Source organism: Neovison vison, chromosome 4 (assembly GCF_020171115.1).
Source record: "Neovison vison isolate M4711 chromosome 4, ASM_NN_V1, whole genome shotgun sequence".
In the NCBI taxonomy this organism is placed as follows: Eukaryota; Metazoa; Chordata; class Mammalia; order Carnivora; family Mustelidae; genus Neogale; species Neogale vison.
In genome coordinates, this window is record NC_058094.1 from 219,332,657 (window position 1) to 219,476,835 (window position 144,179).

The 144,179-nt window shown below is 42.8% G+C and overlaps 3 protein-coding genes, 1 non-coding gene, 2 pseudogenes and 4 gene segments (V, D, J or C); 7 read left to right on the top strand and 3 right to left on the bottom strand.

Annotated features, from left to right (window-relative positions):
• LOC122904146 (cationic trypsin-like) overlaps positions 1-353 on the bottom strand; it is a 4,655-nt gene extending 4,302 nt beyond the window's left edge. The window contains exon 1 of the mRNA XM_044244619.1: positions 312-353. Coding sequence (XP_044100554.1) covers positions 312-351 — 40 coding nt within the window. The 5' untranslated portion in view covers positions 352-353. The remainder of the gene's footprint in view (positions 1-311) is intronic.
• An 18,699-nt stretch (positions 354-19,052) lies between these two features.
• LOC122904147 (cationic trypsin-like) lies at positions 19,053-24,084 on the bottom strand. Its single transcript, XM_044244620.1, has 5 exons — positions 24,045-24,084; positions 21,463-21,622; positions 20,450-20,703; positions 19,800-19,936; positions 19,053-19,279 (listed from the first exon to the last, which is right to left on the bottom strand). The coding sequence occupies exons 1-5, from the start codon at positions 24,082-24,084 to the stop codon at positions 19,130-19,132; spliced, it is 741 nt and encodes a 246-aa protein (XP_044100555.1). The 3' UTR covers positions 19,053-19,129.
• A 13,856-nt stretch (positions 24,085-37,940) lies between these two features.
• LOC122904148 (cationic trypsin) lies at positions 37,941-42,398 on the bottom strand. Its single transcript, XM_044244622.1, has 5 exons — positions 42,359-42,398; positions 40,271-40,430; positions 39,258-39,511; positions 38,625-38,761; positions 37,941-38,090 (listed from the first exon to the last, which is right to left on the bottom strand). Exons 1-5 carry the CDS (start codon positions 42,396-42,398, stop codon positions 37,941-37,943), a joined length of 741 nt encoding a protein of 246 aa, XP_044100557.1.
• A 9,928-nt stretch (positions 42,399-52,326) lies between these two features.
• On the top strand, positions 52,327-52,430 carry LOC122905760. The gene has a single exon (XR_006384441.1). It is a non-coding gene; the product is annotated as a U6 spliceosomal RNA (small nuclear RNA).
• A 7,566-nt stretch (positions 52,431-59,996) lies between these two features.
• LOC122905150 lies at positions 59,997-62,768 on the top strand (annotated as a pseudogene).
• A 4,067-nt stretch (positions 62,769-66,835) lies between these two features.
• Positions 66,836-67,383, top strand: LOC122905457. The segment is given in 2 exon segments: positions 66,836-66,883; positions 67,001-67,383. Coding segments are annotated over 2 exon segments (431 nt in total).
• A 3,045-nt stretch (positions 67,384-70,428) lies between these two features.
• LOC122905458 lies at positions 70,429-70,996 on the top strand. The segment is given in 2 exon segments: positions 70,429-70,477; positions 70,590-70,996. Coding segments are annotated over 2 exon segments (456 nt in total).
• A 15,893-nt stretch (positions 70,997-86,889) lies between these two features.
• On the top strand, positions 86,890-93,578 carry LOC122905459. The segment is given in 4 exon segments: positions 86,890-86,951; positions 87,086-87,448; positions 92,618-92,772; positions 93,513-93,578. Coding segments are annotated over 4 exon segments (633 nt in total).
• Positions 93,579-127,875: 34,297 nt separating this feature from the next.
• On the top strand, positions 127,876-129,520 carry LOC122905461. The segment is given in 3 exon segments: positions 127,876-127,925; positions 128,983-129,065; positions 129,165-129,520. Coding segments are annotated over 3 exon segments (489 nt in total).
• A 5,234-nt stretch (positions 129,521-134,754) lies between these two features.
• On the top strand, positions 134,755-137,146 carry LOC122905462 (annotated as a pseudogene).
• The last annotated feature ends 7,033 nt before the right edge of the window (positions 137,147-144,179 follow it).

Here is a 144,179-nt window from a genome sequence, read left to right on the forward strand (position 1 = left end):
CTATTATTAGTTTTGTTGTTAATTCCTTACTGTGCCCAGTTTGTAAATTAACTTTTAACATCGGTATGTATATGTGGTGAAAAAAACGTAGTATATATAGAGTTCAGTACTATCTGTGGCTTAAGGCACCTACTGGGAGTGGATGTCGGTACCACAGAATATAAGGGACTTCTATATACACTGTCATTTCAATATTTTAAGCTTCTTGAGTACAGAGTTTCTATTCCACATTCATTGTTGTCTTTCAGAGTACAAACTGCAAACAAAAATATCAGGGACACACACAGAATTACTTATTATTATAGACTCACCAGCGGCTCCCAGCAGGGCAAGGAAGATGAAGGTCTTCATGGCTGCTCCCTAGAACTGGACTGGGGAGTGTGATGAACGTCTCTCAACCACAGCTATTTATACCTCCTGGTCTGACATCAACACCCATGGCCATGGGTGCCAGAAAACTGATTTTATTGGAAACTCACTGATCCAAGTTTAGAATTGAATTCTATGAAAAACTGAAGATAATTCAGTATCAGATTTAAACATTAGCTTTTGTCTACTTTTCCAGAAGGTTATGGGAATGGAAGTAATAAACCCACCTGGTATGATTTGTTCCCCATAACAGAGAAATAAGTTGGAGTAAGTTCACAGAAGGAGGCTATGGGTGTCCTGTATACCAGACAAAATTCTTAGATACTTGGTTGTCTCAATTGTGAACTTTTATCTTGAGGACCAACTTGAACATTATTCTCTCAATGTTTAATTAATATTGGTTATAATTTTTCTGTGGTATCTCTGGTCTTGGATATCCATGTACCTTTTCATTATTAATAGAGACACCTTGTTTCCTTGAGAAAAAAAAATTTTCTGAATTGAAGCTATGATCGGTCTAGACAGAAGAGTGAAAGAATCACTTACATTTATTAGAACTTATTGTATATTTTACATATATAAAACATTGCATATATTAATTTAGTAATTCTCATTACAACCCTAGAAGATACCTACTACTATCCCCACTTTACATGTGGGAAAACTGAGGCATACAAAATTGCAAGGACTTGACCAAAACCACATAGCAAGTATACAGTGGGGTCAGGATTCCAACCCAGGAAATCTAGCTTCAGAATCTCTTTTTAACTGCTGTACAGCACTTCTTTATTAAGTTTGCCACTTTCATCTGGACAGCATGATAATGCAGAAATCTTGTCCAATGATAACGGAATTCAAATTTATGGAGTGCTTCTTATGTGTCAGGCATTGTGAATCGGATTTATATACATCAATTCTTTCAATCCTTACCAACTGCTTAATAAATGTTCTAATTTTTACCATTTTATAGATGGGGAGGATGAAGCGTAGAGAAATTACATGTTTTGCTCAAAGTTTTATATACTTTAGTGACCAACACAACATTCAAACTCAAGCAGTCTCATTTCTGAGGCCATGGCCTTCAGCGTGATTGATGCCATAAACATACTTAAGGAGAACAATCGGAACTTGACCAAATTAAAGGATGCCTCTAGTGAGCAGATAGAAGTCTTAGAAAAATCTAAGAAATGTGTTCCTGGAGCAAGAGTTGTCATAATTAATGAGGCATGGCAGAAACTTTCAGAATAAGTGAATCTCAGGAAGAACTAGCCTCTAGCTGCATAGAACCAGATTCTCCTCCTACATATCATAATGACCTACCAGGATGTTACATCTGTTTTAGCAAATCCTCCCTCCTGAGTAGGTTGTTTCTTTTACATTTGAAATGTTGCTGATAAAAGATGACTAACTAGAAGGCAGGACTGCATTTGGGACCAGGTAATTCTATGTTGTGGGGAACTGTCCTGCACTCTATAGGATATTTATCAGCATCTCTTGCCTTAGTTACAAGTACCACTAGCCCTTCCTCCCAGTTGTGATAACCAAAATATCTCCAGACACTGGTAAATGTTCCCTCAGGGTCAAAATCATCCCCAGCTGGAAACAACTGATCTAAGGAGAAAAGATGGGCAAAGCAACTCCTAAGGCCATAGTCATGAGAACGTGCCTCAAATGTTAGGACAAAGTAGGCTCTTATTAACTACTAAATGAATGGCACATAAGGCAGGGAGTCACCCTTTTCTTAACCCAAATATCTCAGAAATCCTGATATATCTGCTGACATTTTTCCTCCCCTCTCTGTGACATGGCCTTTCTTTGTTGTCCCATCCTCCCTCTGTGACTATGCCCCCCAGACATCACTTGCCATCTCCCTGCTTCTATATTTTTAAATTTAATTTAATTTTTTCATTGTTCCAAGATTCACTGTTTGTGCATCACACCCAGTGCTCCATGCAATACGTGCCCTCCTTGATACCCACCACCAGACTCACCCAACCCCCACCCTCCTTCCCTCCCAAACCCTCAGTTTGTTTCTCAGAGTCCCCAGTCTCTCATGGTTTGTCTCCCCTCTGATTTCCCCCAACTCCCTTCTCCTCTCTAACTCCCAATATCTTCTGTGTTATTCTTTATGCTCCACAAGTAAGTGAAACCATATGATAATTGACTCTCTCTGCTTGACTTATTTCACTCAGCAGAATCTCTTCCAGTTCCTTCCATGTTGATACAGAGGTTGGGGATTCATCTTTTCTGATGGAGACATAATATTCCATTGTATATATAGACACTATCTTCTTTATCCATTCATCTGTTGAAGGACATCTTGGTTCTTTCCACAGTTTGGTGACTGTGGCCATTGCTGCTATGAACATTGGGGTACAGATGGCCCTTCTTTTCACGACATCTGTATCTTTGGGGTAAATATCCAGAAGTGCAATTGCAGGGTCATAGGGTAGCTCTATTTTTAATTTCTCAAGGAATCGCCACACTGTTTTCCAAAGTGGCTGCACCAACTTGCATTCCCACAAACAGTGAAGGGGGTTCCCCTTTCTCCACATCCTCTCCAACACATGTTAGTTTACTGTCTTTTAATTTTGGGCATTCTAACTGGTGTAAGGTAGTATCTTAATGAGGTTTTGATTTGAATCTCCCTGATGGCTAATGATGATGAACATTTTTTTTCCAATTTATTTATTTTCAGAAAAACAGTATTCATTATTTTTTCACCACACCCAGTGCTCCATGCAAGCCGTGCCCTCTATAATACTCACCACCTGGTACCCCAACCTCCCACCCCCCCGCCACTTCAAACCCCTCAGACTGTTTTTCAGAGTCCATAGTCTCTCATGGTTCACCTCCCCTTCCAATTTACCCAAATTCCCTACTCCTCTCTAACGCCCCTTGTCCTCCATGCTATTTGTTATGCTCCACAAATAAGTGAAACCATATGATAATTGACTCTCTCTGCTTGACTTATTTCACTCAGCATAATCTCTTCCAGAACATTTATTTATGTGTCCGTTAGCCACTTGTATGTCTTCTTTGGAGAAGTGTTCGTTCATATCTTCTGCCCATTTTTTGATGTGATTATCTGTTTTGTGTGTGTTGAGTTTGAGAAGTTCTTTATAGATCTTGGTTATCAGCCCTTTGTCTGTAGTGTCATTTGTGAATATCTTCTCCCATTCTGTTGGTTGCCTCTTTGTTTTGTTGACTGTTTCCTTTGCTGTGCAGAAGCATTTGATCTTCATGAGGTCCCAAAAGTTCATTTGCACTTTTTTTCCTTTGCCTTTGGAGAAATGTTGTTGTTGTTGTTGTTGTTTTGGAGACATGTTTTGAAAGAAGTTACTGTGGCCAGTGTCCAAGAGGTTACTGCCTATGCTCTCCTCTAGGATTTTGATACCTGGGAATAAACCTAACCAAAGAAGTAAAGGATTTGTACTCGAGGAACTACAGAACACTCATGAAAGAAACTGAAGAAGACAAAAAAAGATGGGAAAGCATCCCATGCTCATGGATTGAAAGAAAAAAACATTGTTAAAATATCTATACTGCCTAGAGCAATCTATAATTTCAGTGCCATCCCAATCAAAATTCCATGGCATTTTTCAAAGAGCTGGAACAAACAATCCTAAAATTTGTATGGAGCCAGAAGAGAGCATGAATTGCTAAGGAAATGCTGAAAAAGAAAAACAAAGCCGGGGGCATCATGTTGTCTAATTTCAAGCTTTACTACAAAGTTGTGATCACCAAGACAGCATGGTACTGACACAAAAACAGACACATAGAGCAGTGGAACAGAGCAGAGAGCCCAGCAATGGACCCCCAACTCTATGGTCAACTAGTCTTCAACAAAGCAGGAAAAAATATCCAGCAGAAAAGAGACAATCTCTTCAGTAAATGGTGCTGGGAAAATCGGACAGCTATATGTAGAAGAATGAAACTCAACCATTCTCTTCCACCATACACAAAGATAAACCTGAGATGAATAAAAGACCTCAATGTGTGGCAGGGATCTGTTTTAAACTTATTAAGGAATCTCCACACTATTTTCCAAAGTGGCTGCACCAACTTGCATTCCCACCAACATTGTAAGAGTGTTCCCCTTTCTCCAAATCCTCTCCAACAAACATTGTTTCCTATCCTATTCATTTTGGCCATTCTAACTGGTGTAAGGTGGTATCTCAGTGTGGTTTTGATTTGAATCTCCCTGATGGCTAATGATGATGAACACTTTTTCATGTTTCTGTTAGCCATTTGTATGTCTTCTTTGGAGAAGTGTCTGTTCATATCTTCTGCCCATTTTTTGACATGATGATCTGTTTTTTGGGTGTTGAGTCTGAGGAGTTCTTTATATATCCTGGTTATCAGCCTTTTGTCTGTAGTGTCATTTGTGAATATCTTCTTCCATTCCATGGGTTGCCACTTTGTTTTGTTGACTGTTTCCATTGCTGTGCAGAAGGTTTTGATCTTGATGAAGTCCCAAAAATTCATTTTTGCTTTTGTTTCCTTTGTCTTTGGAAACATGTCCTGGAAGAAGTTGCTGTAGCCAATGTCAAAGAGGTTACCGCATATGCTTTTCTCTAGGATTTTGATTCTAAAGTGTCCCTCTGACATTCTTAGAGACTCACCAAAAATCCAGATATGAAATTAATTTAATAAATCATCTCTTGCTCCCCATGTTCATGATGAGGAAGCTGTGGTCCTCATAGAAGTTTCTGGCAAAGTCAGGACTCAGATTGAATCTCTGGATTTCCTCTGACATGTTGAACTTGATCTGAGCTCTGTACTCCCAGAAACAGTGACTATTAAAAATCCTCAGAATTTTGGGTTCGGGGAAATGGCTTACCACAAAGAACTACCCTTCCACACAGGAGTTACTAGAGACTTTGCCACTCTTTCTTGTGACTCTCATAAAACTCAGGATGACTCTCTTGTTTACCTGTGACAAAACTAAAGACAGACCTTTCCCCCCTTTACTTGAACCTGCTGAAGTGGCCAGAACTGAGCCTCCCAACTCCCCATGCTTTGTCTCATGAGTGATTAGCTAAGCTTACAATTCCCTTTTCCCATGAAACAGGTTAAACACAGAGAAAATAATTTTTGTTCAGCTGACTAAGAAGTCCTCTGACTGAAAACAACTATTTTTCTCAACTACAAATCTCCCCACCTGTAACATGTTCATTTCTCCCTCTAGAAGTCTTAAGGCAAAACCATCCTGCTGAGACACTCTGATCTTTGGATCTGGGGTGTTCTTACTGCAATAGTCTGAATAAAATCAATCTTCTTACTGTTCAGTTTTTGTCTTTGACATTTATGACTCTTCAGTGCACTACACTCTTGTTTTAAGTTAGCCTTATAAGAGAACTTCTTAACTAAACCCCCTCTACAAAAATATGAAACAAATAGTGGGTTCTGTCAGGGATATTGGTTTACAATTTTCTTGTAATGTCCTCCCTTCTCTGGCTTTGCTATTAGACTCACATTGGCTTCTTACAATGAGTTTGGAAGTGTTCCCTCCTCTTCAACTTTTTGGAAGAGTCTGAGAAGGATGGGTATTAATTTCCCTTTAAATGTTCACTAGAATTTGCCAGTGAAAATGTCTGGTCCTGGGATTTTCTGTACTGGGAGGTTTTTGATTACTGAGTCACTCTCTACTCCTCACTGATCTGTTCAGATTTTCTAATAATAAAGTGCTTACAACAGTGAGTTCTAATGGGAAATAGGAAGTGTTACATAAATGCTTATTAAATGAAATGACTGTGACTTTAGTATCTCCATGTTTTCCAGGCTTCTGGGGATGCCTTTCTTCCCCAATGTCCAAATATTTTTGAAGTCCTATATAGTGGTGAAGAGCATGGACTCTAAGGTCTAGCTTCTAGGATTTGATTCCTGGCAGCAGGAATTACTAGCTGTCTTACATTGGAAAAATACAGTTGACCTCCTAAGCTTCATGTAAGGAGGAATATTAATGCCTGTTTCATAGGATAGTTGTGAGGCTTGAATATTACTTGAAAGTATGTAAGAAAGGTGTGACATTTTGAAAAAACTTAATAAGTACTGGTTGTGATGATATTGATGATGATTGTATTTTTCACCTCTACAACAAGGAGGAATGAATCCTGAATACTAAGAAGGAATAAACCTTCTGTTTATCTCTGGTTCACAGAATTGTGCATTTTGGCTCAGCCCTATCCTGGGGCATGCTGCTCCTAAAGTCAGCGATTCGAGGCTATTGAGCACCATGGGGACATCTGGAGCACCAGATGTCTGCAGCCTAATAATATAGCTCTCCCCGGAAATAAATTACTCTGCCCTCTCTTTGTAACTGTGTTTCATTTGTAACACACGGTGATGAATGTGAGACTCTGAACAGATGTGGGAGGATGAGGGTGGAGCCGGTCCGTAATCCCAGCCTGCCCTGCACTGCACGCATTCTCAGCTGGCTTCCTTCCCAGACATGAATGTGGGTGATGGACTTTTGTAAGGTGGTAAGGGCTACGACTAAGTTTTGTGAAGTAAACAGCCTGGGAATTTTACTAAAAATGAACAATATATCTGCTCTGCAAAATGTACTACATTTTTTTTTTTTTTAGTGTTCAAGATTCATTGTTTATGTACCACACCCAGTGCTTCATGCAGTACATGCCCTCCTTAATACTCACCACCAGGCTCACCCATTCCCCCAACACCCTTTCCCTCTAAAACCCTCAGTTTGTTTCTCAGAGTTCACAGTCTCTCACGGTTCATGTAAATCTGTTACATGTTTATTAAGAAAAATATAGGGAAAAAACAGCAGAAATATGAAACAACAATAAAAACCTCACTAATTATAACTCCACATAGCATTGTCCACTATTAGCACAATCAGCATTGCAATACTTCTTTCTGGCTCTGCCCATTCTCTATAATTTAGAGAATTAGTTAATAATTTTTAAAAAATTATTTATTATTATTATTTATTTTTTTATTTTTTATTATTTATTTATTTATTATTTATTTTATTTATTATTATTTAAAATAGTTAATAATTTTTTTTAAGAGAAAGCATTTAAGGCTATCAACAATATTGAGAGGAGGGTACAGAGATTTCCCATATACCCCATGGCCTCACCAGTGCATACCCTGTCCCATTTCCAACATGTCCACCAGAATGGTCCACTTACTACAAAGGATGAGCCTACACTGACACATTATTACCCCTCAAAGTCCAAAGTTTACCACAGTATTCACTCTTCTTGCTGTTGTATAGTCTATGGGTTTGAACAGATGTATAATGAATGATATGTGTCATTAGAGTAGCATACAGAGTATTTTCACTGCCCTAAAAGTCCTCTAGGCTCTGCCTGTTTATGCTTTGCCTAACCCTTGGAAACTACTATTCTTTTTATTGACATCATGATTGTGCTTTTTCCAAAATGCCTTATTGTTAGAATCATACAATATGTAGCTCTTTCAGTTTGCTTCTGTCCCTTAGTGATATGTACTTAAGTTTCCTCCATGTCTTTTTGTTGCTTCATAGCTCATTTCTTTTTAGCACTGAATCATATTCCATTGGCTGGATGTCCCAGAGTTTATTTATCAATACACCTACAGAAGAGCATCTTGGTTGCTTCCAAGTTTTGCCAATTACAAATAAATTTTCTATAAACATCCATATGTAGCTTTGTGTGTAGAGACAAGATTTTATCTCGATTGTTGGATCATATGATAAGACTATGGTTAGGCAGAGTCCATAGCCGAGATGGGGTACAGATAAACAATGATTAGACTGAGCTACTCAGAATACATGACTATCTCCAAGATTAAGTAAAGACTTGTATTTCTCTCCGTTAAATGAGACAGAACTTCTTAATTGACTTTTAAAGTACAACCAAAATAATACTAAATTAGTAAGTAAATGTTATTATTTTTAAAGGCCTTTGAACATTTTATTTCAATACCAAAATCACTTGCCATAAAAATTGAATGATGAGAATACTGACATTAAATAATGAATTAAATATGGTTTTTTGTGTTAAAGAAGCTTCTATTCATCTTATTAAACCAACTTTCCTCAGATGAATTCATCATGAGCATATGCTGAAATGTTTTGGTCAGTAGTGGAAAAACTAACAAGTGGATTATGGTATGTACCAGTCTGAAGTAAACTTCCACATCTATCTCCAATATCTATACTATGTGAGAAAAAGATGTTTACACAAGGAGCTAGGCTTCCATGTGCAGGTATTGCTTTATTTTACATTGCTGTGAAAGCTCATAACCATGAGGTTGACAGCTGAGAGCCATCTTAGAGTTTTCAGGACAAGTAGTAAGTAAAGTACTATGATTAGACACAGCAAGACAAAACCACTTTTGACTTTAGGAAGTTGTCCTAATCTCAGATTATTACCTCTTTATATATTTTCTTATTTTTGCCCCAAAGATACCATGTCTTCCTGGATCTCAATGAATTCTGAATTAGATATTTATTTGAAGTAAATACATATTGTTGAGAGATACCTCTTCCAGCTCTACAAAGTGGCTTCCTGACTTGTTAATTTTAGCCATTCTGACTAGTGTGAGGTGGTATCCCACTGTGGTTTTGATTTGTATTTCCCTGATGCCGAGTGATGTTGAGCACTTTTTCATGTGTCTATTGACCATTTGGATGTCTTCTTTGCAGAAATGTCTGTTCATGTCTTCTGCCCATTTCTGGGTTGGATTCTTTATTCTTTGGGTGTTGAGTTTGATAAGTTCTTTATAGATTTTGGATACTAGTCCTTTATCTGATATGTCATTTGCAAATATCTTCTCCCATTCTGTCAGTAGTCTTTTGGTTTTATTAACCGTTTCCCTTGTTGTACAAAAGCTTTTTATCTTGATGAAGTCCCAGTAGTTCATTTTTGCCCTTGCTTCCCTTGCCTTTGGTGATGTTCCTAGGAAGAAGTTGCTGTGGCTGAGGTTGAAGAGGTTGCTGCCTGTGTTTTCCTCCAAGATTTTGATGAATTCCTGCTCACATTGAGGTCATTTCATCCATTTTGAGTCTATTTTTGTGTGTGGTGTAAAGAAATGGTCCGGTTTCATTCCTCTGCATGTGGCTGTCCAATTTTCCCAACACCACTTGTTGAAGAGACTGCCTTTTTTCCATTGGCCATTCCTTCCTGCTTTGTCAAAGATTAGTTGACCTAGATTTGAGGGTCCATTTCTGGGCTCTCCATTCTGTTCCATTGATCTATGTGTCTGTTTTTGTGCCAGTACCATACTGTCTTGATGATGACAGCTTTGTAATAGAGACTGAAGTCTGGAATTGTGATGCCACTAGCTTAGGTTTTCCTTTTTTAACATTCCTCTGGCTATTTGGGGTCTTTTCTGGTGCTATATAAATTTTAGGATTATTTGTTACATTTCTTTAAAAAAAAAGCTGGTGGTCTTTTGATAGGGATTGCATTAAATACATAGATTGCTCCAGGTAGCATAGACATTTTCACAATATTCATTGTTCCAATCCATGGGCATGAAACATTTTTCCATTTCTTTGTGTATTCATCCATTTCTTTCATGAATATTCTATAGTTTTCTGAGTACAGATTGTTTGCCTCTTTGGTTAGGTTTATTCCTAGGTATCTTATGGTTTTGGGTGCAATTTTAAATGGAATCAACTCCTTAATTTCTTTTTCTTTTGTCTTGTTATTGGTGTAATAGAAATGCAACTGACTTCTGTGCATTGATTTTATATCCTGACACTTTACTAAATTCCTGTATGAGTTCTAGCAGATTTGGAGCGTAGTCTTTTGGGTTTTCCACATAAAGTATCATACCATCTGCAGAGTGATAGTTTGACTTCTTTGCTGATTCAGATGCCTTTAATTTCTTTTTGTTGTCTGATTGCTGAGGCTAGGACTTCTAGTACTATGTTGAATAGCAGCGGTGGTAATGGACATCCCTACTGTGTTCCTGACCTTAGTAGAAAAGCTCTCAGTTTTTCTCCATTGAGAATGATATTCACTGTGAAATTTTCATAGATGGCTTTGATGATATTAAGGTACGTAACCTCTATCTCTACACTTTGAAGAGTTTTGATCAAGAAAGGATGCTGTACTTTGTCAAATGCTTTTTCAGCATCTGTTGAGAGTATCATGTAGTTTTTGTTCTTTCTTTTATTAATGTATTTTATCACATTGATTGATTTTCAGATGTTGAACCAACCTTGCAGTCCTGGGAGAATAATCCTTTTAATGTACTGTTGGATCCTATTGGCTAGTATTTTGGTGAGAATTTTCACATCTGTGTTCATCAAGGATATTGGTCTATGGTTCTCTCTCTTTTTTTTTTTAGAAGATTTTATTTATTTATTTGACAGATCACAAGTAGGTAGAGAGGCAGGCAGAGAGAGAGAAGGAAACTGGCTCCCCACTGAGCAGAGAGCCCAATGCGGGGCTCCATCCCAGGACCCTGAGATCATGACCTGAGCTGAAGACTGAGGCTTAAACCCACTGAGCCACCCAGGTGCCCCTGTAATTCTCTTTTTGATGGGGTCTTTCTTTGTCTGGTTTGGGGATCAAGGTAATGCTGCCTCATAAAATGAGTTTGAAAGATTTCCTTCAATTTCTATTTTTTGGAACAGTTTCAGGAGAATAGGAATTAATTATTCTTTAAATGTTTGGTAGAATTCCCCTGGGAAGCCATCTGGACTTGGGCTCTTATTTTTGGGAGATTTTTTTTTTTTAAAGATTTTATTTATTTATTTGACAGAAAGAAATCACAAGTAGACAGAGAGGCAGACAGAGAGAGAGAGAGAGAGGGAAGCAGGCTCCCCGCTGAGCAGAGAGCCTGATGCAGGACTCGATCCCAGGACCCTGAGATCACGACCTGAGCCGAAGGCAGTGGCTTAACCCATTGAGCCACCCAGGCACCCCTTTGGGAGATTTTTGATGACTGCTTCAATCTCCTTACTGGTTATGGGTCTGTTCGGGTTTTCTATTTCTTCCTGATTCAGTTGTGGTAGTTTATATGCCTCTAGGAATGCATCCATTTCTTCCAGATTGTCAAATTTGCTGGCATAGGGTTGCTCATAATATTTTCTTGTAATTGTTTGTATTTCTTTGGTTTTGGTTGTGATCTCTCCTCTTTCATTCATGATTTTATTTATTTGGGTCCTTTCTCTTTTCTTTCTGATATGTCTGGCCAAGGGTTTATCAATCTTATTAATTCTTTCAAAGAACCAGCTCCTAGTTTCGTTGATTCGTTCTACTGTTCTTTTGGTTTCTATTTCATTGCTTTTTTTCTCTGATCTTTATTATTTCTCTTCTCCTACTGGGTTTAGGAGGAGAAGAGCTGTTCTTTCTCTAGCTCCTTTAGATGTAGGGTTAGGTTGTGTATTTGAGAACTTTCTTGTTTCTTGAGAAAGGCTTGTATCACTATATACTTTCCTCTCAAGACCACCTTTGCTGCATCCCAAAGATTTTGAACAGTTGTGTTTTCAATTTCATTTGTTTCCATGAATTTTTTCAATTCTCCTTTAATTTCTTGGCTGACCCATTCATTCGTTAGTAGGATACTCTTTAGCCTCCATGTATTTGAGTTCTTTCTAACTTTCCTCTTGTGGTTGAGTTCTAGTTTCAAAGCATTGTGGTCTGAAGATATGCAGGGCATGATCCCAATCTTTTGGTAGCAGCTGAAACCTGATTTCTGACCCAGGATATGATCTGTTCTGGAGAATGTTCCATGTGCACTAGAGAAGACTGTGTATGTCCCAACATGTTGCTTTGGGATGGAATGTTCTGAATATATCTGTGATGTCCATCTGGTCTCATGTGTCATTTAAAGTATTTATTTTCTTGTTGATCATTTGCTTAATGATCCAACCATTTCAGTGAGGGGGTGTGTAAAGTCCCCTACTCTTACTGTATTACTGTCAATGTGTTTCTTTGATTTTGTTATTAATTGATTTATGTAGTTGGCTGCTCCCATATTAGGGGCATAGATATTTAAAATTGTTAGATCTTCTTGTTGGACAGACCCTTTAAGTATGATATAGTGTCTTTCCTCATCTCTTATTATAGTGTTTGGCTTAAAATCTAATTTGTCTTATATAAGGATTGCCACACAGCTTTCTTTTGATGCCCATTAGAATGGTAAATTATTTTCCACCCCCTAACTTTAAATCTGGAGGTGTCTTTGGGTCTAAAATTAGTTTACATATCAATGGGTCTTGTTTTGTTTTTTAAATCCATTCTGATGCCCTGTGTCTTTTGAGTGGGGGCATTTAGCACATTTACATTCAGGGTAACTGTTGAAAGATCGGAATTTAGTGCCATTGTATTGCCTGTAGGTGACTATTACTTTATATTGTCTCTATTACTTTCTGGTCTGTTACTTTTAGGCTCTCTCTTTAATGAGAGAACCCCTTTCAATATTTCGTGTAAGGCTGGTTTGGTGTTTGCAAATTCTTTCCGTTTTTGTTTGTCCTAGAAGCTTTTTATTTATCCTTCTATTTTCAATGACAGCCTAGCTGGATTTACTATTCTTGGCTACATACTTTTCTCATTTAGTGTTCTGACTGCATCATGCGAGTCCTTTCCAGACTGACAGATCTCTATGGATAGGTCTCATTACAATATAATATTCCTACCCTTGTAGTTTATAAACTCCTTGTTCCAAGATGCTTTCAGGATTTTCTCTTTGTCTCTGAGACTTGTCAGTTTTACTATTAGATGATAGGGTGTTGACTTATTTTTATTGATTTTGAGGGGGATTCTCTGGACCTCCTGGATTTTGATGCCTCTTTCCTTTCCCAAGGTTCAGGAAGTTCTCTGCTATAATTTGCTCCAATATACCTTCTGCCCCCCCCCTTTCTTCTTCTGGGATTCCCAATTACTCTAATATTGTTTCATCTTAGGGCATTACTTATCTCTGGAATTCTCCCCTCATAATCCAGTAGTTGTTTATCTCTCTTTTTGTCAAATTCTTTATTCTCCATAATTTGATGTTCTAGATCACTAATTCTCTCTTCTGTCTCATTTATCCTAGCAGTAAGAGGCTCCATTTTTAATTGCACCTCATTAATAACTTTTTAAAATTTCAACTTGGTTAGATTTTAGTTCTTTTACTTCTCCAGAAAGGGATTCTCTAGTATCTTCTATGCTTTTTTCAAGACCAGCTAGTATCTTTATAAACATCATTCTGAACTCTAATTCCAACATCTTACTAATGTCCATATTGATTAGGTCCCTAAATGTCAGTACTGCCTCCTGTTCTTTTTTCTGAAGTGAGTTTTTCCTCCTTGTCATTTTGTCCAGAGAAGAATAGATGAATGAGAGAACAAAATGCTTAAAGAGTAACAATGACACTAGAAAAATATACACTAAACAAATCAGAAGAGACCCAAAACCAGAAGGAAAAGAAAGGAAAAAAATATATAATCAGACTGGTGAATAGAACAAAACCACGCACCAGAATTTTGGTGTGTTTTGGTCTATTAGAAGAAACTGCCTCCCCAAATTTTAAGGACAGAAACACACACACACACACACACACACATACATATATATAAAAAAATAAGGGTAAATATGATAAAAGGATGCAATATGACTTTAAAGATGAAAATTTAAAAAGATTTTAAAAAATGAATTGTTAAGAAGTTGGTTGAACAAAGAAAGAAAGAACATAAACAAATAAATAAATAAAGGAGAGAATGTGATCAGGCAAAATACTAGAACAAAGCCTTAGACTAAATTTAGAATATATTTTTTGGTCTGTTAGAAAAGACAGTATCCCAAAATTCTAAAGAAACTTAGCTGTATGCTAAAAATACAATGAAGAGATAGAATATTATGGTAATAATGAAAATTCAAACAGATTTTTTAAAAAAGTCAAGCAGAGAAAGTAGATTATCATATGGCTTTACTTACTTGTGGAGCATAAGGAATAACATGGAAGACATTAGGAGAAGGAAAGAAAAAGTGAGTTGGAGTAAATCAGAAGGGGGATAAAGCATGAGAGACTGTGGACCCTGAGAAACAAACTGAGGGTTTTGGAAGGGAGGGGGTGGAGAATGGATTAACCTGATAGTGGGTATTAAGGAGGGTACGTATTGCATAGAGCATTGGGCATGGTACATACACAATGAATCTAGGAACACTGAAAAAACAAAATCTAAAAAATAAATAAATAAATAGGTATGTATAAGATAAAATGGTTAAAATAGAAAAAAAGGAAAAATTTTTTAAAAATGGAAAAAGAAAAAAATAAAGAAAATTTTTAAAATTTAACTTTGAAAGACTCAAGAATCATGGAAAAAGCCATGGATTCTATGTGCTGTATTCCCCTAGTAATGTTGTCTTGCAGTTCTCCTTGATGGGTTAACTTGGTCTTGGATGAATGTTCTTTTTAATCTTCTGGGGGAGGGGCCTGTTGCAGTGATTCTCAAATGTCTTTGCCCAAGGCATAATTGCAGCACCCTTACTAGGGGCCAGGCAAAGTAATCTGCTTGGGTTTGTTCTCAGTAACTTTTGTTTCTTGAAAACTTCCCATACAGTTTTGGAGGATGAGAATGAAAATGGCGGTCTCCCAATCTCTGGCCCTGGAGGAGCTGAAATCTCAGGGACCCCTCTCTTCAGTGTGCCCTTAAAGAAAAGCAGTCAATCATGCTTACTTCCCTGGTCTCTGGCCACACTCTGAGCTCACACAGCCTGTGATTGAGCATTTCTATCTCCGGTATCCGACCCTGTTTGGAGTCTCCAAACCCAGCAGATTCTTGCAGCACTCTCCCACACCACTCCTCCTGGTGAAGGGTGGGGTGTGGTGGTTTCTCTGGATCTGTGGTAGAAGAGTGGGGCCCAACTGTGCCTCAGATCATGGAATATGACAACCCAGACCTGATAGCACACTACTTGCCTTTCTGGCTTCCCCATTCTGACACTTGGGAACTCTGCCACACACAGGCATCCCCAGTCTTTCTGTGACCCCAATGGGACCATACTGTCTCAGTGAGGGTTCCACCCCCTGATTAGCCACTGAAACAATGTCCCTCAGTGGAGCAGGCTTCTAAAAGTTCTGATTTCATGCTGTGCTGCTTTATCATTTTCCATGAGCTGGCTGCTTGAGGCTCCCAACACCCATGGTCTATCTTCCCATAAGTCACCCCAGATTCACTTCTCTGCACATTCTACCTTCCAGAAATTGGTCGCTTTTCTGTTCATAGAATTGCTGCTATTCTTTTCTTTGATCTCATGTTGAGTTTATAGGTGTTTGGAATGGTTTGATAACTATCTAGCTGAACTCCTGGGACCTGATGATATTTAGGTCTCCTACTCCTCTGCCATCTGGTTGCTCCCCTGTAGGTCTTTTTTTAAGAAAAAATGACTTATTTATTTATTTTAGAGTGAGAGAGAGCATGATGGGGAAGATTAGAGGGAGAGAGAATCCTCAAACAGATTCCCCACTAAGCCAGATTCAGGGCTCCATCCCAGCACCCTGAGATCATGACCTGAGCCAAAATCAAGTCAGCCACTTAACCAACTGAGCCATCTGGGGGTCCTCATTTTCATAGGTCTTCTTATGTGTTTCTGATTACAAAGTTGACCCTTAAACAATATGGAGTTTTAACTGCCTCTTTGTGACTTCTTACAGTACAGAACTGCAAGTGAATTTTCTCTTCCTTATGATTTTCTTAATAGCATTTTTTCTCTACTTTATTGTAAGAATATAGTTTGTAGGACATATATGAAACATGTTAATCAACTGTTTATGTTATCAGTAAGACTTCTGGCCAATAGTAGGCTATTAGTAGTTAAGTTTTGGGGAAGTCATAGGTTACAGAAGGATTTTTTACTATGCAGGGTGTAGGTTCCCCAACCCTCACATTTCAAATGTCCACTATACTTCTTGGCAGGTCTATACATTCCAGTCAGCTACACCTTTATCCATTTTGCTTTCCCTGTAGCATTTGCATTGATCAGCCCTACATTCTATTCATTTGTTTTCTATTTATCGAGTGAGAATACATATATCATGAAAGCAGGGTTTTGACTGTTTTCTTCTGCTGTACCTTAAGTTCATAAAACAGGACTGGTATATTGTAGTTGTTCAATAAATATTTTGGGTAAGTGCTTGAATAAAATGAGTAGAATAGTTACATTGTCTCCACTGAGGGACATGTCAGGTTTATTTAATCAATATTCTATTAAATGAATATTTGAGATATTCCTGGGTTTTCAGTATTTCATAGACAATATATTGATAAGCACCCTAGATTATTCTAGTGGAGACTGTGTCCCCTTCCTTTACATCCACTCCTCCTTCTCTTGGTGACTAGCCTTATAACTACTCAGTTAACCAAGCATATACCATGTAAGCCAAATTTCTTACAGAATGTAAAGTCCACCCTTTGCTCTGATGCCACACCATATCACTTTATTGTAAATTAATCAGCATAATCCCATTTGATTATTGGCTCAGCGTTGTACAAATGACTAAATTTAGTTAGACACACAATATGATGACTGCCAGGGGCATCTGGGAAAAAAAGCTCTCCAAAAATGTTGGGAGCAACTTTGTTTAACTCTTTTCCTGGATACAGACAAGGGAGAGTAGGCCCCTGAGGGCTTTTTGATCATAAGGCTTTATCCCTAGGATAAAGTGACAGAAATGACAGTAGTGCACAGGACAGAGCCAGGAGTAAATTGGGTCCTTGACATTTTTGCACTGCTGAATCACAACATCCCTGAAGCCTTCCCCATTTCTAAGCTTCCATAAATGCAAGACCTAATGAGCTGGATATTCTATTCCTTGCACACAAATGACTTCTAAATGCTACACTCCCATGTATACTTTGTTTTGTTTTTATATGCATGTTTGTTTGTTTGTTTTTTTATGAGTATTTTCTTTAATTGTTAAAATTAACATTTTCTATATATAAATGTTTTATATGCATGTTTTAACAGGATAGAGTTTGAGAATTGAATTTGCTGGGTCAAAGAGTGTACAGATTTCACATTTTAATATACATTTGCAAATTAAAAAGGGTTATATTTTAAAAAGACAAGAGACAGAAAGTGACAAGAGAAGCTGAAAAGGGACTATAGAATGGTATCAAGAAATAGGATTTGTTTATTTGGGCTGGCCCTGATCTCTCACCTTTTATCTCTCTCACTTAGCCTGCCAGGGTCTCTGAATCTGCCCGCTACTTGGGCTGAGGTTGGTAGGTGTATATTGATGGTGGGGATGGAGTGGACTTATAGAAAGCATTGAAATGGAAATAAGACAGGACAGCTTAGTTATGATCAAATAGTTAAGAGCCTCAAATACAACGAAAAGGAATTTGGGCTCCATCCTGGTGACATTGACAAGGCAATATTAAGGGCTCAGGACTGCTCCCTATGAACATGCCATCCAGAGTTACAGAGGAATAGAGATTTGGTAGTGAGGTGTATACCTTCCCATACTTTCCTCTTCCAAGATACCCAGTATGGACTGCATGACTGTGTCCCTCCACCAAATGTATGTGCTCAAACCCTAATCCACAGTGGGATGGTATTAGGGGGCAGGGCCTTTGCAAGCTTTTGATGAGGTCATAAAGGTGGAGCCCCTATGATGGGATTAGTGTCCTTATAAGGAGAGACTAGAGCCCTCTCTCTGCCCTGTGAGGACCCAGTGAGAAGGCCACTGTCTAACGTGCCAGAAGTGGGCCCCCACTATTTCAATGGCACCTTGATCTTGGACTTCCCAGCCTCCAGAACCATGAGAAATTAGTTTGTGGTTTAAGCCACCTAGTCTATGGCATTTTTGCTGTAACTGTCTAAACTGACTAAGATAATATCCCTTCTTCACCTTATCAAGGAGGCTGGGAACATTTCTCCCTTTCAAACCTCCTCCACCTGCTCCAGTGTTTCCATGCTCAGATCCCATGATATCTTTTTCCTGGATCCATACTGCATATGCACAGGAATCCTGTGCTACGACTTGTACTCCACGCCAACTCTGTAGCCAAATCTTCTATGAACTTGGCGTAATAGATCTATTTCCTACAAATGTACATGCATTTGCACTTCCTTTTTCTTAGAGTTCAAAATACTACATTATTTGGCCTGAGATTTAGGGGACTGGTGGTGGAGAAGGGGCCCAGATTGCTTGCTGACGTCATGGCTGCTATAGCAATAAAACCCCATTAGGAAATAAGAAAGATCTTAGAGAACTGGGACCATAGGTTAGTAGAACCTTGCAGAATTCAGGAAATTGGTGATTTGTAAAAATTTCTCCAACTAGTGGTTTCCCTCATCTAGTCTCACAGAGTTTCAGATGGATTAGAGCACAGAAGGAGACCATGGTGTCACAGCAGTGGCAATGCATCAGCAATCAGGATAGTTGGAGCTTGGTCTCTGCCTGACTATGAGCTTGCCAAAGGACTTTGGGCCATTGAATTTCACTTTCTGCACCTTGGTGTCATTCTCTGTTCAAAATGTGACAATCACAATGACCTCTAAGCTTAGGGGACCCCACAAAGCCTAGCAGATAGTAGGTGATTAATAAATTCATTTTGAGCAGGCAGAATGAATCACAATGTATCCCTTCCAATTCATTCCTCCTATAATTGTTCAATTCTATGCCCACCTACTTACACAGCAGCCAGTTTGAAGAGAAAGTTAATAAATACAAAGTAAGGACAGTTCATGGACACATAGGATGTGGAGCAAAATGTTTTTATTTAGATACTGTTTTCAGGCATGGTTGGAAGTTGAAATTGACCAAGAGGATAGTACATAGAGTATGACACATGCTTACATGCTTAGTTGGCAGCAATGGTTTGCTGAATCCAGCTTACGTAGTTGCAGACCTTGGTGTAGACACCAGGTTTGCCTTTCTGAGCACAGCCCATACCCCAGGAGACAATGCCCTGGAGCTCTCTGTTGCAGACCACAGGGCCACCAGAATCACCCTGCGCAAGAGGGAAGAGACAGTAAGGACTCCCAACTATGCCAAGATGGGAGCAAGATTCAGCGTTGTTTCTCCATGACCCTTGGTCTGTTTTCCCAGGTTGCTGATTCTCTAGGAAGCACCTTCCCTTCCCCTGGAAATCCAATTCTTAATCTCTGATGGTATAACTCTCCTTTCTCCTCCCTCCTTCTAGCTCCTGCTCTTTTCTTAGTTGCAGGCACACAGGGCCAAAAGAGGAAAGACTTATGAGTGCAATGCTACTCAAGTAACCCTATTTTTTTTTCAGAAAGATTTCTTCTACAATATCACTCCTAAATAGGGCACCTGGATGTCCTGTTTCCACGCCATCTTCTGTGTATCTTTTTACCCTTATCCCTAGCTCTTAATATATCAAAAAGAAAATTTATTACTGATCACAAATTTATCCATGGTCCCTTATAATCCATCACAGAGATAGCTTTTCAGCCTGTGTTTTGGGAAAGGGAATTATTGTGGAAGTGCATGTAGAAAAAGAAACTAACCTGACAAGAATCCTTTCCACCCTGCAGGTAACCCAGACAGATCATATTGCTGGTGATTTTGCCAGGGTAGGCTTTGCGGCAAGTGCTGTCAGAGAGGATGGGAGCTTGAAGACACTGCAGGACATCAGGATACTTTTCTGTGGGGCAGGAGAGTAAAAATGGAAGAATATTACCTATAGGATTCCTGGAGATTTCTTTGCCTATCTCCCTTTACCTTCCCTACTGTCTCAGATTGCCAGTATCTTCTGTTTTGGAAGAACAGTTGTTATCTGGAATGACTTCTAAACAGTTTTCATCAACAAGTTGTTCTCTCTGACGTTAGCATCAGTGACTACAGATCTCAAATCTAGAGACTCTTTCTCAAGCAGGTCTCTACTTTAGGCTGTACCAAATCCCTCTGTTGTGCTTACCTCCTCAGTTTCTACTTCTTTGCAAATCACTAATCACACTTCAATTAAATATCTGCCATCTTTATCATGGCTCATTTTTGTTGTGTGTCCCAGCAAAGGCATCTTCCTAAGATTCCATATATCTACAAACGATCCTCTGGGAAACTTGTCTTGAGTGACAATTCAGACTAACTGAGCCTCTACATGTCCTTCACTTCTAGGATTTCCAGACCTGGTGCTTTTGCTCCAGGTGACACTTACGCCCAGTACTCAGGGTGTTCCCCCAGCCAGAGATGAGGCACTGGGTACCAGCAGCCGCACAGGATTTTGGCAGAGAGATAGAAGACACTCGAGAGTTGAGGGTGGCTGGAGAGCTCAGTTTAATCAGCATGATATCATTATCGATAGTATTTTGGTTGTATCTGGGGTGGCGGATGACCTTGGCTGAATTGATGAATTGCTCACCACCCTCAGAGACTGCGATGTTGTGTTCTCCCAGACGCACCTGGATTCGGCTGGATCAAAGAATGCAAAGCCTTAAAGGACCAAGTTGAGCTTTTCCCTTTTCCCAGTTCACCCCAGTCATAAGCATCAGCACAAACACCATCCCCTGCAAGCATTTCCACACACAGAAAATTGTGCATTAAGATAGCCCTATCAGACGTGGTGCAGGTGACAGTGACTTTTAGGTGGGTGTCCCTACCAGTACAGACTCACAGCCCACCATCTTGTTAGAAGGTTAGTTCCCATGACTAGTGATGCCAATAAAACGATGTTAGGTGAAGCAGGAATTGGTGACGACTTCCCAGCACCTGCCACTTCTCCTCTGGTTCAGATTATGTATTACTCTGGGGAGATGTGGCAGGAATCAGAAACATGACGGAAATTTAAGGGGGCAGAATGAACTATGTTTATTTTCAATATTGTACTGGAGGCTTCCTGTGGATTATTTCCTCCATATGGAGATATAAAGATTAAGAGTATTTGTTGATTCATGCTCTTGAGCTAGTTCAGAGTATTCTTCATCACTCACTAGTCCCCCCTCCCCATGTCTTCGGTACCATCACTTGGAAGGACATCAGGGAACTCTAAGTTTACCTTTCCATGTAAAATTCCCTCCATGAATTATTCAGTACCTGGGAGGAATGATTAGCCTCCTAGATCTGAATGCCTGACCCTCAAGCATAACTGTGTAGTTTGCCCTGAGTGTTCTTTGGCTTTGCTGGGGCATGAGTTGTTCTGAGAGAACAGGGAGGTGAGGACTGGTTACTTACGACTTGTAGCAGTGAGCTGCGGACACCACCCACTGGGAATTGATGAGGGAGCCGCCACAGAAGTGATAGCCCGAGTTCAGGGACACCTGGTAGGGAACAGAATTCCTCTGACAGGTGTAGCCCCCAACGATCTTGTCATCATCATCAATGGGGAAAGCAGCTGACCAGGAAAAGTTGGAAACAATCCGTTAAACAGATCCATCTTGGAATTTCTACTTACCACCAAGTTTTGGGGGATTAATTATAAAAGAGAAGATAATTTTTTCCTGTCACACATAATCAGGAAATGGCGATAACATAATTTTTTCATGATTTTTCCAAATCTTATTATTCAATACTTTTAATACCTACTGTACCTATTAGAAATATCTAATTTTAAAATGTATGCTTTAAATTTGGTTTGAAGTGGTGGGGGGGTGGGGGGTGGGGTACCAGGTGGTTGGTATTATAGAGGGCACGGCTTGCATGGAGCACTGGGTGTGGTGAAAAAATAATGAATAATGTTTTTCTGAAAAAAAAAAACAATATATTTATCAATTTTTTATGTTATATATCAGTTCTTTTTTTTCAATTTATTTATTTTCAATTTTATTAACATATAATGTATTATTAGCCCCAGGGGTCCAGGTCTGTCAATCTCCAGGTTTATGCACTTCACAGCACTCACCATAGCACATACCCTCCCCAATGTCTATAACCCAACTCCCCTCTCCCTCCCCTCCTCCCCCCAGCAATCCTCAGTTTATTTTGTGAGATTAAGAATCACTTATGGTTTGTCTCCCTCCTGATCCCATCTTGTTTCATTTTTTTCCTTCCCTACTCCCCAAATCCCCCTCATTGCCTCTCAAATTCTTCATATCAGGGAGATCATATGATAATTGTCTTTCTCTGATTGACTTATTTCACTCAGCCTAATACCCTCTAGTTCCATCCACATCGATGCAAAAGGCAGTATATTGTTTTTTAATGCATGTTTTTTAATACACGTACACACACAAACCCATCCATCAGAGACTCCTTATGTAATAAATGTCCTGAACATTACTCTCTAAGGGTATAAAGAATACATTTTATATAAAACTTTGCTCGGCAGACCTGAAAGGTTTCAATAAAGCTTTTCAGTAACCACACTTATGTTTATTTATGGTAGTTGGTAGTTGGAAGCTTTTAGAAGCCCATAAGAATGTTCCAGCCTAGAAGGAATTGAAAGTTTTGTACTCTTGTTCCCCCAGTTTCTCTTTTGGTTCTTGCCTCAAATTTTCATGGCATAATTTAACAGAATATGATATGGTTTTCTTTCCAACATTTCTCCTTATCTCCATTTTCTTTCTAACATTTTAAAATTTACTCAACATTCTAAAGTCTGCCCATCAGATTATTACAATTTCTGTGGCTCCCAGAATTGATGATTGTATTATACATACCCTATTGTTCAAGTATTTTAAAGTAATTTTGGGAAAGACAGTTCCAGATCTATAGAAATATGTACTGAATTTATGCCCATCCAATTCAGGAAAATTTAATCATAAGATTTCTATAAAATTAAGTAGTATAAAAAAAAGAAATAGACATTTTTCTTTCTTCTGATGATTAAATATGTTATTTTTCACCAGAGAAGTTTTGTTAGCGAGGATGTTGTAAAACTCAGCCCCTAGCTTTTATTCATGAGAAATGAAGTACAGTCACCTGTCAGGATCCCTGTGAAGATGTCTGTTGGTATAGAGGAGACTCAGGCTTTGACCTACATAGCCTCTTCAATGAGCCCAAGACTAGTCACTAGTCCCAATTTTATCTTTCAATGATTAACTCCAAAGGCTTAGAAAGGTCAAAACAACATCTCCTTAATGTTAACTATCCTTTCCTCTTCTCTCTTTCTCCATAGATTTTACCTTGAAATTCAGAGCAATTTCTGCCTCTTTATACTTTCTGCGCTAAGTACTCTTGCTCACTATCATCTTTTCCCATCAAGGCAGACTGATTTATGTGTAGACATTTGTAGAACTATAGTCCCTCCCTTTATGGTGGTTTTGGTTACCCTTGGTTAACCAGAGTCAGGAAGTGAATTATCTGTTTTCTGATGATTCTTCCAAAGGTCATTACTAACCTAATCACAATGCCTACGTCATTCTCCCCACTTCATCTTATCACATAGGCATTTTATCATCTCACATGATCACAAGAAAGGTGAGTACAGTACAATAAGATATTTTGAGAGAGACAAACAGAAGAGTATAGTCACATAACTTTTATTACACTACATTGTTATAATTGTTATATGCTTTTAGTAGCTTTGTTGTTAATCCCTTACTGTTCTTAATTTGTAAAATAACTTTATCATGGGTATGTATATGTGGGGAAAAATCATAGTATGATAGGAATCATTACTATCTGTGGCTTTAGGCATCTACTGGGGGTGAATGTAGCTGCCACAGAAAATAAGGGACTACTATATACACTGTCATTTCAATATTTTATGTTTTTTGAGTACAGAGATTCTATTCCGTATTCATTGTTGTCTTTCAGAGTACAAGCTGCAAACAAATACATCAGGCACACACATTGAATCATTATTGTAGACTCACCAGCGACTCCCAGCAGGGCAAGGAAGATGAAGGTCTTCATGGTTGCTCCCTGGATCTGGACTGGGGAGGGCAATGCATGTCTGTCATCCTCAGCTATTTATACCTCCAGGTTTGACATCGACAACCAAGGTTATGGGTGCCAGAAAAGTAATTTTAATGGAAGCTCACAAATCCAAATTTAGAATTAATTTCTGTGCCAAATTGAAGATAATTCAGCATCAGATGTAAACATGATCTTTTGTCTACTTTTCCAGAAGGTTATGGGAATGGAAGTAATAAACCCATCTGGTGTGATGTGTTCCCCATAATAGAAAAGCAAGTTGGAACAAGGTCATGGAATAGGGTTATGGGAGTCCTGTATCCCAGGCAAAATCTTAGGTACTTGCTTATCTCAATTGTGAACTTTTATCCTGAGGACTATCTTGAACACTACTCCCTTGATGTTTAATTAACATTGACTCACAAGTATATAATTTTTCCATGATATCTCTGGCCTTGGATAACCATGTTAGCTTTTCATCATTAATAAGGACAACTTGTTTCCTTGAGAAAAGAAAAATGTTCTGAATTGAAGCTATGATTCGTCTGAATGGCATCTAGATGGAAGAGTGAATGAATCACATTTACTAGAATTTACTATATATTTTACATATATGAAAACATTGCATATGTTTATTTAGTAATTCTCATTACAACCCTAGAAGGTACCTATTACTATCCCATTTTACATATGGGAAAACTAAGGCACACAAAATTGCAGGAACTTGACCAAAACCACATAGCAGGTATACAATAGGGTCAGGATTATAACCCAGGAAAACTGGCTTCAGAGTCTCTGCTTAACTGCTGTACAGCACTTCTCCAATAAGTTCACCACATTCTGGACAGCATGATAAAGCAAAAATCTTGGCCAATGATAATAGAATTGAAATGTATGAAGGGCTTCCTATGTGTCAGGCACTGTGGATGGGATTTATAGACATCAATTCATTCAGTACTTACTGCTTAACTGCTTTATAACTGTTTTTACAGTTTTTCCATTTAAACATGGGGAGGGTGAAACTTAGAGACACTACAAGTTCTGCTCAAAGTTTTATGCTCTTCAATGGTCAACACGAGGTTCAAACTCAAGCAACCTCTTTTTTGAAGCCATGGCCTCTACTGCGATGTGATAAACATAATTAAGCTGAACCCTACCAAATTAAAGGATGACTCTAGGGAGCAGTTACAATTTTTAAAATATTATTAACATATAATATATTATTTGCTTCAGGGATACAGGTCTGTGATTCATCAGTCTTGCACCATTCACAGCACTCACCGTAGCACATACCCTCCCCAATGTCTACCCCAGCCATCCCATCCCTCTTACCCTCCTCCCCTCCAGCAACCCTCAGTTTGTTTCCTGAGATTAAGAGTCTCTTATGGTTTATCACCCTCTCTGGTTTTGCTTGTTTCATTTTTCCTCCCTTCCCTTATGATCCTCTGTCTTGTTTCTCAAATTCCTCATATAAGTGAGATCATATAATAATTGCCTTTCTCTGATCAACTTATTTTTCTTAGCATAATAACCTCTAGTTCCAGTCATGTCATTGCAAATGGCAAGATTTCATCTTTTGATGGCTGCATAATATTCCATTATATATATATATATCACATCTTCATGTGTGTGTGTGTGTGTGTGTGTGTGTGTGTGTGAGTGTGTGTGTGTGTGTGTGTGTGTATCAGATCTTCTTTATCCATTCATCAGTTCATGAATATCTAGGCTCTTTCCATAGTTTGGTTATTGTAGACATTGCTGCTATAAATGTTGGGGTGCATGAGCCCCTTCAGATCACTGCATTTGTATCTTTAGGGTAAATACCCAGTAGTGCAATTGCTGGGTCATAGGGAAGTTCTATTTTCAACTTTTCAAGGATCTTCCATACTCTTTTCCAGGGTGACTGTACCAGTTTGCATTTACACCAGCAATGTAGGAGGGTTCCCCTTTCTCTGAATCCTCTGTCATTTCCTGGCTTGTTAATTTGAGCCATTCTGACTAGTGTGAGGTGGTATCCCACTGTGGTTTTGATTTGTGTTACCCTGATGCTGAGTGATGTTGAGCACTTTTTCATGTGTCTGTTGGCCATCTGGATGGATGTCTTCTTTGCAGAAATGTCTTTTCATGTCCTCTGCCCATTTTTTGATTGGGCTCTTTATTATTTGGGTGTTGAGTTTGGTAAGTTTTTTATAGGTTTTGGATACTAGCACTTTATCTGGTACATCATTTGCAAATGTCTTCCCCCATTCTGTCAGTTGTCTTTTGGTTTTGTCAACTTTTTCCTTTGTTTACAAAAGCTTTTTATCTTGATGAAATCCCAGTAGCTCATTTTGCCCTTGCTTCCCTTGTCTTTGGTGATGTTTCTAGAAAGAAGTTAATGTGGCTGAGGTCAAAGAGGTTGCTGCCTGTGTTATGTGTTTCACACTCAGGTCTCTCATCCATCTTGAGTACATTAAAAGGATTTTGGCTATTGTTGTATCCCATTGGCTAATATATTGTATAGTATCATATTGGCTAGTATTTTGGTGAGCATTTTTGCATCCATGTTCATCAGCAATATTGGTCTGTAATTCTCCTTTTTGATGGGGTCTTTGTCTGGTTTTGGGATCAAGGTAATGCTGGCCTCATAAAATGAGTTTGGAAGTTTTCCTTCCATTTTTATTTTTTTTGAAGTTTCAGGAGAATAGATATTAATTCTTTTTTAAACATTGGTAGAATTCCCCTGGGAAGCCATCTGGACCTGGGCTCTTGTTTTTGGGAGATTTTTGATGACTGCTTCAATCTCCTTACCAATTATGGGTCTGTTCAGGTTTTCTATTTCTTCCTGGTATAGTTTTGGTAGTTTATATGTCTCTAGGAATGCATCCATTTCTTCCAGATTGTCAAATTTGCTGGCATAGAGTTGCTCATAGTATTTTCTTATAATTGTTTGTATTTCTTTGGTTTTGGTTGTGATCTCTCCTCTTTCATTCATGATTTTATTTATTTGGGTCCTTTCTCTTTTCTTTCTGATATGTCTGGCCAGGGGTTTATCAATCTTATTAATTCTTTCAAAGAACCAGCTCCTAGTTTCGTTGATTCGTTCTACTGTTCTTTTGGTTTCTATTTCATTGCTTTTTTTCTCTGATCTTTATTATTTCTCTTCTCCTACTGGGTTTAGGAGGAGAAGAGCTGTTCTTTCTCTAGCTCCTTTAGATGTAGGGTTAGGTTGTGTATTTGAGAACTTTCTTGTTTCTTGAGAAAGGCTTGTATCACTATATACTTTCCTCTCAAGACCACCTTTGCTGCATCCCAAAGATTTTGAACAGTTGTGTTTTCAATTTCATTTGTTTCCATGAATTTTTTCAATTCTTCTTTAATTTCCTGGTTGACCCATTCATTCGTTAGTAGGATGCTCTTTAACCTCCATGTATTTGAGTTCTTTCTAACTTTCCTCTTGTGGTTGAGTTCTAGTTTCAAAGCATTATGGTCTGAAGATATGCAGGGCATGATCCCAATCTTTTTTTTTTCCCAATTTATTTATTTTCAGAAAAACAGTATTCATTATTTTTTCACCACACCCAGTGTTCCATGCAAGCCGTGCCCTCTATAATACCCACCACCTGGTACCCCAACCTCCCACCCCCCCCGCCACTTCAAACCCCTCAGACTGTTTTTCAGAGTCCATAGTCTCTCATGGTTCACCTCCCCTTCCAATTTACCCCGACTCCCTTCTCCTCTCTAACACCCCTTGTCCTCCATGATATTTGTTATGCTCCACAAATAAGTGAAACCATATGATAATTGACTCTCTCTGCTTGACTTATTTCACTCAGCATAATCTCTTCCAGTCCCATCCATGTTGCTACAAAAGTTGGGTATTCATCCTTTCTGATGGAGGCATAATACTCCATAGTGTATATGGACCACATCTTCCTTATCCATTCATCTGTTGAAGGGCATCTTGGTTCTTTCCATAGTTTGGCGACTGTGGATCCCAATCTTTTGATACCAGCTGAGACCTGATTTGTGACCCAGGATGTGATCTGTTCTGGAGAATGTTCCATGTGCACTAGAGAAGACTGTGTATTCCGTTGCTTTGGGATGGAATGTTCTGAATATATCTGTGGTGTCCATCTGGTCTAGTGTGTTAGTCAAAGTACTTATTTTCTTGTTGATCTTTTTCTTAGATAGATAGATATCTATTTCAGTGAGGGGGTGTGTAAAGTCTCCTACTCTTACTGTAATTACTGTCAATGTATTTCTTTGATTTTGTTACTAATTGGTTTATATAATTGGTTGGGGAGCAGATAATTTTTTTTTTTAAATCCAGGAACTGTGTTCCTGGAACAGGAGTTGTCAAAATTAATGAGGCAAAGTAGAAATTTTCAGAATAAGTGAATCTCAGGAAGAACTAATCTCTAGCTACATATGACCAAATTCTCCTCTTACACATCTGAATGCCCTACCAGGATATTATGCCTACCAGGATTTTATGTCCACTTTAACAAATCCTCCCTCCTGAAGCAGTTTGTTTCTTTTACACTTGAAATGTTGCTGATAAAAAGATGACTAACTAGAAGGCAGGATTGCCGGGTAATTCTGTGTTCTGGGGAATTGCCCTGCACTCTATAGGATACTTAGTTACAAGTACCACTAGCACCTCTTCCCAGTTCTGAAAGCAAAATGTCTCCAGACATTGCTAAATATTCCCTTGGGGTCAAAATAACCTCCTGCTAGGAACAATTGATCTAAGGGGAAAAGATGGGCAAAGTGACTTCTAAGGCCATAGCCATGGGAAAGTGCATCAAACATTAGGTCAATGTAGGTTATCATTAACTACTGAATGAGTGGAACATAAGGCAGGGAGTCACCCTTTTCTGATCCCAATATCTCAGAAATTCTGACATATCTCCTGATGTTTTTCCTCCCCTCTCTGTGACATGGCCTTTCTTTTTTGTCCCCCCTACCTTTGTGACTGTGCCCCTCTGCCCTCAGTTGCCATCTCTCTCCTTCTAAAGGGTCCCTCTGCCATATTTAAAGACTCATCAAACATTGAGATATGAAATAAATTTAATAAATCATCCCTCACCTCCCATTTTCATGATGAGAAAGCTGTGGTCTTCACAGAAGTTATTGGCAAAGTCAGGACTCCGACTGAATTTCTGGATTTCCTCTGACATGTTAAACTTGATCGGAACCCTGTGCTCCCAGAACAGTGACTGTTAAAAATCCTTAGAATTTTATGGGGCGCCTGGGTGGCTCAGTGGGTTAAAGCCTCTGACTTCGGCTCAAGTCATGATCCCAGGGTCCTGGGATCGAGCCCCACGTCAGGCTCTCTGCCCTGCTGGGAACCTGCTTTCTCCCCTCTCTCTCTCTGCCTGCCTCTCTGCCTACTTGTGATTTCTCTCTCTGTCAAATAAATAAAATCTTTTAAAAAAAAATCCTTAGAATTTTGTGTTCAGGGAAATGGCTTACCACAAGGAACTACCCTTCTACACAGGAGTTACTAGAGACTTTGCCACTCTTATGACTGCTGTAAAACTCGGGATGACTCCCTTGTTTACCTGTGGCAAAATTAAACACAGACCTTTCCCCCATCTACTTGCACCTGCTGAGGTGGTGGGTGGTGACCCTCCCAACTCCCCGTTCTTTGTCTCATGAATGATTAGTTAACGTTAGAATTCCTTTTTCCCCTGAAACTGGCTAAACACAGAGAAAACTTTTTTTTGTTCAGCTAACTGAGAAGCCCTCTGACTGCAAAACAGTTGCTTTTCTCAACTACAACTCTCCCCACCTGTAACTTCTTTATTTCTCCCTATAGAAGTCTTTAGGCAAAACTGTCCTGCTGAGACACTCCGATCTTTGGATCTGGGGTGCTTTTACTACAATAGTCTGAATAAAATCATTCTTCTTACTTGTTCAGTTTTTATCTTTGACATTTATTACTCTCCAATGTGCTACACTCTTGTTTATAAGTTAGCATTGCATTGTAGCTTCTTGACTGTCCCCACCCCATGCCGTCCTGCAGAGGGATGAAGCAAATAATGGGTTCCATCAGGGATATTGGTTTACAGTTTTCTTGTAGTGTTCTTCCTTCTCTGGCTTTGGTATCAGACTCACATTGGCTTCTTACAATGAATTTGGAAGTGTTCCCTCCTCATCAACTTTTTGGAAGAGTCTGAGAAGGATACGTGTTAATTTCTCTTTAAAGGTTCACTAGAATTTGCCAGTGAGGGTGTCTAGCCTGGGAATTTTCTGTATTGGGAGGTTTTTGATTACTAAGTCAATCTCTACTCCTCACTGATCTGTTCAGTTTTCCTAATTATAAAGTGTTTACAACAGTGAGTTCTAATGGGAAATAGGAAATGCTATGTAAATGCTTGAATGAAATAAAATGAAATGAAATGACTGTGACTTTCATATCTCCATATTTTCCAGGTTTCTGGGGATGCTTTTCTTCCCTAATGTACAAATATTTTTGTGAAGTCCTATATAGTGGTGAAGAGCATGGACTCTGGGGTCTAGCTTCTAGGATTTGATTTCTGGCAGCAAGACTCATGGCTGTCATACATTGAAGAAAACTGTTGACCTCCTAAGCTTCATGTAAGGAGGAATATTCGTGCCTATTTCTTGGATAGTTGTGAGGTTTGAAGATTACTTGAAAGTATGTAGACATATTGAAAAAACTTAATAAGTACTGGTCGTGATGATATTGATGATGATTGTATTTTTCTCCTCTGCCACAAGGAGGAATGAATCCTGAATACTAAGAAGGAATAAACCTTCAGTATGTATCCGGTTCACAGAATTGGGATTTTGGCTCAGCCCTATCCTGTGCATGCTGCTCCTAAAGTCAGCGATTTGAGGCTGTTGAGCACCATGAGGGCATCTGGAGCACAGGTGTCCACAGTCTACTATAGCTCTCTCCCCTGAAATAAATTACTCTGCCTCTTATTGTAACTGTGTTTGGCTCGTGACACACGGTGATGAATGTGAGACTCTGAACAGATGTGGGAGGATGAGGGTGGAGCCGGTCCATAATCCCAGCCTGCCCTGCACTGCGCGCATTCTCAGCTGGCTTCCTTCCCAGACATGAATGTGGGTGGTGGAACTTTTGTAAGGTGGTAAGGGCTACGACTAAGTTTTGTGAAGTAAACATCCTGGGAATTTACTAAAAACAAACAATATATTTGCTCTGTAAAATCCATTACATGTTTATTGAGAAAAATATAGGGGAAAAAAACCAACAGAAGTATGAGACAACAATAAAAACTCACTAATTATAACTCCACTTAGCATTGTCCACTATGAGCATGTCCTGCATTGTATTACTTTTTGCTCTGCTCAGTCTCTATAATTTTCACTCAACAAAAAAATAGTTAATAATTTTTTACTTTTTTTAAAAAAGAGCAAGCAGTTTAAGGCTCTCAGCAATATTGAGAGGAGGGTGCAGAGATTTCCCATATACCCCATGGTCTCAACAGTGCATACCCTGTCCCATTTCCAACATCCCCACCAGAATGGTCCACTTAACTACAAAGGATGAGACTACACTGACACATTATTACCCCTCAAAGTCCATAGTTTACCATAGCAGTCACTCTTCTTGTCATTGTATAGTCCATAGGTCTGGACAAATGTATAATGAATGACATGTGTTATAAGAGTATCATACAGAGTATTTTCACTGCCCTAAAAGTCCTCTGGGTCTGCCTGTTCATCTCTTCCCTGACTTTTGGCCCTTAGAAATTACTGTTTTTTTATTGATGACATGATTGTGTCTTTTCCAATGTCCCATCATTGGAATCATACAATATGTAGCCTTTTCAGTTTACTCTGTCCCTTAGTCACATGCACTAAGTTTCCTCCATACCTTTTTGTTGCTTAGTAGATCATTTCTTTTTAGCACTGAATCATGTGGCTGGATGTCCCACAGTTAATTTATCAATGCACCTATGGAAGAATATCTTGGTTGCTTCCAAGTTTTGATAATTACAAATAAAGTTGCTATAAATATCCATATGTAGCTTTGTGTGTAGAGATATATTTTTTCTCTATTATTGGATCATATGGTAGGATGATTAAGCAGATCCCATAGTCAAGATAGGGTACAAATAGACAACAATTAGACTGAGCTACTCAGAATAAATGAATACTCAAGACTAAATAAAGACTTCTGTATTTTTATCCATTAAATGAGACAGAACTTCTTAATTGACTTTTCTTTTCTTTTTCTTTTTTTAAATTGTATTATGTTAGTCACCATACAATATATCATTAGTTTTGATATAGCGTTCCACGATTCTTTGTTTATGTATAGCACCCAGTGCTCCATGCCATACGTGCCCTCCTTGATATCCACAACCCTTCACCCCCTTCCCTCTAAAACCCTCAGTTTGTTTCTCAGAGTCCACTGTCTTTTGTGGTTGATCTCCCTCTCCAATTTCCCACTTTCACTTTTCTTTTCCTTCTCCTAATGTCCTTCATGCTATTCCTTATGTTCCACAAGTAACTGAAACCATATGATCATTGACTTTCTCTGCTGACTTATTTCACTCAGCATAATCTCCTCCAGTTCCATCCTTGTTGATACAAAAGTTGAGTATTCATCCTTTCTGATGTCTAAGTAATATTCCATTGCATATATGGACCACATCTTTTTTATCCATTCATCTGCTAGGTACAACTAAAATAATACTAAGATAGTAAGTAAGTATCTTTACTTTTTAAAGGCCTTTGAATATTTTATTTCAATACCAAAATCACTTGCCATAAAAGATAAATGGTGAGAATAGCACATTTAAATAATAATTAAATATGATTTCTAGACTAAAAGAGGCTTCTATTTGTCTTGTTAAGGCAAATTTTCTCAGATGATTTCATCTTGAGCAGAGGGTGAAATTCTTTGCCTGTTAATGGAAAAACTAACAAGTGGATTATGGTATGTACCAATATAAAGTAAACTTCCACTAAGCCTATCTATACTGCATGAAAAAAATTTACATAAGGAGCTAAGCGTCTATGTGCAGATACTGCTTTATTTTACATTCCTATGAAAGGTCATAACCATGAGGTTGACAGTTGAGAGCCATCTTACGGTTTTCAGAGCAAGGGATAAGTAAGTAAATTCAATTGTTATTCAGATTAGACACAGCAAGGAAAAAACACTTTTGTCTTTAGACAATTGTGTTCCTAATCTCAGATTGTTACCTCTTTATATATTTCCTTTTATTTGCCCTAAATAAACCATCTCTTTCTGGATCTGAATTGGGTATTTATTTATAGTAAATACAAATATAGTAAATATATGTTGTTGAGAGATATCACATCTCACTCTACAAGGTGGCTTTTTATTTTAACTTGTAGTATGTATTCATAGGTCTTTTTAAAAAGAAAAAAAATATTTATTTATTTTAGAGTGAAAGAGAGAGAGCATGAGAGGTGGGAGGGGCAGAGGGAAAGAGAGGGAGGGAATCCTCAAGCAGAATCCCCACTAAACCCTATACAGGTCTCCATTCCAGGACCTTGAGATCATGACCTGAGGTAAAATCAAGTCAGCTGCTTAACCAACTGAGCCGCCTGAGGTCCCTATTTTCATAGGTCTTTTTATGTGTTTCTCTGATTCAATGTTGACCCTTGAACAACATGAATTTGAACTACATAGTTCATATATTTGTGGACTTCTTACAGTACAGAACTGCAAATGAATTTTCTCTTCCTTATGATTTTCTTAATAACAGGTTTTTCTCTATCATAAGAACAAGTCTGTAGTACTTGTATATACCAAACACAAACTAGATTGTATTCGTACAAGTACTACTGACAAGTATGTATACAAGTATGTATGTATACAAGTATGTATACATACTTGTATACATACATACTTGTATACATACTTGTACTACATGTAACTACTACATACTTGTATACATACCAATATGTAGTACTTGTACATACTGTAACATACCAAATATGTGTTAATCAAACGTTTACGTTATCAGTAAGGCTTCTGGCCAACAGTAGGCTATTAGTAGATAAGCTTTGCAGAAGTCATAAGTTACATAAGGATTTTTGACTATGCAGGATGTTGGTGCCCCAACCCTCATGTTGTTCAAACATTCACTGGAGTTTAGAAGCAGGTCTGTGCCTTCCAGTCAGCCTCCCCTTTATCCAGTTGCTCTTCCTGCAGCATTTGCATGGAACAGCAATGTAGTCTACAGTCTTATTCATTTGTTTTCTGTTTACTCAGTGAGAATACATATACCATGAAGGTAGGGTTTTGCCTGAATTTTCTTCTTACATCTTTAGTGCATTTTTAAAAGTGTTGGCCTATGGTAGGTTTTCAGTAAGTATTTGTTGAGTAAGTGGTTGAATAAATGAGCAGAATAGTTACATTGTTTCTACTGAGGGATGTGCCAGGTTTATTTACTCAGTCCTCTGTTAAATGGATATTTGAGTTGTTTCTGGGTTTTCAGGATTTCATAGACAATATATCGACAAGCACCCTGGATTACTCTAGTGGAGATGGTGGCCTCCTCCTTTACATCCACTCCTCCTCCTCTTGGTGACTAGTCTTACAACTACTCAGTTAACCAAACACATACCATGTAAGCCTAGATTCTTGCAGCATGAAAAGCCCACCCCTTGCTCTGATGCCATGCCAGGTCACTTCTTTGTGAATTAATTAGCATAATCCCATTTGATTATTGGCTCAGGGTTGTGCAAATGACCAGATTCAGATAAAGACATACAATATGACAATGTCTGCTGGGGCTATCTGGGGAGGAAGTTTTCTAGATCTGGTGGGAGCAATTTTGTTTATCTCTTTCCCTGGATACAGACAAGAGAAAGTAGGGCCCTGAGGGCTTTTTGATCACAAGGCTTTATCCCTAGGATAAAGTGACAGAAATGACAGTAAATGAGAGTAATGCACAGGGTAAAGCCAGGAGTAAATTGGGTCCTTGACATTTTTGCATTGCTGAACCACAACATCGCTGAAGCTTTCCTCATTTCTAAGAGTCCATTAATGCAAGACCTGATGAGTTGGATATTCTATTCCTTGCAACCGAATGACTTCTAAATGCTACACTCCCGTGTATGCTTTGTTTTGTCTTTACATGCATGTTTTAATAGGATAGAGTTCTAGACGTGAAGCTGCTGGGTCAAAGAGTGCACAGATTTTACAGTTTAATGTAAATATACAAATTACAAAGGGTTAGATTTTAAAAAGACAATAGAAGGCGATAAGAGAAACTGAAAAGGGACTATAGAATGGTATTAAGAAATGGGATTTGTTTTGTTTGTTTGTTTGTTTTCATACTTCTCTTCAGGCCTGCCCTGATCTCTCACCTTTTATCTATCTCACTTAGCCTGCCAGGTCTCTGAATCTGCCCTCTACTTGGGCAGAGGTGGGTAGGCGCATATTGATGGTGGCGATGGAGTGGAATAGGAAGCATTTCAGAGGAAACAGGAGAATTGTTCAGCTCATTTGTTTCTGCACAGAAGCCTGAGGTGTTTAGCTAAGGTAGATCTATAGCTACCTATTTTAACAAAGAGAAGTTATGTATAAAATTAATTTAGGCTCTACACAAACATAAAAGCAATTCAATGAGAACTATGGAAATAAGACAGGACAGCTTAGTTATGCTCAAATAGTTAGGAGACTTAAATGCAAAGAAAAGGAATTTGGGCTCCATCCTGGTGGCATTGACAAGGCAATATTAGGGGTTCAAGACTGCTCCCTATGAATGTGCCATCCGGAGTTACAGAAGAATAGAAATTTGGTGATGGGGTGTGTACCTTCCCATACTTTCCTCTTCCAAGATACCCAGTATAGACTCCATGATTGTGTCCCCCCACCAAATGTATGTGCCCAAACCCTAATCCACAGTGGGATGGTATTAGGGGGCAGGGCCTTTGCAAGGTTTAGATGAGGTCATAAAGATGGAACCCCTGTGATGGGATTAGTGTCCTAATAAGGAGAGACTAGAGCCCTCTCTCTGCCCTGTGAGGACCCAGTGAGAAGGCTACTGTCTAACGTGCCAGAAGTGGGCCACCAATTTTCTTTTTTTTTTTCTTTTCAGTGTAACAGAAAAGCACACCCAGTGCTCCATGCAATATGTGCCCTCCATAATACCCACCACCTGGCTCCCCTGACCTCCCACCCCCCACCCCTTCAAAATCCTCAGATTGTTTTTCATAGTCCATAGTCTCTCATGGTTCATCTCCCCTTCCAATTTCCCTCAACTCCCTTCTCCTCTCCATCTCATTGAGATACCACCTTAGACAAGTTAGAATGGCCAAAATTAGCAAGACAGGAAACAATGTGTGTTGGAGAGGATGTAGAGAAGGGGGAACCTTCTTACACTCTTGGTGGGAATGCAAATTGGTGCAGCTACTTTGGAGAACAGTGTGGAGATTCCTTAAGAAATTAAAAATAGAGCTTCCCTATGACCCTGCAATTGAACTACTGGGTATTTACCCCAAAGATACAGATGTAGTGAAAAGAAGGGCCATCTGTACCCCAATGTTTATAGCAGCAATGGCTATGGTCGCCAAACTGTGGAAAGAACCAAGATGCCCTTCAATGGACGAATGGATAAGGAAGATGTGGTCCATATACACTATGGAGTATTATGCCTCCATCAGAAAGGATGAATACCCAACTTTTCTATCAACATGGACAGGACTGGAAGAGATTATGCTGAGTGAAATAAGTCAAGCAGAGAGAGCCAATTATAATATGGTTTCACTTATTTGTGGGGCCCCCACTATTTCAATGGCATCTTGATCTTGGACTTCCCAGCCTCCAGAACCATGAGAAATTAATTTATGGTTTAAGCCACCTAGTCTATGGCATTTTTGTTGTAACTGTCTAAACTGACTAAGATAAGATCCCTCCTTCACCTTATTAAGGAAGCTGGGAACATTTCTCCCTTTCAAACCTCCTCCACCTCCTCCAGTGTTTCCATGCTCAGATCCCATGATGTCTTTTTCCTGGATCCAGACCTCATATGCACAAGAATCCTGTGTTGAGACTTGTACTCCAAGCCAACTCGGTAGCCAAATCTATGAACTTGATGTATTAGATCTATTTTCTGCAAACATACTTGCATTTGCACTTCCTTTTTCTTATAGTTCAAAACACTATATTATTTGGCCTGAGATTTGGGGGACTGGTGGTGGAAGAGGGGCACAGATTTCCTGAAGACATCATCACTGCTATAGCAATAAAACCCCATAGGGAAAACAAGAAAGATCTTAGAGAATTGGAACACATACGTCGATAAAACCTTGGAGAATGCAGGAAATCAGTGATTTGTAAAAATTTCTTCACATGGTGGTTTTCGTCATCTAGCCTCACAGAGTTTCAGATAGATTAGAGCACAGAAGGTGACCATGGTGTCACGGCAATGGCAATGCATCGGCAATCAGGATAGCTGGAGCTTGGTCTCTGCCTGACTATGAACTTGCCAAAGGACTTTGGGCAGTTGAATTTCACTTTCTGCACCTTGGTGTCATCCTCTGTTCAAAATGTGACAGTAACAAAGACCTCTAGGCTTATCCGTGCTTATACCCTCAATAGACTACACAGGGCCAAGCAAATAGTAGGTGATCACTAAATTCACTTTGGGCAGGTGTAATGAATCATAACCTAACCTCTCCATTTTATGTTCATGTAATAGTTCAATCCTATGTCCACCTTCTTACTCAGCAGCTGGTTTGAAGAGGAAGTTTATAAATACTAAGTCAGAACAGTTCATAGGCACAGGTGATGTGGAACAAACATTTTTATTTAGATACTGTTTTAGGCATGGTTGGAAGTGAAATTGACCAAGAGAATGGTGCACAGAGCAATACACATCCTTACATGCTTAGTTGGCAGAAATGGTTTGCCGAATCCAGCTCACGTAGTTGCAGACCTTGGTGTAGACACCAGGTTTGCCCTTTTGAGCACAGCCAATACCCCAGGAGACAATGCCCTGGAGCTCTCTGTTGCAGACTACAGGGCCACCAGAGTCACCCTGTGCAAGAAGAAAGAGGCAGTAAGAACTCCCAACTATGCCAAGATGAGAGCAAAACTCAACATTGTTTCTCCATGACCCTGGGTCTGTTTTCCCAGGTTGCTGATTCTCTAGGAAGCACCTTCCCTTCCCCTGGAAGTCCAATTCCCAATCTCTGAATACATGGCTCTCTTTTCTCCTCCCCTCTCTTAGCTCCTGCTTTTTTCTTAGTGGCAGGCATGCAGGACCAAGAAGAAGTATAGGACTGGTGAGTGCAAGCTGCCCAGCTAACCCTGCCTTTTTTCAGAAAGTTTCCTTCTACAATATTGCTCCTCAGAAGGGCACCAGGATGTTCTGCTTCCATGCCATCTTCTGTATATTTTTTACCCTTAGCACTAGCTATTAATATTTGAAAAAGATAATTTATCACTGATCCCAAATCTCTGTAGTCCCTTATAATCCATTACAGAGATAACTTTTCAGCCTGTGTTTTGGGAAAGGGAACTGTGGTGGAAGTGCATGAAGCTCAGCTGGAAGGAGTACAAAGAAACTGACCTGGCAAGAGTCCTTTCCACCCTGCATGTAGCCCAGACAGATCATGTTGCTGCTGATCTGACCAGGGTAGGCATTGCGGCAAGTGCTGTCAGAGAGGATGGGAGCTTGAAGACACTGCAGGACATCAGGATACTTTTCTGTAGGGCAGGAGAGTAAAAATGGAAGACTATTACCTATAGGATTCCTGGAGATTTCTTTCCCTATCTCCCTTCACCTTCCCTACTCTCTCAGATTGCCAGTATCTTCTGCTTTAGAAAACAATTGTTATCTGGAATGACTTCCAGTTTTAATCAAGTTGTTCTCTCTGACGTTAGCAGCAGTGACTACAGATCTCAAATCTAGACACTCTTTCTCAAGCAGGTCTCTACTTTAGACTGTACCAAATCCCTCTGTTCTGCTTACCTCCTCAGTTTCTACTTCTTTGCAAATCACACTTCAATTAAATATCTGCCATCTTTATAATGGCTCATTTTTGTTGTGTGTCCCAGCAAAGGCATCTTCCTAAGATTCCATATCTACAAACGATCCTCTGGAAAACTTGCCTTGAGTAACAGTTCAGACTAACTGAACCTCTACATGTCCTTCACTTTTAGGATTTCCAGACTTGGTGCTTTTGCTCCAGGTGACACTTACGCCCAGTACTCAGGGTGTTCCCCCAGCCAGAGATGAGGCACTGGGTACCAGCAGCTGCACAGGATTTTGGCAGAGAGATAGAAGACACTCGAGAGTTGAGGGTGGCTGGAGAGCTCAGTTTAATCAGCATGATGTCGTTATCCATAGTGTTTGGGTTGTATCTGGGGTGGCGGATGACCTTGGCTGAATTGATGAATTGCTCACCACCCTCAGAGACTGCGATGTTGTGTTCTCCCAGACGCACCTGGATTCGGCTGGATCAAAGAATGCAAAGCCTTAAAGGACCAAGTTGAGCTTTTCCCTTTTCCCAGTTCACCCCAGTCATAAGCATCAGCACAAACACCATCCCCTGCAAGCATTTCCACACACAGAAAATTGTGCATTAAGATAGCCCTATCAGACGTGGTGCAGGTGACAGTGACTTTTAGGTGGGTGTCCCTACCAGTACAGACTCACAGCCCACCATCTTGTTAGAAGGTTAGTTCCCATGACTAGTGATGCCAATAAAACGATGTTAGGTGAAGCAGGAATTGGTGACGACTTCCCAGCACCTGCCACTTCTCCTCTGGTTCAGATTATGTATTACTCTGGGGAGATGTGGCAGGAATCAGAAACATGACGGAAATTTAAGGGGGCAGAATGAACTATGTTTATTTTCAATATTGTACTGGAGGCTTCCTGTGGATTATTTCCTCCATATGGAGATATAAAGATTAAGAGTATTTGTTGATTCATGCTCTTGAGCTAGTTCAGAGTATTCTTCATCACTCACTAGTCCCCCCTCCCCATGTCTTCGGTACCATCACTTGGAAGGACATCAGGGAACTCTAAGTTTACCTTTCCATGTAAAATTCCCTCTATGCATTATTCAGTACCTGGGAGGAGTGATTAGCCTCCTAGATCTGAATGCCTGACCCTCAAGCATAACTGTGTAGTTTGCCCTGAGTGTTCTTTGGCTTTGCTGGGGCATGAGTTGTTCTGAGAGAACAGGGAGGTGAGGACTGGTTACTTACGACTTGTAGCAGTGAGCTGCGGACACCACCCACTGGGAATTGATGAGGGAGCCGCCACAGAAGTGATAGCCCGAGTTCAGGGACACCTGGTAGGGAACAGAATTCCTCTGACAGGTGTAGCCCCCAACGATCTTGTCATCATCATCAATGGGGAAAGCAGCTGACCAGGAAAAGTTGGAAACAATCCGTTAAACAGATTCATCTTGGAATTTCTACTTACCGCCAAGTTTTGGGGGATTAATTATAAAAGAGAAGATAATTTTTTCCATCACACATAATCAGGAAATGGCGATAACATAATTACTATATGATATTTTCCAAAATATTATTATTCAATACCCTTAACACATATCCTATTTATACTGTTATAGCTATCTAATTTTTTAAATTTATGTTTTAAATTTGATAAATATACTGTGTTCTACATATGCAACACACACACATGCACATACACACACACACACACCTTCCTCAGAGACTATTTATGTAAAAAATGCCATGAACATTACTATCTAAGTAAAGAATACTTTTTGTACAAAACTTTTCTCAGCAGAAATGCAAATAGGTGTTCAATAATATTTTGCAGTAAACATACTTAAGTTTATATGTAATAGTTGTATAGTGTAGATATCCTCATGAAGTAACAGAAAGGAAGGTTTTAGAAGACTCCTAAGAATGTTTCAGCCTAGAAGGAATTGGGAGTTTTGTACTCTTGCTCCCCCAATTTCTATCTGGGTTCTTGTCTAAAATTTTTATGACATAATTTCATGGAACATTTTATGGTTTCCCTTTCCAGCCTTTCCCCTTATGTCAATTACCTTTATAACATTTTAAAATCTATTCAGCATTCTAAAATCTGCCCACCACTTTATTAAGATTTCTGTGGCTCCTAAAGTCAATGATTGTGTTATACATACCCTATTGTTCAAGTATTTTAAAGTAATTTTGGGAAAGATATTTCCACATGTATAGACTAATGTATTGAATTTATAATCTTCCAATTCAGGAAAGTTTCATTGTAAGATTTGTATAAAATTTGGTAGTATGAAGAGCCAGAAATAGACATTTTTCTTTCTTCTGATGATTAAATGATATGTTATTTTTCACCAGAGAGATTTCATTAGCAAGGATGTTGTAAAACCTAGCCCCTAGCTTTTATTCATGAGAAATGAAGTACCTTCACTTGTCAAGATCCCTATGAAGATGTCTGTTGGTGTAGAGGAGACTTGGGCTTTGACCTACATAGCCTCTTCAATGAGCCCAAGACTAGTCACTGGTCCCAATTTTATCTCCCAATGATTAACTTCAAATGCTCAGAAAGGTCAAAACAACATTTCCCTAATGTGGAAATATCTTTTCTGTTTCTCTCTTTCTCCATAGATTTTACCTTGAAGTTCAGGGCAATTTCTTCCTCTTTATGCTTTCTACGCTAAGTACTCTTGCTCACTATCATCTTTCCCCCACTAGGGAGATTAAATTATGTATAGACATTGTAGAAATTTAGTCCCTCCCTTTATGGTGGTTTTGGTTACCCTTGGTTAACCAGAGTCAAGAAGCAGATGATCCATTTTCTGATGTATCCTCTGAAGGTCATTAGTAGCCTAACACTAGGTCACAATTCCTATGTCATTTACCCCACCTCTCCTCATCATGTAGGCATTTTATCACCTCACATCATCAGAAGAAAATTGAGTACATACATTAAGATATTTTGAGAGAGAGACAGAAGAGCATAGTCACATAAATTTTATTACACCATATTGTTATAATTTTCTATGATATACTAAATTTGTTGTTAATCCCTTACTGTACCCAACTTGTAAATTAAACTTTATCATGGGTATGTATATGTGGGGAAAGGAAACGTAGTATAATAGGGTTCAGTATAATCTGTGGCTTCAGGCGTCTAGTGGGGGTGGATGTAGCTGCCATAGAAAAAAGGGTATTACTATATACACTGTCATTTCAATATTTTAAGCTTCCTAAGTACAGAGACTCTATTCCACATTCATTGTTGTCTTCCAGAGTACAAACTGCAAACAAATACATCAAGGGCATACACAGAATCATTTATTATTATAGACTCACCAGCGGCTCCCAGCAGGGCAAGGAAGATGAAGGTCTTCATGGTTGCTCCCTAGAATTTGACTGAGGAGTGGGATGAAATGACTCTCACCCACAGCTATTTATACCTCCAGGTCTGATATCAACACCCACGGCCATGGGTGCCAGAAAACTGATTTTATTGGAAACTTATTAATCTGAATTTATAATTCAATTTTGTGCCAAATCAAAGATAATTCAGTATCAGATTTAAACATTATATTTTGTCTACTTTTCCAGAAGGTTATGGGAATGGAAGTAATAAACCCATCTGGTATGTTGTGTTCCCCATAATACAGAAGTAAGTTGGAGCAAGGTCATGAAATGAGGCTATGGGTGTCCTCAGTCCCAGGCAAAGGTCTTAGGTATTTGGTTGTCTCAATTATGAACTTTTATCTTGAGGACCATCTTGAACACCACTCCCTTGATGTTTAATTAACATTGACTCTTTCACAATTATATAATTTTTCTGTGATATCTCTGGTCTTGGATATCCATGTTAACTTTTCATTTTTAATAGGGACACTTTGTTTCCCTGAGAAAAGAAAAATGTTCTGAATTGAAGCTATGATCGGTCTAGATGGAAGAGTGAAAGAATCACATTTACTGGAACTTACTATATATTTTACATATATAAAAACATTGCATATATTAATTTAGTAATTCTCATTACAACTCTAGAAGCTACCTATTACTATCCCATTTTACATATGGGAAAACAGAGGCACACGAAATTGCAGGAACTTGACTGAAACCACATAGCAAATATACAGTGGGGTAAGGATTCCAACCCAGGAAATCTGGCTTCGGAGTCTCTGTGCTTAACTGCTGTATAGCACTTCATTAAGTTTGCCACATTCTGGACAGCATGATAATGCAGAAATCTTAGCCAACAATAAGAGAATTCATATTTATGGAGTGCTTCTTATGTGTCAGGCACTGTGAATGGGATTTATATCCATCAATTCATTCGATCCTTACCCAACTGCTTTATAAGTGTTCTAATTTTTACTGTTTTCTAGATGGGGAGGTTGAAGCTTAGAAAAATTACATGTTTTGCTCAAAGTTTTATACACTTTAGTGATCAACACAGGGTTCAAACTCAAGCAGCTTCATTTCTGAGGCCGTGGCCTCCACTGTAATGCCATAAATGTAATAAACATAATAAACAATCTAACTCTACCAAATTAAAATGACTCTAGGGACCAGATAAAATTCTTGGAAATATCTAAGAAATGTGTTCCTGGAGCGGGAGTTGTCATAATTAACGAGGTATGGCAGAAACTTCCAGAATAAGTGAATCTCAGGAAGAACTAACCTCTAGCTGCATAGAACCAGATTCTCCTCCTACACATCATAATGACCTACCAGGATGTTGCGTCTATTTTAGTAAATCCTCCTTCATGAGTAGTTTATTTCCTTTACATTTGAAGTGTTGCTGGTAAAAAGATGACTAACTAGAAGGCAGGATTGCCATCTGGGACCAGGTAATTCTGTGTTGTGGGGAACTGCTCTGCACTCTATAGGATATTTGTAAGCATCTCTTGCCTTAGTTACAAGTACCACCAGCCCCTCCTCCCAATTATGATAACCAAAATGTCTCCAGACATTGTTAAATGTTCCCTTGGGATCAAAATCATCCCCAGCTGGGAACAACTGATCTAAGGAAAATAGACAGGCAAAGTAGCTTCTAAGGCCATAGCCATGAGAAAGTGCCTTGAACACTAGGACAAAGTAGGCACTTGTTAACTACTGCATGAACGACACATAAGGCAGGCGGTTGCCACTGATCCCTAAAAACCAGGGAAACTATGGAAAGGTCCAGGCTCACAATGAAGAAGAGAGAGCCTTCTCATCTTGTCCAATTATCTTCCATTTTGACACCTCCATGTTGAGGTGTTAGAAGATGTATAATCCTGTATCAACCCAGGAACTTCCCCTGAACCTCATCAGAGACCTTAGTCCATATGGAAAACACAATGTCTTAGAGCAGTTTCCACAATAATTGGCTCGTGTGCTGCTACATTTCAGGGAGTTCTCTCTGGTGCATTGGGCTTTATCACTAGGACCCTTCTTCCTGGAAAGGAAACTGTGAGGGTTGCTAAAGAAGGGGAATTATTTAGGATCAATTACAAATTCCCAAATAAACATGGACCCCTCTGGGGGCAGTGTGATGATTCTTCAGTCATCCAAAGCAGGAGCAGGGATGTGGGGGAAAACAGCACGTGATCGTTTCTGGGCTTCAGTTATTCCCAATTAACTCCCAAATGTTGCATGGAAATCACTGAACACAATCCCTGTAATATAAATGACTTTTTGAGTTTTAAATGAACTTTTTTCCTGAACCTCTTCTCAAGAAAAGATGTTGATATGTCATGGATTGGTGAATTTTTATCTAATGTATGTTAAAAGGAACCTATGCTATTTATAATACAGCTCTTTAAATAAGAATGGTTGTTTGTGTGCTGCCTGATACCAGGTTGAAGATTGGTCATTTTAGTATGTGTTTCCAAAGAAAGCACACGATGAAGATGGTTGGAGATGCACATTGCCTAGTGCATTATTAGTACATATTAGGCAGAGGTCTGGCTGGACAAAATGAGAATGGAAAACCTCAAGGATCACTGATGGTGGTGGCTGTGCCGGCTGCTGGGGATAGAAGGCCTATGGAGCTGAGCAGATCTGGAGATTAAAGAAAAAAGAAAAGCACAGCAAGTGGAAAAGACTAGGAGAAAGATCAGTGCTGGAGGCCAGGAGAATATGAGTCTGTATGAGGTATCTCTGTACATAAGCATCATGTTGTCATTTAAACGGGTGAACAAACCTGAAGATAACCCTTGCACCATTGTGTGGGAGCTCAGACCTACAAGATATATTTTGCTTCTGAGGTACAGTGAATCATTCTGTGAAGTTGGAGCCTGGAGAATTGGGTTGAAATTTCCCAGATTCAAGAGACATACATGCACTTTATGTGTGCAAAACTTCTATCCTCAATAACATCGATGAATTCTTATTTACAGTCAACAATAGACATGCCACAGTGTGTGTGTTTGGGGGGGGGAATCTCCTTCTTCAGTCACATCCATGAAAAGAGCCACATGCTGTATGTGGGAATGCCCACATTCCTTTGGCCCAGCAGGACATGTTGGTGCCTATACTTTTTTTCCTGACTTCAAACACATGGTGTCCCAGAGGCATGTGTTTGTATTTAATGAATCTGTATTTGTCACCTTTTTTTCCCATGGACATGGCTTAGTGGCCTTGAAGGACTATTTAAACTTGTGCCTGAATGGGGGCCTGGCTGTGCTCCAGCAAATATATTCACATTTATATTGGCAAAAGCAAGGGTGTCTGGCCTCTGAAAGCAATTTTAAGATCTTTTCCTTAATGGATCTTTTCTTTTTTCTTTCTTTCTTTTTTTTTTTTTTGACATAGTAATACATTTTTTTTTCATTTTTTTCATTGATTTTTTTTTTAAAATTTCTTTTCAGTGTAACAGTATTCATTGTTTTTATACCACACCCAGTGCTCCATGCAATACGTGTCCTCTCCAATACCCACCACCTGGTGCCCCCAACCTCCCACCCCCTTCCCCTTCAAAACCCTCAGGTTGTTTTTCAGTGTCCATAGTCTCTCATGGTTCTCCTCCCCTTCCAATTTCCCTCAACTCCCTTCTCTCTATCTCCCAATGTCCTCCATGCTATTTGTTATGCTCCACAAATAAGTGAAACCATATGATAATTGACTCTCTCTGCTTGACTTATTTAACTCAGCATAATCTTTTCTGTCCCATCTATGTTGCTACAAAAGTTGGGTATTCATCCTTTCTGATGGAGGTATAATACTCCATAGTGTATATGGATCACATCTTCCTTATCCATTCATCCGTTGAAGGGCATCTTGGTTCTTTCCACAGTTTGGCGACCGTGGCCATTGCTGCTATAAACATTGGGGTACAGATGGCCCTTCTTTCACTACATCTGTATCTTTGGGGTAAATACCCAGTAGTGCAATTGCAGGGTCATAGGGAAGCTCTATTTTTAATTTCTTGAGGAATCTCCACACTGTTCTCCAAAGTGGCTGCACCAACTTACATTCCCACCAACAGTGGGAAAGGGTTCCCCTTTCTCCATATCCTTTCCAACACACGTTGTTTCCTGTCTTGCTAATTTTGGCCATTCTAACTGATGTAAGGTGATATCTCAAGGTGGTTTTAATTTGAATCTCCCTAATGGCTAGTGATGATGAACATTTTTTCATGTGTCTGGTAGCCATTTGTATGTCTTCATTGGAGAAGTGTCTGTTCATATCTTCTGCCCATTTTTTGATATGATTATCAGTTTTGTATGTGTTGATTTTGAGGAGTTCTTTATAGATCCTGGATATCAACCTTTTGTCTGTACTGTCATTTGCAAATATCTTCTCCTATTCCGTGGGTTACCTCTTTGTTTTGTTGACTATTTCCTTTGATGTGCAGAAGCTTTTGATCTTGATGAAGTCCCAAAGGTTCATTTTCGCTTTTGTTTCCTTTACCTTTGGAGACATATCTTGAAAGAAGTTGCTGTGGCTGATATCAAAGAGGTTACTGCCTATGTTGTCCTCTAGGATTCTGATGGATTCCTGTCACACATTGAGGTCTTTTATCCATTTTGAGTTTATCTTTGTTTACAGTGTAAGAGAATGGTCGAGTTTCATTCTTCTACATATAGCTGTCCAATTTTCCCAGCACGATTTATTGAAGAGACTGTCTTTTTCCCACTGTATATTTTTTCCTGCTTTGCTGAAGATTATTTGACCATAGAGTTGAGGGTCCATATCTGGACTCTCTAATCTGTTCCACTGGTCGGATGTTTCTGTTTTTATGCCAGTACCATGCTGTCTTGGTGATCACAGCTTTGTAATAAAGCTTGAAATCAGGTAACATGATGCCGCCAATTTTATTTTTGTTTTTCAACATTTCCTTAGTGATTTGGGGTCTCTTCTGATTCCATAAAAATTTTAGGATTATTTGCTCCAGCTCTTTGAAAAATACCAGTGGAATTTTGATCGGAATGGCATTAAAAGTACAATTTGCTCTCAGCAGTATAGACATTTTAAGAATGTTTATTCTTCTTATCCGAGAGCATGGAATGGACCTCATGGATATATACAGAACATTCCACCCTAAAACAATAGAATACTCATTCTTCTCAAGCGCACATGGAACCTTCTCCAGAATAGATCACATACTGGGTCACAAATCAGGACTCTACTGATACCAAAAGACTGAGATTATTCCCTGCATATTCTCAGATCACAATGCTTTGAAACTGGAGCTCAATCACAAGGAAAAGTTTGGAAGGAACTCAAGCACCTGGAAGCTAAAGACCACCTTGCTTAGGAATGCTTGGATCAACCAGGAGATCAAATAAGAACTTAAACAATTCATGGAAACCAATGAGAATGAAGACACTTCGGTTCAAAACCTATGGGATACAACAAAGGCTGTCCTAAGGGGGAAATACATAGCCATCCAAACCTCCCTCAAAAAAATTGAAAAATCCAGAATACACCAGCTGTCTCTACACCTTAAAAAACTGGAGAAACAACAACAAATCAAACCAACTCTACACATAAGAAGGGAAGTAATCAAAGCAGAGATCAATGAGGTAGAAACTAGAGATACAGTAGAATGTATCAATGAAACTAGAAAGCGGTTTTTTAAATGAATCAATAAGATCGATAAACCATTGGCCACACTAACCCAAAAGAAAAGAAAGCTCAAATTTAATAAAATTATAAATGAAAAGGAGTGATCACAACTCACACCAAGGAAGTAGAAACAATCATCAGAAGTTATTATCAACAGTTATATGCCACTAAGCTAAGCAACCTAGATGAAATGGATGCATTCCTGGAAAACTATAAACTCCCAAAATTGAACAAGGAAGAAATTGACAACCTGAATAGACTGATAATCTAGTAATGAGATTGAAGCAGTGATCAAAAACCTCCCAAAAAACAAGAGCCCAGGACCTGATGAATTCCCTGGGGAGTTCTACTAAAGTTTCAAAGAAGAAATAATACCTATTCTCCTGAAGCTGTTTAAAAAAATTGAAGCAGAAGGAAAACGTCCAGACTCTTTTTATGAAGCCAGCATTACCCTGATCCCCAAACCAGGCAAAGACCCCACTAAAAAAGGAGAATTTCAGACGAATATCCCTGATGAATATGGATGCTAAGATTCTCAACAAGATCCTAGCAAACAGGATCCAGCAGCACATTAAAAAGATTATCCACCATGACCAGGTGGGATTCATCCCTGGGTTACAAGGATGGTTCAACATTCACAAATCAATCAATGTGATAAAACAAATCAATAAGAGAAGAGAGAAGAGCCACATGGTCCTCTCAATTGATGCAGAAAAAGCATTTGACAAAATCCAGCATCCATTCCTGATTAAAACGCTTCAAAGTATAGGGATAGAGGGAACATTCTTGAACTTGATAAATTCTATCTATGAAAGACCCACAGCAAATATCATCCTCAATGGGAAAAAGCTTGCAACCTTCCCACTGAGCTCAGGAATACGACAAGGATGTCCACTCTCACCACTCTTTTTTATTTATTTATTTATTTATTTATTTTCCAATTTATTTATTTTCAGAAAAACATTATTCATTATTTTTTCACCACACCCAGTGCTCCATGCAAGCCATGCCCTCTATAATACCCACCACCTGGTCCCCAACCTCCCACCCCCCCCCCCCACTTCAAACCCCTCAGGTTGTTTTTCAGAGTCCATAGTCTCTCATGGTTCACCTCCCCTCCAATTTACCCAAATTCCCTACTCCTCTCTAACGCTCCTTGTCCTCCATGCTATTTGTTATGCTCCACAAATAAGTGAAACCATATGATAATTGCCTCTCTCTGCTTGACTTATTTCACTCAGCATAATCTCTTCCAGTCCCGTCCATGTTGCTACAAAAGTTGGGTATTCATTCTTTCTGATGGAGGCATAATATTCCATAGTGTATATGGACCACATCTTCCTTATCCATTCATCCGTTGAAGGGCATCTTGGTTCTTTCCATAGTTTGGCGACCGTGGCCATTGCTGCTATAAACATTGGGGTACAGATGGCCCTTCTTTTCACGACATCTGTGTCTTTGGGATAAATACCCAGGAGTGCAATTGCAGGGTCATAGGGAAGCTCTATTTTTAATTTCTTGAGGAATCTCCAAACTGTTCTCCAAAGAGGCTGCACCAACCTGCATTCCCACCAACACTCTCACCACTCTTGTTCAACATAGTATTAGAAGTCCTAGCAACAGCAATCAGACAACAGAGAGAAATAAAAGGTATCCAAACTGGCAATGAAGAAGTCAAACTCTCTCTCTTCACAGATGACATGATTCTTTATATGGAAAACCCAAAAGACTCCACCCCCAAACTACTAGAACTCATGCAGCAATTCAGTAACGTGGCAGGATACAAAGTCAATAATCAGTGGCTTTCTTATACACTAACTTGAAAATACAGAAAAGGAAATTAGAGAATCCATTGCATTTACTATAGCACCAAGAATTATAAGATACCTGCGAATAAATCTAACCAAAGAGGTAAAGGATCTGTACTCAAGGAACTACAGAACACTCATGAAAGAAATTGAAGAAGAAATAATGGATCTTGTCTTTAATGGAGTCTGTTTTTCTTTTTCCTTACCTCTTCCAGCCACTTTCTTGGCTAATACAATGTGAGTGCCTGAGGCCATTACTGGCTCTTTACCACTCCAACAGGAAGGGAAATTTTTAAAGAAGGATTCCGCTCCGCAGAAAGAGATAGACTAAGTTACTGAAAAACTGAAATAAGCAATCAGGGCAACAAGACTATAAAAAGGAACAAGTTACAGGGCGCCTTGGTGGCTCAGTGGGTTAAGCCGCTGCCTTCGGTTCAGGTCATGATCTCAGGGTCCTGGGATCGAGTCCCGAGTCGGGCTCTCTGCTTGGCAGGGAGCCTGCTTCCCTCTCTCTCTCTCTGCCAGCCTCTCTGCTTACCTGTGATCTCTCTGTGTCAAATAAATAAATAAAATATGTAAAAAAAAAAAAAAAGGAACAAGTTACAAAGCATGTGCTTGTGCCATAAACTTGATGTTAACCTGGCAGTCTATGCGAAGCTGAATTTCTAATCATTGCCATTAGGCAGAAAATCAGTGGTGGCAGAGAATGGAATTTCTTGGTAAAGTGAACCAGACAGGTTTCCTTGAGAACACTGCTCAAAAATGCAATTGGCTTGAGGAGATTTCTATTCTAGCTCCAAGGGATTCTCTCCAGAGAATTGCAGGCTTTTTTTGTAAAGAGCCCAACAGTAAATGGTTTAGGGACTACAGGCAATGCATTCTCTGCCACGACTGCCCTGAATTTGCTGCATGAAAGCAGGGCGTGCATGGGTGGGGACAGCTAAGTTCCAGGAAACCTATTTGCTAAAACATGCTGCAGTCCAATTTGTCCCTGGGTTGTTGACCTGTTTGTTGACCCTGCTCTAGAATATAAGGAAGGAATCATTTTTTTTTAAAGATTTTGTTTATTTATTTGACACAGAGAGAGTGATCACAAGTAGGCAGAGAGGCAGCAGAAAGAGGGAAGCAGGCTCCCCGCTGAGCAGAAAGCCCAGTGCGGGGCTCAGTCCCAGGACCTGAGATCATGACCTGAGCCAAAGACAGAGGCTTAACCCACGGAGCCACCCAGGTGCCCCAAGAAAGGAACCATTTAAATGTCCTATATCTTGACTTAAAATTGAATGGTGGTTCAGTTTCAATGATCAGGTGGCTTGAAATAAAACTAGTAATCTTAAGAGAACTAGCTCATGTGGCCTTTACTTCAAGAAAAGCTTTAAGGAGAAAGTAAGAAGTGGGAGACTGGGGATTTAGGGCTGGGCTATCAGAGTGACACAGAACAAGGCAGAACAGAGAAGAGAATCATGGAGGCAGAAACTTGTACCGAAGTATGAGACACAATAAAATTCTGGGAAAGAACGTTTCGATCTGGCCACCAGAGTTCTGGCTTTCATTCTGTTGCTAGCTTCTATTTTGGGGGTCTTTGCACATTAATATCCTCATGTATAAAATGAACACCCACAGAAAACCATGAGGAAATAAGAGAAGTTAACACAACCTTTGATTCACCTAGAAGAGTTTTGATGAAGTGTTAAACAAACTAAATTATGTCGCTGTCAGAATTCACTTAGTGCTGCTCTCTTTCCCTTTGCAGCCAGATCCCAACAGAGTCAGTGGAGCAGCACACCTTATAAAAGAAAAAGTAAGTTGTATCACAGAAGCAGACAGGTGTGTATACCAGCCATGTTATGGGTCTTCCTTCAGTTTCTTCATTGCATGGTACAGGCCCTTGTGGCCTTTCCCATTCATTCCCACCTCCTTGCCAAACATACTGTACATTCCAGTCTTGAGCCCTTCAGAAGACTCATATTCCCACTTGTGTCCTGATCTCTTTCCCCCATCAGTTGGTTTACAATGATTTAAGATTGTCTTTCTCTTTTGTTAGTATACTGCCCATGCCAAAGGGTTAGTCCAGCCCTCACTAATGCCCACCACATTCCGAGCCATCTCCCTGCTGCTGTGTGGGGTCATTTGCCTCCATCCTCCTTCCCCCACCAGTGCCCCCACCTCCCTGACTTTGTGCTAGGCTGGTCTAGGCTTGCAGTAGCTCTGCTGTTTTCTCAACCTATTTCAATCTATTTCACATTATTTTCTCTTTTCATTATCTCTTAAGTTATTGGAATAAAGAAAACACACACACACACACACACACACACACACAAGGATCACAAAACTCATGTGACAAGAGAAAGACCAAGAAAATTTTCTCTTAACTCCCATATATTCCTATTATATCAAGAAGGATTTGTGGAGTGGAATAATTTTAAGAACCATTTTCATGAAAGAAAGGAAGAGAGAGTGCTCGCTTCAGCAGCACATATACTAAAATTGGAATGATACAGAGGTTATTAGCATGCCCCTGTACAAGGATGAGAAACCATCACCACAATCAAGATAATCAACATAACATAATAAAAAAAAAAGATAGTCAAAAGGAAGAAGAAGAAGAAGAAGAAGAAGAAGAAGAAGAAGAAGAAGAAAGGGAGAGAGAGAAGTTTCTAGATCTGAGGTCTGGCAGTGGTTTTATCAAAAATAAGATTTTTTATATAAAGCAATATTCCTAGATGATTTGTGCTACGTGAACAGAGAGGAGCACTTTGGTTCCCTCAAGAAGCTAACAGCACAGGGAAGGGTGTGACTTGGGTAGAATATTTGGCTAGCCCTTGCGGGAGTCTGTATATTTTCAGCCAATCGACAGACCTTGCCAAGCCCCAAGAAGGCCTCAAATGCTTGTAGTCTCTTCAACGCTAATTTTCCTACTACAACAAGAGAGTTCAAAACTGACATGTCTTGGGGCTCCTAAGGTCTGAAGCCAAGAATCCAGAGAAGACAAAGCTGAGTGGGGTTGGATGAAAGATAATAACGGGAGCACTTCTGTTAAACACACTCTGCCTCCAGATCTCGATTCTCTAGGTTCTGGTTTATGTACACTGCCCTGATGCAGTTACTAACTGTGCCACTTTCCATTCTTAAAAATGTCCCAATTTTTAAAAAAAGGTCCCAGTTTGGTCAATAAATTAGGCAGCTACCTGGTTATATAGCAAGGTCTCATGTGACAAACAGCAAGAATTTGAGTCTGTGCTTGACTGCGAGCGTCCCGTCCAGACTCTCAGTCATTCTTTTCCATTCCCCACCTTGTTCCAGGTAAGGTAGAAACCTACATACTTGCTGCAGGGCTTCTGACCTACCCAGAAGACCCAGAACCTGGAAATTTAGTCTCTAACACTGTCTTCCTTCAATACTGAAGAGGAAAAAAAAAAAAAAAAAAAAGCACAGCTAACCAGCAACCTCTAGGAACATGGAAAAGATGATGGTCTTCATGGTGGTTCTCCAAATGCACTTGTTTTGATGGGAAGAATGAGGGGATCATCCCCTCTACACCCCAAACCAACCAATCTTATTTCTAGTCCAAGGTCTCTGGGCAATAGGTGGAGTGTGATAGGAGATACACAGGTATTAATCTGGAAGGGCCTCCATTTCTCAAGCTGGAAAAGGGTGTTCCTAGGGTTAATCATAAACATGAGCAAAAAGGGGAGCATGGAATTTCCAAAGGAGATTCCATATGGCTAAGAATCACTCATGGTCTTCTTGATTTAAAAAGGGTTTCCCCCAGTAATGACACAAAAAGTACTATACAATGGAACTCTGCACCAATTGAAGAAAAAAATACATCTAAGAGAAGCAATTTATATGTTTTTCTTCTCTCTATATACATTCCACCTCTTTGATATTTTATAAACTAATTTCTTATGATTCACAATCTATCTTTCTAATACCAGCTTCCTTCCTAGGCTTCTCTGAGTTCCAGCTGCTACCTGAACAAATCTGCTCAAGTGTCCTCAAGCAGCTCAAGCCAGCTTATCTAGAGCTGAGTCCATCATACCTTTTTTTTTTTTTAATCCTTGCTTTATTTTTTTAAATTTAAGATCAATTAATTAACACAGAGTGAATTATAAGTTTCAGAGATACAGTTTAATGATTCATCAGTGGCATATAATAGTGCTCATTATGTCGAGTGCCCTCCTTAATGTCCATCACCCAGCTACCTCATTCCCCTACCCACCTCCCCTTCAGCAACCCTCAGTTTGTTTCTAGAGTTAAGAGTCTCTTATGGTTTGTCTCCCTGATGTTTTTATTTTTTGTTCCCTTCTCCTATGTTCATCTGTTTTGTTTCTTAAATTCCACATTTGAGTGAGATCATATGGTATTTGTCTTTGTCTGACTGACTTATTTCACTTAGAATAATACCTTCCATTTCCATCCATGTCATTGCAAATGGTAAGATTTCATTCCTTTTGATGGAAGTAATATTCCATTGTGTGTATATATGTGTGTGTGTATATACATATATATATATAAAATGTATGCATATATGTATATGTATATGTTTTGTATATACATACATACATATAGATAGATAGATAGATAGATAGATAGATATAGACATGGTATGTATGTATCTATACACCACACCTTCTTTATGCATTCATATGTCAATGGACATCTGGGCTCTTTCCATATTTTGGCTACTGTGTACACTGTTGCTATAAACACTGGGGTGCACATCATAGATTCTTCTTCCTATTTTTCCCAAATCGGTGCAATGGAACTTCATCTACATGGTTAATCAAACTTGAAACATGGAAGTCACTCTTAACTTCTCCATCCACCTTACTCACCACCTATATTCAAATGTCCAGTCTTAAAATCTGTGCCCATCTGAAAAATCCTTGGCTTGTCTTTGAAGATCCTTGACTTACCTTTCAAGTGAACCACTTGTGCCTTTGTCAGGACCACAGTCTATTGAAATAGCACTATAAGTACTTTCTTGTTTCTGGATTTACTTTCCTTCAACCTATCCTCCATACCACTTACCAGAGTGGTCTTGCTAAAATGTAAATGGGCCCTGTCATTTTCCTGCTTAAGACCCTTTCAATAGCTCTATGTTGGTGTCAGGATACACTAGATTCCTAGGCATGGCATTGAAGCCTGTGTGCCTGGACACTCCATGCTGATCATGCCTCTGTGCCTTCCCCATACTGTCACCTGCTAACATCCCAATCATTCTCCTGATCTCTGAGCAGGGAGAATACTGAAACTTGCTTTCACTCTCCAGCTCCAGACAGGCCTTCTTGAGTTTTCTTGTTGGCCTTTATGTATCTTTTATTACACTTACTTCCAATTATATATTAATTGTGTGAGTATCTGTGTAGTGTTGATTGTTCCAGGTAATTTAAAATTCCTGAGGGCACAGCTAATGTCTGATTTACTTACTCTTCTGCCTCAAAGCCAGCATGTATCTGACACATAATAATTGTTCAGTATACAAATCAAAACCACAATGAGATACCACCTCACACCAGCCAGAATGGCTAAAATTAGCAAGTCAGGAAATGACAGATGCTGATGAGGATGTGGAGAAAAGGGAGCCCTCCTACGCTGTTGGTGGGAATGCAGGCTGGTGCAACCACTCTGGAAAACAGCATGGAGGTTCCTCAAAAAGTTGAAAGAAGAGCTATCCTATGACCCAGCAATTGCACTACTGGGTATTTACCCTAAAGATTACAAATGTAGTGATCCGAAGGGGCACATGCACCCAAATGTTTATAGCAGCAATGTCTGCAATAGCCAAACTATGGAAAGAACCTAGATGTTCATCAACAGATGAATGGATAAAGAAGATGTGGTAATTATATACAATGGAATACAATGCAGCCATTAAAAGAAATGAAATCTTGCCATTTGCAACAACCAGGATGGAACTAGAGGGTATTATGCTTAGCGAAATAAGTCAATCAGAGAAAGAAACTATGAGCTCCCTGATATGAGGAAGTTGAGATGCAACGTGGGGGGGTTGGGGGGCAGGAAAAGAATAAATGAAACAAGATGGGATCAGGAGGGAGAAAAACCATAAGAGACTCTTAATCTCACAAAACAAACTGAGGGTTGCCGAGGGGATGTGGTTAGGGAGAGGGTGGTGGGGTTATGGACATTGGGGAAGGTATGTGCTATGGTGAGTGCTGCGAAGTGTGTAAACCTGGTGATTCACAGACCTGTACCCCTGGGGCTAATAATACCTTATATGTTAATAAAAAATAAAAATAAATAAACAATAATTGTTCAGTAAGTAATTGCTGAAGGGGGTTACCTCCTCCATTTCTTTGCTAGTGAACTCTGATTAATTCATTAAAATTTACCTTCGGCATCATCTCTCCTTAGAATTAACCTCTGACATTTATCTGTGCCCATCCCTAACTCCACTGTATGCAGCCTCTGATTTGTTAGGTAGCTCTCTGTTACCTTCCTGAAACCTTTTTAAAGCTCTGTATATATTGCTATTAAGACTTCTGAATTCTTTTGCAAGTTTTTATCTTCTTGTCTGTTCCTTCAACTAGATTATGAGCTCCCAAAACAAATACTTTATATTTAGATTCTTTAAGTCTATAGCTCTGTCTCTGGCATACAGTAAATGCTCAAGTTCCTCTTTGCCCCATCAGACATTTGGGCCCCATCTACAACATCTCACAAATGGTCTTCTGGCCTTTATTGCAGAAAGGAGATCACAGTACCTTCTCAACCATCCAGTTGGAGAGTTTGTCCTTGTGCTGAGCCAGAAAACTGTTTAAAGTTTTCAACCATTTGTTCTTAGTCTTTTCCCTTGGTGATACAGGATCAAGAGAGTCATAATTAAGAGGTAAGTGGTCAGAGGTCAGAGGCAGCAGAAAATTATGGGTTCTAGAATAGTGAACAGGAGAAGCAAGAAAAGCCAAGCTTCCAGGCCAACAGAGTCTCCACTGTCCCTTTATGTAGCAAGAGCAAATCTCAAAAGGCAACCCCAAAAGTTGCTTCATGTTACTTGAAAAATAATATCCGAATAAAGGAGTTGAAGCTAGATGCTAGCCTCTTCTTAGATGATGTAATATAACTAGTTCTTGGGAAAAAAGAAACTGGTACAGGACTAGGTTGCTTAAAGATTTGGCTTAAACTCCCCTCCTTCAAAATGTCTTCTCCATCCATGGAAATCACTCAATAATAAACATTTTTTCTACACATCCTTCCAGTGCTGATGAGTACAGCTTGTACCCTATTATCTTATGATCAGTAATATTTTTAGTTGTATCATCTCAATATTGGCTGTCTTACCATCTAGAATATTCACACACAAAACCCAGAGATATATACCCTATGGTTTTTATTTTTTATTATTTTATTTCCCCTGTCCACACAGAACCCATTGCAATCAGGGCTCTTCTTTAGGGTCATAGTCAATGACTGTTCGGTGACCAGAACATAGCAGGAGGTCAGTGCTTGAGGCAAGCAGGCTGGTCTAGGCCACTGAAGCCCCAGCAGGCTGAGAATATTATCCATATGGGCAGGGCATGAGCCATGTCGCCCAACAGAAACTGAACTGAGCTGAGGAGGATTCTGACATGGAGAGGACTCCTGGGCACAGGGTGTCAGATCCCAAGCAGGGCGAGGCGGGTGTGTGCAACGGAGAGAAAGTTGCCATTGCAGTGGACAGGTGGGCACATGTGAAGAGATGGATCAAATATCTACATCTATTAAGGACAACAGGACCCAGGTTTCTTAGTATTGGGTAAGGGAATTGCAAATATGGAAAGGGAGAATGCTAGAACCCTAGAATGAACCTTATCATATTGGAATTGGAACTGAAATTAGTGGTATAAACTTGTGGTTTTCCCAGTATGTGTAGATAGATATAGAATTAAAGATGCATGCTAAGATATATGCATTTATGTGGTAACATACACACACGTGTATTTCCTAGGCTCCATCCATTAATGACCTACGAGTGGTAGCATCCCCAAAACCCAGATCTAGTGCCCACCTTTCATTTTCTAGAGACCATTAACCACTAAAAGGAACCAGGGCTCTTTGGAGAAATAGCTGATGTCACAATGGGCAGGGAAAGCACAAGACCAGTCTAGAATATATTCTTGTGCTATATTGTAAGGAAATACTCAAATACTCATCCTAATGGGGGCCCTGAAAACAAGGATGGTTTAAGAACGTAAACGATTTTTCGACTTCTGAATCTCCTTTGAATGATGCTTGATACACGCTGGAAAATTATTATACCTATCTTTTGTTTTTTTTTTTTTTGAGTACTTTTCCAAGTGTTTATTAGTTATTTCTTCTTCTTCTTTTTTTTTTTATTGTGTCATGTTAGTCACCATATGGTACATCATTAGTTTTTGATGTAGTGTTCCATGACTCATTGTTTGCATATAACCCGCAGTGCTCCATGCAACCTGTGCCCTCCTCAATACCCATCACAGGGCACACCCATGCCCCCAGCCCCCTCCCCTCTGAAACCATCAGTATGTTTGCTGGGGTTCATAGTCTCTCGTGGTTCATCTCCCCTGCTGATTCTCCCCTTTCATTTTTCCCTTCCTTCTTCTAATGTCCTCCATGCTATTCCTTATGTTCCACAAATAAGTGAAACCATATGATAATTGACTTTCTCTGTTTGACTTACCTATCCTTTAAAATACAAATTAGTACCAAAAGCTCCTTCATGCCAAGCAAATTAATTCTTTATCATTCTCATTTCTGTCTCAAATCCTGATACCAGGCCCTCAATTTCCATAAGCCACCAGTACAAATACGCCAGGTGCCGACCATACCTCATTTGGAAACGATTTTTTAATGGTTAGACTCATGTGTGGTCTCTTACTATTTTCTACTGCGTTCATATATTCCTTCATTCGACAAGTATGCATTAAGTACCTACAAAGTGTTACGTACGTATTGTTAAGGCGGGGAGGGGCGGGGGAGACAGGAATGTCCTAGCCCAGCAATCCAGTAAACATCTGGGTAGAAAATTACCCCAAAAAGCTCATGCTGTTTTAGAGTTAAACAGAGGGCTGGAGATCAGTATTTCAGAATCTCCCTTGGTCCAGGTTTTGGGGATGAGGAAGTGATAAGGTGAGAAGATTAAATGATTTAGCCAAATAAAAACCAATTATATTTTAACCTCCCTAAAACATACACTAAAACTCTCCAAACTAGATGTTATCTAAAAACATATCTTATCGGTCCTATGAGTCTAGAAGCATTTCGAGGATAAGAACCTCGCCTTACTCACAAATGCTTGTTGAACAAACTAGCATAGCCCTCGTTCTCCAAGCTCCCCTCCAAGCCCTCCAGAGGATGGAAGGCAGACACAGAGGAGGTTAATGTGCTCCTCTAACCTCTAGGAGGAGCTGTGACTTCACTGAGATCCCTGAGGCAGGACTGGGAAAAGAAGAGAGGGGAATGGGGGGAGGAGGGAGGATCAAGAAGGAAGACAATGCTCAGGCGTCAGGGTTTGCTCCTGGGTCAGCTTGGGAGATGGTATGTGGACAACCTGGACACTAAAATCCAGTCCATGTTGTGTTTCTCCAGCCTCTTTGGCAATGTCTGCTGTCCCTACGGCTCACGGCCCATAGGACCTTTTGTTACTCTCCTGTGCTTCCTCTGTGTGTGTCCTTTCCATGTCCAGGCTCAGCACCCCAGAAAGGGGAGATACTCTCTGGGGGAACCAGTTGCAGCAGATTTCTCTTGTAACCTCGTCAGCACCCACTGAGGGTGCTTCCTACCCAGTGAGCACTAATTCCTGTGTCTTAAAGTGATGCCCAGCTGGCACCAGGGGAAGGCTCTGAAAGCCAAGCAAGGTGGCCTCTCTGTGTTACATCAGGATGAGGCTTGAGTGGGATCGTCCTGGCTTCATGAGAGGCAACATGGGGGGACATCTGCCCAAAGGGAAGGAATGCGTGTCTGAGCGGAGGAGGCACTGTCAAGTTGAAACAGAAAGGAAAGAATTATTCATGCAGGTGGGGGAGGAAACTACTAGACGAAAAAAAAAGTGTCTGAAAAACCTCACTGAGGCAGCTTGGGGTTGGACCTATTCTTCCTCGGCTGCCCCTGTACATTCAGTCCTGCCACTCCAGGACTCAAATCGGGCTCTGGTGGTGCTAGCATCGGGTGTAAAGGGGAAGAGGGAATGTGAACTCTAGAAGAATTAACAGGGGCAGTGGCCTCACCAGCAAACCCTCTGTCAGGGCATGAGGACAAGAATCTAATCAGAGAGACACCGAGCCCCTTCTGGTCAAGCGCTGCCATGGGCTGCAGGCTCCTGTGCTGGGTGGTCCTCTGTTTGCTATGTGCAGGTGAGTCCTGGGAACAGGTGGGATATCTCTGTCTGCAGACTTCTAGCTTTTTTCATGGAATGGCTTCCTAAGACTCTCTAAATTTGGTTTCTTGCTCCCACAGTCTCCACGGGCACTGGAGTTACCCAGACACCAAAACATCTGGTAAGCAGGACAGGAAGGAGCGTGACCCTGAAGTGCAAACAACATCTGGGACATAATGCTATGTACTGGTATAAGCAGAGTGTTCAGAAGCCGCCAAAGCTCATGCTTGCCTACAGTTATAAGGATCTCCTTCAAAATGCGACTGCTTCCAGTCGGTTCTTACCTGATCGCGCCTAGACAACTCCCAGCTGGACCTTCAGATAAAAGCCCTGGAGCCCGAGGACTCTGCCCTGTATCTCTGTGCCAGCAGCAAGGACACAGCCCTGCACCTTCAACTTCTCCCTGTGCACAAACCTCCGGGCTCCAAACCAGGAAGCTGTGGGGGCCACCAACGCTCAGCTCAACATTTCCTAGAGGACCCCAGAGATCCCAGACCCTCCTGCGGCCTGTAGGTTCAGTGGATGCTGAGTCCACGGCACAGACTCCCACACCCTGGACCCTGACCCTGCCTCGCTCCAGACTGCTTGAGCTGAACACAGGCCAGAGAGGGTCCAGCATCATGCATCTGAGCAGCGTCCAGTCAGCACGTGGCCCTGGGGAGTCTTCCATGGGCTACAATTCACTCTGGCCATCCCCTGACCCATCCCCTGACAATAGGTACCTTCCTCTGGCTTTTCCATCCAAACACGTGAGACCCTGGATCTCAGCCCCAGCTCCAAATCTCAGTCCCAGCTCCATACAGGCTCAGCCCTAATGAGTGCTAATGTCTCAACCAAATTAAAAACCAGGGCAGCTCAGAAGTCTCTTCCTGCTTCTGATGACCAGAGGCCTGAGCTAGCAGAGGACTCATTCATGCCCTGACCCTGCTATGGATTTCTGGCTCCTGTGTGGGATGATTTTTATTCTCTTGGAAGCACATGAGTCCTGGGAAAATTTCTCACCTTGGATTCACCCAAGGCTCTTCTAAAGCATTTCCTTATTCAATCTCTGGCTTCTTTAACCTCCCACAGGACACACAGAACCTGAATGCAGGCAGACTCCCAGCCACGAGGTCACAGAAAGGGGCACGAGAGTACCCCTGAAGTGTGACTCCACCTCTGGTCACTTATTCCTGCACTGGTACAGACAGATCCTGGAGCAGACACTAGAGTTTCTCGTTTTATTCTACAAGAGTACTCTCTTGGAGAAGTCTGAAACATTCAAGCATCGATTCTCAGCGAGAAGGACTGATGGATCATTCTCCACTCTGCAGATCCAGCCCACAGAGCTGGGAGACTCAGCCACGTACCTCTGTGCCAGCAGCACAGACACAGCCTTGCAAAGACCCCTCCAGCCTGTGCACAAATCTTCATGTTTCTGCCTCTTTTCGAGCTCCCAGCATCCCTTTCCAGTTGGACTTGCCTATTCCGCTGTCTCCAAATACACAAATATCTGAAATTAAATTACCAAAGTGGGATATCTTTGGCAGAAGTGGTCAGGGGACATTTTTTGCAGAATCTTTATGGATACTGTAGAGCATGTCTTTGGGCTCCAGTGATGGGAGAGTTGTGCCCGTGGAAGTGACCATCAAATGACTTATGTTTTCTCTTTACCTCCTTTTGCATCATGGGTTTTGTTTTGTTTTGTCTTGTTTTAGAGGCTTCAAAAAAGCCATTTTTAACTCACAAGTTGGAGAAATGACTAGCAAGGAAGGGCTATGGTATTTGCCTGAGAGTAGAGAGGATTTCCAACCCCACATCTTCAGAAGGACATGCTTCTGAATTGTCCATGAGTCTTTCCAATAAGTGCCTAATGCAATAACCCATGTGAGAATGAATTAAGAGAACGGTAATGATTGAGTGCAACATTGGGACACCACTTCAAGGCCAACAGCGGTCTAGACCAACAAGAGAATCACCAGAATCAAGCTGGGATGGCAGGATCAGAATTCAACAGCAAAAACCAAGCAGCATCTAGAAGCCAAACAGGAATGAACTTATCACCATGACCTTGACTTGGGGCAGCCCCATTAACTGTCTGGGTTTTGCATAAGTGTTCTCCCACAGTTCTTCAACAGTTGGGGCAGGAAAGTTAGAGTGAAAGCTTTAAAACAAAGGAGTGCATTTCCTCCTAATAAGTCAGGATGAGCTCAAGTAATGAATAGGAGGGGGGAAAAGTGTGAGCAGATCCTACATGAAATACTCATTGACTCAGTTACAACCATGGCAGCTCCACTATCCTCAGGGTTGGAGAATGACTGTCTTGGCGATGTGAGTTCCCACACAAATTTGGAGACAAAAGGATCCCATTTGATACCTAAGGAAATGAAATCATGGGTATATAACTATGGGATCCAATTTTTGTTTGCATATGGTATCTCTTAGAAGCATCTGACCTTATGGAATGAAGAAAGGACCTAGTAAAGGTTTCGCTAAGGGGCTAGCTCAGCTAGAACACCTGTTGAGCTGGGGTGATAATCGCTAGGGTGTGGTATGATTTGAACAAATGGGGGAAAATTGGGACTATGTATTGAATCCATGAATCCAGAAGCCATAGGGTGGGGTTAGGATGGGTATGGCTCTCATCATCTCTTGCAGTGATCCAGTTGTAAATTCATATTCCTTTCCCCTGTATTTTTAGGGTCTTCTAGATAAGAAGTTCTGATTCCTGAAGAGAGGGGAAGAGGAGGGATAGATGCTTTCACCACAGGACATAGTAACAATCCCAGTGTACTGCTATTATGACTCTACCTAGTCATTTTGAGCTCATCTTGCTGGGATGGATGGAGAAGTCAGGATGGAGGTACTGATCGTGATTTTCATGAGGTGACAGAGTTACTGCTACACAGTGGAGACAGGGAAAGGTTGACCTGGGACTCAGGGAACTAATCGAAGCATCTCTCAGTGCCTCCATTCCTGGTGATAATGACAATTGTGAATTATATTCATCTTGGCCTGACAAAGCAAAGGCACCGAAGGGGCTCCAAACCCTCAGAGATGAATGTCTGGGTCAACCCGTCAGGCAAACAACTTAGACCACTGAAGCACCAAACAAAGTGGAGAAACCCTTGAAATGGTGATGAAGGGAGATAATTAACACCCGTTTGGGATTTGAGTATCATAATAGCAGCAAATCCTGTACACCTAACCCTGTGTTTGTACAGATTGCAGCTGGCCACCACCTTGAAGACCTTATTTGGACTAGAAGCAAAGCAAGGGGTAAACTGTATCAAATGCCTCCCTTATATCACTGCCTGTCTTCTAGGACCCACCCCCAATTCCTGCCACACCTATTTCAGGCAAGTACTCCAAGCAGACATTGACCCATTCCCTATGCACTGAACCTCCTCTTCAATGTGGACCACGTAGGGATGCCTGGGAGGATTAGTAGGTAAAGTGTCTGCCTTTGGCTCAGGTCATGATCACAGGATCCTGGGATTGAATCCCACATTGAGCCCCACATTGAGCCCCACGTCCAGCCCCGCATCGAGTCCCACATTGGGCTCCCTGCTCAGGAGGGAGTCTAGTTCTCCTTCTGCTTCTGTCCCTCCCCTTGCTTGTCCTCTGTCCCTCTGTCCCTCTCTCCAATCAATTAAGAGACTTAAAAAAAAATGAACCATATATCTAGCTTTCTTCCTAAAATACTCTGTGGCCAAGATGAGACCCATGAATGGCCTATTTGAAACTTACGTAGGCACCACCCAGAAGTGTCAGGAAATTAATGCTCTATGGGACCCTCTGCAATCAGTGGAGGGTGAGAACTAATGAATAAAGCTTTACAATTATTTCAGACTCCCTCGAATGTTCTCGATTGATGAACACCTACTTATCTAAAAGGATGGCTCAATTCATATATATTTTTTTCAGATTTTCTATCCTTTTAGTTTCTGTACTTGATTTGGCACAGATATTTGCATCTGACTTATCTTCCACTTTACCTATACTTTTCAGCTGTATCGGTTCTGCTTTTAAAGCCATATATTGAAATACTAATCAAAATGATTTTGTATATTTCAGCTCTACAATCTCCACTAAATTATGTACTACGGTTTCCAGTAGTCAACAAAATTCTCCATTTTGTCATCTACTTTGTTGAATATATTGACCATTATTTTCATGTCAGTGTCTGAAAACTCCATCTGAATAATTCTGGGTTTATTTCTTCTGTCTGATTTTTCTTCTTGGTTTTGACCACATGAACCTCTTTCTTCATACAACAGATAGTATGTGTTTGAATGCCAGATATTGTATATGAGAAATTGTAGAGATCTGGTGAAGTCCTGGATGATGTATTTTCTTATAGAGATGATTCCTTCTTCTTGCTTACACCAAGATTGGTCAGGGCAGGACTTCTTAATCTGGTGGATAATTGAGCTGGATTGAAGCAAAACTTCAGTTGTTGGATGTTTGCTCACTTTGCTCCTAGTATGTGATCATTTGGGTTCCCAAAATAATGTCTGGAGTATTTTTACTTTTCTGAAGCATAATTTGCACAACATAATATTTACTTTTTTCAAGGGTAACACTCTGTGAGTTCAAATATATTAATGTACTTTGCAACTATACACCACGATCCAGTTCTTAAACACTTCCACTCCCTCCCCAAATTCCTTTTCAGTCAATCACCACTCCTACTTTGGGCCCCAAGCCTTGGCTTTTTACTGGGACCCTCTCCAGGTCAGCAGTCCATGAACACAGACACCGTTCCCCAGACCAGTGAGATCATGTGACGTCCTCCAAGCTTCTCCCCACTCAGTCTTCCTTTTCTTCTTGGCTTCCTAGCTACTGATAATAAATGGGCAGTAATTCTCAGGGTAAAGTGCCTTCCCAGATATATCCTTTGTCTTTGGAGTATGAGCTCATCCCCTTCCTCCCTGCTTCCCTTTTGGTGCAAAGCCTCATGTATAAGCTGCGGGGTGCAATGAGGTAGGTACTTGGGAACTGGATGCATTAGCCCACTCACCCAGCAAACATCTAGGGGAGCCTCTGGTAATATCATATAATGTTAAACCTGGGCAGACACTGGAAATTATTTATCTCAGCCTGTTGTTTTATACATGAGGAAATGGAAAGTCATATAAAGGGCAGTTTTAACTGTCCCTACTGATTGTTTCCTGACTTCCACATGGAAGTCCACTTAATATGTCTAGAGTAGTCAGTGCATTTCTTTTGGTTCTGATCAGAATATAAGCATCAAGAGAGTGAGAATATTGTCTTACGTGTGATTTGCACCACGACTATGAACAAGCTTGCTAAGTGTTCCGGGAAGGATGGTGGATGTTTCTATTTGGTTTTCTAAGGTTTCCCTAGTGCTTGCTCTGTGTTTAATTTAAAGAAATAAAAATAAAGGAAACACCTGTCATTGGAGAAGTTTAACCAGCAGTTGACAGTTAGTGTTGCCACACAGTTTGTGTGTGTGTGCGTGTGTCCCTCCCTGTGGCACTCATAGGTTCTTGCTCTCCTGCCCAGCTCTTACTGACTTGGGTTTATCAATTGCTCTGACTGGCCCAGGAGGCCACTGAGAAGTATGCCTTGACCACTAGGAGGAGCTGTGGCTCTTCCAGACCCTGAAAGTGGGGGAATTGTGGGAATGAACAAAGGCCACAGGAATAATTGGGGGATGTGGGAGATATTTTATTGTCCCAGCTGGGGGTGGGGAGCCCTGCAGGCATGTACTGGATAGAGGGATAGAGACCAGGGATGCTCCAAGCAGCCCCCACAACACAGAATTATCCAGTCCAATATGGCAATGTCTCTGAGGTTGAGAAAACTTCTGCTGAACATTGGGTTATAAATTTTGTACTAAAAGAGAAGGTGACCGTAGACAGCTCAAAGACAGCAAAATCATCCTGCCCTGATTTTCCCCCAACTTCCATGCTGTCATTCACCTCTCCAGCTGCTTTGCTCCTGTTCCATAATGACTTCTCACTCCCTAGCCACCAACTGCTCCCCACATGGCTCTGGCCCTCAGACAGAGAGGCCCTCACAGGGATCAGTCTGCAGTCTATTCCTCGTCAAGGCGACGCATCAACAGAGCTTGCTCCCAACATTCATTCCTGCATTCTAAATGGTCTCCCATTGCTGCTTGGGGCAGACCCCACAGGGGGTCTCTTGCCCACAACTGAAGTAGTCGGGGGCTGATGAGCATACATCAGACATTCCAGGGAGCCAAAGCCTAGTGGGTCTATCATGTGTTACTGTGAAGAAGACTCAGAAGATACACAGAAGAGAAACTAGCTCAACTTGGAGAGCAGAGTCAGAACGGGGAGACAGGGAAGAGGTGGCCTGATCTGGGACAGGAAAATGCAGGGAGGGAGAGATACACCCTTGAGGCAACATGCTGTCCCATCAAACTATCCCCAGAAACCCCAAACTCCTTTAAAAGGGGAAGAAAGTAAAATGTATTGAAAGGGACAAGTGCAGGCAATGAAATACACAGAGAGCCCAAGCATGGGGAAGTCATTCTAGGCTGTGACGTCACAGGCAGAGCACCTGTCAGGGCAGGGAGAACCGCAGCCTAGTTCTTTCCACTGAGGACCAGAATGCTTGGCTAGGGCTGTGTCTGTCTCCACCATGGGCTCCACGCTCCTCTGCTGTTTGTCCTCTGCCTCCTGGGAGCAGGTGAGTCCTCGGTCCAGGTGGCAAGATGCCCCGTTGGGTCTCTAAGCCTATTCAGCATGTGTCCAGCCACTGTCTCTCTCCTGGGACTTGTCTGAATTCTGCTCCTTTCCTTCTCAGTCCCCCTGGACACGGCAGTTTCCCAGACTCCAAAACACCTCATTGCACAGACGGGAAATAAGAAGTTCCTAAAATGTGAACAAAAGCTGGGCCATGATACCATGTACTGGTATAAGCAGGACTCCCAGAAATTGCTGAAGGTCATGTTTATCTACAACAATAAGGAACTCATTCTAAATGAAACAGTTCCAAGACGCTTCTTACCTGAATCCCCTGACAAAACTCGTTTAAACGTTCACATCGACTTCCTGGAGACAGATGACACTGCCGTGTATCTCTGTGCCAGCAGCCTAGACACAGCCCTGCAAAGTCTTTACCTCCCTGTGTATAAACCCCCTGCCCAGCCAGGAAGCTGTGTGGGACACAGGTTCACTAGACCCTGAGGCTCCATTCTCCCCTGTTAGAGCCCCTGACTGCAGATCCCAGTCTGGTACAGGCTGCCAATATACCTGATGGGGCGGGTCAACTGTTAGGCTCACACAAGCCTGACAGAATTCTACTTATCAGCTGCAGCAATAAATTCCCTGAAGTGCTCAGGATTTCGGAAACAAGAGAGGACCTAGTCTGTCTGTGCACAAAGATCTTAACCAGGGGAAGGAGACATGCCTTGAATATCTCTGCTGCACATATTGGTATTATTGGATGAACATTATGACTGAAAACACACTATTCACTCAAAATGTTCCATGAACAAAAGCTTAGAGGAAAACAAGATAAAGATAAAAATGTCTAAAATATTTGGAGAAGCATGAAAGTTCATAGCAACAGGGATACTTAGAAACAAAGGGTTGAATTGGAAGGAGAGGTGAATCATGAGAGACTATGGACTCTGGAAAACAATCTGAGGGGTTTGAAGTGGCGGGGGGGTGGGAGGTTGGGGTACCAGGTGGTGGGTATTATAGAGGGCACAGCTTGCATGGAGCACTGGGTGTGGTGAAAAAATAATGAATACTGTTTTTCTGAAAATAAATAAATTGGAAAAAAAAGAAAAAAAAAGAATAGCCCTTTCTAACATAAAAAAAAAAAAAAGAAAAGAAACAAAGTGTTGGGGATAAGCAGCAGTAGGGGTGGGCTTGGGCACTGCTGACTCCCTCCTTTCAGAAGGAGGACCATGGTGACTCTTCCCAATTCTGCTCCAGTAGCATCTTGAAAAGTCCTCCATGGCAGGCAGTGCCCAGGTGGTGGACACACATTGAAAGGACTTTGGACACAGATCTGTAGGCAGAAGCTACTCATTGTTCCCACCTGAAGCGAGATGACATGAGCAAATTTGTATATGGTACAGCACTGGTAGCAGCAGGATCAGAAGAGTGAGAGGTTGGGGATGGATTATACAGTTAGGAGACTTCTATGATATTCCTCAGGGAGGATTATGAAGGGTTCATGCGGGGGCTTAAATTGTGGACGATATAGAATAGAAGCTCCGGATTCTATATGCTCTTCTGAGCAACGTTAGTTTTCAATCTGGCAGTTTCGAATGCAGGATTTGGTAGAAACTATTTAAGTTTTGTCCTCCCTATTGGGGGGTCCTGGCATGTGCTTATTATTACCGGTGCACGGTCTTTCAGGCGTCTCAATGAGGAATCACAGCACGTTCACCAGTGTCTCTCATCCTAAGTGGGTCTGAAAGCAAGTGTCTTCTGAACTCTGCTCAGTGGTGCAGCCTACTAGAACCTGTCCTCTGCTCAGCTTTCTGGACTTCCACGCTGTGCATGCAGGTTAGTAAGAAACAAGAGGAAAGAGGATTTCCTTACACTCACTCTTCGGGTTCCTTTTCTGTACTCTTTGCTCCACATCCAAGCTGTCTTGGGATCTTCAGGCATCATTTGCTATAACTCTTTTAAAGAGACAATGTATATCTGAATTTCTTTACATGTTTACCCTTCTGTCTCCTCGCTGTTTCTTCTCTGTGGTTTAGATTGTCTTTCCATCATTTTCCTTCTTCAGGCACATCCCTAATTCGGATAACTTAAACTCACCTTTCACCCAGACCTTCTTTGGGAAAACCGTATTTTAGCTACATTAGCAGGACAACTGAGCCTTTTGTTTCCACTTGTTCAGGATTTCAGCTGAAAGTATAATGTTTTTTGTAATCCTTGGTCTTTTACTGATTGGGAGCTAAATAACTCAATAACATTTTATTTATTCATGTTTTTGCTTTTTCATTGGGGAAGGGCTATTCCCTGTTTTCTTGCTACAGTGCGTGTGCAGCAGTATAAATATAATAGTCACTGTGCTAGCCTTTCCACTAGGGTTAAGTTTAGGTTCTTGTCTACGAAAGCGATATCTCCAACTGTGGTGAATCGTAGGACCGTGATATACCTAACCTGGACAGGAGAAGAATATCCAACTCCTTTGCTTAAATTCTAACCCCTTGACCCTTACATTTTTTTGTCTATGGGCCACACTGAAAATCTGATAAACTTTATTATGTTAGAAGAAGGAGTAGAGATTGAATGTCCTTGTGTGGATGAACGGCACTGCTTCCAACTCTTTTTGCTGTTTCACTTCCTTCTTTGCTCTTCACAGGCGTCTGACTCTTGTACCCATCAAGTGTGCACCCCCCTCCCCTCCTCTCTGGTGGGTGAGGGATAAGCATCCTCTGCACTGCTGCTTCTGAGCTGGTTAGAAGCCCGCCATCCGGGAAATGTGCCCATGGGCCACAAGGGGGCGCTGTGGCTCTCTATTGCCTACTCAGAGGCTGGATGGGGGATGAAAGTGATTTGTAGGAAGGGGTGAAGGGAAAGCAGGACATGGGGCTCCATCCTTATGTCAGTTGGGAGCACCAGATGCTGATACCTCAAAGATACTGATCTAAAACCATGCTCAAATGATTTTCCCTTTTTCCTACTTGGGATGCATTGTGTGGTTCTTGAGCATCCTGTTTGCTCTAAGCCCAGCCAAGACACTGTACCCTCAGGACTGGGGCTGAGGATGCCTGGCCCCTTGTCCCTTCAGCTCCCCCTCCCAGTGCCTGGATCCTGGCTGGCATCACAGTCCTGCCTTTGTAATGGTGGGCACTGGCGCCACAGCCTCCAATTTCTCTCCTCCACAGAGCTGAGCAAAAGTGCTCCATGGAGCTTTGCAGGCCTGCGCTGGCAGGGAAGGAGATCCCCAAAGCAGAAATGCTCTGCTGCTGAGAGGGGTCTTGGAAGGATGGGGATAGAGAGAGAGTTTACATAATGAGGTCTGTCGCTAATACATGAGATCACCTGTCCAAGGATTAGCTCAGCCCACCCAATGCAAATCCACGCTCTACCCGAATCTATACAAGATGTGAAAGGGGGAGGAAGAAACATACCCTGTGTTTGGGGAAACCTGCAGGGACAGTGACATCACAGGCCAACCACCAACCAAAGCCCAGGACACCAGAGCCCAGCACCCTCCCCAGGACATCCTAGAGGATGCCCACCGGCCCTGACTCCACCATGGGCTGCAGGATACCCTACTGGGTGGCTCTCTGTCTCTTGGGAGCAGGTACGTCTCGGGTCCCGTTGTCCTCTCCCTGCACCCCAAGCCGAGCCCCTCTGCTTACAACACCACCGTTCTGTCTGGGCTTTGTTTGAATTTTATCTTGTTCTTTCAACAGTCTCCATGGATCCTGGAGTTATCCAGACTCCAAAACATCTGGTAACCGGGACAACAAGGAGTGTGACCCTGAAGTGCGAACAACATCTGGGACATAAGGCTATGTACTGGTATAAGCAGAGTGTTCAGAAGCCTCCAGAGCTCATGCTTGCCTACAATTACAAGGATCTCTTTGAAAATGCGACTGCCTCCAGTCGGTTCTTACCTGATCGCCCAGACAACTCCCAGCTGGACCTTCAGATAAAAGCCCTGGAGCCCGAGGACTCTGCCCTGTATCTCTGTGCCAGCAGCGAAGACACGCCCTGCACCTTCAACTTCTCCCTGTGCACAAACCTCCTGGGTCTAAACCAGGAAGCTGTGGGGGCCACCAACGCTCAGCTCAACATTTCCTGGAGGACCCCATACTGAGATCCCAGAGCCTCCTGCTGCCTGTAGGTTCAGTGGATGCTGACTCCACAGCACAGACTCCCACAGTCTGGGTCCTGGTTCTGCCTGGGTCCAATCTGCCTGAGCTGAATACAGGCCAGAGAGGGTCCAGCATCAAGCTTCTGAGCAGTGTCCAGGCAGCACGTGGCCCTGGGGAGTCCTTCTTGGGCCACTTTTCACTCTGGCCACAGCACAGCTGACCCTTCCATGCATGTGAGACCCTGGATCTCAGCCCCGGTCCCAGCTCCAAACAGGCTCGGCCCTTCTCCAGAACATCTCCCTCCCTCAGCACGTGGCTCCGTCAGTCCTGCCGCTGAGGTGGATCATCCCTCATCAGGTGTGGATCCGTGTTCTCCTGGTCACCATGGGCTGCCCCTGGGGATACTCAGATCCACACAGCCTTCCCTTCCGCGCAGCCTTTGACACTTTCAGGCCTGACTCCTTTTCCTTCTGGGGCTTTAATCTGCATTCCTCAGGTCTTCACATCCTGCATTTTCAGCCATGGACTCCCCTGCCCCTGGATAGTTTCTTACCACAGGCAGCCAGAAGGGACGTTCCCTGCCATTACAGAGCAGGGCTGTATCCTTGGGGCTGCCCGTTCTAAACCCCATATTTTCTGGCGTTGCCCCTTGTAAAGGCCCTCTGTCCTGCCCAGGTCATCAGACCCCAAGGGCTGAGTAGAGCATTATGTCCTGGGGAGTCACATGCCTGCCCTGTCACTAAGGATCCCTCCTCTCTCCTCAAAGGGGCACTCCAGGGACTGTGGGAAAATGAGTGAGCAAAGTTTCAGACCATGATACCATCTGTTAATGCAGTTCATGTGGCTACTCTCCCATCTAGGCCCATCTTCAGAATTTGAGGTGCCTCTTACCCGTGTGTGACTCTTCTCTGTCACCTGGTTGAATGATAAACACATCTTGATTCAGTAGTGTTTTTATGTCCCTTCTTCATGAAATAAAGGTAGCCTGCTGTACATAGGGTCGTTTGGCTTAAGGTTTCATAGGACCCTCCAAACAAACACCGGTTCCCCACAAGTCACACCCTACAATCTCATCCCTACAGGGGGACCAGAGGAAAGTGCGGGGCCCTCCAAGGAGGTGTGTGGCTCCCAACTCTGCAGATCTGTGGTTTCTGAGCCTCTCTCCTCCGGAACCAAGGAGCCCTTGCCATAGGCCTGTTGCCACACCAGGTCAGCTCTGAGCTTTGGGGAATCAGGAATGGGACTTCCAGGCAAGGCCCCAGGACCCAAGCCAGCTGCAAAGGACAGTAGTAGACCCCGTCTTTGGGAAATGGGTTTGAGACAGATGTGTGTGTGTCTTCACCCATTCTTCTCTTCCATAATCCAGCTGTCTTTCTCCGATTTCTCTTTTTCCTATTCAAGGCCAGCCCTCAAGCCCTAGTCCAGATCCAAGATCCAAATCTGCAAACAGCTGCTCTAAGCCACACAGGCAGCAAACAGGCCTCTCATTCCACCTGCTCTGAGCCTGGGTTGGGAACTTACATTTCCATCCACCCTCCTTCCCTTGCACTGGAATGTCCAGCCAGATATCAGGTCTCCATCCTCACGAGGTCTCCTCTCCACACTGACATTTGTAGGGTGACTTCTTCCTTTGTTCTCTTTATTCCCAGGGTCAAATCATCAGGCTCAGAACTCTGGGTCACAGAGTCAGTGCCTCTGGACTGTAGCTCTGCTGTACTGTTGGGGAGGAACATGGGTCCTGCCAGTCTGCTCAAGTCTTTACGTCCCGCCTTCCTGGTCTGAAGATCTTCTCCAAGGGTCCTTCTGCAGTCACAGAATTTTGCTTGGGGCCTGTGGGTCTGCCTGCTCCAGTGCACACAGGGTGCTGAACCTGGGAGCATCTTGTGTCTACAGCGGTACTAAGGCCTCCTGCTCCCTCCTGTGGGGGTGCTCCTGAATCCGGGGGTGCTGCCCAAGACGGTGACATCAGAGGGTCTCCTCCCTGGACTACTAATGCCCAGATGCCCCATGCAGAGAGGCCTCCCCTCCCCTGCCATGGACAGCAGGCTCTTCTGCTGGGTGACCTCTTCTGGTCTCCTGGGAACAGATGAGCCCTGAGAGTGTGGGGACTTTCCTATTCCACCCACTTTCTATAAGGCCAGCTTGGAACTTCTGCTTTTTCTCTTCCTGGCCTCTGTCTCCTCCCAGAGGACACGTGGACCCTGGAGTCAGCCGAAGCCCTAGCCACTACCTCCCAACAATGGGAGAGTGTGGCTCTGAGGTGTGACCCCATTTCTGGTCATTTGTATTTCTTCTGGAACCGACAATCTCCAGAAAGGGAAGTGGACTTACTGATTCCCATCCATAACAAGGTTCCCTCAGAGAAGGCAGATATATTTGGAGACTCTATTCTCAGCTGAGATGCCTGCCTCACACACCGTACTCGCTCTGAAGCCTCAGGCTGTGCAGATGGGGGACTGAGCCACACCCTTGCACAAATTGGAGGCTCCTCTGCTCCCAGGTTTTCAGCAGCCCTTCCTGCCCGAGGGAATGGTTCTGCAGCAGCTTCCCAGGAGCAGAGGTCAGAAGTTTTTTTTTTTTTTTTTTTTTTTTTTAAGTAGGATCCATTCTCAACATGGAGCCCAAAACAGGTCTTGAACTCACAACTGTGAGACCAAGACCTGAGCTGAGGGAGCCGAGGTGGCCCAGACCAACTCTTGATTCGGCTCAGGTCATGCTCTCGGGTTGTGAAATCAAACCCCATGTTGGGCTCCTCACTCACTGAGGAGTCTGCTTGCTTGAGATCCTCTCTCTGCCTCTCTCTCAAATAAATAAATATAATCTTTAAGAAACAAAAAACAAAAAACACAAAGACCTGAGCTGAGATCAAGAATCTGATGCTCAACCAACAGAGCCACCCAAGTGTGCCCCAGAAGTTAACTTTAATTTGCAGAACAGGAAATGTTGCACAGAGATGCCTGGAACTGTGGTCTTGAGGAGACATTGTCAGACACCACGGAATGTGGCTGTGGCCCCCAAGGATGGGACAAGTATGGCCCAGTGAGTGACCGGACAAGGCTATAGAAGAACTTGTAAAGGACTGACTTTTCAGGAGCTAAGACCCAAGGGTTCTTGAAAATTAAGCTGAAGAGGTGATGTAGGAAGCCCTTTATGAGGGAGATACTATACTTTCTATTAGGAAGGCAGGTAGACTTCAAGTGTTCAACTAGAAAGATAAGTTAGTATCAGTGTTTGAGGCTAGTTGAGTATATCATATTGGTTATACACCTACTTATTCATCCATTTACTAGTTCACTCATTTATTCTTTGAACAGACAATATCCTACCCCAAGATATGGAAAGTATGGTTAGTGCACCGTGGGGACCTCATGGGTGTCAGAGGAAGACTCCATCCCAGGGTCAGCTTGCCCTAGTCAGGAGTCAGCCTGCTATAATCTGAGAATTCTCCTTCACGCCAGGAAGTGGCTGAGCCCTCTGGAAAGGGAGTGCTGGGGCTGCTGAGACAGAAACATGATGCAGAGAACATGCAAAATGCAGATAAGGTGTACATTCTCCTGTTTTTAGGGTGACCATGATTTATCACCCAAAGGGGAGCCCTTGGGGAGTGAAGGAGTGCTATTACTACACTTGAACAACAGACATAAAGTGGGCTTATGTTCACCCAGCCTGTGTCTCGTCCCTGGGTCTCATCTCAGAGGGCTGAGCAGGAAGAGGATTCCATCTTGGGCAAAGAGCTATAGAAGGGGAACAAGAGAAATGGTGCTGGGAGCAGTGGCCATGGTGGCCCAGGTGGGGGTTGGCTGGGGGGGTCTCCTTGCAAGGATGGCCTGAGAACACCATCCCTTAGTCCCCAAGGAACCACTCAGGGCTGAGCACACCAGTGTTGGTAAACATGCCCTGCACTGGGGGGTGCAGAAGCAGAGAACAGGACACCGGAAGGTATGTTGTGGCAAGCAGCCCTTTGCTCACCCAATCCTGACCTCTGGAAACAGCATACAAAGCCCACTTTCTTGGTGGCTGGGAGGAAATACAGGTCCCTGGTGCAACTCAGCAAATGGGAATCTCTAGGAGTCTACCTCTGTTGGGTTCAGTCTGAGGTGGAGGATGATTCCGGAACAATAGACAACCCTGGGTCTTCCTAGGGACATGTAGGGAATGAGGCCGTGGCATAAGGCTGCACTTCACTGTTCCTATGTTAGGGCTCAGAATGAGTGCCTTTTGGATATCCACAAATATTCGATCTTCTTTTGTAAGGTCAATTTAGGGAACTCTGTGAATATCTGATAACATGTATAGTTCATAAGTAATTTTAGAAGAATTCTGTCTGGACAGATACTAAAATATTAATGGTTGTTGACTGGATAGTGGGATACATTTTTTTTAATTGCATGAAGTGAAATGCATAATAATAAATGTAAATTACGTACATTCTGTCAAATGGGAAAACCAGCAACACCAGCCCAGTCAAGACACACGTCATCACCTCTTGCTGTTAAGTCCCCTTCTAGTCAGTATCCATCCCTCTGGCAATCAATGCTCTGATGTCTATCTTCAGAGATTAGATTTGCTTGTTCTTGAATTCCATGTAAATGAAACCATACACTTTTTTGTGACCCACATCTTTCACCTAACATATACTTCTGTTATTTATCTTTATTATTATGTGTATTAATAATTTGCTCTTTTTAAAAAGATGTTCTTTATTTATTTGACAGAGATCACAAGTATGCAGAGAGGCAGGCAGAGAGAGAGGAGGAAGCAGGCTCCCTGCTGAGCCGAGAGCCCGATAAGGGGCTGGATCCTAGGACCCTGGGATCACGACCTGAGCCAAAGGCAGAAGCTTTCAGCCACTGAGCTGCCCAGGTGCCCCAATAATTTGCTCTTTTTTTATTGGTTGTATTTTGGGGGGAGAGGTGACTCTACCACATTTTGCATATCTATTTACATGTTGATGGATACTTGGGTTGTTTCTAGATTTGGGCTATTAGGAATAGATCTGTCAGAAGCAGCATTCTGGTACAAGACTTTGGTGTGGACATACACTTTTAATTCTCTTAGGTAAATAGTCTTGGGATTGCCGGGTTTGATGGTAAATGCTCATTTCACTTTATAAAGAGTGTCACACTGTTTTCCCACATAGTGACACCCTTTAGCTTTCTCATACGAAATGTGAGTTCCAGTTGCTTTACTCGTTTGCACTGGGAAAAAAAAGCAGAATGTGGGGAAGGGAAGTCAATATGGTTGTTCAAAGAAGTTGGGGTCAGTATTGCACTCAGCTGGGAGTACCACATAGGAACAATGGAGGGGTCCAGGGACAATGAGGGTTAAGATATCAGGGAATTTCCGGAAACTTTCTCATAACAGCTGACAATGTAAACGTTTATTAAGAGGAGGTACTGTGCTTCCAGTGAGACACAGACGCTGCAGGAAGGGGGAGAAAGAGCTGAGGGTTACAAGGAGACTGGGTTAGAAAAGCTTTGTAATTGCAGCAGGCAGATTGGTTACTGATCTTCAGGTCACTACAAGAATACTAGTGTTAAAAAACCAAAATCAGCCAAGTGAATTGGAAGATCGAATTGGCTTTATTAAGCAATTCATGAATGGTGCAACACCACATCCAGCAAGTAGAGAGGTGCTCCAAGGAGTTGTGCAAAATGTAAAGTTGTTACAGAAGGAAGCATGGGGCGAGGAAGTTGCCAGGAAAAGAAAGCAAGGCAGTATCTGCTCAGGACATCTTTTTAAAAAAAATAATTTTAATTCCAGTGTAGTTAACATGGTGTTATATTCGTTTCAGGTGCACAATATAGTGATTCAACAGTTCTATCCACTTCTCAGTGCTCATCAAGATAAGTAGACTCCTAATCCCTCCACCTATTTCCCCTTCCCCATAACACCCACCTCCCTTCCAGTAACTATTAGTTCTCTGTAGTTAAGAGTTGGTTTCTTGGGGCACCCGGGTGGCTCAGTGGGTTAAGCACCTGCCTTCAGCTCAGGTTGTGATCCCAGGATCCCTGGATCGAGTCCCGCGTATGGGGCTCCCTGCTTAGCAAGGAACCTGCTTCTCCCTCTGCCTGCCACTCCTTCTGCTTGTGTTCTCTATCTCTGACAAATAAATAAAATCTTTAAAAATAAATGAAGTGGAAACATTTTTTTAAAAGAGTCTATTTCTTGCTTTGTCTTTCTCTCTCTCTCTTTTCTCCCTTTGCTCATCCATTTTGTTTCTCAAATTCCACATTGAGTGAGGTCATATGGTATTTGCCTTTCTCTGACTGGCTTATTTGGTTAGCATCATACTCTCTAGATCCGTCCCTGTTGTTGCAAATGTCAAGATTTTATTCTGTTTTATGGCTGAGTGATATTGTGTTGTATACATACCACATCTTCTTTACCCATTCATCTGTCGATGGCTACTTGGGCTGCTTCCATGGTTTTGCTATTGTAAATAATGCTGCGATAGTCATGGGGGGCATGTATCTCCTTGAATTAATGTCAGTGTTCTGCACAGCAAAGGAAACAACCAACATAACTAAAAGGCAAACTACTGAATAAAAGAAGATATTTGCAAATGACATACCTGATAAAGGGTTTAGTATCCAAAATATATAAAGAATTCATACAACTCAACATCAAAAAAACAAATAATCTAATTAAAACATGAGCAGAAGACAGGACACTTTCTTTGGAAGTCAAGGGAAGGCAGGGTTTTTAACCATACAGATGACCTCCCTCTTGGGGACCAGGACATTTTCAGAGACTGTTAATGGGCACTTTCCTGGGAGACACTGAAACTTTAGTTAAGTTTTGGTTTGCTATTCAGGGATAAATGACTCCATTTTGGGTCTGTTTCTCTTTTTAACACTAATATGGCTTTCTGTAGGAGGTGGGAAATTCCTCAAAGCTGGAAAGAAAAGTAGACAGTGATCAAGTTTGAAGGAGCCTATTGGATTCCCAGGGGAAGTATATAGAGGAGGATTACCCTCAAAGAAAGATCAGAGAAATTAGGGTGTGAGCCTATTCCCTGGACCCATTCCACCAAGCAATGCCTTATTGTAGAAAAAAGAAGGAAAGGAAGAATGACTGATGTTGAGACAAATAAGAAGGGATCCTGGGCTTTAAAAACCTGTAGGAAGATTGGCATCCCAGGAGGACCTGGCTCTTGGCTGGCAAAGAGGCTCAGATTACCAGCTCTTCCCTAAGAACACCAGAATATTAAGTTGGAGGATACTCCCTCACTCCCTGGCCTGCCATGGCTACCAGGTTTCTCAGTTTTGTGGCCTTTTGTCTCTTGGGAGCAGGTAAGTCCAGGAAACAGAAGGAAACTCCTGACATGGGTCTTTCAATTCCAGGTCCTGAGCATTCCTTCATCTGACATGGAGTTGTCATTAAGACAACTCTTGTCTCCCTCTATCTACTTTTGCTTATATAGCCTTCTCTGACGGAACCCACAGATGCTCAGATACCTATCACAGAAATGGAAAAGAAGCTGAGCTTTGGATGTTCTTAGAAAACAAATCATTTTACAAAGTACTGCTATCAACAAGACCATGGACTGAACTCCAAGTCTGATTCATTAGTCAGATAGTGCTGAAGTTAAAGCCAGAAGAGATGTGCTTGAAGTGTACACATCTCAAAAACCTATAGAGAATTTCCCCTTGACTCTGAAGTGGACCAGCACCAACCAGACCTCTCTGTCCTTCTCTGCCAGTCTGTGAGTCCACAAGACTGCATGCCCATAGCCGCTCAGCTCAGAAATTGCAGGTGGCCCCTTGCTCATGAGGTCCCTGCTCCAACCAGAAGGAAGCCCAGGATCCCTTTGTGGTTCCCTCTCACCCACCAGCTGTGAATTTGAAACAAGCCCCTTGTTGAATTTCAGTTGGCGCTCTTTACCTCTTGTGGAACCACTCCCCAGGTAAGCTGTGAGATTATCAGGGGTTAGCGCATACCCTGTGCTCACTTCCTAAAAACTTGTCTCCCGGGCATGATCTGACTCACCTGATCCTTAGTTAACAGCCTCTAGTGATGCCAAGGCTAGAATGTTGTTTTTCTAATGTCCCATCTGTGTGAAGAAAGACTGTCTTGTCTTCAAGTAGAGTGGTTCCTCAATGAGAACATTTTATAGATGAAGACCACCTGCCCAAAATTTGGAGACCGATGTTGACTTGAGACTGGAGATTAGAAAAGCAGTGCTTTTAAAATAGCAGCAACAGTAAATTCCCACTCATTTAAAAAATTCAAGAACATCGTACTCAGTAGCATGAATAACACTGAAGGGAAGAACAGAACAGAGAAAAGCAAGTGTTGAGGAGGTGGTAAAGATATGGGACCCCTTTTGCACTATTGATGGGAATATAAGATAGCATGACCACAGTGGAAAATAGTACAGCAGGTAGGGGGTGGTTCCTGGGCTGCGGTGAGGAAGGGGTGGGAGTTAGTGCTTAGTGGATATAGAGATTCAGATGCGGAAGATGAAGAATTCTACAGAAGGACGCCAGTGATGGCAACTCCAGAACGTGAATGTAGTTAATGCCGTTGCACCGTAGACCTGAAAATGGTGTTTTATGTTATACACACTTAATCCTAACAATAAAAGTAAAGGAGAGTGTAAATGAAAACTTAGAAAAGTCTATCTTTGAATAAAGATGAGTTCCACTCAAGAAATAAGGATTAAGGGGTGCCTGGGTGGTTCAGTGAGCTAAGCCTCTGCCTTCCACTCAGGCTGAGGTCATGATCTCAGGGTCCTTGGATCAAGCCCCGCATCAGCTCTCTGCTCAGCAGGGAAGCCTCTGCCTGCCTCTCTGCCTACTTGTAATCTCTCTCTCTCTGTCAAGTAAGTAAATAAAATCTCTAAAAAAAAAAAAAGAAAGAAAGAAAGAAAGAAGAATTAGTTAACCATAATTTTGAATGGAGGAAAACCGGGATTTTAGAGTCTTAATAGCTTCCATCCCATTTCTTAAGGAGGAGAAAATTGTTGATGGGAATATTTTAATGTAACTGCTGGAGATGGAAGGAAAATGGAAATGGCATTGTTCTATATAATGCAGGCAGAAGAACTTGAGACCCTGGAAAGTCTGGGAAGGCGCCGTCATGATTAAGGATGGGAGAGAAAGAGTAAAGATCTGCCTTCTGTACCATATGACTCCTTTGTAGGATATCCCAGATCTTCAGGAAATTCTACTAAACTCTCCAATTATTGATGCAGATGATTTGGTTGAAGGAATAAAAAAGGATTCATGGCCAGGTGAGGTGGCAAGGTTAGAGAAGACTAGAAGAAAACAATTGTCCTTGGGAGTGGTCAGAAATCTCAGGAAGGGCTTCGGATTTCCACAATTTTGAAAACTCTAAGAAATTCCACCTAGTTTTTGCAGAAGAGACAATTTCCCAGATCTTATCTGGATTGTATATTTATTAGCTAAAGTCTTGCTTTTTTGAAAATAAGTGGGGGGGAAGCTCCTGAGAAAAAGTCAGTATTTTAGGAAACTAATAATTATTTAAGCTCCTACTGGACAAAAATTCTTAGCATTTATATGAGGCGTTGGCTTCTTTTATCTTATCTCATTTATGTTATCTTCAGGTGACATGAACATTCTTTCCCATAATAAAAGTTGGAAATGTCAATGCAAAATATGTTAGGCATGTTACTGTTAAGATCTTCAGTAAGTTGGTCCCATGCATTCTTACGTGCTAGACATCTTCTACCTTCTTGTTTATATAGCAGATTGTCATTATTTGTCATTCTTGTTTTAAATTCTTGGTTCATAAGGTTTAATAACTCACATTCTGGGGATATATATTGTCCAGTTGGTTATTTTTCTTTTGAAATCCAGCCGCCAAAGGCTTTAATCCTTCTAGAATATTCTCTTGTTTTTTGGTTAGTCTCTAGTATTCATATTTGCTCCTTGCCTCATAAGGTTCCTCTGGGGAAAAAGACAGGAAATGATGCTAGTTTGCAATGCCAGTAGTATCCAGAAGCCAGTTTTTATAATATCAGTTGGGCTCTTCTTGTCTGAAATAGAATGGCTGTTTATTATTGGGTCTCAGGCACCTCTAAAACAATCTTACATATTTGTAAGATTTATATTTATATTTATAATTAAAAATTGATTGGCAATCCAGAAATTCTATCTAACTGAATTTTAAAAAATGTCAGGCATCCCTTAAAGCATAGAAATATACTTTCTTAGTGTAACATATGCTGATATTTCTATGTGTTTGTGTAGAAGTTTCTCCTTATCTATCATCAGAAACCCCGTAAGACACATCAGCTGCTGTTATAAAAGGTTTTAATGAGTTACATATGTACAAAATTCATAAAAAGTGTTCAGTTAAAGAACACGGCCATCTGGGCTTGAGATAATTTTATCTGATTTATATCCATGGCGATTTGCTCTGGGTGGAATTTTCCTCCTCTGGGTTGCATCTTCAATGGGGGTCACTGATCATAGCTCATTGGCAGTGGTATTTGATGCGGTTGTTTGCCTTCAGATTTAGAAAGTCAAGAAATAGATGATATTAGAATATCTATATTCACTCCATGAAATTGCACCATTTGGAATTTAATAAAACTTAAGTCAAATGTAAATATTTAAAGAAATTTACACTGAAAGTAAATGAAGTCAGAAGTAGCAACTGGGTGGGAAGTTGATGGGTTTAGGCATTAAAATCCTTCTCCAAGTCTGTTTTCCCAAACTCCTCTGTTTATTTATTTACTTTTTTACCTGGCATTAATCCAGACTAGCTTCTCCTTCCTAGCATTCTGCAGACAGCGCCAGAATATTTTATTTCCTACATGGACATTGAAGAAAGCTTAGAGAAGTTTAATCATATACATACACGCCCTTCTATATGGGGAACAGGCATTCTATTATCAGAGAACAGAGGCAAAAATAAGGTTTCTAAAAGAGTAAGGTCAGAAGAGAAAGAAACAAATTCTTTAGGGGCACCTGGCTGGCTCAGTTGATGGAGCAAGAGACTCTTGATCTTGGGGTTGTGGGTTCCAGAGCGGCCGTGGGGGGAGAGATTGCTTAAAAATAAAATATTAAAAAAAAAAAAAAAGAAATTCTATAGCAGGAGGATAACAGTATTATTTTCCTTTTTGGGGTGAGCTGATTAGCAGGCACCTTGCAAATAGGCCTGTCTGGACGGTCTGCCCTGAGCAAGCCGTCTGGGGTCATCAGAGCGAAAACAACTTCAGTTAATTATTAGTCATCCAAAATGCCTTGGGAGTCCATCCGCACAGTAAGAAGGACAGTCTGTCTCTCTCTCTGTAATCTCCGCCGCAGTTCCTCCTTAAGCAACACAACCTGACCTAGGCTAAGTTGACTCAATTTTTTCCAAAGCAAAACATTTCCTCCAGTCACCTTTATTTTTATTACCATGTAGCTTGGGCTATCTTTTGTCTTTTGTTTGTTTGTTTGGTCTGCCGGGGGCTGGGAGTGGGGAGAGAACAAAAAAATAGTGCAACAGGCAAACAGTGAAAGAGTCCCTCATTTAAACACACACCAGGATTCTGGCATCGGGGCCAAGGCAAAATCTTGATTATTCCGCGATGGGCCACAGGGGGACACTGTGGAACTGCAGAGCTCCCGAAGAGGCTGGAACAGAGCTAAGGGCAGATCCAGCCAACTACCTGGGACCTGGAGGGTTAAGGAACAACCTTGTTTGGTGCTTTTATCCGCTTACAGGCTTGGTGCTGTAAACATTAATTTATGGTGGTGCTGTTCCATCAGGGTGCCAGAACTTGAGTTCCGCAGTGATTAGGAAGTTGTCTCTGAGCTTTGCAAGGGGAAATGAGGGAAGTGCTGGGAGGCGGCGGACAGCGTGTCCTTGGCAGGGAGAGGTAAAGGAACACCTGCCTCAAAGGAAAAACAAAGGCGCTGTGGGAAAGGGCGTGTAGCCTAAACCCAGCTAGTCTAGACCATCCCGCCCCACCTGGATCAGGCTAGCCAGGAGGCTGGCAAGGATGGCCAGGATCATGGGAACCAGGAAAGACAGTGACATCGGAGCAGTGGCATTATTGCCTAAACTCCAGAAAAGGGATGCCTGAATCTTCAGCTTTAGGACCAGAACTCTTCTGAGCAGGAAGAAACCTGTTCAGTTCTGCCGTACCTGCCATGGGCTGCGGGCTCCTCTGCTGTGTGGACCTTTGTCTCCTGGGAGCAAGTATGTCCTTGAAACAGGGAGGACATCTCTGTTCTAAGCCTGACAGCGCCTGAGTTTGTGGCATCATCGGGCTCCCTCTCCTGTTCTTTCCCCAGTTCTTTTCCTGTTCTGTGCCCTTCCCTCCCAGTCCCAGTGGATTCTGGAATCAGCCAAACACCAAGACACCTGATCAAAGCAGGAGGGCAGCAAGCGACACTTCCCCTATCTCTGGGCAGCCCAGTGTATGTGGAGTCCAACAACAGTGTATGTTGACCCACTCCTGGGTCAGGGCCCCCAGCTCTTGGCATATTAGGATGAGTTAGAGCAAAAGACACTTCCTGGGGATTAATTCTCCATGCGGCAGTTGAGCGACCGTCACTCTGAGCTGCATGCGAATTTCTCGGAGGCTGGGACGTGTGGCCGTGGATCTCCGTGCCAACACCTGGTGCAGCCAGGGTCACCAGCGCTCTGTACACAAACCTCCCGGTCCCAGCGTGGAGCAGGGTCAGAGCTGATAGATCCGTGAGAACTAGGGACTCGGGGGAAAGGGAAATGGTTTGGGGCCCTGCCCAGGGTGGCCTCTGGCTCTTCAGCCACTCAGGGCAGGGACAACAGGACAACAAGCTCTGTTCAGAGGGCGGTGCCGTCCCTGCCTGGCCCTGGCTGTGCAAGCTCAAACGAACGACGTACAGACTCACATACAGACTCACAGCTGACACCCTTTTTTCGGGAGGGAGAGTTCATCCGGGGCTCAAAATTGTTTGATGGATTTGATAAATTGGTAGCTAGGAGGTAGAATCACAGAGCTGTGTTTTATAGAATACATGGACAAAATTTTGAGATTTTAGGAAAGTCTAGAAGAGAAAATATGATTAAAGATGGTTGAGAATATAGAGCTGAAAACTTATTAAAAACGATGGGATGTGTCGTGTCATCTCTTTTCTCATTCTGCTCCAAGTCTTTCATACCCAGAAAATACAAAGCGAGGCCTAATGGCGGCCGCATGGCCCCATGCAGGTCCCGATAAGGACAGGCTCACGGCTCAGAACCTGGAGCTGATTCTGACCTCTCCCTCTGGACTTCTCATCCCAGGCTTGCCTCCCCTGAGCACAAATAGGCAAAGGCTCTCCAGTTTCCCCCAAGAGCAGTTCTGCTTCCCCAGAATCGCTTCTCACGCATCATGGCCCAGATGCTGTCAGCTTCCGAGTGTGGCTTCGTGGCGGTCTTCTGGATTTGCATCACACTCTGTGACCTAACCGCCCTTCTCAACATGGCCCCCCACACCAGAGCCTTTTAAATCCCCTGCATCTGCTCTGGCTCTTCTCGTGGTCTAGAAGGCCCTTCCCTGCTGCCCGAACGTGGCCAGATACCAGTCATCTCGCAGGGACGGGCTCAGACAGTGCTTCTCACCCAGACATCCCCCGGCGCTGTCCCACTGGTCTGCTCACGACGCTCTAACACACTGGGCCGCTCGAACAATAGACATTTATTTTCTCACAGGTCTGGAGGTTGGCAAGTCCAAGATCGAGGACCCATGGGGTTAGTTTCTGGGGAGTGCTCTATTCCTGGCTCACGGGCAATCGCCTTCTTGCTGTGTGCTTGCGTGAGGACTGAGAAAGAGCTCTCTGGTGTCTCTGCTTCTCAAAGGACATCAGTCCTCTTGGCTTAGGGTCCCACTCTTGTTACCTCATTTAACCCAACTTCCTCCCTAAAGACCCCGTCTCCAGAGACACTCATACTGGGGGTTACAATCACATTCAGCAGGTGGAATTAAGAGGGGGGGGGACACGATCAGTTCATAACAACAATATTGCTCTCTCTACTTTCATAGGAAAAGCCAAAACACTTGATACTCTTTGACACTTGTGAAATGAATGAATTAATGGCCACTTATGAGAGCCATGGACTATCACCAACTGTTTTCCTTCACAGAGATCTCTTTCCTGGAATGTAATAGGTAATCCTGGCTCTCCCTCCAACTTCTGCAGTACTCTGAACAATTTTATGTTCATAGCCAGGATGGATGACCACCACTGCAAAGTAGCCTAATTGAATCTAGAGCTGAAATATGCTGATGTTCTTTTGGAACGGAGAAAATTATGTTAGGGTCGCCTGTATCAGGTATCATGAGCCTGTCAAGAATTTTCCTTCACCAGCCACCACTCCGTCTTCAGAAACATCTCGTGCTTCTGGGAAATGAATCTGAAAAACAGATAAAGAAAAACTGCTGTGCTTGGTTATAAAACCTTGACACCCTTGCCAGTTAAAGGGTAATTGTGTCCATGGGTGTGTGTGTGTGTGTGTGCCTATGCATGTGTGTGCATGTGAGTGTGGGTTTTTTGGGGGAGACGCACAAAATGGACATAGCTTCTCCCCGGGTGGAATGTATTAAGAGGCATCGGGTCACAGTGTAGGACACAGGTACTTCTGGGTAATGATCGTAAATGTCACACCCAACTGTATCTACCTTGACTAGAACTAACAGGCTTTATTTACAGGTTTATACATTCAAAAATAAATGGTAAAACAGAGAGACCCTTTTTATAAAATGCACTATTTAAAATTTGGTGATTATTAATTTATCTACACAATCTGGAAGTTCCTGGATCGGATTAACCTGGAGGGGGGATGGGATGTAGTGTTTCCAGGCTGGATCCACACGCGATCATCAGAGCGTTCCTGCTAATGGCTCGTAGCATTCTGACTTTCTCTGACACTGTCGCATCCCAGTTACAACGGTGTAGCAATTATTTCCTTCGTAATCAGAATGTTCAGACCATCTTTCGCCTCCACAGGCTAAGGGTAGATCTGAAGATTACCCCTAAATCAGCCAGGCTGGGAAAGCAGAAGAAAGGGTGTGGTGGGGGGTAGTTACAGCAGTGGGAGATGGGGGGGAATTTCTGTCCTTGATTTAGAGAGAAGGTATCCACCCGTGAGACAGGGAGCCATCGCCACACAGAGGGACTGTGCCCAAACAGTCAGCCAAGGTGACCCAGGAGGGTTTGAGAGAGTGGCCCAAGAGAGGACAGGTTAAGGGAACTCTTGGCTACCTCCTTCATCAGGTGGTTTGAAACTCTTTTTTTTTTTTTTTTAAAGATTTTATTTATTTATTTGACAGACAGAGATCACAAGGAGGCAGAGAGGCAGGCAGAGAGAGAGGAAGAAGCAGGTTTCCCGATGAGCAGAGAGATGGATTCGGGGCTTGATCCCAGGACCCTGGGGTCATAACCTGAGCCAAAGGCAGAGGCTTTAACCCACTGAGCCACCCAGTGTCCCTGGTTTGAGATTCTTGAGCGAGTCCTGGGACACATGGGGCTAACACAGGCTCCTCACTGCCCAAGCAGAGGAGACGTGCCTTGAACCTCAGAATGCACCAAGGAGGTAGTCCCTGCTCTTGGATGGGAAGTCGAAAGTGAAGGGGTTGGAGCCCCACGGCCTGGGGAATTAGTGTTGGGCCGGGGCAGGTGAAGGGAAATCAAGTGTGTTGGGGGCATAATAGGACATGCCCACCTCATACCCACCCCTTGTGGAGGCACTGGTGGGACAAGCAATGCTCCTGGAGGAGCTGATCCTGAGTCCTACTGAAGTGCCCTTTGGTATCAGACCAGAAGGCGACCAGCAGCGAGAGTAACGCCAGAGCAACAATGTCACAGCGGTGACATCATGGGCAGACACGCCTATCAGGGAAATGGGAGGTTCAGAACTCTAGGCTGCATCCTCCAGGAGACCCCATCCCTGGTTGGGGTGCTCTCTTGGGTTCCCGATGCGCCATGGGCTCTAGGCTTCTCTGCTGTGTGGCGCTCTGTCTCCTGGGAGCAGGTGAGTTCTAGGCACAGTGTGCACGCCTCCGATGTGTTTTGCCAGCCTGTGATACAGGCCTGCTGGTGACGGCTGCAGCAGGAGGCCTCCCTCTCTGCTCTGTGCTCAGCTTCTTTCTGTCTCCTCCCCAACAGGCCCAGTGGCATCTGGGGTCACCCAAACTCCAACACACCTGATCCAAACAAGAGGACGGAAAGTGACCCTGAGATGTTCCCCTGTCTCTGGACATCTATCTGTGTACTGGTACCAACAGGTTCCGGGCCAGGGCCCCCGGTTTCTCATTCAGTATTACAACATGGAAGAGAGAGACAAAGGAGACATGCCAGAACGGTTCTCAGCTCGACAGTTCAGTAACTCCAGCTCCCAGCTGGTCCTGGACTTGCTGGAGTTGGAAGACTCAGCCCTGTATCTCTGGGCCAGCAGTGAACACAGCCCTACGCGATCAGCAGCCTACTGTACAAAAATCCTCCCCACAACCCCCGGGGCAGGAAGTGATGGCAAGGGTGGCGGTGCCAGCCACAGTGGCCCGGGGCCCTGGGAAAGCAGACGGGCCTCTCCCCAATGCTCATTCTGCTGCTTATGTGTGTGGCACGTCTTAGAGCCCACAGAAATCATGCAAGATACGTATCATGTTACCTGCTTACATATATGAGGGGAAGTAGTTTTCCTGGGTCTTCTATTTCAGAACTGGCAGAGCGAGGAACGGTTTTGTTCTTTGACACCTGGGCTCCTTGCCTCCTTATGGAATTGTTTCCTCCCTGGGCTTCCCTTCCCAGGAACAGGTGAGCAGGGTGGGAAAGACCACCTGCCTCAGGTGATGATTCAAGGAATGTGACTTCAAGGCGAAGAATAGTCATTGATCCTTTCCTGTAACAACAACAAGAAAATAAAAATAACAAAGAGAGAGAGCGGAAAGGGGGCAGTGTTCTGCAGGGCATGGACCTAGGTCATGTCATGTCTCTGGTAGAGGCTGTATGAGTCGGAAGGTTTCTAGATGTGCTCGTCCAGATGCACAGCAGGAATGGGATGTGTACAAGCAAAAGCTTGGTGTTCCCATACACGCTGCAATCTACCATGAGGGAAAGGACCGTGGATACTCATTATTTATTCCTTACTTTCTTTCACTCCACAGTGTGAGGTCCCCTACTTTGTGTAAAGTACTGTATCACTTAAAATAGAAAATGCAGCTTCGTGTGTTCTTTTTAGTTTAGTATGTTTCTTGCCTTTGAGAGTTTTAAGGTCTGCTGTATCAATGTGTAATATTTATCTTAAATATTTGGTGATTTCTATTGGGTCCCCCTGTCCCATGAGAGCAAGTGACTCACAAAACTCCAAGGGCCCCATATATGCATGCCCAGACACAGTTCAGCTCTGCAGCAGGTGGAGACTCCCAAAAGAAAATAGCACTGTCATGTATTGACAATTTACTACATGCCAAATAAAAGTCCTTTATTTGCAAAATTTCCATGAATTATCCGAAGAAGAAAAAAAGCCTAAGAGACAAATGCAATTTCTGTTCCCATTTGAAAGATGAGGGGAGTTGTGCTTAAGTTAAAGAACTTGAGCAAATCAAAGAGCTAGTCAGAGGCCGAAGTGGGGCTCAAACCCCGTCTGATGGATTCTTGAGTGATGTGCTGCGTTTACAGCTCTGTGCTGTCAGGCATGTTCACAGAGACACCTGCCCTCAGAGCCAGAACTTTCCTCCATGTCCTTTTCAGCCTGGCTGGCTCTGATGAAATCATTGACAGAGATTAGTTCCCCAAGATAAAGGCATGTGGAGAAAGACATCCAACAAGGAGCCCCATACACCCAGCTCTAGGTTCCAGCTCTAGCACAACCTGCTAGTCAAGACCCGAGGCCAGTTTCTTGACATGATGGTCTGAGAATTTTCACGGATAAAATGAGAGTAGTAATATCTATCAGTATCGCTCAGAGTACTCCAGAGAAACAGAGTACACACACACACACATATGTGTATAATTTAGGTATTATAGAGAATCAGCTCATATAGTTGTAGAGGCTGATCAGTCCAACATCTGTACGCTGGGCCGGTGGTGCTAGAGACCCAGGGAGAGCAGAGATTCAAGTTCAGAGGTTAAGCAAGAAGAGCTGATTCTCCAGTTTGAAGGCCATCAGCTGGACAATTCTCTCTTACCTGGGGCAGAATCCATCTTTTTGTTCTATTCAGGTCTTCAACTGATTGGATGAGGCTCACCTACATTATGGATGGCAATCTGGTTTACTCTGTTGATGAAAAGGTTATTCTCCCCTAATGTTAAAATCTACCTATGTACAAAAGAAACAAAATCTTGCCATTTGCAATGATGTGGATGGAACTAGAGGGTATTGTGCTAAGCAAAATAAGTCAATCAGAGAAAAACAATTATCATATGACCTCCCTGATATGAGGAATTTGAGAGGCAGGGTGGGAGGTCATGGGGGGTAGGGAGGAAGAAATGAAACAAGATGGGACTGGAGAGGGAGACAAACCATAAGAGACTATTAATCTCAGGAAAGAAACTGAGGGCTGCTGGGGGGTGGGGGTTGGGATAGGGTAGTTTGGTTATGGACATTGGGGAGGGGGTATGTGCTATGGTGAGTGCTATGAAATGTGTAAGACTGATGATTCACAGACCTGAGCCCCTGGGACAAATAATATATTTCTCTCTGCCTGCCTCTGCCTACTTGTGATCTCTGTCAAATAAATAAATAAAATCTTTAAAAATAAAAAAAAAAGAAGTGAGGGACTACATAAAAGCGGGGATGGACTGAAACAGACCCACATTTTTTTTTTAAATCATGAACCATCTTCTCCATATCTTTCCATTTATTCTACGTATATGGGTTTATAAATATGTTTTTCAAATTATTAAATTAGAAAATTATTTCTACCAACATCCCACCAAAAAAAGTCTACCTGTTTAAAAATTAATTATATCTCTCAGGAACATCCAGAACAGTATTTAGCCACATATCTGTGTACCCTACAGCCCAGTCAGGTTAACACATAAAACTAGCCATCGTACCAACTTCCAGGGCTATATAAACATTTAATAAGCACAAAATACCTACCAAGCACATAGTAAGAATCTGGATATCTTGATTACTTTTGCTAATCTCTGACAGCTTTTTCCACTGTTTCTTTTGTACAAAGGTGGGTATGGACACATTTTACCTAGAACTCTTCTAGCTGGCACAGAAATGGAAATATTTATGCCTGATGATTCATTATGAAATTAACTAGAGCATATGACATCCCTTTCCAAACATTTTGACATCAACTTTATTGACAAATGAATTATGTACAATAAGCATTACACACTTTAAATGATCAGATCAATTTTTTTTGGCGATTTACATGTATATATACCCATGTAACAACACCCACACTAAGCTATAGAACATTTTTTATCACCCAGAAATTTCCCTCATGTCCCTTTGCAACTCCTGTCTCCAACCCTGACAAACTAATGATTGCAATAGATTACTTTTGCTCAGGCATCTTTTTAATGGATATTTAAAGTCTCTACCTAGGGGCGCCTGGGTGCTCAGTCAGTTAGGTATCTGCTTGAGCTCAGGTTCTGCTCCTGGAGTCCTGGAATCAAGCCCCATACTGGGCTCCCTGCTTCTCCCTCTCCCTCTGCTCTCCCCCCCAACCTTGTGCTCTCTCTTTCTCAAGTAAATAAATAAAATCTGGGAAAAAAATAAGGTCTCTACCCATTAAAACAATTCCTCTTTAGTACACAGCTAAATATATTTAAGAGAGGGAGGTGCTTTTGCAAAGTTCTATGGTTAAGAAATGCTTGAAATCATGTGTGATACAAGATCCGTGTTCGCGACAATTCTATCTGCAGATAGATGATTTGATAAAATGATCATCGAAAGCTCTTCCTAGCTGCTTGAAGCTATTTTTATAAAATTTATTTACTCACTTAAATTCATTTCTTCTCTCCTGAACCCATTCATTCCAATTATTTTATAATGAAGTTTTGACCAAAAGTCTTCCTCTCCAAGGAAATTATGTTGTGTTCCTATCAGATGCATATGTAGCGGGGCTTCCTGTTCACACACGGCATCTTGGGGCTGAGCAGGTCACAGGCAATGGCGACATCATTGAGAAATCATTCCGTCTTGGCAGAAGGGTTCCCTTTGCCTGGACCCAGTGTCGAACCCTCAGAACATGAGCCTTGACCTGGAAAAATCCCCCTTTCTCTTCCGGCCTCTCCTGCCACCATTGTCATGCATCGTGTGTTCTTCTGTCTCTCAGACCAGAAAAGTCCCAGGCACAGATGTGAAACCCACTCCTGGGCCTGCCAGGTCCCAATCCAAGGCTTGACATTATGGTTATAACATCAGGCTTCCCTTCAGTTCCAGTTTTAGTTTCTGTGTCCTCTCCCCGCCCCCAGAGATGCGGATTCACTGAGCCCCCAGATGTGTGATTGTGCTAAAATGAAACCAGCATGGCAGAAGACACAGAATCGTGCCCAGCTCTGGCTACAGGATTTGGAGAGCCTGTGGTTCAAATATTATTAAGAATTTGAAGATCACAACAACAGAGCGCTGAAGACGGTATGGGGTCCTTCTAAGCGTGGGACTATGGGCAATGGGATACAGTTTCCGAGTTTTGTTTCCTTTATTACTTAATTAATGGAAGCTATTGCTCACAAGAAGGTGTTCCCCATGGGATGGATGTCTCCGATTAAAAAACAAACAAAAAACCCAGAACATTTTGCACTTACCCTGGAGGCTGTCATCTCTCCACGGTCCCTCACACATCTGAATGCCTTTGTGCCTGTGTGTCCTCTGCACTGCTGAGTGGACCTCATCTTCCACAGAGAAAGGTCAGTCCCAGGCTTGAGGTGTTTCTGCTTACCGCTGTCTCACCCCAAACATGGGAAGTAAGAGCCCTACTGAGCACAAAGGTGCTCCGGCTGCATTTGGTACGTCTCCCGTTAGTGAACTGATAAGAAACAGAGCAAAACAGCTCCTCAAGAGTTGATGAGCCTTACCTTGAAGTTTAGAAACCAGATACTGGGAGAATTGTAGCTGGAATTATGTTAACGGGATGATGGTCAACGAAGCAAAGAGGAAACAGATACTTAAAGGAGTATCTGGGACACACGAGTCATAAAAGGTATCAGGAAGCCCTAAAGAATTTTCCTCAATTCAAAACTACAGAGATGGGCTTTATATGCATATGTGAAACCAGTGCACTGATGAGAGATTAGGTTACAGGAATAGAATGTACATAAGGTTACATATTGTTTCACAAAAAGGTGAAGATAGACTTGTAAGACCTGTGTCAATTCAGACAAGTTCTTTCTTTCCATCCTAGGCTGTTTACTTGTACTCTGATGTTTCTCTTTGACCCTCTGCAAAAGGGGTGTGGCCCCTTCCGAGGGTTGGCTCTGGGGCCCAGGCAGGAAGAGTGACATCTCAGAATGACTCCCTGGAGAGCCCCCTCCCAGGCTCAGCAGCCCACAGACCCAGAGGACCCCTCCATCAGCCCTGCCCCTGCCATGAGCGTCAGCCGCCTGTGCTGTGTGGTGTTTTGTCTTCTACAGGCAGGCAAGTCCTGGGTCTCTTTCCTGGGTGAAAATCTCAAGGTCCCAACCCTAAGCCTTTCCGTTGTGTCTGTGACATCAGCTTTATCTCCTTCCCCACAGGGTCGCTGAATGCTGGCATCACTCAGACCCCCAAATTCCAGGTCCTGGGGACAGGACAGAACATGACACTGAAATGTCACCAGGATATGAACCACAACTCCATGTACTGGTATCGACAAGACCATGGACATGGGCTGAGGCTGATCCATTACTCAGTCAGTCCTGGCGCCTCTGCAAGTGGAGAAGTCCCGGATGGATACAGTGCCTCTAGGCAAAATGTAACAATCTTCCTTCTCAAGCTGCTGTCCACAGCCCCCTCCCAGACATCTGTGTACTTCTGTGCCAGCAGTGTTCCCACAGCATTGCCCAGCTGCCTCCTCTCTGCACAAAAAAAGGAAGGGGGAGGTCCCGTGCCCCGGGACTCAGCAGAGCCCTCTGCACACTCCCAGGAGCCCAGAAGCCCTGGAAGCTGCAGTGGTCTGTGCATACAGGGTGAACCTCAGTGTGTGCTGAGACCCAACTCCAGGGCACTCTCAGCCTGGCCTGGACCAGCCCAGCTGTCAGGTGGCTCTGTCTCCACCTTTGTTCTCTCTGTGCTCAGCAGGTGTTTGTATAAACAATACAATGTAGTATTAACAATATAGTGTTAAATCAGATACATCTAGATCCTCTTGTCCCTCCCTGGCACCTCAGCAGCATCTCTAATGCCCTGGTATAGACTCTGCTCCTGCCAGCCTTTCCCATGGGGGCAGTCCCCCCACAAGTCCCTGCCAGGTCTGTCGTCTCCCACCTCTGGGCCTATATTCCACAGCTCTCTGGCCCTCTCTGTTCCCACCACACTGCTTGGCTCTCGTCTCTGCCACATCCCTTCCCATCTCAGAGAACTATTTCCTTGCACTGGGCATGGACTCTTCCTTTTTGTGACGGCTGACTCCCACTCATGCTCATGTTCAAGGTCCCTGTGAGTGGCCGGCCACTTCTGGGCACACCTATTTCCCAGATGAACGGTGGACACAATTAACATGTCTCTCTGTTCTAGATCTTCTGGGTCCTGACTGCAGACTTTTCTTGCAATCAGTTTTTAAGTGCTGGTATCACAGAGACCACATTTTCTGACAACAATACATTGAAGACGAAAATAAAAAACAAAAAGTAGTCTTTATTAAAAAAAAAAGCCAAACAACTCATATTAGAAGTTTAAAAATATTATCTTAAATAAATCCTGAGATTTTTACCAGAAATCTAAATAGGAATTTTTAATGTTTAGAAATAAGAGATACTGAGAATACGAAGGTTGTACTTAGAGGAAAATTTATAGATGCAAAGGACTTAAGAGTTCCAAAAGTAATCATGTAAATATCAAGTTGAGGACATAGGACAAGAACGGAAGAACTTAACCCAAAAGTAGAAGAAGCAAAATCATAAAGATAAAGAACAAAAATAGGTGAAACAAAAAACCAAAATATCTTCATGAAACTCAACAATGACAGACACTGCTTTGGAAATGAGCACTGTAAGCAGGACTGATGAAGAAGGAAGGGTGGTAAAAATAACATTAAGCATCAAAAAGAAAGGATAGCTAAAAATAGAACAGAGCTCAAACTGTGAAAGAACACTATGAAAATCGCCATTAAATTAGAAAGAAATGAGGATGTATGAAATAATAATGAAACCTAATCCATAGCTAATGCCTACGCATCTCCCGAAACACCAGGCATGGATACTTTTACAGTCCAATTTTGCAAATTGGTCAAATCATGGATAATTTCAATTTTGTACAACATATTCTAGAGAATAGAAAAAGGGAGCTCTCCGACACATTGTGTGAGCTATGGTGAACTGGAGCAGCGTTCCATGTCCTAGGACCAGAGCCCTCGTCAGGGAAGTAGAGATGCCCGGTGCTGGCCTCTCCCTACCATGGGCTCCATGATGTTCTACACACTTGTTCTTTGTATCTTGGAAGCAATTCCAGGCACATGGAAAGATGTTTTATCCCTGAGTCCACTTCGCTTAGACTGTAGTCATTTCCCAAGTAGATCTGTAGGACTGTCTCCTTCACCTGCTGGCTCCACGGATGGGTCACCCAGACCCTCCAACACCCATTCACAAGAAAGAGATGAGCAGTAACTCTTGAGTGAGAATAGCGAAACTGTGAATTAGAGCCTTTTGACAACGTTCCAACAAGTCAACCAAACATTTTTACTGCGTGCATTTGAGTGGCCTTCCCAGTTATGGGGGACTCGGCTGTGTTTTCTTGGGCAAGCAGTGGAGACACAGAGCCACAGTCATCCTCCCTGACCCCAGCACCTTGCTGCAGTTTCACCTTCGCCTCTTCTGCAAGGCCTCTTCCAGTCCTCTCTGCTCTCATTCTCTCTCTGAAGGAAAGGATGCTTGAAACTCCAGTGAACCCACTGATAAAAGTGGGCGGATGTTAATGGCTAGAAATGAGAAGTTCTGCTCACAGTCAAAGGGAGAATTAAATTAACTATAACACAGCTTCTTAGGTTTCTTACCATGATATTATTCCATGTTATACAGCAGTGTTGAAGGTCAATGAGGTTGAGTCTTCTTCCACAAATAATCTAGAAGGAACCTAATTTGTAATATCTGGTGACTTATTATGGCATGAGGCTCTGCTGTGGGCTGGGGGACATAATATTACACAAAGACTAGTGAGGGCAGGGAGAACAACAGTCTTTGACCTGCAGAATGAAGAGGAGCTGCCAGCTCAGGTAGCTTCCCAGGGCATCTCTTCATCCCTGTATCTCCCAATAAGTCAGTGCATTCAAGAGACTTCTAGGGTGAAATTGAGACCCACCCCCACCCCAGTGCCCATTCTTGCCCACAAAATGGATAATGTTGAGTGTGTGTCACTGAGATAATGGAAGGGATGATGATAGAATAGTTGAGGTCCTGACTTGCAAATGAGACAATGAATTCCCCTTTAGTTCCTTGTATTAAAGGTGCTGTTGACACATCTCAGTGATGATGCCCAGCAGACAGAGGTGTGATGGGTGAAGGAGAAGATGACACATGTGAGACCACTGCCTTCAGACAGCACTGGAGCTGAAAAGGACAACCCATGCATTGACTTTGTTAAGAAAGGAGCTTTTAAATACTTAAATTAGTCATCCACATATGTTATAACATAAATCGTGTCCCCTGAGGTTGGGGGAATTGATAGAGGTAGTGATGTCACTGTGAGAACTGCCTTGTGCAGACAAGGGACCTCCCTCCTTCTCAGCTCATGCTCACGAGAACCTCTATCTGGGGAACCGCCCAGCCCAGCCCTGACTCCACCATGGACCCCAGGCTCCTCTGCTGGGTGACCCTCTGTCTCCTGGGGCAAGGTGAGTCCTCAGAACACCAAGCAGTTTCAGTGAATTCTTATGTGTGAGTGTGAGTGATGATTACGTGCCAAGAGGACAGCCCATTTCTCCTGACTGTGCCCGACTTGTGTCTCCCCAGGTCACGCAGGACCCGGAGTCTCCCAGTTCCCCAGGCACAGGGTCACAAAGAGGGGCCAAAATGTAACTCTCAGGTGTGATCCCATTTCTGGTCATGCTGTCCTTTATTGGTACCGACAAACCATAGGGAAAGGCCCGGAGTTTTTGGTTTACTTCCAAAACGCGGATGCAGTGGACAAATCAGGGATGACCAATGATCGGTTCTCGGCCAAGAGGTCTGAGGGGACCTCCTCCACTCTGCAGATCCAGCGTGCAGAGCAGGGGGACTCGGCTGTGTACCTCTGTGCCAGCAGTCCCACGACAGTGGGGCACCGTCACCTCCTTGCTCTTCACAAACCTCAGACTCCTCTCCCCTTGCTGCAGCTGGAGCCCCTAAACTGTCCGCCCTTTGTTCTTCATTTCCTGATGGACAAGAAGTAGATTTGAACATCAGCTGTCCTTTGGGTAGGAAGAGACTCTAGATAAATCCCGAAATGCATATAAATGTTGGTGGATGAAACTATTCTGACTCATTGGGTTCCAGAAGTCCCAGAGCCAGAGTACAGCTACAAGCCCAGGACTGATGGCTGGGGACACAAGGGGTCTGCTACAGAACTGAGGCTTCTGTTAGCGGACACACCTCCTCGTCTGCACAGATCTGTGGCTGGGCATGTCGAAAGTTCCTGACCACCTTCTTGGGCACATTCTTTCCTCTAAAGCCTCTTCTGTCCATGAAACATTGGAAACCTTTAGCAACAGAGTAGCAGCCTGTCTTCATGTTTGAAGTACAAGTCTTCACTGCTTTTGTGGTGGTGGAGGGACCAGCCCCATAACAACGAGAAGACCTCACTTCCTCTGCCCAGTTTGGGAGGCTCCCTGACTCTGTTTGTTGTCATTTTTCCAGCACTGTGGGTCCTGGCAGTGAGCCCACAGCACTTGAATGGGCTTCCCCAGCCTCACCTACCCTGATGCCCTGAGTCACTCTGAGATTCCTAGAGATGGTGTGTTTTCTTCGATACCCAAGCCTTCTGAGTTGAAATTATTTCCTCGAATTCTTTGATGTGAGAAGATAGGATATTTTCTTTATAATAGTGCCCCTATTCCTTTTTACTTGTTTTATTTGCTGCATTATATCTTGTTATATTGTTACCTGTTATATAAATAATTATGCAGTAATAACATCTTCCACTGGAGTGCGTGAAGCTGTGGATTGGGTCTATGGAATCTAAAGCCATGCTCTGGGTTCATAGGATCACGGCTCATGGGTTTCTGGGTGTTGTGAGAAGATAGCCCAGGACTCCTAGACTGGGACAGAATGTCACAGACTCAGCAGTGATGGAGGTGTCCTGAGCCTTGCATAGCTGGCAAAGGGGTACGGTCACCCCAAATCTACTCAGAATTGTGGTAGCTCAGGATACCAAATATCTTTCTCCAGAGAAAGAGTGTCCTTGGAAGGGAGTCAAAGGAAGTGTCCAAGGAAGGAAAACTCCTTATTTTTTCCCCTATTTATTTGTTTATTTATTTATTTTTAGAGTGGGAGAGAGAGAATCTTAAGCAAGCTCCACTCCTAGCATGGAGCCCGAAGCAGGGCTTGATCCCAGGACCTGAGATCATGACCTGAGCCAAAATAAAGAGTCAGATGCTTAACCGACTGAGCCACCCAGGTACCCCTGGTCTTATTTTAATTGTGGTATCAGCAAAGCACTGTTTGCTCTGCTGCCCTGTGTCTGTGGGAATGAGAAAGTCTAGGGCACATTTAGGAGCTCCTTATCCTTGGAATGGCATTCTGGGGACTTCTTCCCTGGACCCTGTCTCCAATTTTCCCTCCTTTCTCCACACAACCCTGGCAGATTCAGCTTCCTTTTAATACTCTCTTCACTCCCTGCTGCCTAAATGAGCAGATGTACTTTGTATAAACTATCCGTTTAGTGTAGATGATCCTTTGCTTATTTTAATTCCATCCATCCTTATTTTTCCCATTAGATATTGCATCCTCCTTGATTCCATATTATCTTATAAGATGTCTTGTATTTTTCTTATATTCCGATTTTACTTTTTATTGCCACACACTGGACCCCATCTTGAAGGTAATCTCATTGTGTCCCTAGTCTTCCGTGGATCTGTATTTTGAAGGGGCCCTTTGGTGGTGGAAGGGACATTTTTGTTTATTTCTAGTAACAGAGATAAAAGAACCTCGTTATACTTCAATCTTCTGTATTTTCCTTCCTATTTTAGACTAAATACTATTTTCTTCCATACCTCCCATTCTGTCCCTCTCCCTTTCATGAGATAGCTTTGAAGGAGATTCCATTTAGGCTTAACTGCCTGATATGTGATAGCTGTTTAGTAAGAGGGTAGGAGATTAAGCACGGTAGCTCAAAGGAATAGAGTCAGGATTAGGCATTGGTATTCCGAGCAGGGTTTCAGGAAACTGAGCATAAAATCTGCAGGATGCCACTTCTGGGATAGTCTCCCTGCTGACTCTGCAGCACTTCCCAGCATCCCTTGGGCCATTGCAGAAGAGGCGAAGGTGAAACTGCAGTCATTGGCCACAAGATGGCACTGTGACCCCACTGACATCAAAGGGGGCTCTGAGGTCTGGCTGGGAGAGCAGCCAAGGAAAGGAAAGGGTTAAGAAAAACTTGGGCCTGGATCCAATATCAGGCAGATGTGGAAGAAGTTTTCAGTTATTGCTCAGCTACCTAGCTATGGAAGAGGTGGGAGGTCCCTCTAAACCCTAATGAGCTCCACAGTAGAAGGATTTGGGCAAGGCAGCCTTGACGCCAGGGGCAGGTACAGAGGAGCAACTGTCTCAGAGGAATATGGGAAACCGAGGGGGTGTGGTGTACTCTAAACTCAGGGCACCACAGCCACACCCCCTCTCCCCTGCAGGCCTTGCTAAAGAATGTTAGGAGAGGAGTAGCTGACCCTACTTGAGCTGAGTCAGAAGGGACCCTGGGCCAGACAATCTGCAGGGGGGGATGCAGTGACATCCCAAGGAAACTCATCTGTCCATTGGAGAAGGGCTCCCAAGCTCCCTTTCTCGGTCCTGTGGATGGAAGGATTTAGGTGGGACAGCCCTCCTCTTGTCCTGCCTCTGCCATGAACCTCAACCTCTTTTGTGTCACTCTTTGGCTGCTGGGAGCAGGTGAGTTCTGGACCCAGCTGGAAATCAGTGCCAAGGTTTTGCAAAATCCCAGCTCCAAGGCCTTCCCTTTCTTCTGCAGATGCAGTTCACTTCTTTTTTTTTTTTTTTTTTCCAATTTAGTTATTTTCAGAAAAACAGTATTCATTATTTTTTCACCACACCCAGTGCTCCATGCAAGCTGTGCCCTCTATAATACCCACCACCTGGTACCCCAACCTCCCACCCCCCCCGCCACTTCAAACCCCTCAGACTGTTTTTCAGAGTCCATAGTCTCTCATGGTTCATCTCCCCTTCCAATTTACCCAAAAGCACATACCCTCCCCAATGTCCATAACCTTCCCCCCTTCTCCCAACCCCCCTCCCCCCAGCAACCCACAGTTTGTTTCGTGAGATTAAGAGTCACTTATGGTTTGTCTCCCTCCCTATCCCATCTTGTTTCATGGATTCATCTCCTACCCACTTAAGCCCCCATGTTGCATCACCACTCCCTCATATCAGGGAGATCATATGATAGTTGTCTTTCTCCGCTTGACTTATTTCGCTAAGCATGATACGCTCTAGTTCCATCCATGTTGTCGCAAATGGCAAGATTTCGTTTCTTTTGATGGCTGCATAGTATTCCATTGTGTATATATACCACTCTTCTGGATCCATTCATCTGTTGATGGACATCTAGGTTCTTTCCATAGTTTGGCTATTGTGGACATTGCTGCTATAAACATTCGGGTGCACGTGCCCCTTTGGATCACTACGTTTGTATCTTTAGGGTAAATTCCCAGTAGTGCAATTGCTGGGTCATAGGGCAGTTCTATTTTCAACATTTTGAGGAATCTCCATGCTGTTTTCCAGAGTGGTTGCACCAGCTTGCATTCCCACCAACAGTGTAGGAGGGTTCCCCTTTCTCCGCATCCTTGCCAGCATCTGTCATTTCCTGACTTGTTGATTTTAGCCATTCTGACTGGTGTGAGGTGATATCTCATTGTGGTTTTGATTTGTATTTCCCTGATGCCGAGTGATATGGAGCACTTTTTCATGTGTCTGTTGGCCATCTGGATGTCTTCTTGGCAGAAACGTCTGTTCATGTCCTCTGCCCATTTCTTGATTGGATTATTTGTTCTTTGGGTGTTGAGTTTGTTAAGTTCTTTATAGATTTTGGACACTAGTCCTTTATCTGATATATCGTTTGCAAATATCTTCTCCCATTCTGTCAGTTGTCTTTTGATTTTGTTAACTGTTTCCTTTGCTGTGCAAAAGCTTTTGATCTTGATGAAATCCCAAAAGTTCATTTTTGCCCTTGCTTCCCTTGCCTTTGGCGATGTTCCTAGGAAGATGTTGCTGCGGCTGAGGTCGAAGAGGTTGCTGCCTGTGTTCTCCTCAAGGATTTTGATGGATTCCTTTCTCACATTGAGGTCCTTAATCCATTTTGAATCTATTTTTGTGTGTGGTGTAAGGAAATGGTCCAATTTCATTTTTCTGCACGTGGCTGTCCAATTTTCCCAACACCATTTATTGAAGAGGCTGTCTTTTTTCCATTGGACATTCTTTCCTGCTTTGTCGAAGATTAGTTGACCATAGAGTTGAGGGTCTATTTCTGGGCTCTCTATTCTGTTCCATTGGTCTATGTGTCTGTTTTTGTGCCAGTACCATGCTGTCTTGATGATGACAGCTTTGTAATAAAGCTTGAAGTCCGGAATTGTGATGCCACCAACTTTGGCTTTGTTTTTCAATATCCCTTTGGCTATTCGAGGTCTTTTCTGGTTCCATATAAATTTTAAAATTATTTGTTCCATTTCTTTGAAAAAGATGGATGGTACTTTGATAGGAATTGCATTAAATGTGTAGATTGCTTTAGGTAGCATAGACATTTTCACAATATTTATTCTTCCAATCCAGGAGCATGGAACATTTTTCCATTTCTTTGTGTCTTCCTCAATTTCTTTCATGAGTACTTTATGTTTTCTGAGTATAGATTCTTAGCCTCTTTGGTTAGGTTTATTCCTAGGTATCTTATGGTTTGGGGTGCAATTGTAAATGGGATTGACTCCTTAATTTCTCTTTCTTCTGTCTTGTTGTTGGTGTAGAGAAATGCAACTGATTTCTGTGCATTGATCTTATATCCTGACACTTTACTGAATTCCTGTATAAGTTCTAGCAGTTTTGGAGTGGAGTCTTTTGGGTTTTCCACATAGAGTATCATATCATCTGCGAAGAGTGATAATTTGACTTCTTCTTTGCCGATTTGGATGCCTTTAATTTCCTTTTGTTGTCTGATTGCTGAGGCTAGGACTTCTAGTACTATGTTGAATAGCAGTGGTGATAATGGACATCCCTGCCGTGTTCCTGACCTTAGTGGAAAAGCTTTCAGTTTTTCTCCATTGAGAATGATATTTGCAGTGGGTTTTTCATAGATGGCTTTGATGATATTGAGGTATGTGCCCTCTATCGCTACACTTTGAAGGGTTTTGATCAGGAAGGGATGCTGTACTTTGTCAAATGCTTTTTCAGCATCTATTGAGAGTATCATATGGTTCTTGTTCTTTCTTTTATTGATGTGTTGTATCACATTGACTGATTTGTGGATGTTGAACCAACCTTGCAGCCCTGGAATAAATCCCACTTGGTCGTGGTGAATAATCCTTTTAATGTACTGTTGAATCCTATTGGCTAGTATTTTGGTGAGAATTTTTGCATCTGTGTTCATCAAGGATATTGGTCTATAGCTCTCTTTTTTGATGGGATCCTTGTCTGGTTTTGGGATCAAGGTGATGCTGGCCTCATAAAATGAGTTTGGGAGTTTTCCTTCCATTTCTATTTTTTGGAACAGTTTCAGGAGAAGAGGAATTAGTTCCTCTTTAAATGTTTGGTAGAATTCCCCCGGGAAGCCATCTGGCCCTGGGCTTTTGTTTGTTTGGAGATTTTTAATGACTGTTTCAATCTCCTTACTGGTTATGGGTCTGTTCAGGCTTTCTATTTCTTCCTGGTTCAATTTTGGTAGTTTATATGTTTCTAGGAATGCATCCATTTCTTCCAGATTGTCAAATTTGTTAGCGTAGAGTTGCTCATAGTATGTTCTTATAATAGTTTGTATTTCTTTGGTGTTAGTTGTGATCTCTCCTCTTTCGTTCATGATTTTATTTATTTGGGTCCTTTCTCTTTTCTTTTTGATAAGTCTGGCCAAGGGTTTATCAATTTTATTAATTCTTTCAAAGAACCAGCTCCTAGTTTGGTTGATTTGTTCTATTGTTTTTTTGGTTTCTATTTCATTGATTTCTGCTCTGATCTTTATGATTTCTCTTCTCCTGCTGGGCTTAGGGTTTCTTTCTTGTTCTTTCTCCAGCTCCTTTAGGTGTAGGGTTAGGTTGTGTACCTGAGACCTTTCTTGTTTCTTGAGAAAAGCTTGTACCGCTATATATTTTCCTCTCAGGACTGCCTTTGTTGTGTCCCACAGATTTTGAACCGTTGTATTTTCATTATCATTTGTTTCCATGATTTTTTTCAATTCTTCTTTAATTTCCCGGTTGACCCATTCATTCTTTAGAAGGATGCTGTTTAGTCTCCATGTATTTGTGTTCTTTCCAAACTTCCTCTTGTGGTTGAGTTCTAGCTTCAGAGCATTGTGGTCTGAAAATATGCAGGGAATGATCCCAATCTTTTGATACCGGTTGAGTCCTGATTTAGGACCGAGGATGTGATCTATTCTGGAGAATGTTCCATGTGCATTAGAGAAGAATGTGTATTCTGTTGCTTTGGGATGAAATGTTCTGAATATATCTGTGATGTCCATCTCATCCAGTGTATCATTTAAGGCCTTTATTTCCCTGTTGATCTTTTGCTTGGATGATCTGTCCATTTCAGTGAGGGGAGTGTTAAAGTCCCCTACTATTATTGTATTATTGTTGATGTGTTTCTTTGATTTTGTTATTAATTGGTTTATATAGTTTGCTGCACCCACGTTGGGGGCATAGATATTTAAAATTGTTAGATCTTCTTGTTGGACAGACCCTTTGAGTATGATATAGTGTCCTTCCTCATCTCTTATTATAGTCTTTGGCTTAAAATCTAATTGATCTGATATAAGGATTGCCACTCCTGCTTTTTTCTGATGTCCATTAGCATGGTAAATTCTTTTCCACCCCCTCACTTTAAGTCTGGAGGTGTCTTCGGGTTTAAAATGAGTTTCTTGGAGGCAACATATAGATGGGTTTTGTTTTTTTTATCCATTCTGATACCCTGTGTCTTTTGATTGGGGCATTTAGCCCATTAACATTCAGGGTAACTATTGAGAGATATGATTTTAGTGCCATTGTATTGCCTGTAAGGTGACTGTTACTGTATATTGTCTCTGTTCCTTTCTGATCTACCACTTGTAGGCTCTCTCTTTGCTTAGAGGACCCCTTTCAGTATTTCCTGTAGAGCTGGTTTGGTGTTTGCAAATTCTTTCAGTTTTTGTTTGTCCTGGAAGCTTTTAATCTCTCCTTCTATTTTCAATGATAGCCTAGCTGGATATAGTATTCTTGGCTGCATGTTTTTCTCGTTTAGTGCTCTGAAAATGTCATGCCAGCTCTTTCTGGCCTGCCAGGTCTCTGTGGATAAGTCAGCTGCCAATCTAATACTTTTGTATGTTACTAATACCATTGTATGTTACAGACTTCTTTTCCCGGGCTGCTTGCAGGATTTTCTCTTTGTCACTAAGGCTTGTAAATTTTACTATTAGGTGACGGGGTGTGGGCCTATTCTTATTGATTTTGAGGGGCGTTCTCTGAACCTCCTGAATTTTGATACTCGTTCCCTTTGCCATATTGGGGAAATTCTCCCCAATAATTCTCTCCAGTATACCTTCTGCTCCCCTCTCTCTTTCTTCTTCTTCTGGAATCCCAATTATTCTAATGTTGTTTCGTCTTATGGTGTCACTTATCTCTCGAATTCTCCCCTCATGGTCCAGTAGCTGTTTGTCCCTCTTTTGCTCAGCTTCTTTATTCTCTGTCATTTGGTCTTCTATATTGCTAATTCTTTCTTCTGCCTCATTTATCCTAGCAGTGAGAGCCTCCATTTTTGATTGAACTTCATTAATAGCTTTTTTGATTTCAACTTGGTTAGATTTTAGTTCTTTTATTTCTCCAGAAAGGGCTTTTATATCTCTGGAGAGGGTTTCTCTAATATCTTCCATGCCTTTTTCAAGCCTGGCTATAACTTTGAGAATTGTCATTTTGAACTCTAGATCTGACATATTACCAATGTCTGTATTGATTAGGTCCCTAGCCTTCGGTACTGCCTCTTGTTCTTTTTTTTGTTGTGAATTTTTCCGCCTTGTCATTTTGTCCAGCTAAGAGTATATGAAGGAGCAAGTAAAATACTAAAAGGGTGGCAACAATCCCAGGAAAATATGCTTTAACCAAATCAGAAGAGATCCCAAATCGTGAGGGGGGGTTTCTCCCCCCTCACGATTGGGTGAGGGATCTCCTCTGATTGGGATCTCCTTTGATTGGGATCTCCCAATCTCTTCTGATTGGGATCTCCCAATCTCTTCTGATTGGGATCTCTTCTGATTTGGGGATAAAAAGAGGTTCAAAAAGAAAGAAAGAAAAAAAAAAGAATTAAAAAAAAGAGATTGAATTAAAAATTCAATCAAGAATTTAAAAAAGAATTAAGAAAAAAAAGATTGAAGAGATTAGGATCTCTTCTGATTTGGGGATAAAAAAAAGGTTCAAAAAGAAAGAAAGAAAAAAAGAAAAAAAAAGAATTAAAAAAAAAGAAAATGAATAAACAAAAGTATAAAAAAGAAAAATATATATATTAGATAATCTAGTTTAAAAACGTTAAAAGAGAAAAGGGTAAAAGTTATAAAAAATTTTAGCAGAAGAAGAGAAAAAAAATGAAAAAGAAAAAAATTAAATTAACTGCAAGACTGAAAAATCACAGGCAGAAAGCCATGAGTTCCGTGGTTTGTTTTCTCCTCCTCTGGAATTCTGCTGCTCTCTCCTTGGTATTGAAACTGCACTCCTTGGTAGGTGAACTTGGTCTTGCCTGGATTTCTTGTTGATCTTCTGGGGGAGGGGCCTGGTGTAGTGATTCTCAAGTGTCTTTGCCCCAGGCGGAATTACACCGCCCTTACCAGGGGCCGGGCTGAGTGATCTGCTCGGCTTTGCTTTCAGGAGCTTTTGTTCCCTGAGCGCTTTCCGTAGAGTTCCGGAGGACGGGAATACAAATGGCGGCCTCCTGGTCTCCGGCCCGGAGGAGCCGAGAGCCCGGGGCCCCGCTCCCCTGTGCGCCCTCAGCGAATAGCTCCCAGTAACTCGCGTCTGCCCAACCTCCGGCCGCGCTCCGAGCTCACCGAGCCTGCGACCGGTTCAAGGCAACTCCGAGCTGCGAGCTTACTGTCGGCTCTGTCTCTGCAGCCGGCTTTCCCGTTCCAATATCAGCAAGCTCTGCGACACTCGGACACCCCCGATCCTTCTGTGACCCCGCAGGACCTGAGGTCACGCCGACCCCGTGTGGGCTTCGCCCCGGTTTAGCCTCCAGAGCGATGTCCCTCAGCGGAACAGACTTTTAAAAGTCCTGATTTTGTGCTCCGTTGCTCCGCCGCTTGCCGGGAGCCGGCCCCTCCCCCCGGGGTCTATCTTCCCGTCACTTTGGATTCACTTCTCCGCCAGTCCTACCTTTCAGAAAGTGGTTGTTTTTCTGTTTCTAGAATTGCTGTTCTTCTCCTCGATCTGCCGATGGATTTGCAGGTGTTTGCAATCTTTAGATAAGCTCTCTAGCTGATCTCCTGCTAGCTGAGGTAGTCTCAGCCTGCTACTTCTCCGCCATCTTGACTCCTCCCCCCTGCAGTTCACTTCTTAAGCCTCGCCTTCCCCTCTGTCTCCCTCTGCAACAGGTCCCATGGAGGCTGAGATCACCCAGACACCAAGATACAGCATTATACAAACAGGAACCAAGAAGACCCTGGAGTGTTCTCAGGATATGAACCATTTTTCAATGTTCTGGTATCGACAAGACCCAGGACAGGGGCTGAGGCTGATCTATTATTCAAGTGGCAGCCCAAGCACTACCAAAGGGGATGTTGCCGAAGGGTACAGCGTCTCCCGAAAGGAGCAGAAGTTCTTCCCCCTGACCCTGGAGTCTGCCAGCACCAACCAGACCTCTGTGTACCTCTGTGCCAGCAGTGAATCCACAACGTAGCTCAGCCAGCTGCTCTCTGCACAAAAAGCTCAGCCGCAAGCACGGAGACTCCTTCCTGAGTCCCCACCTCATGATGAGGAAAAAACTGCCCTTACTGAGGCTTTCACCCGACGCTGAGCAGGATGGCCCTCAGTGTGAACTGTGCTCCGTCATGTGCAGGGGGAGAGTTCCTAATGTTATTCCATGCAATCTGGAATATTCTGGTAATTGAGTAAAACAGAGGATCAAGTAGCATCTCACGTGAAATTAATATTTCACTTTCTTCTCAATGAACAGAACAAAGCAGAAAGCAGCTGAGCAGTTTTAAACTCCCTGAATGATCTGGGATTCTCCAGATCTAAAACTATTACAGAAAAGTTGCCTTGGGGTCAAAACCATTGCATACTCTGCAAAAATTCTCTGGAGGAAAACAAACAAACAAAAAAACCTCTTAATAACTAATTATAAAACACACAAGTAGGGGCACCTGGGTGGCTCAGTGGGTTAAAGCCTCTGCCTTCAGCTCAGGTCATATCTCAGGGTTCTGGGATCAAGCCCCGCATTGGGCTCTCTGCTCATCGGGGAGCCTGCTTCCCCTCTCTCTCTCTGCCTGCCTCTCTGCCTACTTGTGATCTCTCTCTGTCAAATAAATAAATAAATAAAATCTTAAAAAAAAAAACAATAACACACAAGTAAACAAGCCACTTAGGAAAATGTTAGTAGATGCATCAAACAGCATCACTACAACTGAAGGGACTACAAACTAAGTCTCTACCTGTGGCTGTAGGGCAGTGGTTGAGTCTTCTGAGGCTCAGGGAGGGTAGCTTAAGGAAGGGACAGATTTCTCACCACCCCTTTGGCTTGGTGGGAGAGTCATGAGGTCCCTGGGTTTTTCCTTGTAAAACATTACAAAAGGATATTGGGCAAGAATTTTATTCTCTCCACAGCCCATTTCCCTCCTTGACTCCTTACAGGTAGAGTCAACCCAAAATCAACGTTACCTGGCTTGGGATCCATTAACTCCAAGACTGGGCTTCCATAGTTGAATTTTACAGGAAGTGCAAACACTATGAGGTGCACACCCCTGGTCACATGCTCCCTTTGTGCTGCAGGCTCACCCAGGACCTGCTTGCAGAGAGAGGTACAGGCGGCTTGCCTGGAAAAGTAATCAATCCACAGACTGGCCAAGCTAAGCTGCTGAAAGCCTAATGAGATGCTGAATGGTGAAACTGATAAATGACCAATTTTCCAAACCATGGAGTTTACAACAGTTCAGGATTCATAGAATAATCTCTAAAATACCGGAGGAATTTTTTTTTTTTTTTTTACATTTTTGACCCTCAAAAACTCAGCCATTGATCCTCAGCTACTTCTTAGCAACCTTATTAGTCTAGTTGATTTTGATGCCAAATTTGGGTGCTATATGTTTCCGTCTCCAGGAACACGTCACATTTCTCAGTGTTTCATGTATGTGAGTGTCCTTGTCTTCTCTTACTTGTGTGTGGTTCATCACGCAATTGGGCATAGGGAATGCAAGCATAAAATTGTGTGTATCTCCCATCTTTTAGGAAATTCGCTGACTTATGCTTAAGTAATAGCTTATTAAAGTATAATTAGTAGAGAGTAAAAAGACTCAAATTAATACATGTTACATGGATGGCTTGGTATTTTGATGAATGTCTACACTGGTGCAGCCATGATCAAAATCAAGATAAAGAACATTTCCATCACCCAAGAAAGTTTCCTTGTGTGCATTTCCAATCAATTTCTTTCCAGAGCTAAGCACTTTTCTGATTTTTATCACCACATTTTGTTTATACTTGAACTTCTTGGGAAAGAATTTCAATCTAAAGTGGAACCAGGAGGATATAAAATGGAAAATCTCATGCATGTGCCTTCAGAAAAACAAAATGTGAGGACTGAGAGATTGATTTCCCATAAATGCCCGAGTCATAGAAAACTGGCAATGTTGGAATTTTCTTAAATAATAGGGAGTTGATCCGGGGTTACCTCCTATCACTCTTGGGAAATTTTTGCTTATGATTTCCAGAGGCATAAACAAGAAATGACCCAGGTCATGTTGGTCTTGCAAAATAAGCTGAATTAAGCTTTGTATGTCTGACTAGATGAGTTTTGTCTGTATTTTCAAAGCTCGTCTTCCTTTGTTTTTGACCTAACTGGGTCAAACACAAAGACCTGAGACCTAACTGAGCTTTCTGCTGTCTCCATCCTCTTGCCATGAGAACAGCCCACTGCAAACCCTCCATGGCCTCTCCTGGAGCATGATACAGTCTGTGTATCCTGAAATGGGCTTCCTCAACTATTTCCAAAAAACTTATCTTTTTCACAGTTCTGAGCTTGACATTCATATAAATGGAACCATATAGTCAGTGCTCTTGTTCAGTTGATTTCTTTTTCTCAAAAATTAATATTTTTGAAATGTATTCATGTTGTTGGGTTTATCCATAGTTTATTCTTATTACTGTGTGGTATTCCACTGCATTGATATACCGGGATTTGTTTATCCATTCACCTATGGATGGATATCTGGGTTGCACCAGGCTTCAACTATTATGGATAAAGCTCTTCTGAACACTCTTGTACAAGTAATTGTAGCTAAATGCATTTATTTCTTTCAGACATAGGCAGAAAAGTGAAATTGCTGATTTGTAGGGTAGATGCACGTTTGACTTCATAGAAACAGTTGAACAGGTTTTCAGACTGGCCGATTTATAATACTGAGGGAGGGAGGGTTCCCCTGCCTCCCCATTCTCACCAGCATTTGATGACCTCGTCTTTTTGTTGTTGGCCATTCTATGGGGAGTGCCGTGGGATCTTGTTTGCATTTCACCAATGAGTGATGATGTTTGCTTTTTGGCCATTTCCGTCTTCCTATTTTCTCTTGTAAAGTGCCTGCTTTTATACTTGTTCATTTTTAAGGAAATGGGTTGTCTTTATACAATTGCTTCATGAGACATATTTTTATGTTCTAGGTAGGAGTCTTTGGACCATTAAATATGCGGAGTCTCTTTTCCCACGGTGGTTTGCCTATGAGCTTTCCTTATGTTGCCTTTGGATGAGATGAAATTTAACATGTTTGTTAAGTCTCATTTATCGGGGTGCCTGGGTGGCTCACGGGTTAAAGCCTCTGCCTTCGGCTCAGGTCATGATCTCAGGGTCCCGGGATCGAGCCCTGCATCAGGCTCTCTGCTCATCAGGGAGCCTGCTTCCTCCTCTCTCTCTGCCTGCCTCTCTGCCTACTTATGATCTCTGTCAAATAAATAAACAAAATCTTTTAAAAAAAAAGTCTCATTTATCCTTTTTTTCTTTCACATTACGTGTCTTTTGCATCCTGTCTAAAGCATGTTTGCCCAACCCCAAGATGAGTCTTTCTTTTCTAGTTCTTGCTCTGCTCTCCTGTGTGGCTGCCCCATTCCTTGTTCTTGCTCATGAGCTGAAAATGCTCCCCCTCCAAAATCACAAATTAGTCATCCCACTATCTGCCCAAACCTTCCTATCCCCACCACCTGTTCCTTGGCTCTACTGGGAGCTCCTTTCCATTGGTAACCATTCTTTGTTCATATTCCACACTAAGGTCCTTCTACATTTCTATGAGCTCACACTAGGGTAGATTCTATGATTTTCCATTCTTTTGACACAGCCTTACAAGCCATCTTCATTCTTTCACCATGACCTTAGGCTGCCCTTCTGCTGCAGACACCAAGCCGGAAGGAGTGCATTATGTCTCTTGTTCCGGGCGATGCCCGTCCCAGTGAGCCACGTACCTGCACCAGTTAGCACCACGATAAACTGATGGTTACTAACCCTACCTGCCTTTACATCGCTGCTTTGAGATTCCAGTGCTCTTGTTAGCTTTCAAACATTTAAACTATTTTAACTGTTTAATTATCAAACATTTAAACTATTTCTAATATTTAAAACTTTTCTCACTCACCTTGAAATTTACCTGTTTCCCTTTTTGCTACTGAAATCAAAGGAGATTGTTGCAGCCAACGGTGGTGCACAGTGAGAGGCACAACCCTGGGAGGGTGGGGGTTCGGAGTGAGAGTCCCAAAGAGGGATCTGCGTGGAGCATCCTGTTGCCCACCATGGAGGTGAGGCGAGTGCCCTGACTTGAACTTCGCTAGGTGACAGGAGGTAAGGAATATAGTCTTCCTGCATTTTCTTTAGAGTCTTTGTCCCCAAGTCACACTGTTTATTTTCACACTCATATTTCTCTACACTTCTGCTGACTCTCTCAGCAATGCCAATTGCAGACTGTTAGGGCTTTTGTTACTGCTAATTGCAGAATGTTAGAACTTCTGTTACTGCTAATTGCAGAATGTTTGGGCTTTTGTTCCTTTTTTAAAATCAAAATACAGTCTCCATGCCTCATTTTCCCTTGCTATGTCTAGGAGTACACAGGTGTGGCAGGGAAAGGGAAGCCAGAAGGCAGGGAAGGGAAGAAGCTTTCTATGGCTGGCATAAGCGGGTGGCTCTTATTGCCCGAGACAACTGGCTTGGGAGGATGAGAAGTGTGGGTCCCTGCGCACTTGAGCCCTGTAGCTAAGGGACACTGCTGCCTTGAGCAGGGAAAAGTAGGGACTATGAAACATGACCTGGAGAAGGAAGCTGAGGGAACAGGTCTTGCAGACCAGGACAGCTGGTGACCCTGCCTCCTTGCTCCTGCCATTTCTCCCACGAGCTACACTCATCTGCAAGGTAGAGGAAAAAGGACCCCAGTGAATATCATCCACAGAGGTTAGCCTCTCGGGAAAGGGCGGAGCTGGAGGGCTAGACTTAAACTATCCAGAACATTATACCTGGTCTGCGCTTGAGGGTGGGGAAATCCTGAGTTGGTTAAGCCTGTGCTGTAAGCCGATAAAGTCCGGGAATGATTTCTGGGGAATCTCTACTCCTAGTAATTCATAAGCAATCCAGGCCCCTTTGGATCTGATCAGATGGACTGAATCTTAGTGATTCTGCAGCACCAGCCAGTCAGGACGGGTGTGTGCATGCTGCCTGGGGAAAGGAAAACGTAATGACGAAGCTTGTTGTGAACCTGACATCTGAAAGGGGATTGGAGGACATGCAGGCAGAGTGGGAACAGGGTTTAGTCAGAGCCCGTCACCCCAGCCAATGCACTGGTGGGTGGGAGAGCTCCAGCGCAATTAGAGGTGGGGAGGGTGGGAGGTAAACAGGCATCCTGTGGTGGGGCAGGGGCGGGGTGGTGGGCAGGTACCGCAGAGGAGGCTGGCCTCAGAGACACATCTGGGCAGCTGCGTGGGCCTGGACCTTGCCGGAAGCCAGTCCTCCTGCCTGCAGATGGGAAGGGAGTCCGGGGTTCAGGGCAACACTCTGTGTTCTGGGATGGCAGTGCCATCCCAGAATTACCTTCCAGCCAGGAAGAGCGAACCTGAGAGCTCAGCTCTTACCCAAGAGGACCAGAACCCCAAGCACAAGAGGCACAGTGCTGCCCACCTCCGCCGTGCCTTGGGCTCCGGGCTCCTCTGCTGGCTGAGCCTTTGTCACCCATGGGCAGGTCAGTCCAGCGGGCAAGGACAGCATTGATCTTTGGAGCTTGCTGACTCCTGAATTCTCTACTTTACTATCTGGGTAAGCCATCAGGCTCTCCCCTGCTCATTTTGTGTCTGCATTCCACAGGACCAGTGAAGGCTAGAGTCACCCGAACTCCAAGACACCTGATCAAAGCAAAACAGCTAGTTTCTCTGAGATGTTCCCCTATCTCTGAGCAGCCCAGTGTACCTTGGTATCATGAGGCCCCAGATCAGGGCCCTTCAGGTCCTCTTAGAGTTTTATGAAGGTATGCAAAGAGCAAAAAGAAACTTCTCGGACCGATTCTCAGGGCAACAGTTCAGTGACTATGACTCTGAGCTGCACATGAGCTCCTGGGGGTCGTTGTACTCGGCTGTGCCTCTCTGCACCAGCTGCTTGGCACACCAGTATTGTGTGGTCATCAGCATTCTGTCCACAAACCTACCAGCCTGGCTCTACCAGTGAGAGAGCAGGCAGGCTCCCACTGAGGTTTCTCTCCTAAAAGGGAGGTGTTCGGTCTTTTCAGACATTTCCTGTCCTCCTGAGCTTGGAGTACTGTCCACTAGCAGAAGCTAGGCTCACAGGCATGGCCTGGGTGTTTCCACGTCTGTCCCCACACTGAGTGTCTCCGCGTCTGTGCCCTCACCACCCGATGCCTGTCAAGTCCTGGGTGACACCAACATAGGAGTGGCTACCGAGCCCCCTGGGTGTGCTAGATTCTTTGTCGATATTGTATGTTTTAGCACTTTGCAACAGTCAGCCCAATCAACCTCTTTGTAGGTGAAAAAGCATAGGGACAGTTAGCCAATTCCTCAGGGTCTCGTGGTCTAGTAGAAGCAGATTCATGTTTCCCAAGTCCAAGCTTCCCCCACGTGTCCTTCCCCCGTCAGTAGCCTGGGCAACCGGGTTGGTCGGTGGTGGGGGGGGTGGCGCTGGGACTCCCCAGACCATCCTGCGGTCCAGCTGGGTGGCAGTGGAAAGTGTGTAGAGCATTATGACCTCTTCCCATGGCAACTGTGGGGAACACATAATTCCACACTGAATCGTCATCCTCTGCACACATCCCTCACATCTTTTCCTAATCTGTGACTTACGTTTTCATTTTTACGGTGTGCTTTGCTGTACAAGTTTCATGTAATGCAACTGAAATTGTGGTGTTCTTTGTGTCTCAACTAAACAAATCCTCCCTTAAATGAATGTCTAAATGAATGCCTTCATTTATTTCAGCTAAATTAAAATTTTATTTTTTGCAAGAAAGAGTAAATGTACCTGGGATATCTTTCCACATGAAGAACGGAGTAGAGATCTAGGAATAAGAAGGGACCTATGTTTGGGGCGGAAGAGACGGCCTGTGAAAAAGATTCCAGGGAAGGAAAAGAACATGACGCCTACAAGGAAATGAGGTACAGGAGTGTGGCTGGGTCAGACAGAACTGGGGGTCCGGTGCAGAGTGTCGATGGAGAGACAGGGGAGTGCAAACATTATAGGACCTTGCAGCACTACTGCCTCACAGAGGAAAGGCAGCCTGGAGTAGAGACCATATCAGTGAAGGTCTAAGACCACTAAGGTAGTGGAAGGTAGACAGTGAGATAAGGGGTGGGTGAAGGGGTCACTGTCTGACTCTACTCTGAGCCAGGTCTTACTTCCCCAACGCCCAAACTGGAGAAATGTCCCCTGCTTCCCCCGTTCTGCCCTGACTCTGCATGGCCGCCAGGCTCCTCTGCTGTGTGGTCCTTTGTCTCCTGGGGCAGGGGATCCCCCTCCCCCGCAAAACCCTTTCCTGGGCACACTCAGCCCTATCCTTGGACTTTACTGTGTGTCTACCCTAGCAGGATCCCTCTTTGGCACTGACTCCAGCTCTGGCTTCTCTCAGTCAGAGACTGGATGCCGGAACTATCCAGACCCCAAGAGAACAAGAACAGGACAGAGGAGGACATTGAGATGCTCGTGACTGCTGTCCATGGCCAGGCATGTAGAGACGTCAAGAGGACCCCAAGCCGGGCTAAGCCGATAGAATACCACTTGCACAAAGGAGAAATACCCCATGGGCCTGTGACTTTCTGTCATAGCCAAAGATGCCATCCCCTTGTCTGACAGTGTGTCCCTGACCTCTGTATCCTCTCATTCCAGCCGGCACCCCAGAGTCACCTCCCCTGCACAGACAGGCCAACAGACGGAGGACACCGTCCCAGGGCATCCTCTCCTGGACCCGCCAGCATGGGGACCCAGCCTCCTCTTCTGGAGCCTTCACAGAGCCCTTCTGTGGCTCTGCCCTCCGAGCTGTCACAGCGCTGGACTTCGGAGCCATTCCGCTTACCCAGGTGCTTACAGAAAGGCAAGACCATTTGAAATCCAATGTTCTTTTTGGTTTTTTTTTTCTCCTGAAAATTTTATGTATTTATCTGAGAGAGAGAGAGACAGAGAGAGAGAGCATAAGCAAGGGGAAAGGCAGAGGGAGAAGCAGACTCCCTGGTGAGCAGGGAGCCCACGTAGGGCTCTACCCCAAGACCCCGGGATCATGACCTCAGCCAAAGGCAGCCGCCTGACTGAGCCCCCCACGTGCCCCTGAAATCCAACACCCGTGACACCACAGGTCTCGATTCCTGTTCTCACTAGCCTTGGATGAGTCCGTCTGCCCCAGGGCACTTCCGTCTCAGCCAGAGACTTTGTCCCCACCTGTCCACTCCTGGCTGTCCTCTGTACTCCATTTGCTCTTATTTCTGCCTCCACCACACCAGGCTCAGCTCCCGTCACTCCCCACAGGTGTCACCTTCCTCCCCAGCGGAAGGCTGTTCTTCCTGCGTCGACACAGGTTTCTCATTTGTGTCCCCCTTGCCGCCGCTCTCCCGTTGGCGAGCACTCCATCAGGGGAGCACTGCTCACGGGATGACTGGGTCGGTCTCGGTACCCCAGGTGCTCAAAGCTTCCAGTACTCAGCAATCATTGTACACGACCCCATTTACTGGAAAGCCTCTCACTCTCTAAACTGTAAACCTCAGCTGTGTGGGGAGCGTGGATACCTTTAACCCCTTGTTCTCCTCAGTGCCAACAGCAGAAGGAAGAACACCCAGGTACCTGCTGAGGCCACGCCAGAGGTTCCATTTTTAGAGAGAGTCTGTGTATTAGTCCTTGAAGAATTTTAAGAGTCCTTCAGGGTGGAATTATCAAACAGACGCCCAGAATGGCCCAAGGACAGACTGAAACCCAGGTTTTGCCTGAATGATTCACATCAATGCTTTGAAGACTAATGCAGTTTCCTCTCCTGAGGCAGAGAAGACCAGAAATAGACTACTTATTTCAGGGTCCAACCTTACAAAGACTGGGGCCAGAACATCTTCCCTGGGGACAGCCGCTCGTCCCACTCGTTTGCAAAAACCTTATTTGAGGAGGCTGTGACCTGTTGATGAACCGTGGGATCACATCACAATCAGCGTTGTAATAATGTTGTGGGTCAAATTAGGAACAAGAAGACAGGTATCTCTAGCCCTGGAAACATGTACTTATTTTTGCTGATTTTGGAAATACAGGCACTAGAAGGAGCTCATGTCCCTTCTTTTTCAAATAAGGGAATGATGCAAGCTTATTCTGTAATGAGGAGTCCGGCAAGACCTCCACTCCCCAGCAGCGGTGGTCAGTCCCTCAGAGAGAGAAACCGTGTTAATTCACAGCAGCAGTTAAAGGCAACATCAGACCCGCCCACCTCACTGCTCGCCCCGCCTTACCAGTGAGAGGCCAGTTGTATGCACATATTCAAAAAAGTAAAAATAAAAAAGGGGGTGGCATTGCTAAGTGTTCCATGACCTGTGCCTTTCTGGACTTTGCCCATTAAGACACCACACATCCTGAAACCTCATCAAGGGTCTGAATGTCAAGTTGTCATGTGGTTAAGCTATATTTTTGTAATTAAAAAAAAAATCAGCAATGTACAAAGAAGATGTTAAGCATTAATAATCCTCTCCCCTCTCCAAACACACCTCCATCAGCCCCTGTCTTAGGTGTGTAGCCAGTGTTAACGTTCTGTTGTGTTTCCTACCAACTCTCTTCTCTGGGGTCCTGCAAACCTGTCCACTGAAATATACCTGCAAACAGTGGGACAACCTGTGCCCATTAGTTGCCATATGCACACTTCTCCCCCTTAATCTACTTTGCATTTCATTTGTCCGGCTTGGTAGACACAGACCTAACTTGCTTCTATCTGATGCTTCATGTTGCACAAGGGAGTGACAGGTCCATGGACACTCGGTCATCTACTGCCTACCTTTCCTGACTGGTCTTAAATCATGACACTTCTTCAAGCTCCCACGTTCTCCAGACTCTGGCTCCTGGAGGATGAGTAGGGCTCTTCCCTCACTCATAGGCTTGGAGGTCTGCGAGCTCCAGCCACATCCCCTTACGTGACAAGACAGGGAGGAAGACAGGCGTGGGCACTTACCACACCCACCACGGACTATGCAATCTGTCCGTTACTCCTCATAAGACCTTGTGAAGTGGCCTTAATCCTGTGTAGAGGACGCTCAGGCTTAGAAGGGTTGATGGACTTTTGCATGGACTTAGAGGTGATAAATGGAACCAGATTACAGATGCCAATCTGATGGTGTCTGTGTGGGAGGTGCAGCAACCACAGGGTCACAGGGAGGAAGGGGCTGTCCATCTCCCTCCACACCAAGGCCAGGAGGGAGTGTGTGTCCCACAACCACTGGAGGGAAAGGCATCATGACACTGACTGTGGAGAGGTCCTAGAGGCAGCTGGTCTGGTCTGTGGCCAGGCCCCAGAGAGCTGAGCTTTGAGAAAATCATTGCTTCATGACATGCAGCCAGATAATGAGGGAAGGGAAATCTGTGAGAAGGGATTGTTAAAATGAGGGAAAGGGGAGAGGCAAGTAAGTGGTCCCTTCAAGCGTATAAGACGTATGGGAAAACGATGTTAATCAAAATCCAAGCTGATTCTGATCAGTTGGCCTGTTAAGTGGTTAGAAAATTGATGAAATTAACATCGCCACTAACGTTTTCCTTGTGAAGGCTGGCCATGTGGTGTGAAAGCTGGAGGTAGGGCTGAAGGTCAGAGTGGAGGTTGGACGGGGCACTCTAATAAACCCCTCAGTGGTGGAGGAGACTCCAGGGGCCAGAAGCAGGCCAGTTTCCCCACATCACAGCTCAGAGGCATCTTATCTTGTTTTGGGAGGATTTGGGTATCATTCCATATTGGAGGGGGGGGCGCCGATATGGTTTTGAAAGCTCTGTCAGGAACGCAAATGAGCGATCAAGTCACTAAGCAGACTTAAGGAGGCCAAGGATCAGTTTACCCACCCCCGCCCGCCATCTTCACCGCATACCTCTCACCAGAATAAATACGAAACAGTCTGACTCCTCGGGGGGGATGTTGGGAACACTCCTTTATTTTACTATTTTTTAAAATTTTTAAAGATTTATTTATTTGAGAGAGAGAGTAAGGGAGAGAGAGCACACAGGACCAGGGGTGGGCGGGCAGAGGGAGAGAATCTTCGAGCTGAACCTCCCCAGCCCCACGCTGAGTGAGGAGCCCAACGCGGACTCCATCCCAAGACCCTGAGATCATGACCTGAGTTGCAATCTAGAGTCAGACACTCAACTGACTGAGCTACCCAGGTGCCCTTTATTTATGTTAGAAGTGATTTAGAAACACCAGAGTCACCATGATAAGTTGTTGAGGGCAGAAAGCACTATGGAGATGAAGGAATGGAGAGAAGGAATTCGGCTTTTCATCTCCAGAATTAAGAGAAGATCCCAACTTAGATCAGTACCTGCCAGCGGCATCATCCCACCCCCTTGTATGTCTGAACAGTGAATTCAAACTGCTTTTAGGACACAGGGGTGACTGCCCCTCCCCACACCTCCACGTGCCTGTGCCCAAACCACAGATGTGACCAGGCAAACGCAAGGTTGAGGTTGAAATAGGAACACGTAAGGGAAGTGATAGGTCAGCATTCTATCCCTCAGGTTGGAAGTGCTGTTGACACGCAAGCTGAGAAAGTCCCTAAGAGACAGGGGAATCGGCCAGGGGCCGAGTGTGGGGCAGCTGAGCGTCATGGTTCAGAGCGCTGACAGCCAGGACCTGACAGAATCCGTGATTACATCAAGTTAATTTCCAATGATCAGTGTCCATTCATTCTAAACTTCATGATGTTTTATATTTTAACACTTCTGAGTATGAGTGACAATCACTTTTTTTCTTCCTTAACAGTCCACAGCAGAATGGTGCATCTCAGAATGGCTGGCACCCTAGATTCAATCAAGTGATAGCAGCAATCCTGAGGCTCAGTGATGTCACTGTAGAACTGCCTTGTGCAGACAAGGGACCTCCCTCCTTCTCAGCTCATGCACACGAGAAAACCTCCATCTGGTGAATCGCCCAGCCCAGCCCTGACTCCACCATGGACCCCAGGCTCCTCTGCTGGGTGACCGTCTGTCTCCTGGGGCAAGGTGAGTCCTCAGAACACCAAGCGGTTTCAGCGAATGCTTGTGTGTGAGTGTGAGCGATGATTACATGCCAGGAGGACAATCCATTTCTCCTGACTGTGCCCGACTTCTGTCTCCCCAGGTCACGCAGGACCCGGAGTCTCCCAGTTCCCCAGGCACAGGGTCACAAAGAGGGGTCAAAATGTAACTCTCAGGTGTGATCCCATTTCTGGTCATATTGGCCTTTATTGGTACTGACAGACCTTGGGGAAAGGCCCGGAATTTTTGATTTACTTCCAAAACGCGGATGCAGTGGACAAATCAGGGATGATCAATGATCGGTTCTCGGCCAAGAGGTCTGAGGGGACCTACTCCACTCTGCAGATCCAGCGTGCAGAGCAGGGGGACTCGGCTGTGTACCTCTGTGCCAGCAGTCCCACCACAGTGGGGCACCGTCCCCTCCTTGCTCTTCACAAACCTCGTGGGTTCCCTCCTCCTCGCTCACAGGATCTCTGAACAGAGGAGGTGCCCTGTTCTTCTTCATCAGGGGTAATAAGAGCATTTGGGACTTCAGCTGTTCTTCTGATAGTAAAATGTCAGGAAATAACCTTCAAAATACCAGAACATCTTTTGGCTTATAATAATTTTGGCTTATGTGCTTTTTGGATTCCTTTATACAGTTCAAGATTTTATAATTGGGATGGAATATCAGAATTTAGTCTCAGGTATTGTGACATAGTCTCTTGTAAAACTATGACGTTTCGGCAGATTTATTATAAACTCTGGTTACTCCGTGTCCCTTATTCAGGCCACGCTATATGCCCAGGGATGGGCTCACCAATCTGGAACACTGCTAAGGCCATGTGTGGCTACCAGTCATAAAGATAAGTAAATTAGAATCCTTGGCAACGATTGTCACTGAGATCAATTAATCCAGAGCCACTGTCAGCCACAGCCATGATACACATTAACCGAGGTTTATATAAAATGGAACTCCAGTTGAGAAGGGGCTAAAAGGAAGTGATTCAAAGGAGACCTGAATGATAGTTCTATCAGCCATTTGGGACGCTGACATTTTGAAAGTAGTTAGGCCAAATGACATTCGCACCAGAGGTGTAGGAGGGTTCCACTTGGCGTGCACACACACACACACACACTCACACACGCACACTTGCGCTCACACACGCACACACACATGCATACTCTGTGGGTCCCTCTTCCACTCTCTTAATGGTACCTTTCGATACACAGAAATTCTTAATCCAAAATCATTCCATTTTTCCCCCCTTTTTGGTTTGCATTCTGTATTCTGGTATCTAGAAAAATTTGCCTACTTCGAAATGATCGTGTTTTCTTACATTTCCCCTCTAACTTATTTATATTTTACCCCTTTTACATACATGGGTCTGCAATCCAGGTGGAATTAATTATTTGTATATGAAATGGGTAAGGAGTCAAGTGATGTTTTTGCAGATGGTTTTCCAACTGACCCAATACTCTTGGATGAAGAATACTTTCCTCGCCACTGTGTAATATCACGTGTCTGAAATCAGTCACCGTACATGTGTGGGTCTGTTTTCCTACACCTCTCATCTGTTACGATTGTGGGTCTTGTCAGTTCTCGCACAAATACCACAATGCCCTGTTTACTATAGCTTTATGATAGTTCTCGACATCTGGCAGTCTAATTCCGGGCAGCTTCGTTCCTTTTTATTAGGAGTTCTTCACCACGCTGGACTCTTTGTACTTTTCATGTATGTTTAGAAACAGCTAGTCCAATTCTCCAGGAGAATATGCCTGCTAGGAATGTCTGCTTTTTGTTTCCAAGTAATGTAACAAATCACGGAACAAAGCAAAGAATACAGTGGAAGTAACAGAAACACCGAGCACCTGAAAATGTAAAATGCATAATGTTTGGCATCTAATCAAAGATTATAGGCATGCAAAGAGACAGGGAAAACGACCCATCATGGGGAGAAAAATCAGTGGGCAGAAACAAATCCTAATTTGACAAATTGGCAGACAAAAGTATGAAAACAGTTGCTATAACTGTATCCTACATGTTCAAAGTTAACTAGAAATCCAAATCAAACTTCTAGAGATAAAAAATATATTTCTGTGATGAAAAACACAATGGGTAAAATTAATAGCAAATTAGACATTAAGGAAGAGAAGATGAATGATCTTAAAGGTGTAATAGTAAATGATTTCATAATGACACAGAGGGAGAAAGGGGCAATGGTGAGTTACGGGGAAACTTCAAGTAACCCAATGCTTAGTGACCCAAAGACAAGTTTTTAAAAATGTAAATGTCTTTAAAGGACAGTTTGCTGTTTATGCCAAAATAATTCCACCATAGTGTGGGGTTTATAATATATGTTAAAGTAAAATGTATGACAGCAGTCACGTAAAGACAGGGAGAGGATAATGGACGAGTGTCATATCATTGGAAGGTTTTCATAGTCTATGTAAGCTGGTATAACATCACTTGAAGGTAGAATGCAGTAAGGCAGAGCTATATGGCACAAACCATGGAGTTACAATTAAAATAATAAAACACAGAGTTCTAGCTAATAAACCAACAAAAAGGATAAAAGGGAATTATTATTAAAATACCCAATTAATCTACAAGAAGATGTTTAACAAGAATAAAAAGACGAAGAAGAGACAGGACTAACAAAAAACCAATAGCAACATGGTAGACATGAATGTAACCAGATCAATAACCACATCAAAGATAGTCTAAATGCCCTAATTAAAACACAGAGATTGTGATATTAAATTAAAAAAACTATGTGCTACCTTCCAGAAATGCACTATAAAGACTCAGAATGTAAAAGGTAAAAGGATGGAAAAGGTGTACCATGCTAATTACTCACCCAAAGAAAGCTGGAGAGCAGTATTAATATCAGACAACGTAAACTTCAGGGCAGAGAATATCTTCTGGGATAAAGAAAGTCATAACCAAATGACAAAGGGGCCATCTCTTCAGTAGACATAATAATCATGAGTATTTATGCTTCTAAAAACAGAGCTTCAGGGCACCCGGGTGGCTCAGTTGGTTAAGCGACTGCCTTCGGCTCAGGTCATGATCCTGGAGTCCTGGAATTGAGTCCCACATGAGGCTCCCTGCTCGGCAGGGAACCTGCTTTTCCCTCTGACCTCTCTCCTCTCCTGCTCTCTCTCTCCCAAATAAATAAATAAAATCTAAAAAAAATAAAAACTAAAAACAGAGCTTCAAAATACTGAAGTAAAATGGGTTGTACTGCAAGGAAGACTCGACAAATCCACATTAAAAACCATTGTTTTAGTACTTCCCGGTAATGGACTGAACAAGTTAACACACACACACAAGTCAGTAAGGCTGCAAAAAGCATGAACAACACTATCGATCAACGTGACCTAATTGATGTTAAAAGAGTATTTCACACAACAGCAGCAGGATATGTGTTCTTTTCAGCTGCACGTGATTGTGTACCCAGATGGACTACAGACTCTGGGCTTCAACTTAGAATGAAGACATTTAAAAGCATCTAAGTCATACATAGTATATTCTTGACCTCGGGACAAAGAATAAATCCAAAGGGAAATTACAAAGTGGTTTTAACAGCATAAAAATGAAAATACATCAAAATTGATAGGATGCCACTAAAGTCATAGGGAGGGAGAAAACTGAAGGCTAGGAAATCATCCCCCACTCATTCTGAGGCCAGCACAGCTACCACCAAAATCAGACAAAAGTACTGCACGAGAACTACAGACCAATATCCCCCGTGAACACAGATATTCATAATCCTTTTAAATTTTAATATATGGAATGTAACATCTAAAAATGATAACATAGCATGACCAAGAGGAATTTATCTCAGTAATGTGCAGTCGCTTTAACATTTAAAAAACTATCCATGCAATTTACTATATCAAATACTAAAAAAAAAAGAGGAAAATTATACAATCATCTTTATAGAGTCTCAAAAAAAACAGTTGAAAAATCCAACACCCATTGCAGAGAAACACTCTTAGCAAATAAGAAGTAATTGGAAGTAACTTTCTTCCCCTAATAAAGGGCATGTATAAAAAAAAACCCTATAGTTAATAGACCATTTTGCAGCTAGACTATGACAAATTAAAGATGCATGTCATAATCTCTAGATCAAACACTAAAAGGAGCACAAAGAGAGGAAAATAGTGTTTTCAACAAGTGGTGCTGGAAGAAATGTATATCCACAGGGAAAAAGAATGAAATTCAATCAACTCCGTCAATCAGGAGAGGGCAAACTAAGGCCCACAGCTCAAACATGACCTCTGCCTGCTTTTATATGGCTAATCATGGTCTTTACATGTTTAATGGTTGAAATAAAATAAAAAGAATGACATTTTGTGACATATGATAATTACATGAAACTCAGATTTCCGTATCCGAATGGAAAGTTTGCTAGGCGTACAGTCGGGCTCTTTCCCGTCCGTTCTTACTGCCTCTGGCAGTGTTTGCCTTGAGACTGGCTTGTGCTCAAACCTGAAGCCAGGCACTATCTGGTCCCTTACAGAGAAAGTTTGCAGACCCTCGTCATAAAAAAAATTATGACTTGGATCAACATTCTCGATCATCTGTACAACTTCTGAACGATAAAGCTTCTGAAAGAAAACAGCACATTCTCCTCCTCACCCTTGAAGTGGGCAAAGATTTCTTGGGGACAAGGAATGTTCTCATCTTGAAAAAGTGTATTTTTCTTGATCAAAAATTAAAAATTCTGTTCGTCAAAAGATATTAAGATGGATAGATGGTGATCTGAAAGAGGGCAGGTCTACATCATGTAAAGAATTCCTACAAATCAACAATAAAATAGAAAATTCAATTAAAAAAAGAGCAAAAGATGTGAACAAGTTATTACTATGTATGTATTATATATGCATATATATGAATAGGGTTTTAATATATATTATATATACATACACATATGGTGCATGTAGTTCCCTCTTCGTGAGAGTGATGGGCTTATTTCCCTAGCAGCTTACATTCTGGGGGCGCTAAAACTCCACAGTCAGCCTCTTCCAGGAATTACCTTTGCTTACAGAGAACACTTTGCCCAGAGTCCTATCACTTCCCCAGGGCAGCTGGCATCTGATGACTGGCTGGTATCTCCTTTCCTAGAACACTAACTGTTGAGATTTAGAATATGCATTCTTTTCTTGGAAAAATGTTTGCCTCATGCTTCCTTCATGAACACGTGCAAAGGGTGAGCTAGACACAGCTGCGCGTCCAAGCACCCAGAGCTGGGCCCTGCAGGATCCTGGCGCCCAAACCTGTACCTGGCCGGCTTGGGCCACTTGAGGGCGCTGTGGCTCCACTGAGCGGGCCACTGACAGCAGCGTCTGGGAGAGGGAGGGTTAAGGAGAAAGAGGCTTGCCTTGGTCCAGGCAGCCAGGAGATTGCTGATCAATCAGAGTCAGTGCTGACACCTGAAGGGCCGATCACAGTCTTCTCACATTAACTGATGCTCAGGTGTGTTTGCCACAACAGGGAGCTACGAATTCCACCTTTCTTGCTGTGAAGGCCTCTCTTGGAGCCTACATTGGTGCAGAGTCTGATGAGGCTTCTGTGGGGCAGCCTGAATAACCCAAGTCAGGTGCAGAGAAAGGAGCAGAGAGGAAAACAGAGAAGCTGTGAGGGATGGCCACCCAGCACAGCGCAGCCCGCCCCAGCTGCCCGGGAGGCAGCTGGCCAGGATGGAGGGAGACCTGCTGCAGCTGAGCCTGCCTGGAGGGTGCAGGGGTGCAGGGTGGCTGCAGGAGCCGACCAGGACAGTGACATCAGAACGGTGACGTCACAGGCAAGCCCTCGGAACAGAGCTTAGGGAAGAAGACCAGAGCCCTGAGTCAGAAGATGCGCCGTCCTGTCCTGCCTGGCTCTGCCAGGGGCACCCAGCTGCTCTGCTGGGTGTCCCTCTGTCTCCTGGGGGTAGGTGAGTCCTAGCTCAGGTGGGACATCACTTGAACTGCTGCTGGAATCTCAAATTCCTTCCTAGACCAGGTCATCAGCAGCTGTCTCCTCCCTCTACAGGTCCGGCGGGTGCCGAAGTCATCCAGACGCCCAGACACCTAATCCAAGGCAGTGGGGAGAAGGCCGTGCTGACATGCCAACCCGTCTCTGGGCACAGCAGTGTGCGATGGTACCAGCAGACCCTGGGGCAGGGCCCCAAGTTCCTCATTGAGTATTATGAACAGGTGCCGAGAGACAAAGGAGACATGCCGGAACGGTTCTCAGCTCAACAGTTCAGTAACTACAGCTCCCAGCTGGACCTGAGCTTGCTGGAGCCAGGAGACTCCGCCCTGTACCTCTGTGCCAGCAGCTAGACACAGCCCTGCAGCGTGACCGGCTTTCTGTACTTAAACTTTCCCGTCCCAGCTGAGGGTGTAAGAGGGAGAGGGAAGGGGGCCTCAGCCAAGTTCCAGGGGATGCTTCTAGATTTTTTCCTAACACTCTGTCTTGCCGAGCTCAGCCAGAGCACGCCTGAACATTGGAGGCCCAGATTCACTGAATATTCTCGAAATTCCTGGCAAATGGCAGGAGCTCCTGCACTGTGCTAGGGTGCCGGCGTGCAGGATGTGTTTGAATGTAAGATAGACGTGAGTATGCCCATTTCACAGATGAGGAAGCTCTCAGTATGCCACATTATAGATACAAAATGGTATCTCATGGACTTTCAAAAATTTTCCTTTTTAAAGTCTCAGAGGCAGGAGTCAAATCTAGGGCGCTAGGTCTCTGAAATCAACATTTCCCTAAAATTTTACGGTGTTTCACCAATTAGATATAGGAGACCACTGTGTCTTCCATCTCGGGACCGGCAGAGCTGTGGTGGGCAGGTCGCACATCATGGGGTGGGGTTACCATAGCTATTGCCTGCCCACTTCTAGAACCAGCTTCAGGCCAGAGAGTATGAGTCTGTCCCACCAGGTTCCATTAGGGTGGGGCCAGGTATCCTCCAATACAGGAGCTAAGGGACCGAGGGGTTTCCAGTCTCTCAGAGGATTCAGCCAAGGAAACAGGAGCCCTCTGGGAATCTCAAGGAAATGGGAGTTAATACAGGAACTAGTGCTTCTAAACCATTGGACATTCTGGAGGAGGGAGGGTCTGAGGAGGCTGCAGCTCTCTCTTACTTCTAGCACTTTCCATCGGAAAAGCTGAAATTGCTGGGGCACCTGGGTGGCTCAGGGGGTTAAGCCTCTGCCTTCGGCTCAGGTCATGATCTCAGGGTCCTGGGATCAAACCCCGCATCGGGCTCTCTGCTCAGCAGGGAGTCTGCTTCCCCTTCTCTTTCTGCCTGCCTCTCTGCCTACTTGTGATCTCTCTCTGTGTCAAATAAATAAATAAATAAATCTTAAAGAAAAGAAAAGAAAAGCTGAAATTGCTACTTCTGGCCAGGCCAGTAACTGCAGAAAACAGCAGAGAGCCCACAGCTAGTAAACGTGTGGCATAACCATTTTCAGGTGGCAGGTATAAGCTTATTAGCGATCACACAGGGTTTTAATTCTATTCCTTTTCTGTGAACTTATAGAAAATTCCCTTATTTATTGCTCATTTTCCTGGTGCTATATACTTAAGCACACTATTTCGATTAATTTTCTCGAGCCCCAGGTGGGCTAGAACATTTTATCCACACTGTAGGTGAAAGGGCCAGTTGTTACCAGGTAAGGGAGTGGCTGGGGAGGCACAGCTCACAGATACCAGACTGGAGCTCAAACCTAGGCCACGCCAACCTAACTGCTACCCCCATTCTGCATTTGGGGAGAGGGAGACATCTTCACAATTGGAACACTGACCAAAAGTGCCTTCCAGAGATGCTGGCCCCGACACAGTCATTTGCACAGGGAGGTGACTCGCTGAAGGAGACTTTCGAGATTTCCATCTGTTCGTACTCTGACCTGCCTTGGACTGGTGACCTGGAAAAATATTTGGCTGGGTTTTTCCACTTGTAAACTGAGGCCAATAGTATGTGTCTTGCGGAGATTTTATGCAAGAAAAATAAAACAAATTGCCTAACACAAGAAATCTTTAGTTCCCTTGTAACTCCAATAAATCTCTGGTCTAGCACAATTGTTTACTGGGGGCAATTCTGGGATCAAAGGCAGGCACGGATTACTTTGGCCTGACTCACCTGTGTGCCAGACACGAAGTCATCTGAAATGTAAATACAGTCATCTGGTAATGTATTATGTGAAATTAACTGCAAGCAGTTGCCTCTTATGGGAATGAGAAAATGAGGCCTGTGACAGCTCTCTCTGTTTGATATTAAGCCTGATATGCAAGAAGGTGTGGTGCTTCCAGAACATTGTGGTTTTGGTGTGGTTGGTGATCACACAAAAGATCTGATAAAGGAAAGTACAGTTTTATTCAAAAGAGTCCTTCACGGTGGAGCTCTAGGACCTTCTGTCCCGCCTCTGATTGCACCCTCCAGTGCTGTGGATGCTATGTTCCTGCAAGTCTGCCTCCAGCGTGCCCCATATGCATGCCTGGATGCCCAGGCTTTCTGCCCCAGGGCCGTCTGTGACATCACAGGTCTAGCTGCAGGCGTGCTAATGCTCCTGGCAGGACAGGAGCCAAGAGAGGAAACCTCCAGTGTCTGCATTCAGGGGGACAATTCGAGGAGGCGTTTCATGGGCTTCGCAGAAGGTCCCAGTAGAATCCGTCTCCTGATGCCTCGACATATCTTCAATATTGCTGCTTCATCCTGGTTCTCTCCTTCCCGGTTTCATCCTCCCTGCTTTCTGATAGCAATGGAAGAAGGCCATTGGAAGACCCTTCCCTTTAGAAGAGACCACCTTTTTTTTTTTTTCATTGATATCTCCATCCAACTTCCCAATGTCTTATAATAACATATATGAACAAATCTTTTCCCAGTTCATTTTGGTTTATTTTGAATTCCCAGCAGGCTCACATGGGTGCCTGCTCCCTTAATGTTCCAAAGCTATTTGTAACGGAACAGATTAGGGTTATGTTTACAGGAGTAGAGTCTGCCTGGGTTTTCCTCATTAATGCAATAATCACTTACTGAATACATGTGCAGAGCAGATCCAGGTTTTATGGAGCCTAAACCTTATAAATTTTACGGTGCTCTTTGAAAAAGACATAGAAAAATTTTCTCTTTAAGTCTTGGAAATGTCCTATGTGAATGAGAAGGGCTCGAAGTTATTCTTCATTGACTTTATGGCCAACACACCCTTCACTGTTCACTATGTGTAAGAAGTGTTCCAGGTGTTTGGGAAACACCAGTGCAAAAAAAGCAAAACAAAACAAAACAAAAAATAAAGCTTCAAGATGAGGTCTATATTTCTAGCAAATTTTGTGAAAAATTTGTGACTCGATAATTAATTTAAAAATAAATTTATAGAGAAATATTCCTGGTAAATGCTTATCTCTCGAAAAAAATTAAGCATCCTTGAGGATACTGGTCCTCTGGGTAGATCATACTTCATTATGAGAACAATCCTCAGACCTTTGAGATCCCATATACCCTACCCCAAAGAATATGAGTCCTTGCTGAAAATCTCCCCCCTTTTTTTGCATCAACCCAGCCATGGGAAGTAGACTTCTTTGCTATGTGATTCTTAGTTCTCTTGGAACTGAGTGAGTCCTGGGCACAAGGGGAGAGTCCTTCCTGGGTTTACCTAGGTCCCTGGGTTCACACAGCCTTTTTGTGTGGCACTCCTTGTGTCTGATTTCTGATTCCGTGTCCTTTCTCACTGTTGTGTGATTGTAGGAATTACCCATGAAGAGTATGTCAAGAATGCAGCCACCGAAATAGAGAAGCCTCACACTGAGATATGACCTAAATAGGAAATAACAATGTGTACTGATATTGATGAGCTGTAAGTTTGACACCAGAGCAAATGTATGGTTCAATCAATATTCACCCATCTGGTGGGTGCAAGACCTTCCGAATGGAGACAAAACAATTCCTTGTGGCCCTGGGGTCCTCAGACATGTGAACCTGTGGTTGACTATCTCATCTATGTCGCTAATGAGCTTCCTCTTTTCTCATGGAAAGCGGAGTCATAGAACAAATGTGGCCTGGTGTCTGTAGCCTCGTCTGAAGCAAAGGGAACGATCTGACTCATGGGAGCATGAAGACCTGAGTGCAGATGGCAGGGCTCCCGTCACTCGGGGCATTGTGAGGCAACATAAAATAATTCTTCAAATTCCAATGACCTTGACCTTGAGACTTTGAAAACTTTCTGGACATGGTTATTTTAAACAAGAAAATCACTATGGGCTGAACATCCAATTATCCAGAGTTAAGGCAAAGAGAAAAACTAAAAAGTATTTGGAGGCAAATTTTGAACAGAAAAGTCACCAAAGAACCAGGACCGTCATAATAATATTTCTTAGTCTACAGAAATATTATGAAAAAATTGTAACAGTATGTAAATAAAGAATTTTATCATAAGTCATAGAGGAATAAGTTTTCTTGATACAAGGTAGAGGAGAAGTATATTTACCTATAAGTGTTCTTCAGAAAGTAAACTAACAAGTTCTCCCCCTTCTGAGACACTCAACTTTGTGTATATTAATGATTTGCTCCTGTGGGGAAGGGGTGTGGCAGGTTAGCTCTGCAGCTCAAGCATTCGTCAAGGAGAGTGATGTCACTGAGTGACTGGGTGCCCAAGTTCTATTTCCCCTAAACAAAACTAGAAGACATAAGATTCTGCCCTTCCCCGGAAATGGTCACCAGGCTCTTCTGTGTGGCTCTTTGTCTCCTGTGGGTAGGTAAGTGCAGGCGGGCTTCCTTCCCTGGAATTCCCAAGACCACAACACAAACCTTCCTCCCAAGATGACAACATTAGTCTCTGTCACTCTCTGTTACAGGACACATGGATGCTGGGATCACCCAGAGTCCAAGAAACGAGATCGCGAGGACAGGAAAGAATGTGACTCTGAGATGTTACCAGACAGAGAACTATGACTATATGTACTGGTATCGACAAGACCTGGGACATGGACTGAGGCTGATCTATTATTCAATCAATACTGGCAGCACTGAAAAAGGAGAAGTCTCCGATGGGTACAATATCTCCAGACCAAATACAGAGGAGTTCCACCTCATACTGCCTTCTGTTACCTCCTCCCAGACATCTGTGTACTTCTGTGCCAACAGTTACCCCACAGCGCTGCACAGCTGCCTCCTCTTTGCACATAAATGTAGTTGGACTGAGTCACCCTGAACTGAGCCCCAAGAAGGCCCTGCCTCCAGAGGAGTCACTGCTCTTGCCAGCATGGGAGCCTTAGGACAGTTGGCAATACAACACTTGGGGTTGAAGTCCGTCTCTATGCCAGTCCCAACCCTGACTGGACATCACCCCAACATCCTTAGCCTGCCAGTTCTCTCTTCTGCTGGTCTCTCTTTCCACTCACAGAAAGGAAAATGCATCTTTAGTTGAGATACATGAAGAGTCCCTTGGTAATCTCAAAGCCCCCACATTCTTCTACCGCATCTGGGTTTCAGTGACTCCTTTAATCCTTTCCATGGCCTCTTCTACCCTTCACCTTGCAAGTCATAGACCTTCACTTGCATGGTCTGTACTCCCGGCTGCCTTTCTTCTATGAGGCAATAATACTGCAAGGTCCTGTAATGTTTGCACCCGCCTACCCCTTGTCTCTCCACCATCACCCTGCACAGCCTGCCCAGCTCTTCCTGTCCCAGACACAGTCACACACATTCAGTTATTGCCTTGTATAACCCATGTTCTTTTCCTCCTTTGGAATCTTTTTTTTACAGGCTATTTCTTCACTAAACATATGCCCCTCCCTCTTACTTCTGGAACTCTACTTCATCCCTCATATGAAAATCTATTTCAGGACTACTTTTAATTATGAAAAGTAAAACTTAAATTTTACTAGAAGAAATTAAGAGAACTATTCTTAGACGTTTATTTGAGGAAGGATTCTTTTTTTTTTTTTTAAGTGGAGACCCAGAAGAACACAAACCACAAAGAAAACTATAATTTCGGTTGCATGAAACTCTTCTCTATCAAAACACATCATAAAAGTGAAAAGGTAAGCCACAGACTGGGAAAAGACATGAGGGGTGCAAAGCCGTGATGAAGATTTGGTGTGAAAGACACCATTCCTGCTCACCAAATCCTCATGGCTGCTCCGCAATTCCCAGCCTCTCTTGCGGACCTATGACCTAAATTCTGCACAATGGGAAGTGTGTAAAAATGACCTAAGTCAATTCTAAGCCTTGCCTTTTAGAATATCCTATGGCACCGTGTTGGGGGTCCCCAAGTATACACCCACATTTGGAGATTCGCTGAAAGGATTCCTGGGAGACACATCTAATTGTAGTCAGAGCCAAGAGGTGTCAGTGACCCAGTAATTCTTCAGTGGCGGATCACAAGGGGAAAAGGCACAGGTGGAGTCTGAAGGAATCCACAGGCAATGACCTTATGCTCTCCTCCTCCTTGCAGGGGTCACACACAGCTCACATTCCCCCAGCGACCAAATGGCAGCAACATGAGTATGGTGTTTCTGTCACAGGAGCCTCTTAGCGACTTAATGGCCAAGTTTTTATTGGGGGCTTTTCACATGGGCACCCACTGCCCACCACATACTAAAAATGTAGTCTCCCAGAAGAAAATCTGGTGTTCAGCATAAACTATGCGTTTGCACGAATAGTCTAGGCAAAGTGAACCATCCTGCTTAGTTGGGAAAAGTTGGTATAGGCACAGATAACTTTACCAGCCAAGTCCCCAGATGGTAGCCAGTGGCCCATCTTGCAAGCAGTCTTTCTGAGCACAACATTCTCAGGCTGTGTTAACTGCTTTCTGTGCATATACCTTTTAACTCTCTCTCCTGTGCTGTGATAAACCAGGCATGCACAAGCTATAAATTGCTAAATTAGAATATGGGATCAGCCTGACTCACTGGGTGGTAATTTGGTGGACAACCACTGAAGAAAACTGTTCATGCCACATTATGCTCTGGGGTCCTGAGAATAGAACTCTATAGAGTTAAACTCCTGAGATTTTAGGATCTGTTTGGTTTTCTGTAGCATAGCGGACATTGTCTAATGGTATCCAGAAGGAATAAAGAATTCTTATTACTTAATAAGAAAGAACACCCAATAAAAATGGCAATACTTAATCTAGGTAATTCACGTGAGAGTAAACACGAATTACCACTAGTTATGTGGATAGATTCTCAGCTGAAATAAGTTATGACTTCAAAATTACCAGGCTGAAACATTTTCACCTCTCCTATCATAAGGCTTTAGTAATGTCTAATCTAGTTTTTGTCTGCATGAATTTGCCACGTAGAAACACTATATTCTTCCTTTTGTGTCTGGCTCTCTCTCTCTTTTTTTTTTTTCTTCTTTTTTACTGAACGTAACACTTTCAAAGTTCATTCATGTTGTAGCCTGGATCAGAACTTCATTCCTTGTTATGGCCAAATAATATCCCATCGTATAGGCAGATTGCATTTGTATATCCATTCATCAGTCAATGGGCATTTGGAATTTTTCCACCTTTTGACTTATATGAATAATTCTGCAATGAACATTGGCCTACAAGTATCTGTTTGAGTTCCTGTTTTCGCTTCTTTGGGGCATATACCTAGAGGTGGAATTGCTGGGTCATATGGCAGTTCTATGTTTAACTTTTTGAGGAACTGTCAAGCTGTTTTTCTCAGAAGCTGCACTGTTTTACATTCTCATCTGCAATGTAGAAGGGTTCCAATTTCCCTACATCCTCACCAACACTTGCTTTTCTCCTCTTTTTCTCCCTTCCCCTCCCCCCTCCTCCTCCTCCTCCCTCTGTAGTCATCCTAGTTAACCAGGAAGTAGAACCTCACTGTCGTTTTGATTTGCATTTCCCTAATGACTAGTGGTGGTATCTTCTCATGTGCTTATTGGCCATTTATAAATCTTCTTTGGAAGTATATTGTCTTTTTTGTCTGGTTGTCTTTCAGAGTTTCTGTCTGTCTTTATATTTAATCATGTTACTGTGATAAGGCTCAGTGAGATTGAGGATGAAGTTTGCTTGGGAGATTTGTGGCTGGTAATGTCTTCAGTGCATGTTGTACTTCTGAAACATTTGTAATGTACTATAGAAGACACAAATGAGTAATTCACTGATACTATGGGGTACAAGGAGTCCTAATAAGAGAAGAGAGGTATAATAATAATTTTTAAAAAGGAAAGACGAGGAAGGAATCTGTTCTGATTTGAATTGAAGGTATCAATATGATCTTATGATTTTAAAGATGATATAGTTCCTAATTCTATCCATGGAAGGGTCTAGGAAGCAATTCAAAAGCCAACTAGTTTTATTTTCCTTATAAGGTGTGCTTCCAGTACCAACGAACAAATCCATTGCAGAGTATTTGATTTGATTTGATTTATTCCTCTATAGAAGGAAAAGGGCAGAAATTGCTTCTTCCAGATCCAGGGCAGAGAAAATACTAGGAGCATCATCTACACATTCTCTATAAGATATTTAACTTATAATAATGCAAGAATTATGATTATGGGCCATTTAACCAGTCACCTGGCCTGACCTCTTCAAAAAATCAAAGTCATGAGAACCATTATAGATAAGTTGATGACAGAGATGCCTATTTTAAAAGTGACTGACAACCAAAGAGACCTAACAACCAAGTTGATCAACCACATGAGCTTTGATTTTGTCCCAGAGAAAAAGTCGAAATCTATAAAGGACACTTTTAGGACAGCTGGAGGAAGCTGAATCTGAAATATATATTAGATAATAATATTGTTTTGATTGGAATGCTGACATTTGTGATTATGTAGGAGAATGTCCTCTTTTTAAGGAGAGATCAACTGAATTATCAAGGATAAAATGTTTCTGAAGTTAAAGGTAAAATGTATACAAAGAGATAAAGCAAATGTTACAAAATGTCAGCAATTGGGGGACAGATGTACAATTTGTTATTCTGTCCCTTTTACTATTCTTTCAGCTTTCCCATAAGTGAAAAGTGGAAGGAAAAAGCGTAAGATCCCATAATGTTGACATTATTTCAGTGTGATGGTGGTATTTACTGTATTGATTTTAATCTCTGAGATATTCTATAGTTACCATGAGATATATGTAGAAGAGAAGATCTCTTGCAGCCCTATAGTATATTTTCCCCATAAGACACAGGCTAAGATTGAAAAGATGTTCCAAAAGACAAGACAGTTCAGAGTTTGAAGACAAAACAGCTCTGTATTTCTGAGATGAGCACAAAATTTAACTAGCAGTGAATGCCAAGAGACCTTTCAGCAAATGTATAGGAAAATTTTCTCTGTGTCAAGAGAGTTGGAACATCCTGAAGGTTAGTAAAAAACTCACAACGTGGCAAATTGACTTGACTATAAACAGAGGAAAACAAGTGTGTCCCCAAGTTTTGGTTGAACAGCATACATCTGCCTCGTGAGAAGACAAGAGCATCAGATGAAGCTGGGAAGATCTACCCTCATGAGCACTGTCCCTCACAAACTCTGTCCCTTACAAGCTCTGTCCTTTACAAGCTCTGTCCCTTACAAGCTCTGTCCCTCATGAAAACTGTCCCCTCACTAGCAGTGTCCCTCATGAACACTGTCCGTCACAAGCACTGTCCCACCCCAAACACTGTCCTTCGTGAGCACTGTGCTTATGAGCTCTGTCCAATACTAACCTGTTTTTTTTTATCCTCAATTCACTGATGATTCTAAATTCTTTTTTTTAAAGATTTTATTTATTTATTTGACAGATGGAGATCACAAGTAGGCAGAGAGACAGGCAGAGAGAGAGAGAAGAGGAAGCAGGCTCCCTGTGAAGCAGACAGCCTGATGTGGGGCTCGATCCCAGGACTCTGGGATCATGACCTGAGCCGAAGGCAAAGGCTTTAACCCACTGAGCCACCCAGGTGCCCCTCAATTCACTGATGATTCTAAGGAGGTGGTGTAGAAGTTACATGAGGCTCCCGGAGCCATGGATGAAGGGCCTCAGCCCAGTGACCCTGAACCATTGGCCATCAGAATGCACATCAAGTGTTGAGGGGAGAAGAAGGTGCTTTTGAAGTGGGGCTTAGTGCTGCCTGAGAAATTAAGGAAAGAAAAATATAGCTTCATCCAAAAGCTAGCTGGTTTGCAGATGGGAGTAGCCAGTGGCATGTGAGGTGTTTAAATAGACACCTTACTTCCTTCATTGGTACAGGTGTCTTCTGCTCAGCAATGAAACCTGAACAGTAATAAATCACTGAGTAATAAATCACTCCCAGGGTCAGGAGCCAGCCAGAATACTCAGAAACCCATGCAAATGGAGAACAGCTGCCTTGGGAGAGCATCAGAGAAGATTTAGATATGCTCCTACACCCCAAACCCAACCCAATCTAGTTGCGTGTCTCAGACACTATACAGGTTGATATAAGGGGAATGTAGGACAAGAGAGTAGATAATTCCAGACCTTGTCTAGGCATGTCTCAAGTTGCTGGCAGTTACACTGCAAGTATCTTTGACAAAGGTCAGATTTTCCAGAGCTCCAGCCTCCCCTCTTTGAGCAGCAAAATGCCTCACTTGGACCCTGATATGGCTTTTGTCATGGTCATAGATTTCATCAGCTGGGCTGCCCAGGAGGCAGGTGAGGCCTGGGAATATATGGGGAGTGTCTTTCCTGGAACTGGCAAGCCTCCATTTCAGGCACACTGTTTGTATCCTGATAGGCCCTTTCGCACCTCCCCAGTCTCCAACCACAAGTGACAATGCTCTTGTCACTCAGCAGCTTTAACCCCTGGTCATGGGTCAGAATAAGTAGTGACATCTTGGTATGAAGAAACTTTCCATGTTGGAGTTATTAACTGGTGCCAACATAAGTTGGGCTCAGACCAACTGCTTTTATACTCAATGAGAGAAAAAGTTATGAGGGAAACAGGTGCTTCTGGTAATTCTCCATCTCTGGGTCTTCACTTGATAACCCTGACAGGTAAAGCCCTACGTTTTTGAGACTCAGCCTGAATATATCTGAGCACATGGGTATACTGTTCCCACCTCTCTGGTCACAGGTTTTCTCATTTTGCTCCTTCATACCAAGTAGCAGGACATCCTGCAATCCTCAATCCCTTCCTAGCTCACCACTCAGACCAGGGAAGGAAGTGTATTTGTAACGAGTGTTGCTCCATTTAAAAGAAGAAGAAAGAGGAGGGGGAGGAGGAGGAGAAGAAGGAGAAGAAGAAAAACAAGGGGGAGGAGGAAAAGAAGAAGAAGGAGGAGAAGGAGAAGGAAGAAGAAGAAAAGAAGAAGGAGAAGGAGAACAAGGAGGAGGAGGAGAATGGGGAGGAGGAGGTGAGGAAGGAGGAGGAGGAGGAGAGGAAAGGAAGATACTAACCACTGAATTCAGTTGTAAGTTAAGCTGGAAGGTTTTTTTTTTTTTTTTTTTTTTAAGATTCCAGAAGTTCTGTTCTATTTTGTATTTATTGTTACTGTATCCACTCTGGTATTTTCAGGAATTAGAGTTTTCCAGCTTCCCCGGATAAAATTCAAGATACTACATTGATGAAAGAGATGTACAGGGAGTCCCATGAGGAAGACCTTGGTACATAAAGCACTGTGGAGATTGGGGCAAGCAAGGAGGAATCTAGGCTTTGATCTTTAGATGGAATAAAAGCTTCCACCTTCATCTGCACTCAGGGTACCTTTATCCCTTTACCTTTGAGTGAGTCTCTTGGTTCCATGTGCTTCCAGGATAACGCTGTAGCAATTTCCCTAGCCTCTGTCCTATCTAAGCTCGTGTGACAGAAAGGAAGAAGAGCCTGGTGAAAGAAAACTATCCAGAGAGAAGAATGATTCCAAAAAATACAAAGAGGTTATGATGTTATAGTTCACATGCGAGTTGTGTTTGATACATCCCAGTGGAAACATCCGGCAGAATTAGAAGGTGGTGGGAAATGTAGAGATTGGTCAATCCCGTTGCTCGCCCCCTGGAACAGAGTGTGAAGACACTCAGACGGACGTGTACACAGTCTACAGATATGATAAATAACCTTCTAGATAGGGTATAGTTTATAACCCTTGGTTTCTAAGTCTGTTGCCATTTGTGGAAACAGTCTTGTCACAACAGGAGCTGCTTCCTGGGGACAAAGGAACGCCATTCTCCTCTGCTCATGTTCCCAAGGACCCTGACCTGGTAAACCTCCCATTCCTGTCCTGACCCTTCCCTGGGCACAGGCCTCCTGCACTGAGTTGCTTTCTGTCTTCTGAGAGGATGGTTGACTCTTTAGAACACTAAGACCTCTCTGCATTTTATCTTTCCAGTGATTATTCCATTCTTCAACTATTTTTTTTCCATTTTCAAATTCTGTCTCCTCACAGACCTCGTAGAAGGTGGAGTCACTCAGTTTCCCGTACATAAGATCACAGAAAAAAACAGGTGTGATCCTATTTCTGTCCACAGAACCCTTCACTAGTACGGACAGATCTCGGACAGGGCCTGGAGCTTCTGATTCCGTTTGAGAACGAGGCCACATTAGATATTCACAGCTGGCTCAGAACCGATCTTTTTTTTTTTTTTTTTTTTTTAAAGATTTTTTTATTTTATTTATTTTGAGAGAGAGAGACAGTGAGAGAGAGCACGAGCGAGGAGAAGGTCAGAGAGCGAAGCAGACTCCCCATGGAGCTGGGAGCCCGATGTGGGACTCGATCCCGGGACTCCAGGATCACGCCCTGAGCCGAAGGCAGTCGTCCAACCAACTGCGCCACCCAGGCGTCCCCAGAACCGATCTTCTGCAGAGAGACCCAAAGGAGCAGACTCTACTCTCAAGGGCTAGCCTGCTGAGTTGGGGATTCGGTTTTGTATTTCTGTGCCAGCAACTAGCCTAGCCACAATATCACAGAGGCACCTCCTTTCTGCACACAAAACATGATTCTCCTTTCTATTCAGCTCACAGAACCTCTAAATGGAGGCCTTGCCTTGTCCCTCATTATGCGAAGGCTAGAAGTGGGTTTGCAGAAATAAGCTATGATTCATATAAAGGGGAGCCAGGGGTTATATCTGGAAACATGAGGACCAAAAATGTTATTTGAAAATAATTATGACTCAGGGTTTAGAAGCACTTTTTGGTGATAATTCAAGAATCCCACACCGGCAGTGACTAGTCACACACTCAGGTCCCAGGGGCCAGCGGTGGCTGTTCCACTATAAAATATGCAATCACAAGACATGTACAAAAAACTTTAATAATCCAGACAGTGGTTCTTCAAGAGTAGCTAACAGCAGGCTCTCCCTCTGTGGTTCTTAACTCCATCTAAATGATTCAACTGCTCTCCAGCTTCTCCGCTGCTTGTAGGAAGTTTTCTGCGTCAAAGTCTCAACACCATATGTGCTTGGGGAACATATTTTCTGTTCTCCTGATGTTGTTAATGATGATGGTGATGATAATTTCAGCTGTTTTATTCAGCCCTTTTCCGACTTCAAAAGAATACACACCATGGATATCCTGGCATCCTGTCCCAAATCTTAGCTCAAAATGAATTCTTTCTCCAGAGCGATCTAACTCTTCAGAGTAAGGCACACAGTTCAGCCCTGCACCCCAGGCTTAAGCCCGAGTTCAGAGTCTTTGAGGGCATCTCCAGTAGGCTGCCTTAGCACATAAAAAATAGCTCCCCTGGGCATTAAATATTCCTCAGTAAGTACTTCCGGAACAACCAGTTGCCCCCGATCCACTTATGCCCTCCGATTAACTCTCCAATTAACACCCTTTGTGTTGAGATCTGTATCTTTTACTATACATTCTGTCAGATTCTCTAAGATAATACTGGCCACTATTCTGAACCATTGGTTAGAACCCTTTAGAAAGCAACCTACCAAGATTTTCCTGAAAACACTGTCACTGCCCCTCAGCCTCTGTGGCTTTACTTCTTTCTTTATCCAACCAAGAGGCAAGTCATAATTTATGCCCATGTCTATTTATCTGGTACATAGCTTCTCAACCGCTCTGCCCGTATCTTCATCCAGTTTGTCTGACAACCTTAGTCATTGATGAATGCAACTACCCACCATCTCTGTGCCAGAATTTTTACTTGGTTCTTTTTTCAATCTGCTGATATATATATATCTCCAGTAAACGAACATACTGTTATATTAGTTTCTGGTGTACAATGCAGTGATTCAACAGTTTACACATTACTCAGTGCCCATCATGATACATGTACTCCTCATCCCTGTCACCCGTTTGCCCCTCCCCCGCCCCTTCTGGTGACCACCAGTTTGTTCTCTATATTCGAGACTCTGGGGTTTTTTTTTTGTCTCTTTTTCTTGGTTCATTTACTATATTTTATATTACTCTTAGCCTAATAACATTTTCCAAGATGGTCTTTGATCTCTTCATAGAGAGGAAATACAGTTGTTTCAGAGTCTGTCTGAACATTTTCATATCTGACATCTTTGTGGGGCTATTTTTGTCCATTTTCTTTTTCTGCTCCTTCTCAGTCATGATGTTCATATTTTCATGGTGTTTGTATTTTTCCTTATGAAACTGATTATCTTCAGCTTTGTGCCAGACACTAGATTTGTAGGAATAAATTTTTGCTAGGATGGATGGAACTTCCTCCAGAGAGAATTTCATTTTGCTTCTGCCAAATATATGGGGGTATAAACAAGCTTGGGCTACCTGAATCAGAATTCAAGGCTTGAGGTGGCCTGGAGCAGATTTATCTCTAGCTCATCTTTACTTTGAATCTCCTAATTCATGTACATTTGGTACATTCTGGACTTCAGTTTTGTTCCCCTGGTGGTGAGTCAGCCTCATGAGCTCTGAGTTAGGGTAGGCAAATGCCCCTAAAGGCAAAGATGTCCTCTCCAGTCACTCACTTCCTCGGAGAGTCCAACCTTGTGTCTCCCACTATGTTTTGGGGGCATTAATTGAGATTTTTGATGTTGTTGTTTTTACCCAACTATTTGGGGAACAGCAGAAGGATTGATTTGAGTGCTCTTATTTTTAATTCCAGGAACTGAGGTCAAGGAATTTTATTTGGAATTTTAAATCAAAATTCATTAATGGTAGATTCTTAGTCTATAATTTCTTTGTATTTAACTTAAATGGCATAGAGATGTTATGCTTAAACTTTAATTTCAACTGGAGAAATTTTTTAAATGTAAAGGGTATTTATAATCAAATTGATATATTTAGTTTTTGTCATTTTATTACTGCAGTATTTATTATTGGAGTATTATTGGAGTACTTTTATGTTGTTTTTTACTTTTATCCCATAACCTCTGGCATGTCATTGGACCATGTGGCAGGATGGGAAATAGATTAAGAAGTGAATATTTAGGCTTGAGCAGGGAGCACAGAATGGACTTAGAATTCATTTAATTGCTGCACTGTCATGGCACATTTGAGCTGGTTTTTCATGAGTACACCCAAGGAGCAGTGCTTGGAATTGGGAGAATAACTAACAAGTGACTCCATCTTCTCCTCTTAAACCCAGTCTCCTGAGACATCATTTTATTCCACATTTCTTATTTTGAAAGACTTCCCTAAAGTCATACTGCTGTTCTTTTTTTTTTTTTCTTAAGGTTTTATTTATTTATTTGTGTGTGTGTGAGAGAGAGAGAGAACAAGAAAAGGGCTGGACAGAAGGAGAGGGAGAAGCAGGGCTTGATCCCAGGACCCAGGGATCATGACCTGGGCTGAAGGCAGACACTTAACAAACTGAGCCACCCAGGTGGCCCAGTAATATTCCTGTTCTAATCTTTCTAAAGATTTTATTTATTTATTTGACAGAGAGAGACCACAAGTAGACAGAGAGGCAGGCAGAGAGAGAGAGAGGGAAGCAGGCTCCCCGCCGAGCAGAGAGCCCGATGCGGGACTCGATCCCAGGACCCCGAGATAATGACCCGAGCCGAAGGCAGCGGCCCAACCCACTGAGCCACCCAGGCGCCCTGTTCTAATCTTTCTATTCCTTATCAGCTTTTCTCTCTGGGAAGGGAAATAAGTGATCTCATTTAGTTTCTTCATCTTTCTCTAGTCTCTCTTCCTCCTTGTTCCTTCCTTCTGATACCTAGAGAAGAGGTCGATTCCTTGGTGTTTTTTCAACACACACTAAGATTCGTGGAGAACTTTCTTTTTCATTCAAGGTAGCCTGCAGTTTGGAGGAGAGAGAAAATGGGTTAAATTTTGACTCAGTATAGTGTCATCCAACCTATTGGGATTCCCATCTGAACCCCATTATTTACCAATATCAAAAAGGACATTATCATGTCCACCTGTCTAGCTCCAATGTCTGACTCTCTGTTCCATCTTAGGCCACAACGAGATAATATTAGCTGTTGACCCTCTAATATTTCTTTTAATTTTTTCAATTTATTTATTTTCAGAAAAACAGTATTCATTATTTTTTCACCACACCCAGTGCTCCATGCAATCCGTGCCCTCTATAATACCCACCACCTGGTACCCCAACCTCCCACCCCCCCCACCACTTCAAACCCCTCAGATTGTTTTTCAGAGTCCATAGTCTCTCATGGTTCACCTCCCCTTCCAATTTACCCAAATTCCCTACTCCTCTCTAATGCCCCTTGTCCTCCATGCTATTTGTTATGCTCCACAAATAAGTGAAACCATATGATAATTGACTCTCTCTGCTTGACTTATTTCACTCAGCATAATCTCTTCCAGTCCCGTCCATGTTGATACAAAAGTTGGGTATTCATCCTTTCTGATGGAGGCATAATACTCCATAGTGTATATGGACCACATCTTCCTTATCCATTCGTCCGTTGAAGGGCATCTTGGTTCTTTCCATAGTTTGGTGACCATGGCCATTGCTGCTATAAACATTGGGGTACAGATGGCCCTTCTTTTCACTACATCTGTATCTTTGGGGTAAATACCCAGGAGTGCAATTGCAGGATCATAAGGAAGCTCTATTTTTAATTTCTTGAGGAATCTCCACACTGTTCTCCAAAGTGACTGCACCAACTTGCATTCCCACCAACAGTGTAAGAGGGTTCCCCTTTCTCCACATCCTCTCCAACAAATGTTGTTTCCTTTTTTGTTAATTTTGGCCATTCTAACTGGTGTAAGGTGATATCTCAATGTGGTTTTAATCAATGAAACTAGAAGCTGATTTTTTGAAAGAATCAATAAGATCGATAAAGCATTGGCCACACTAATCCAAAGGAAAAGAGAGAAAGCCCAAATTCATAAAATTATGAATGAAAGGGGAGAGATCACAACTAACACCAAGGAAGTAGAAACAATCATCAGAAGTTATTATCAACAATTATATGCCAATAAGCTTAGCAACCTAGATGAAATAGATGCATTCCTGGAAAACTATAAACTACCAAAATTGAACCAGGAAGAAATAGACAACCTGAATAGACCGATATCTAATAACGAGATTGAAGCAGTGATCAAAAACCTCCCAAAAAACAAGAGCCCAGGACCTGACGGATTCCCTGGGGAATTCTACCAAACCTTCAAAGAAGAAATAACACCTATTCTCCTGAAGCTGTTTCAAAAAATTGAAACAGAAGGAAAACTTCCAGACTCTTTCTATGAAGCCAGCATTACCCTGATCCTCAAACCAGGCAAAGACCCTACCAAAAAGGAGAATTTTAGACCAATATCACTGATGAATATGGATGCTAAGATCCTCAACAAGATCCTAGCCAACAAGATCCAACAGCACATTAAAAAGATTATCCACCATGATCAGGTGGGATTCATCCCTGGGCTACAAGGATGGTTCAACATTCGCAAATCAATCAATGTGATACAACAAATTAATATGAGAAGCGAGAAGAACCACATGGTCCTCTCAACTGATGCAGAAAAAGCATTTGACAAATCCAGCATGCATTCCTGATTAAAACGCTTCAAAGTATAGGGATAGAGGGAACATTCCTGAACCTCATCAAATCTATCTATGAAAGACCCACAGCAAATATCATCCTCAATGGGAAAAAACTTGCAGCCTTCCCGTTGAGATCAGGAACAAGACAAGGATGCCCACTCTCACCACTCTTGTTCAACATAGTATTAGAAGTCCTAGCAACAGCAATCAGAAAACAAAGAGAAATAAAAGGTATCCAAATTGGTAATGAAGAAGTCAAACTCTCTCTCTTCACAGTTGACCCTCTAATATTAACCAATCATACACCCATACCCTTTGTACTCAATGAAACTAAGCACAGCTCCCCTTCTGTCTGGACAAGAGAGCACATTAGTGCTGTTTCTTCCCATTGGCCACAAAGAGGCACTGTGGCTTCGTTGTCATCTAGAATCCAGAGGGACTGAACAAGCAACTTGGAAGGAGAGGGTTTAAGGGTTAAACCCTGGGGCTGGGTTTAGATTCAGGGAGCTGTAGCTGCCTTGAATGACTGAGAATGAAGGAATTAAAGACCAAGACTTCTTCCTCATTTTGTAGAGATGTTTTTGCTCTGAACCAGAATTTGAATGGCAGGTATGTCCGTAGTGCTTTGCTGAAGGTGTGGAAGCTCATAGAGCTGGGGCTGGTAAGGCTTGCACGTTCTGAGCTAGGGAAAGCTGAGTGTCAGAGAAATCTTATCCAGCCTGACCCAAACCAGTCCCAGCCAGCCCACCTGCTCTGTGGTTCCACAGAGGGTAAAGCAAGGAAGCCTGCAGATGTTCCTTGGACCACATCAGAGTGACTCTGGCCCCAGGGAGCTGGCAATCACAGGGACACCACCCATAAATCTACTTTCCAAGCAGGGACAGGGGTGGACCAGAACAACAGAATTTCTCCCCAAAGTCTTCTGTTCTCACCAGGAAGATGTCACAATGTACTTTTGCTTTGCCCTTTGCTCCAGACTCCCATGTGCTCCCAGAAGCAATAATGTCTGGGGGTAAGAGATAAGAAGGTTTGGGGGCACCTGGGTGGCTCAGTCCGTTAAGCGTCTGCCTTTGGCTCAGGTCATGATCCCAGGGTCCTGGGATCAAGCCCACATTGGGCTCCCTGCTTAGCAGGGGGGTCTGCTTCTCCCTCTGCCTCTACCCCTCCCCACTTCTGTTCTCTCTTCCTCACTCTCTCTCTTTCAAATAAATAAATAAACACAATCTTTAAAGAGAGAGAGAGAGAAGGTTTTGCTTGGACTTCATTTGTCCTGATTTCAAGTTCTTTCTATGTGACTGTGTCTCTCTCCCACAACCTTAGCTTGTATCCAGCTACTGCCTCTTCTGCCCGAGTCCCATGGATATTGTAATTTATTAAATGCCTATTGCTGCTCTAACAAATTACCACACGCTTTGTGGCTTAGAAGAATTCAGGTCCTACAGTTTTGAAAGTCAGAAGTCCAAAACGGATCTACTTGGGTTAAAACCAACGCGTTAGCAGGGTTCTAGAGGCTCTAGGGTCACTGTGTCCCTAGTGTCTTCCAAGCCCGCGATGACTGGTCGAGTCCGTTCTCAGGCTGTATCACTCTGACTCTGACTCTTCTTCCTCCTTCTTCCAGATATTGGGACCCTTTTGATTATACTGTCCCACATGAAAATTCCAGTGTGCATTCTCTATATTAAGCTCCACTAATCAGCAGCCTTAATTCCATTTGGAACTTTCAATCCCCCTTGTTATGTAATGTAACACACCCACAATAACAGGGATGAGACATGGACATCTTTGAGGGGCCATCATTGTGTCTACCGCACCTAAGTACATAGTAACAAGGAAGGAACAAACAAGACCTTTTTGGAAATAGAATAATGCCCAGAGATTTACATTCTGGACCCACTAGAAACCAATAGACCCCACAAGGGAAACAGGTACCTCAGGTAACATAATCCAGTCTGAAAAATATCTGCTCTTTAAAATTAGCATGTGGGGGCGCTTGGGTAGCTCAGTCGGTTAAGTGGCTACCTTTGACTCAGGTCATGATCCTGGGG

Excerpts from the sequence above, each read along its gene's own strand:
- LOC122904147 (XM_044244620.1), bottom strand. The coding sequence starts at position 24,084 with ATGAAGACCTTCATCTTCCTTGCCCTGCTGGGAGTCGCTG. Across the intron at positions 19,937-20,449 it reads GAACACCCTGAGTACTGGGC|AAAAGTATCCTGATGTCCTG; the intron begins GTAAGTGTCACC and ends CCTGCCCCACAG. Across the intron at positions 19,280-19,799 it reads GTGGAAAGGATTCTTGTCAG|GGTGATTCTGGTGGCCCTGT; the intron begins GTTAGTTTCTTT and ends CCTCTTGCGCAG.
- LOC122904148 (XM_044244622.1), bottom strand. The coding sequence starts at position 42,398 with ATGAAGACCTTCATCTTCCTTGCCCTGCTGGGAGCCGCTG. Across the intron at positions 40,431-42,358 it reads TGCCCTGCTGGGAGCCGCTG|CTGCTTTCCCCATTGATGAT; the intron begins GTGAGTCTATAA and ends TTTCCTGGTCAG. Across the intron at positions 38,091-38,624 it reads GTGGAAAGGACTCTTGCCAG|GGTGACTCTGGTGGCCCTGT; the intron begins GTCAGTTTCTTT and ends CTTCTTGCACAG.